The sequence below is a fragment of the Paramormyrops kingsleyae genome, chromosome 17 (assembly GCF_048594095.1).
Source record: "Paramormyrops kingsleyae isolate MSU_618 chromosome 17, PKINGS_0.4, whole genome shotgun sequence".
Classification (NCBI taxonomy): domain Eukaryota; kingdom Metazoa; phylum Chordata; class Actinopteri; order Osteoglossiformes; family Mormyridae; genus Paramormyrops; species Paramormyrops kingsleyae.
The window spans coordinates 23,240,064-23,361,959 of NC_132813.1; the positions used below are offsets into that span (position 1 = coordinate 23,240,064).

At 44.3% G+C, this 121,896-nt stretch overlaps 3 protein-coding genes across 3 annotated transcripts; 1 reads left to right on the top strand and 2 right to left on the bottom strand.

Moving 5' to 3' along the window:
• Positions 1-52,862: 52,862 nt before the first annotated feature.
• On the bottom strand, positions 52,863-79,533 carry LOC111856818 (scaffold protein ILK). Its single transcript, XM_023837073.2, has 13 exons — positions 79,364-79,533; positions 77,404-77,707; positions 58,353-58,518; positions 57,946-58,041; positions 57,694-57,790; positions 57,472-57,555; positions 57,138-57,223; positions 56,921-57,030; positions 56,246-56,373; positions 55,801-55,922; positions 55,229-55,328; positions 54,262-54,392; positions 52,863-54,040 (listed from the first exon to the last, which is right to left on the bottom strand). Exons 2-13 carry the CDS (start codon positions 77,490-77,492, stop codon positions 53,891-53,893), a joined length of 1,359 nt encoding a protein of 452 aa, XP_023692841.1. The 5' UTR covers positions 77,493-77,707; positions 79,364-79,533; the 3' UTR covers positions 52,863-53,890.
• Positions 79,534-79,948: 415 nt separating this feature from the next.
• rrp8 (ribosomal RNA processing 8) lies at positions 79,949-83,979 on the top strand. The gene is made up of 8 exons (XM_023837072.2): positions 79,949-80,100; positions 80,328-80,465; positions 80,704-80,965; positions 81,114-81,996; positions 82,118-82,247; positions 82,634-82,740; positions 83,133-83,229; positions 83,324-83,979. Exons 2-8 carry the CDS (start codon positions 80,364-80,366, stop codon positions 83,435-83,437), a joined length of 1,695 nt encoding a protein of 564 aa, XP_023692840.2. The 5' UTR covers positions 79,949-80,100; positions 80,328-80,363; the 3' UTR covers positions 83,438-83,979.
• dnhd1 (dynein heavy chain domain 1) lies at positions 83,900-121,668 on the bottom strand. Its single transcript, XM_072701641.1, has 42 exons — positions 121,062-121,668; positions 120,440-120,619; positions 119,897-120,100; positions 119,334-119,444; positions 118,682-118,838; positions 118,133-118,384; positions 117,586-117,729; positions 116,588-116,648; positions 116,235-116,410; positions 115,901-116,138; positions 115,660-115,817; positions 112,714-112,839; positions 112,217-112,493; positions 111,800-111,927; positions 111,414-111,612; positions 111,238-111,329; positions 108,646-108,850; positions 104,121-104,246; positions 103,926-104,023; positions 100,498-103,657; positions 99,613-99,733; positions 98,454-98,646; positions 97,983-98,265; positions 96,020-97,880; positions 94,878-95,104; positions 94,578-94,767; positions 94,347-94,449; positions 94,076-94,225; positions 91,689-91,880; positions 90,694-91,125; positions 90,009-90,429; positions 89,548-89,658; positions 89,009-89,182; positions 88,757-88,935; positions 87,562-88,563; positions 87,245-87,422; positions 87,021-87,143; positions 86,631-86,832; positions 86,174-86,433; positions 85,768-85,914; positions 84,924-85,531; positions 83,900-84,662 (listed from the first exon to the last, which is right to left on the bottom strand). The coding sequence occupies exons 1-42, from the start codon at positions 121,391-121,393 to the stop codon at positions 84,249-84,251; spliced, it is 13,995 nt and encodes a 4,664-aa protein (XP_072557742.1). The 5' UTR covers positions 121,394-121,668; the 3' UTR covers positions 83,900-84,248.
• Positions 121,669-121,896: the final 228 nt, after the last annotated feature.

The window sequence follows — 121,896 nt, forward strand, 5'->3', positions numbered from 1 at the left end:
AGCCTAGTAATTTTCACAAAATAAACTAGATAAATAAACTAAAGATCAAAGAATGACAGCTACATTCTGCTACACATACCTACACATATACAGTACTTTCATTTTTTGATACGACCAGCTACATCAACAAACACATGAGGATTAATACACACAAAAATGTTTGCACACTCCCAGCATTTATGCCAAGACAGACCAACAGTGACAGATTCACACAGCTGGCAACGAATAAATACCCTAACTAAGGTCTCCAGACCAGGGGAGATTCTAGCTATTGAAAACATCAGGGGCTCTATTAAGTTTTCCTGGGGCTTGATTTATTTCCATTTTTAAGGAAGATTGGTATCGTGGCTAAAATACTCAGGCATATAGCTACACTATGAGTGATTGGACCCAACAATGTCCATCCATGCTCCAGACACATGACTGATCAATTTATGTGAGAGCATTGCAAAGCAGGCCAAGAAAATCCTTTATGAACTATTATATCATCTCTTATAAATGGTGATGGACATTTTTCAGTCTGTTAAGTAAGTTCTTGAGCCGTGGAGATTTGTTAAGCCAGCGTTTTTTTTTTTGCGTTTCTCATGCTATTACATTGCAATTTCCAACGGTTTCTTTAAGGTTAACATTTAAACTTCAGGAGAAAAATAAGCATCACTCATTCTGTCAATTTTCAGGGCTGATGTGCTGCCAGGTTATGCATATTCCATGAAACGTTACAACATTGTTCCAGTAGATAATTCAGTCTTGTACAACTACTATACGTTTCAGTGACAAACGTATTTTTGCGCCACTTATTTGGTCACATGGGCAGCAGTCAGGCGCCCTTAGCCCCGCCTCCCCAGGGCCAGTGCCCCGTGGTTGGTTCCAGATGGTAGGTCCATTAGCTCCCACAGCACACTGTAAATGTAAATATCCTTGTCAAAATGGAAGAAATTGATATGGATGATTCTAGCTCTCTTTGGCTCACAAAAATATATGCTCCACTAGGCAGATAACCACCCCCAATAAGTCCTGCTCCTAAACCTAGACCCATCTGAGGATTCAGGGTTAATAAAGATCTGTGAAATACACCCAAGCAGCTTTTGTTTGGGCCACACTGTAAAAGGTGTAAAGTGAGGTAATGTGAATCATCAGAGAGCAGAAACCTCACTATACCCCCTTCAGTCTAAAAAGAATACTAATCAAACTTCCTGTCTGTCTCAATTCATCTGATGGAGAGGCTATGAGGAAAAAAACAGAGATGAGAACTGTTGCCAATTTCTGACCAAATGTAATCCTTCTCTCTGACAAAGGAATATTGTGTCTTGATTAAAAACAAAACAGGTGCAGCATTTCATTTATAAATGGGGAGTCTTTTCACCATAATAAAACACAGATAAACAAAGAGAGGACAAAAACATTTATATTTCCGCTGTGGAGCTAAGGACATTCCAGTTTGACAATGAATTGAAATAAAAAAAAAAAAAATCAGACAAAACGTTACATTTATAGTATATCATTTGCCTCAGGAGGTTTCCCAACAGATTCTACTCAGACCTGTTGTTTCATTTTCTCTTGAGGCCACAATTGTTGCGCTTCGGCGAGCGAGCGAGCCGGGAAACAGGCGAGGCAAGCCGAGAATGCAGGAAAACGGGGCTTTATTCGGGCAGACAGGAGCAAGACAGCGACAAACATCAATGACGGATCTAGGGAAGACTGACTCAGACACGGACTAAATACTAAAGACAAGCCGAGACAACAAGGAACAGCTGGGCACGATCGGGAAAGCACACGTGGATAATGAGGGGGCGTGGCACACATCAGGAGCGGACGGAGCGGATCATGACAGAACCCCCCCCCAAAGGCGCGCACGGACGAGACCGGGGAACAGGACCTGGAAGACAAAAGCAGAACGTCAACGAGACACTGGAAACAAGACAGAGGTACAGAACAAGAACAAGGACCAGAAAAACGACAGGACCCGACACAAGACAGGAAACGCAGACAGGCAGATCAAGAAAGGAGACAGAGAGGGGACAGAAAACGAAGGAACAAAAGGGCCGGGAGTGAACACGGGAGGCACAGAGGGACGAGAAAAGGCAGGACGAGCAAAGGGACCAGAAGGGAACGGAGGAGGCACAGAGGGACGAGGAACCGAGTCAGGAGGAACAAAGGGACGAGGAGACGGAACAAAGGGAGGAGAAAGAATAGGGCGAGCTCGAGGGAACCCAGGCGGGCGAGGGAAGGCAGCCGCAGGGGCCACAGGTGGAAGGGAGACCGGAGCAGGAAGGGACCACACAGGGGAGACGGAGACAGACGTAGGGACCGACAAAGGACACAAGGAGGGAGCAGGAGGGAACACTGGCGCAGGTGGAGGCGTAGCCGGAGCCAGGGTAGTCGCCCTCCGACGCCCAGCCGAAGTGGGAGGGCCCGGAGGCGGCCGACGAGGCGCCGACGGAGGGACCACAGGCGGGCGACGAGGCACCGGAGGGGGATCCGGAGGCGACAGCCGAGCCGGAGCCGTAGGACCCGCAGGCAGCCACCGAACCACGGCAAGGGGCCGCATGGGCGAGCCAGGAGTCAGGGTAGGCGGGACCAGGGACCGACGTCTGTGTCCCCGTCCCTTACGGGAAACAGACAGGCGCGGTCCTGGGGTGTGTCGGCCTTGCTGAGGCAAGGGTGAGGGAGTCAAGAGGGAGGTTAGTGTTGGGTGAACAGAAGTCAAAGCCTCCGCAGAGGCAACAGGTGGGGCAGTCAGAGCCGCGGGCGTGGCCGCAGGCGGGGCAGCCAGAGCCGCGGGCGTGGCCGCAGGCGGGGCAGCCAGAGCCGCGGGCGGGGCCGCGGGCAGAGCGGCGGCCTCAGGTGGGGCTGCGGGCCTGGCTGTGGCAGTGGGCGGAGCCGCGGGTGCGGCCGGCTGGACCGGCGAGCAGGGCTGGGCCGGCTGGACAGGCGTGCAGGGCTGGGCCGGCTGGACAGGCGAGCAGGGCTGGGCCGGCGAGCAGGGCTGGGCCGGCTGGACCGGCGAGCAGGGCTGGGCCGGCTGGACCGGCGTGCAGGGCCGGGCCGGCTGGACAGGCGAGCAGGACTGGACCGACGAACCGGGCTTGGGCGTGCGGCCAACAGGAGGTGCGGCAGGCAAGGCAGCCAAAGCCGCGGGCGTGGCCGCAGGCGGGGCAGCCAAAGTCACGGGCATGCGGCCAGCAGGAGGTGCCGCAGACAGAGCAGGCACCTCGGCGGGCGTGGGTCGCACCAGAACCTCCATCACAACCGTGGGTACCGCCAGCACGTGGCCTGCAGGGGGCGATGCAGCAGGCACCACCAACACATGGCCAGTAGGGACCGCCCTAGTAGGCACCTCAGTCGTGCGGCCAGCACGGGGCGCCTCGGCGGGCAGAGCTGAGGCAGCTGTAGGCGTGTGACTAGCAGGGGGTACCTTGGCGGGCTCCTCCGGTGTCCGGTCAGCAGGGAGCGCCTCGGCGGGCTCCTCCGGCGTCCGGTCAGCAGGGAGCACCTCTGTGGGCGCCACCAACCTGCAACCGGAAGGGGGCGCAACCGCAGCCACCTCAAGTAGCTCAGGCGTCGGCAGGACAGGCATGACAGGCAGTTCAGGTGCCAGCAGGACAGGCGGGACAGACACTTCAGGTGCCGACTGGACAGGCGAAACAGGCACTTCAGGTGCCGGCAGGACAGGCAAAACAGGCACTTCAGGTGCCGGCAGGACAGGCGGAACAAGAGGGAGCGCCTCTGCGGCTACCGTGGACGCCTCAGTCCCTTGGCCAGTAGGGGCCGCCTCGGGGGGCGCCGCAGTCACTCGGCCAATAGGGGACGCCTCGGCGGGCGTCTTGGGCGTTCGGCCAGCAGGAGGCACCTCAACGGGCGCCGCCGTCACGCAGCCAGCAGGGGACGCAGCCATCATGCGGCCAGCATGGGGCGCCTTCGTGGCCACCTCGGGCAAGCAGCCAGCAGAGGGCGTTGCCATAACGCGGCCAGTAGGGGCCGCCCCAGCGAACACCTCGGGCAGAGTGGCGACGGCCGGAGCTGCAGGGGCCGCTTCAGCAGACACCTGGGGCGTGAGTCCAGCAGGGGGCGCCCCGGCAGGCGCCTTGGGCTGAGCGGCAGCCAGAGCTGCAGGCGGTGCCGCAGGCAGAACGGCGGCAGCAGCAGCTGGCGGTGCCGCAGGCAGAGCGGCGTCAGCTGCAGCAGGCGGTGCCGCGGGCAGAGCGGCGGCCTCAGCGGCTGGTGCTGCAGGCGGTGCAGCGGGCAGTGCGGCGGCAGCAGCAGCAGGCGGTGCCGCGGGCAGAGCGGCGGCAGTAGCGGCTGTTGCTGCAGGCAAGTCCGGAGCCGGCGGTGCCGCTGGCAAAGCGGCGGCAGCTGCAGCAGGTTGTGCCGCGGGCAGAGCGGCAACGGCAGCAGCAGTAGCAGGGACCACAGGCAGGGCAGGCGGGTCAGCAAGAACAGGCGGGTCAGGCGGGTCAGTCGTAGCCGCTGGCAGAGCGGCAGAAGCTGCAGCAGGCGGTGCCGCGGGCAGATCGGCGGCGGCAGCAGGCAGCGCAGCCGCGGGCAGAGCGGCGTCAGCAGCAGCAGGCGGTGCCGCGGGCAGAGCGGCGGCAGTAGCCGCTGGTGCTGCAGGCGGTGCCGCGGGCAGAACGGCGGCAGCAGCAGCTGGCGGTGCCGCGGGCAGAGCGGCGGCAGTAGCCGCTGGTGCTGCAGGCGATGCCGCGGGCAGAGCGGCGGCAGCTGCAGCAGGCGGGGCCGCGGGCAGAGCGGCGGCAGCTGCAGCAGGCGGGGCCGCGGGCAGAGCGGCGGCAGCTGCAGCAGGCGGGGCCGCGGGCAGAGCGGCGGCAGCTGCAGCAGGCGGTGCCGCGGGCAGAGCGGCGGCAGCAGCAGCAGGCGGTGCCGCGGGCAGAGCGGCGGCAGCAGCAGCAGGCGGTGCCGCGGGCAGAGCGGCGTCAGCTGCAGCAGGCGGTGCCGCTGGTAGAGCGGCCGTAGCAGCAGCCGGTGCTGCTGGCAGGTCCGGAGCAGGCTGGTCCGAAACAGGTGCCAGGATCGGCGCCGGGCGTGCATGCGTTGCCCCTTTAAGGGCCTCGGGGATCCGGGGAATTGCGTCCCAGACGGCCCTGGCCCCTTTAAGGGCTAGTCGCGTACCCTGGAAGGGGGCAGCCACCCGCGAAGGTGCCTTCGCGGTGGCTGTGAGGTCCTCCGGGGTGACGGAAAGAGGAGCCGGAGAGAAAGAGCATGCCCTCAGGTAGATCACCGGTTGGGCTTCCGGGGACCTCTCCTTACGTCTCTTCTTCTTTCTCCGGCCATGGCAGGGTTGAGGTAGGGCTGTCGCGGAGAGGGTGAGCGGCTGGAGCCGCCTCTCCGTTATCCTCTCATACACCTGCCGTAAATTATCGCGGACGTCTGCGATGACGTGCGCTTCCGTAAGCGGGGTGATCTCCTCAAGAAGAGTCCCGCTTCGGCTGGCTAAATCCCGAGACACAGGATCTTCCTGTATCTCTGGTTGGGACAGCCAGTATATGACCTCTTGGAGCAGATCGAGGCGTTGGTCCTCGAGCCGCAGAGGTTCGTTGCCGAGATCCGTCATTCTGTTGCGCTTCGGCGAGCGAGCGAGCCGGGAAACAGGCGAGGCAAGCCGAGAATGCAGGAAAACGGGGCTTTATTCGGGCAGACAGGAGCAAGACAGCGACAAACATCAATGACGGATCTGGGGAAGACTGACTCAGACACGGACTAAATACTAAAGACAAGCCGAGACAACAAGGAACAGCTGGGCACGATCGGGAAAGCACACGTGGATAATGAGGGGGCGTGGCACACATCAGGAGCGGACGGAGCGGATCATGACAACAATAGTTTTTAAAAGAGCACAACAAACGGAAAACTTGCAAATTCACCTTGACTTTACTCAGCAGAACACAAGAAAAAAACAGCTTTACTGTCGTTCTACTTTAAAAAGCCCGTTCTTAAAAGAAGAGCGCAGGATATAAAATGTTAGTGAATTATTAAATAATACACAAACACTGCTGCAACATGGCCTCTCCTTCCTGTCACGGAGACTCCCGACAAAGACTCAAGGTCACCGTGGTCATGAACTTCAGAGCGGCACTGAATTGTGGACGACAAGCCAGAGCACAACAGATGCTCTTCTGTTGCATGAAAGAACATTCTGGATGGCAGCACCATGTCCACTGCCGCTGTTCACAATGAAGATCCCTGAGGATCTATCACAATGTTTCATGGGAAAATCTGCAAAGCCCTGACAACATCACTAAACATCTGCAACCCTCCTATCATTTGATTAACACATGCACTGGGTCAAAACATTGATGAGTAACTTTTTACTTTAGGCCATTTTTAGTAATTTATAAACACATTCATAACAAATTATAATGCATTCATAAAGCTATACATAATCGTAAAAAGGCATAACATTATAGCCATGTTTGTTATGCATTATGAAAGCCTATAATGCACTATAGATACCTTTATATTCCATTATAATGCCTTTTATATACACTCACCTAAAGGATTATTAGGAACACCATTCTAATACGGTGTTTGACCCCCTTTCACCTTCAGAACTGCCTTAATTCTACGTGGCATTGATTCAACAAGGTGCTGAAAGCATTCTTTAGAAATGTTGGCCCATATTGATAAGATAGCATCTTGCAGTTGATGGAGATTTGTGGGATGCACATCCAGGGCACGAAGCTCCCGTTCCACCACATCCCAAAGATGCTCTATTGGGTTGAGATCTGGTGACTGTGGGGGCCATTTTAGTACAGTGAACTCATTGTCATGTTCAAGAAACCAATTTGAAATGATTCGAGCTTTGTGACATGGTGCATTATCTTGCTGGAAGTAGCCATCAGAGGATGGGTACATGGTGGTCATAAAGGGATGGACATGGTCAGAAACAATGCTCAGGTAGGCCGTGGCATTTAAACGATGCCCAATTTGCACTAAGGGGCCTAAAGTGTGCCAAGAAAACATCCCCCACACCATTACACCACCACCACCAGCCTGCACAGTGGTAACAAGGCATGATGGATCCATGTTCTCATTCTGTTTACGCCAAATTCTGACTCTACCATTTGAATGTCTCAACAGAAATCGAGACTCATCAGACCAGGCAACATTTTTCCAGTCTTCAACTGTCCAATTTTGGTGAGCTCGTGCAAATTGTAGCCTCTTTTTCCTATTTGTAGTGGAGATGAGTGGTACCCGGTAGTTTCTTCTGCTGTTGTAGCCCATCCGCCTCAAGGTTGTGCGTGTTGTGGCTTCACAAATGCTTTGCTGCATACCTCGGTTGTAACGAGTGGTTATTTCAGTCAAAGTTGCTCTTCTATCAATTTGAATCAGTCAGCCCATTCTCCTCTGACCTCTAGCATCAACAAGGCATTTTCGCCCACAGGACTGCCGCATACTGGATGTTTTTCCCTTTGCACACCATTCTTTGTAAACCCTAGAAATGGTTGTGCGTGAAAATCCCAGTAACTGAGCAGATTGTGAAATAATCAGACCGGCCCGTCTGGCACCAACAACCATGCCATGCTCAAAATTGCTTAAATCACTTTTCTTTCCCATTCTAACATTCAGTTTGGAGTTCAGGAGATTGTCTTGACCAGGACCACACCCCTAAATGCATTGAAGCAACTGCCATGTGATTGGTTGATTAGATAATTGCATTAATGAGAAATTGAACAGGTGTTCCTAATAATCCTTGAGGTGAGTGTACATTAAGGATGCTTTTTATTGCATTATATCCTCCTGAGACCCCACCCATTCATTTATGTCTATTGTAGTGGACATGTTGTTTTTGCATCTATCTTTTCACTGATGTAAGGAAACGTATTTATTCATGTTGTACACTAAATAGAAATAAAGAAAAATAAATTTGAAAATATCTAAATTGTAAGATGTCTTATTTCCTCCAAAGACAAAAATTGAAGGACACTTTTTTCCTTGGGTCTCAGGAGGATAAAGGTATCTATTGTATGAATGCATTATAATGTATTATGAATGTTTTCAATGCATTTATGAATTACTAAAAATATGGCCTTAAATAAAGTGCTACCCATTTATGAATACCAAAACTAAATAATTGAACAGATAATGTAATCTCATTACTCGTTACCCAAATGTGTTTGTTAGTTTTTCAGTACACAGTGTGTAAAACTACATCCTGAGCTGTTAGAATTACAGTTCTGTGCAAAAGTCTTAGGCAGGCAAAGAAAATGATGTTTAAATTATCCTTGTGTTGGTGTAAAACTATGATATTATTCCTGTCAAAGTGTGCCAGCTTAGCCATTTCAGAACCTCTGCTAAAATCACCCTAGTATTTGCAGCGACCATCCAGTGCAGCCATGTATTTTTTGACTTGGCCACTAGCACACCTCTTACAGCTAGTCAATCTGTCACTGACTTTTTAAACCAATTTATTTAATTAATTAATTGAGCTGTTGGTGAAATTTAACAAAATCATGGAACGGCTGAGGTGCCCCTGAGGAGAAGTTTGGGAACTGAAGCGGTGTTCATCTAGCCATCCAATTAGATATCAGTAACTTTTTAGAAAACAGAAGAAATTATTACTAGTTTTTATTGTTACTCTTAATTTGCACATGCTCTAAGCCAAAGTGCACTTGCTACCCAGATAAACAGCTTTAAACATTTCTTTGGACTGCCTATGACTTTTGCACAGTACTGTATATACAGTACAGAAATTTTAGTAAACTTAACCACCAAATGAAATTTCCACATATATGAATCAGTAAACTGTAGAAAACTTTGCACATAAAATAAAATTTGAGATTTTGACAGCCCATGAAATGGCAAGGACTTGGAGTAAGAGAACTGTGAATGTTGTGAGTTGGTTGACTATGATATCTGATGCAAGCAGACCAGAATAAACAGAGCTCCCTGACACACACTTAGCATTGATCATTCTGGGGGGAAACGATTTTTTCGGCTGCAGCTTGTGCTCTGTCAGTCACAAAGCCACTCAGCCGGCTGCCTGTGCCTGAACCAACCTGCCATATTCGCTGTAAATTACTCAGTCCTGCCACATCCCCTGCCTGTCCCCACACAATCAATGTTGCTGCCTTTTTTCCCCCGTCTTTAAACAAATATTGGATGTCACGCTTGCATTCTTCTCAAAGGTCAGCTCTGTGCTGAGAGATTTCAATGGGGACGGAAGGGTGGAGGTGATCCTAAGTGCAGGCAGGCTCCCTGGCAGAGCTGACCTTTTCCCGTCCGTGTGGAGAAATCCCTGGGCTGCAGTCTTCTAAGGCCAGAGCGGAGGGGGCAGCAAAACAGTCTCTGGCAGGGTCACGTTAGTGGGAGACCTTGTGCTCATCAGCTTGTACTTTAGCAAGTTCTTGTTTCTCAATGGACTACAAATTTTACTCTTCCCATGGTGTAAATACAAACTGTGCGCATAAGGAAACATGCCTAGCTATGAATAAATGACTTGAATGGGTAATGTGCTTAGAGCCAGTTTTCCGGAAGTGCTGCGGTTTATAGCCTTGACAGGAGGTGTTCTGACTGATCAGCTCTACCTGACATCCCGCTCCCAAATGAAGCTCACAGTCAGGGTTTTTTTCTGGCTCTGCTTTCAGAATCCTCCATTATTTGTTTAGACATTACTGGCCCTAAATAAGAGTGTTAACACCAGTTGCAGGACCCTCTCAACACACTCAAATACATGATTTTTGAAATGGACACAAACACACTAGATTCTAAGCTAAAGTACAGCAGCCGGTAATAAAAACGGATATTTATCACGTCATGGGGACATTGTGTCCCCATAAGGATAGGTAAACCCGCTCACACACACACACACACACACACACTGGTTTGTAATTATATCTTTGTGTGGACTCTCCATTCATTTCTATGAGGAAAACTCTAATCCCAATCTGATGACCTTAACCCAGCCCTAACCTTAATCACAAGTAACCAAACAAAACACTTTTTTTAGTTTTTTAATTGCGTTAACAGATCTTTGTGAGGACCTGAAAAATGGTCCCCACAACGTCAAAATATCAGGTTTTTATCACATTGTGGGGGACATTACATTGTGGGGGACACACAGAACTATCATGATGTCTCTCACAATGCACAAACAAAGAGAGCTGTCAGAAATATGATAAACTTCAAAACCTTTCCTTTGGGCTGTTATCGTTCTTACCTGGGCTGTGATTGTGCTGACAAAACGGGAGGGGGGGGGGGGCGGGTCGTCACTGAGGTGCTGCCAGAGCTGAAAAGCCTGCATTTGTTCCCCAATCAATCGCAAGGCAGGGGAAGAGCATAAATCAATGGCCTGATTATGCAGGGGAGCGTCGTGAGCTTGTGGGCAGCGCTAAGCGCAACTCCAGCATGAGCCATGCCTCACGATCCATACCCAGTGTGCACGAGCGTGTGTGAGCGAGGCAGCTGGCTCCTCAGGGTCTCCACGCTAACCTGCGCCTTCAGCTAGCTACACTTTTAGCACTTCTGCATAAGAAACATGCGCTTCATGGCAGATGTTACAGTAGAGGAGCTCGATGTTCACATCAGTGAATCGTTTCGTGCATAATTTGTGCGGGGAAGTCAAACTTCATTAATAACTGAAATGCCTGGGAATCGGAGGTAAAAGTAAAAATGTCAGTCAGGAAAGAAAAAGAACAGAAGGCATTGAGAAGCACAGATAAGGGATGAATGCTTATTAAGCAGCGTGAGCATTCAGGGTCAGACCTCATCTGCTATCTCCGGCTCGCCTGTCAATCTGCACTTTGCGTCCTCGCCTGTAGATGGTCTCTTAATTTCATTCACTAGAAATAAAATAATCAGGTTTAGAACAAGAAAATGCAATAATCGTCCCATCGTTTGTGAGCGTTGCATGATTTATGTTTGCATTTGAGAAATACAGGCATAAAATTAGCTATTAACCAGAAAATGGGTGTCTGACAAATCATGAGTCTTGTGTGCCAGTGTAACTATTGCTTGAATGATGTGATAGATTCCATAAAATTGGCAGGGCAATGAAACACAGCATTCATCTGCATTTGTACCTTTGACATTATGGCCCGCATGGTGTTTTGGTAATGGTATGATAAAATGATAATTTTTTAAAAAAGAAACACAATAAGGGCTCAAAAATGCTGTGGTCTTCGGTTTACAGTCAACCATGCTTGAAAACAAAATCAAGCTGTAGAGTGCAAGTTATGGTACTGAGAGAGCCATGGAGCCAAAGGAGGCTTGTCTTTCGGTTCCTCCTGAACAAAGACAACAGGGTGTAAATATGAAAGCTGTATGAGTCTTGGTTTTGTTCTTGTTCTTCCATAACAATGGAAATACACTAAAGGAATATTCTGGGTGGGAATTAATTGTCTACAGAAAGGATGGCTTGCAAAAAAAGGTTAAGGATTCCTATGTAGTATGGATACAAAAAGACCGTGGGGTTATTTTGCAATGTGTGTATGGACACAAAGGGGTAAGAAGGGATCACCAGGACCCCAAGTCTCCCTTGGGTTATTTGGACAATGGATCTGGCCTCTTTTCCCAGAGATAAAAGTCACCGCACACACCTGGAGTGGAGGCAGCCGGCCGCGTCTTTGATCCACTGTGACCGCACATCAAAGTGTCCATGGGGGGGCGCTGAAAAGAAGTCTTTTCCAGAAGCACTCAAAGCCTAAGTGCCAATTTACAGTATAAAGAATCTGGCATCAGGAGCATAGAAACTGGAAAGTCTCTTCTCCTGTCGTCTGAAAAAGAGGCAGCCAGATATCGATCTGCAAAAAAGAAATACTTACATAGTTATCCTGAGTAATGATATTCATGAGTTTGTTTGAGGATTTTTATATATATATATATATATATATATACACATATATATATATATATATAGTGTTTTTCAAAAATACCTTCTTTTATCCTACGTTTAACTCTGAATAGACAGAAAATACAATACCTATTGAATTTCTACAGTCTGGTGTTTCTGCCAATTTTCCTACAGATAAGCAGGAATCTTGGAAGAGAGGTTATAAGGTAGACTGTCAGAGTGGCTCGCCGACACTTTTGACATTAATGCTGACATCAATGCCATTGACTTCTCTCATTCTTCAGTTTGTCTGTTTCTTTTTTCCCTGTATTCGCTGTGATTGGTCAAGGCAGATGAGATGGGACGCGTATAGAAAATGCAATAAAATGCCAGATTCAATCAAACAGGACGATCCTGCAGAGAGCAGGTGACAGGATTACTGATAGGCTCAGCCAGAAGAGTAGACAGTCACAGAGTGTAGTCTGAAAAATCTGAGCTCCAAAAAGCCGGCTGATCCGTGGGAACATGCTCATGTTTGCTCCAGGCATGTATTTTACATTTATCAATTGGATTCCAGTCATATATAATTACACTTACATTGCCAATTATGTGACCATTGCGGACACAATTTTCCACTAGTGGTCACCTTAAAAACTATTCAGATTGCACTAATGCACATTGCACGCTTCTGAAACCTTAATGGAATTCTTTCCAAGGTAGCAGGAAACTGGGATTTTGACTCTAGGAACTAAATCCAATTGCTATTAGTTAACCCCCAACACTCAATTCTCTTTCATTGATTTAACTCCAGAAGTGACACGCCTGTCTGGGAGGAACCTCTGGAGAGACCAAGTTTATGGAAAAAGCCAACGGACAAAAAGGTTTATGGAAAGGAATGTTTGTGGAACTTGGTATTCAAGAGATGTTGCACTATATTAAATAAGTGCCATGTTATAATAAGAAACATTATGATTCTAACCTCTCTCATGTGTTATTAGGACGGCAGGATGGCTGAGCCCGTCCCTAGTAGCCCTCAAGCAGTGTTTCCCAACCCTTTCTCGACAAGGTGTACAACATGATTTGCTATGCGCTAATTTCCGATAGCACGTCTGTGAGGATCTCTGTGCTATGTTAGCATCAAATGCTAGCACTATTAGAATTAGGGCTGCAACGGATCACAAAAATCACAGTTTGTAACATCTGATCATTTTTCATATAAGATAAAAGGAGACACATATAACTTTGTTTTCCATTCATTACTTAAAGAACTTAACACTTAAAGCAGGGAAGGTTTAACTTGCCTTCTTCACATGGACACGTACCTGCTTTGTTTGTAGGGTTTGTTTCACTGCAACTCTGCATCTTACAGAAGCACAAAGAGGGCATCCATCATTATCTTTCTATGTTTTATGTCGAGATTACGACTTATTTTTCTCTTGATCTCCACATAGCTAAAGTTGTTTTCTCAAAATCACAAGTTATTTTCTTGAGATCACAAAATTAAAAAAAGTTATCTCAGGAAAGTAAATGCTATAATTAGACATGCAAATAAACAGAAAGAGGGAAGCGGGTTACTAAAAATGCTGTGACTAATGCTATTGAATCCATGCAGTGGAGAATTGTCCCCTGTTGTAAGACATGAATTTCAAGCCCTGAATGCATATCCTCTATGCACTTCCATAGCATCTAGTTGGGGAATTATTACTTTAAAAAGTAACAGAAGCAGTAAGACTGTATTTCACACTATCGTGGGTAAACTTTGCAAGTAATCCACAACTTACATGTGTGCCGAACCGTGGTGGAGGATTTGTACGGGTCACGGATCAACTATGATCCATTTCACCACTAATACATTTGCATTACTAAGTCATTCCATTTGTCTGTTCTTTAGTACTTTTTCAAGTAAGAGATTGGAAATTTTCAAGTTCCAAGTTATCAGGAATGCATCAATACATCACAGTGTGTGATACTACTAATGATACATGGACTATATACCATTTTTATTTCAGATAATCCATGCAGATAACAAGTTCTTTCTTGTCGTGCAATTCAACCAATCAGATGGTGGTGATGCAAACAGCTCGGATCAGTCTCACTTTCAGCCTTGCTAGTAAGCAGGACCATGTCAGTTTGGGTACAGATCAGGATCAGCTTGCATTATTTATAGTAGAAAACCATCTTTTCATAGTTTGACTCGGGTACAGCTCGGTTCTTGATGGCACTGGAAAACTGCCATAAAAGTACAGTGTAACACCCAATACTTCCCAAAGGAGGAACTGAGACCTTGTGCTGTTTGGTTGTCTTGATTATTATGGGTGGCTGGGCATGTCTCACTGGATGTGTGGCTTGCTGCTCTTGTGACATGTATAATGTGCTTTTAACTTTGTTCTCACTATGATTTACCTGTATCACCCTCTGTTGATTAATCAGCATAATCGAACTCTGGGATGTATAATGTTACAAGTGAAATATTAAAAAGCGTAGTGAAAGTGGATATTAATTTCAAATCAAAGCTAGTATTTTAGCATTTTATATTATCAGCAGTGTAAATATGGAGTATCACAGCAAATACCAGTGTCTTGGCCCTCTGTGATCTGTGCTCATCTGTTGGTACTGAGAGGTGGTGTAGTACCAGGTTCACTCACAGGTAACATCACAGATAACAGAAGGATTCAAGAGTAATTCACTCAGTTTTCAGCTGGTTAATTTACCTCCTCTCATTTGTCCTCTTGTCCTCCAGCTAATCACAATCATTTGTGATGCAGATGTTCTTCTCCATGATGAAGGGGCAGTGAGGTATGAGAGAGCCTGCAGTCCAATGCATCAGGGATGCAGGTCATCACTATTTTTCAAAATCACGCCCTCCAATGAAACAGGCCTCAGGGCTGCTCACTGCCCTGATGCCGACGTCAAAAACTTTAATTCCTGCCATAAATCTTTATGGCGGCTTTGTTGCCAGAGTCCTCTGTTGGACAGCAAAGCATAAGATTGGACAATCGTGACAGATGGAGAGCAGGGAGAAGGTCTTGTAAGTATGGGGGAGTGTGCATGCAGACCCTGGTTAGAGACACATTTCACAAGTTTGTGAAGTAGCACGAACCTCAGTCAAAGAGAAGGACGTCAGCCTAGGTAAATCTACAGTACTGCTATAAATTTCCAACTTCAGATGCATGTTAAATGGTTAAAGCTTAACAAAAGGATATAAAAGCCTGTTAGCCATGAAATTAATAGCTTTCTGAGTTTCATAAACACATAGTTATGTCATTGGCCATGTTCACACAAATTTAATTGGTTGCACTGTATTCAAAGTGAGCTTCAGCCCTTGTAAGTGCTAGTATTGAGTAAATATTGGGTTAGACTGGCCTAGGCGTTTTATTATCAGTGAAAAGACAGTTTAAATGATAGCATGGAAAATGTAACAAAAAGAAAACTACCAGTGCCTTGAAATATCCTTATATTGACTTGGCGATTGGCAGCATAAATTCTATAGTAACCTCCTGAATTGAAAGATGCTGAAAGGCACCATATTGTGTTTTCCTACTGAAGTGATGAAAGCCAGTGCTATCCAGTTTGCAAATGGCTAAAGTATACTATTCACCTTATTTGTAACTATTCATCCAATTAAAGGCAGTATTGAATAAGGGGGTGACACTATGGCTCACACCTGCTGGGATGGAGGTGGGTGAGTCCTTCTGCATGTGTGTAAGATTCCTGTTCCTCCCGTGCTGAAAATAGTTTTCTCCGGATACTCCAGTTTCCTCCAGCAGGTTTGCTGTCTCTAAATGGACTATAGTGCATTAATGAGTGCTCACTGTATGGGCACTGGCATTAAATCCAGGGTGTAGCCACAACTTGGTCCCTATGTCGCCTGCAATTTGCTACAGGACCCCTGCTGCTCTGATCAGAGTAAATCTTTGGAAGATGGATGTATTTTTAATATAGGCCTGTTTTATCTTGCACATCGTATACTATTCAAGCAGAATATATGGAGACCCCTGATATAAATGGCTGAGGTTCCTGTGTGTGTAATACATTTGTTTTCTTTAACATCACCTTCACTTTTTCTTCGCGCCTGCAGTGTTTGCAGCTGACACTGCAGAAGTCTGCTGCACTATGAACAGATGTGCCTAAAAAACAAACAAGTAAAGATTTACTTAGCTAGGCCACATTCTACAAATGCCACTAACATGCAAATCAGCACTGTACCTCTGGCACACTACCATCCACAAGCTTATGAATCAGAATTTGAATGAACAGAGTCATACTAAAGGTCTGTGACAGGCTGCTAACCACTGTTACAGAAACCTGTCCCCACATCAGCTGTGAGCCTGACCTCTGCAGGCTAGTCTGGGATGCTTGCTGCTGCTGGGACCTGTGGCATCATCCGCAGCTGATTGTCCCCGCAGGACTACACCCGCTCCCAGCAAGTCCCAGTCAGCACACACACGGCGGCTGGCGATGCGGGCAGAGGAGGGCCTTTGTGTGCCAGAGATGCCATCTGGCATGAGGGCCTGAGGGCCTCTCTCACTCCGGCCACTTGACGAGGCTGCATGGCTGGAAGGCAGTGAATGGTGTAAGTGAATGGTGTAAGTGAATGGTGTAAGTGAATGGTACTTAGAGAGAGAACAAAGGGCCGCAGCAACTAATAGGCGAGGATAGAATGAGCAGAGACTGGAGACTCTGACGTTTCATGCTGCCTTAATTCCACGTCACTCAGTGCCACTGCAATCCAGCTGATTCCTTAATCCCACAAAACAGTCTCGGCCTGCAAGGATTTACTTGCAATAAATAGAGATGGACTAGCATCCTGTTTGGCTAAGACTGCCACCTGTCCCGTAATAGGGTATTTGCTATCGTCATGTATCTTGACAGGCATTCATTTGAAGCCTTTGGAGATCTGATATCAATAGTGTTTTCACGCAGTTTTAACAATTGATTAATTCTTTTGAGACCAAACGATTTCCTGAACAGGCAACATTATACAAATTGTGTGGGAAGTTTATCGGATACTGGACAGCTCTGACTCAGACTCAAGATCAATTACAAATGGTGTTATTGACCAAAGCTATTAATCGATTGCTCTCTAATTATGCTGATGACTGGTGAGCTTCTTGTTTTCCAAATTTAAGAGCATGTCACCAGTGACGGGTCAGTTGGAGAAATGTCAGTTAGATCAATCATAATTCTGTTGACGTCCAATCAGAATCTGTTGCTTTTTCCAGGTACTAGGTGTAGTAAACAGCATATAATATACACAAAGTAATGCTTTGTTTCTACACTCACCTAAAGGATTATTAGGAACACCTGTTCAATTTCTCATTAATGCAATCATCTAATCAACTAATCACATGGCAGTTGCTTCAATGCATTTATCTCTTGAACTCCAAACTGAATGTCAGAATGGGAAAGAAAGGTGATTTAAGCAATTCTGAGCGTGGCATGGTTGTTGGTGCCAGACGGACCGGTCTGAGTATTTCACAATCTGCTCAGTTACTGGGATTTTCACACACAACCATTTCTAGGGTTTACAAAGAATGGTGTGCAAAGGGAAAAACATCCAGTATGCAGCAGTCCTGTGGGCGAAAATGCCTTGTTGATGCTAGAGGTCAGAGGAGAATGGGCCGACTGATTCAAGCTGATAGAAGAGCAACTTTGACTGAAATAACCACTCGTTACAACCGAGGTATGCAGCAAAGCATTTGTGAAGCCACAACACGCACAACCTTGAGGCGGATGGGCTACAACAGCAGAAGACCCCACCGGGTACCACTCATCTCCACTACAAATAGGAAAAAGAGGCTACAATTTGCACGAGCTCACCAAAATTAGACAGTTGAAGACTGGAAAAATGTTGCCTGGTCTGATGAGTCTCGATTTCTGTTGAGACATTCAAATGGTAGAGTCAGAATTTGGCGTAAACAGAATGAGAACATGGATCCATCATGCCTTGTTACCACTGTGCAGGCTGGTGGTGGTGGTGTAATGGTGTGGGGGATGTTTTCTTGGCACACTTTAGGCCCCTTAGTGCCAATTGGGCATCGTTTAAATGCCACGGCCTACCTGAGCATTGTTTCTGACCATGTCCATCCCTTTATGACCACCATGTACCCATCCTCTGATGGCTACTTCCAGCAGGATAATGCACCATGTCACAAAGCTCGAATCATTTCAAATTGGTTTCTTGAACATGACAATGAGTTCACTGTACTACAATAGCCCCCACAGTCACCAGATCTCAACCCAATAGACCATGGTGGAACTGGAGCTTCGTGCCCTGGATGTGCATCCCACAAATCTCCATCAACTGCAAGATGCTATCCTATCAATATGGGCCAACATTTCTAAAGAATGCTTTCAGCACCTTGTTGAATCAATGCCACGTAGAATTAAGGCAGTTCTGAAGGCGAAAGGGGGTCAAACACCGTATTAGTATGGTGTTCCTAATAATCCTTTAGGTGAGTGTATAAGATCATCAGGTTGAACACTTTAGCAATTCCCTTCCTGGAAATCCAGTCTAACAGCTTGCTTACCATTTGTCTGCCTTAGTGAATTTAAGGTTATAAAAAAAGGGAAAAAAATTAATTCATGCTACAGGGTGCAGCGGTCGGCATTGTCATCTCACATCTCTGTGGCCAGGGTTTGACTCTCCCCCATGACTCTGTGTATATGCATGGGTTTGCATGTTCTTCCCCTGTCATTGTGGGGTTCCCTCCATGTTCTCTAGTCGCCCCCCCTCCCCAATCCAAAGACATGCTAAGGTGAATTGAGTTACCAAATTGTTTATGCCCTGCAATGGGCTGGCACTCCAGACCCCTGCATAACACGAGTGAGAATAGAGGATGGACGGAAAAATCTTTTATTTAAGCCAAAAGCACACTGATCACAATAAAATAAACATATGCATTATGAATTGACACATCTATCAGATCTTGAGAAGCCCCAGGTAATTATTACAAGTGGATAACAATCTAACAGCATCACATTAATAACAAATCTCATGAATGACTTTGAAATCATTGTTACTCAGCTTATTGTGCATTTTGAATTTTCTAGTATATGTTTAGTTAGATTGTAAAACATCTGAATTTTCAATGCCTGTGAATTCTGGCCCTAAAAATAATCGCCATGTGTTGTACTCTGAGCTTCTTTAGACAAAGCTTGACCAAACATTGACTGTAACTTCAACTATTAGATATTATTCTCCATTCATTGACTATTACCAGCTTGAACAAAGCATTGTGTGATGGGAAGGCCTTCTCCATGCTACTAAAGACGGCTTACCATGGGCTCTGACTGTTTTGACAAAACTTAACCGATCATTCATGCATCTCATGCTAGAAATTGTAAAGGATTCATGGAACTTACAACTGGCTACTCTAAATACAATCAGGCAAAAATAACAGAAGTGACAGAACATAAATATTATTCACAATAAGATTACACACTCTTGCATTTAAAATTTAGGATACAATCTATTTTCAGAGTAACCATGGTAACAGTCACAGTGGATTTCCTTTCAAACAAACCTGGACAATCGCTGAGGATGCTGAGGTGGGGGAAAAATGTAAAAGCGCCTTCAACACCTCAGCTTGCAACAGTAAAAGGGCGAGAGTATTTTGAAATCTCAAACCCTCAAATCCCTAGTGTCACGATGGGGCCCTTGGGACCTACACATGCCCACCGCTTTAGCCGGCTAGCTGCTGAACGATGCATAGTCACCACCTGTAAAAACTTCAGCATGGGTGTTTTGGACAGCCAATCAGCATATGGCCACGAAGCTCCGCCCCTTATGTTGAAGGCTGGAGATGACTGGTTGCTCCATATGCACTCACCCCCTTGACATCTACATTCATTTTGATACTAAGCAGACCTGGATCATCAAGTTGGCTTCTCTTGCCTGATTTTCCAGCTGACCAAGCCTTGTGCTGCAAAGGGTGATCTCCCATTGTTTTTACTCTTATTTTCCTCCTTTGCTTTTCGAACAAACTTGTTTATCTCTTTCTAGCTCCCTGAGGGTCCAGGAGATCCTGGCACTGGGTGAGACTACCAGCTGCTGTCTCCAGCCATCCCTGTGTCCTGTACCTGTCCCCACCTCAATTCACCCCCCTCTCCCAGCACACCCTCCCTGCTCCTTCTAGTCACTGGTTTTCTGGAAGAAAAGTAGCCTCATTGGGGCCTGATCTGGTCAAAGCACCTTTGCCTGTGTGTTTATGGGAAATGGTTGACTTAAAAATAATGACCATTCTGCACAGACTTCAATGGTGACGCTGTGTTATAACGAAAATATTTAATGGCTCAAAGCTTGTCGTATGAGAACAAAAGCTATGCATTGAATTGGAAATGAACTTGGTGTGTTTGCTTTTATGGCAATAAATAACATAAAATTGTACAAAAAATGAGATCTGTGAGTCACTTGAGGAATACTTGGTATTTTATACTGAAATATAGAATAATGCTGCTTAGGAGAAGAATCAGCTGCAATGTTAATCTCAGATTGAACAATAGGAAAGGGATGAAAATAAGTCTTCAGCCTTAGAGAGACTTTGTGAAATATGAGAAAAAAAAACCCTGCATACAGCATCAAACTGCATTAAGTATTAAATATGTTTGAGCGTAATGATCCAGCTCTTGTAGATCTGCAGTGTTGTTCGATTAAGTTAGAGAGCAAAAAATCTCTTTCATGGATTGTTCAGATCACCGGCACGAAATACCCCAAGGGTGTCGATAAAACCACCCCATTCCACCCTCCCATGCAGGGGGCCTGCTGCTGAGCAAAAGAGCCTGTCATTCTCTCCGACTTGGTTTAGATACATCTGAATGATTTGTAGGGTTTGACATACAGTAAGAAAAAACACATTTGGAGTTGATGTGATATTATATGTGATATTATATCAATCAAGCTGAAATCAGTGTTCAGATTCACAAGATATTCATACATAAGCTTGGTTTTAAAAAACATTTTTCAAAAAAATATGTCAGCTAAAGCTATATTGTTTTCTCAGCCATGTACAATAAATATACAGTGAAATTAAATAACATTCCTCCTGAACCCACAGTGCAACAGTCATGACAGGACGGACATTGCTGCGTAACAGGTCCCCCTCGTGCCATCAAAACACCTTGAACTCTTTTTCATGTTCCTCAAACCGTTCCTGAACAATTCTTGCAGTGTGGCAGGGAGCATTATCCTGCTGAAAGAGTCCACTGGCATCAGGGAATACCGTTGCCATAAAGTGGTGCACTTGTTCTGTTTAAGTAGGTGGTACAGGTATGTGTCAAACTCACATTTTCCCAGAGGAACATTGTCCAGTGTATCACACTACCTCCGCCAGCTTGCCTTCTTCCCATAGTGCATCCTGGTGTCATCATTCCCCCAGATAGGTAAACAATGTACAAACACCCAGCTGTCCACATGATGTAACAGAAAACATGACTCATCAGACCAGGCCGCCTTCTTCCATTGCTCCATGGTCCAGTTCTGATGCTCACGTTCTGTAGTGGACAGGGGGCAGCATGGGCAAACTGACTGGTCTGCAGCTATGCAGCCCCATACACAGCAAGCTGAGATGCACTCTAGGTTCTGACACCTTTCTATTATAGCCAGCATTAACTTTTTCAGCAATTTCTGCTACAGTAGCTCTTCTGTGGGATCAGACCAGACAGGCTAGTCTTCACTCTTCACACGCATCAGTGAGCCTTGGGCCTCTGTGTAGTACCATGGGGAACTCATTTTTTCTCCAGAAGCACTTCGAAAGTTGCGAGTTGTGATTTTGGAGAAGGCTTTCTGCATGCCACTGTAGAGCTCTGATTTTGGCCGTCATGTTAGCTTAAATGACTCGTGTCATTCTTCCCTGGATTCTCTCATTAACAAGGCCTTTTTGGTCACAGAAATGCGATTCAATGGGTGTTTTTGCCCATCACATCAATGTAGACAATGTAATACGTGAACAGACTCAGGATGGCGGCTCTTTCTGAGATACTGGAACCACCATGCCTGGCAAGAAGAATCACAACACATTTAATACCACTGAAATTATGCCATTCTAATGCTTAGCTGAACCTCCTGTCCCTGTCTGCATGCCTTACAAATTTAATTGCAACCATGCCATCGTCAAACCACTTATCCCAGTCAGGGCTGTGGGGACCTGTGTATATATAATCTATTTATACATTACAAACCAGGGATCTGCAGATACTGGACTATGAATGAAGCTCAGTGCAGTGGGTTTGTGGATCTTCTGCTTAATTTGTGCTTCTGGTCATGTCTGCTTCACCAAATGTACACGTCTGAAAGCAAGCAGGCTTATAAAATGCTGACGGCACTCCTTTGATGTCAGGTGCATTAAGGGTGTCATTGAGCTTTGATTCCTGACAGTAATATGCATAATGTTGTTTAAAGGGCACTTTTGCTCCGGGAGAGAAACATGCAAAGGTTGTGTGCGCTGTCTGACCCGCTAATCGGCGTGTAAAGCTCTGCCTCTCATCCAGATGCATCTCCCTCTCGGATTTCACGCCAAAAACACAAATTTTACACACCGAAATTTACTCTTGTAGGAATAATCGGCCGTGGAGAATGCAATTTCCCTGCACGATGGTTGTCATGCAGGCCATGAGCGGCTCTTTGGTGGAAGGTCTCTGCTGAAGAGCCTAGTGATCATGCATGTTATTAGAAGAGCATCTCCACTGTAATAACAGCTTCTGGCCAAGAGCAGGAGGCAGCTGGCTGAACATCAGTTGCACCTCCCCTGGGGATTTAGTCATCCATCAGCCTGTACCTGATGAATTCTGCTGTAATCATATGCTATTTAATTACTCCAGCAAAGTTCCAAAGTTTCTGCTGAAAACTCCTAGGTATATTTTTTCTAGGTTCATCTACATGATGCACATTGACATCAAAAGGTCTCTTTTCCCTCGGCATTCCTTGCAAATTAAAGAAGTAAGGAGCATGTACTGATTGCAGTGCATTACCACACTCACCACCTCAAGGATGATACCCTGAGTGCAGCCATGTGGCGGGTGATAGCTCAGCACCACGCAAGTCCAAATGGACCAGTGTGAGTTTTTTTCCAGTGGCTGGAGTGCCAATCCTGCCACCAACCCCCAAGTTTTTCCCTGTAAATTACAGGGCTGGACGTAGATTAATGTCATATCCAGGACAAAGCAATTGCAAGTTAAGGGCCTTGCTCAAGGGTCCAACTGAGTAGAATCAATCCAGGCATTCATGGGATTCGAACCAGCAACCTTCCAGTTACTGGCACAGATCCCTAGTCTCAGAGCCAGATCTCAAATAAAAATTAGATATAAATCTGTCTGTGCAGAACATTTGCTTGTTTGACAGGTTTTAATCTTGGAGGATCATCACAGATTTTGTTAAGTTAAACTTTAACTTCAGCTCTCACTACATGTGGAACTAAAAAGTACAAAACTATTAAAAGCAAGCAAAATAATGTCTGTAAAGCAGCTCTTTTTCAGACATCAGCTTGGAAAATTCCCACGAGTGACTGGAACATATAACAGCCAAATTCAAGCACATTTGTCATGCAGTGCATTTACTAATAGGCATCTACAAAGCATTAAATTGACCATGTGTTAAGTTTCATATTGTCTGAAGCAATGCAACAGATTTACGATGACACTTATGTTACAGTGGTGTTTGGGGCTTTCTCTAATTATGGATTAAGAGTTAATCAGGAGTCTGAGCAGTAGTACTGGGTCTGGGTGTCCTTGGGGACACCTGTCACCGCTAAAGGTCTCTCTCTCAAACAGCAGAGGTCCTGAAGTCTACCTTGATCTCTTGATGTAATGTCTATGTGCTTCTGTCCAGTTTCCTGACTATCATGGTCTTTTCTTATATAGCAATTACAGAAAGTATAGATTGTATTGTAATGGTACAAACAGGCACATATCAAAACGCCATTTTAATTACACGCTGTGTTGCCTTGCAATAACCAAAAGGAAGGATATGTATTTATATCAGTAGCACAATATGTAATGAGACAACATATAATGAAGTTTTGGTGCGAAAAAATTAGTGAGGGCTTCCTGTCAAGAATATACTGAGAATGCAAATACAGGACTTAGGAAGCAGGTTTATTCACTGAGCACATTGAGCGCCGTTAGCTGTGATGTTTGTGGTTAGTGGATGCAGAATTTGCCCGGCTCTAATGCTCAGCCAAGGTACTCACACTGAACAGTGCTGGAAAAAATGGACAGTATGGTGGGTCAGTCATAGCTCTGTGGCCTCATGCCTCCAAGGTTTGAATGCTAGGGGCTATTGGGAGCCCTCAGAGTGTGAACGTGTATTAATATGTGTGTCATTGTGTTGGAGTATGTCTCTGAGCATGTATGAGTATGTGTGTGAACTGTATGAGTATGTGCCCTGCAATAGACCTGCATCTGATCTAGGACACCCCCGGCATTATATCCTGTACTGCCTGCATTAGACTCCAGGTTGACCCTGTGACCTTACATTGGGTAAGAGGATGGATGGATGGATGAAAGGGTATAATATAGCATATAATTCTTATTGCTGGAAAAACACCTTGAACCAAATTAATTGACTATCTACACTTCCAATGAGACAGAAGAAGGTCTAGTGTAAAATTATGACATGAACATTTTCAATTCAAATTCAAGTTCAAAGAAGAATCTACCGCCATGAGAGTTACCGGTCTTGGCCCAATGTGAAGACAGCGAGGGAATATGGAATACAGTGGGGGCTGGGGACCCCCCCATCTAAAGATTCATACTGATGAGCCCCGAAAGCCGATGTGTTTCTTTCCCAGCCGTGTTCAGAGATTTATGAAGATACAGTGAATCCTCAACAATAATCAGTATTTTAGCTAATTGGAGCCCAAGCAGCTGATATTTAAAGAATATATATGTAATATATGTCAGATATCAGTAGACATCAACATATTTTGCTAAGACATGTCCTGCAGATATCTTACGTAACCGCAGTGGCATGTTCACAGGCTTCCCCTGGGTATAGATGGTTTCATTTAAAAGCTCCCAATTAGGCAGCTTGTGTAACCATAGCCATCTTAGCTGGATAAATCACACACACATATCTATATATTTCATGCACCTAACAAGTTTTAAAAACTGGAACAGTGACTGTAAAGTAAATATGGTGGGGAGGGGGGTAATGAGGGTGTGTGAGGGGTAAGGAGATGGGGGGGGGGAGCAGGGAGTGCAAGGCCAGGCACAATTAAAAGCTGGGGTGGAGTCTTAGATGGCTGGCACTGGTGGGGCCTTTCATCAGGGGGATGTGCCCCCCCAATCAAGCGACCAGCTACATACATAATCATGAGCCCCCTTTGAGCCAGATGCTGGGGGAAGCTGAAGCCCCTCCCATTAGCCAGCCAGGCCACCCCATTTCAAATGTGCAATGGTGAAATGGTGCACCGCCAGCATCCCAATGCCTGCATGTCACCAAAGCCACTTTAATTGTTTTAATTTAGGGCAGAGAAGAAGCAGCTGTGTGTGAAGTCAATGGGGGGCTATGGGGGGAGAGCCTGGGCCACCATATGCATATTCATGGATGCCCCTCCCATGTGACCTTTCAGCATAAACAAAGAGTATTAAAGACTGTTACTCATCCCCACACTAATGAACACATACCACCCTCTCCCTGTAATGAATAGATGAAACATCTCCTTTCATCAAATATTTATGGAAGTAATAATTCTGCAATTGCATGAAACGGAGGCATTTGTGTTGAATGGAGCCCTTTGCTGGCCAATTTTCTCACAGGAATGAGATGGAAAGCTGTCATGTGTCAGGATCTCATTTAAGCATGGCAGATCCCAGGCTCAGCATCTAACCATGGCAGATCCCAGGCTCAGCATTTTAGCGTGGAGCTAACGGTAAATCCTGAGCCCACCCCCGCACCGCCACAGAGGCCAATACGAAACACCTGTCGCCCTCCACAACACACATGAGGACACATGCTCCGTTCACACGGGAATCAGTCGCAGCCCGTCTGCATCATCGGCACTGGCTGTGCAACTGCAGGAGATGCATGGATAGAAGCGAAGGAAGACGGCTGCTGGATAAGAAGATAAGCTACTGGTTTTTCCAAAAACCTAATTTCCGAACTCTACAGTGTAGCAGGACCTGCCTTAATGCAATGAAGCAGCTACTTCTTTAAAATCCTTCACTGTTCATTTTATGTTCATACACATTTTGTGTGGTACATTTTATTGGCTATACACACAAATACATTAAATAGTATTGAAATTAAATGAACTTAAATGCAGAGGAAGCCGTTTGAGTTGTAGATCGGAGATCCAGTTTAAAATGCGATTTGCAGCCTGGAGAAAATTCCACAGCAGATAACACTAAGACGATTTGCAGAGTCTGTGATGGAAAGCCGTCCGAGAGCTGGCCCGCCTGCACCTTGGAATGCTGCCTGTCATTCCTGGCCGCTGCAGTGCGGGCAGGATTGTCTTGTGATGGAAGGAAGCTTTCGTCTGCGTCTCTGAGGTTCTGTTGAAACAGCTGTCCAAAGCATCGTCTCTTTGGCTGGGCATCGGCTACTCGGCTTGGAGCCATCACTGCACTGAGCCCGACCACTTTACCAAAGTGCACAGATTTAAGACGTCCTCAGTCCCTGGGAGCTGGCACCATCAATTTACCCCCACACCCAAAAACAATGGCGGATAGCCTACAGCCTTCTAAATACACATTGTAACATTAGTGTATCTATACAAGTCTGAAGGAGGCTTTTCACTCAGATTCCACTTATGGAAAACAAACAACAGACACCAGAAATGAGCACAAAAGATGCTCCCCCCTCTTGTGAGTAACACAGACAGCATGCAAAGCTTCAGTCTCCAGATACATGTCCAACGAGTAGCTGGGATAGCTCTTTAGCCCCCTCTGTTGGTAGATTCCAATCCTTTACCAGCTACACACAGTCCACAAGTAATGGGTGTGAAGCGGGAATAAAGCCCATCCCAGGTAATATTGATTTTATGGCAGGACTTCACATGGCACTTAAATGAATGCCCTCCTATGGAAGCAAACAAGCTAGCTTTGTAAATATCAGCGATGGGCCAGACGCCTGGGTCATTAGCAGGGCTTTGCATCTAGCAGCTCCAGAATGGGCAGCAATAAAGTGGAATTAAATTCTGCAACCAACATTCTGCCTGCTTAAAACTGCAAAATTAATGTGAATGTTTCAGCTTTGTGGTCTGTGGCTTTGGTGCAGAATATGTGAGCATTTCATCACAGCATGCGAGCAAGATTAAACATGTAGAAAATATCCAGCAGGTCAAAAACGCTGCTATGGTGAGCTTATGATGGTGAGCTTTGGAAAAATATGGATTAATTTATGTAAATTGATCTAGTTCTGAAGTCTATCTACACACTACACCCACACGGTTAGGTGGCTCTAGGTACAGAGGGGATTGGGTGATCGGGCTGAGGTGACAGAGCATCGACCAATCAGAGACACTTCCCAGGGTCTGTCTCCTGTACTCAAACAGTGGGCCCAAACTGGCACAAGAGAATCTGAAATATAAACAAATCTGCTGTATGAGGAGAAACCAGCAGTGGATTTTGAGGCCATTTAATTCACATGATGAATTAACTCCAGTCACATAGTTGACAGGTCATGTCCGTCTTGCAATGTAAAAGCTGCATCTCACAAGTCACATTAGTACATGTAACTACTGGAATTCAAGCAGACACGTAGCCACATAGTAAAACTTGGGATTTGATCCCCTCCCCCCAAATTTTTTTTGCTCCCGACCAGGCACATAGCCAGGCGAAATCTACCAGCACAGTAACAACTCCTCACTGTGCTAAAGTACACAGCCACTACAATGAAAGGACTGCATTTGGTGCTAAACAGATTTGATTAATTACAGCTCAAGGTCAGCTGAATTATGCAGATACAGACACATATAATACATGACTGTACCATAATGTAAATGAGCGTATAATTTACAGCAAGCCATCTAAACAACACCAATGAGGCAGGTCCAGAAAGAAGATGACTACAGCCAGGGGAAAGTGGGTTTAAACCAATACCATTATGCTGTACATGAAATACACATACTGTACAGAAGACAGCAGGGTGTGGGGTCAGAGCATAGAGTCAGCCAGTGTCCAGCACCCCTGGAGGGCTTGGGGTTGAGGGCCATGTCAAGGGTTCATCTGGGGTATCATTCTGCAAACTGGCAGCCTTCCGATAAAGGTATGGGGACCCACCGCCCTATTAATCCCAGGTGCATCAGTGGTCCTGCAGCCGGAGGTCATGTGATGGAATAGTTACTTATTGCATATAGTCAGTGGCAGCTGGTGAGTCAAACAGGCATTTGTTTTAATAGCAGTCTGACTGCTTCAGATGCAAATATCACACTGTTGGTGCAAAGACATTTATCTTAATATTAACTGTCGGGCAATCTATAGCATTCTGAAGAAATCGGTTTGTTCAGCGCTCCCAGCACATGCACATAAAAGAACATAACCGCAAATGGACACACAGCCTATTAGTGTGCTAATGCAACTATGGAAAAAAAAGCACGAGTCACTTTAATTTCCTATCCACCATTACAAATGCCATTAATTACTAAACAGCGCAGGGACAAATTGCAAAATGATTGTTTAATGGATCCGTTTCAGACCTGCAGTTAATTTAGCTAGCAAAATGTCATAGCATACTGTACTGTGGAATATAAAGGCACTCTCCATCCAAAAGTGGAAAATCCCATTATTTATACAAGAAGAGGCATGACATGCAAACAATAAAATAGAAAATAAATCAGGTATTCTTTATCATTTCTATATGCAAGACTGCCATTGCTTAACTTCAATGTCTATTAATATTCATCTCCCATTGTCAAGCTGTAGCAAGACATACAAGCATAAGATTCTATGTCTCTGGGTGTGGAGGGCTTCTGAAGCTTAAGGAGCAGGGGGTCACTGGTTCAAATCCCAAGTCTGAAAGAATCATTTCACCATTGCACCTTTGAGCAAGACCCGTAACCCCAAATTTCTTCATGGATACCTGGCCTAATCTCGCTCAAATGTACATAGCTTTAGACAAAAAAAGTGTCTAGTAGATCATGTAACTGTTCATCACCATCATTTTTGAGACAAATAGTGAATATTTTGGTCCTGCTCCATACCAGCAATAATCAGACCAACTTAACAAGAATCATTCTGATGTCATTCTGATTGCTTCCGGAGTGAATTAAAAGAATGTTTGCACGTTATTATTCATAATGAGGTTTGTTCTACACCTGTCCCTGATTTTTGCTTTGGCATTCCAGTGAAACAATGGCAGACATCCTAACCCAGGTCAAGCGGATGAGCTGTTTCCATTCCTGTGCTGCTGGTAATACTGAAGCCATCAGTAATTCACCACTGTAACTATAGCTTTAGCAGCGTATCTATCCAACACTGCATTATATATTGCTGGTACAGTTGACTGCGTGGACGTTAATGCTGAGTAAATGGCTCTTGCTATCCCACTGTCCCTAGGGATTGATCATGCAGGGCCCCATAACCACAAGGGCCCATGTGAAGCCTGATTGCGCGTCTGCCTGTCACTGGGCTGTGGGTCAGCCTACATTTGGGATGCAATCAACGTTAAACGGTCCTGTGCATCAGTGTTTATGATGGTGGGGGGTCCCTGTAAATAAGACCCTCCTTCATCCATCACCTCGACTGTACTCTCCAGCAAACTGGCATGATAGTATCAGAGTTCAGGTGGGAGGCATGAACATGTGCAGAAATCTGTTTATATCTCTTCTCCCCTTGTCGCCCCCCCCCCCCCCTTCCCCATGTCCCTCCCTCCTTATGTCCTTCCCTGGCCAGTGTAAGCTTGTCCCCCCCCCCCCTTCCCCATGTCCTTCCCTGGCCAGTGTGAGCTAGTCCCCCCCCACTTCCCCATGTCCTTCCCTGGCCAGTGTGAGCTTGTCCCCCCCCCTTCCCCATGTCCTTCCCTGGCCAGTGTGAGCTAGTCCCCCCCCCCCTTCCCCATGTCCTTCCCTGGCCAGTGTGAGCTTGTCCCCCCCCCCCCTTCCCCATGTCCTTCCCTGGCCAGTGTGAGCTTGTCCCCCCCCCCCCTTCCCCATGTCCTTCCCTGGCCAGTGTGAGCTAGTCCCCCCCCCTTCCCCATGTCCTTCCCTGGCCAGTGTGAGCTTGTCCACCACAGCGGCATCCAATCAGCAAAGCCGGGGTACATCTCCTGTACCCCCCCCCCCCCCAACACCGCTCACATTTATCTGACCTTCTCTGCCAAGAGCTGTGGGATTTTTTTCTTCAGCGCTAAATAGTGGGGGTTGCTGGAAAGATTTGCTGGTTTAATGAGGCAGGTGGGGGCTTTGGCTGCCGCGCTCTCAGTTTAATTAGGTGATTCAGCATCCTCCCGGGGATGCGGGGGCACCAAGGTTCAGACGGGAGGAGCTGCCAAACAGGTGTGGGGGGTGAATCTCATAGCAGGTAAGATCCAGGGCGGCAGCCTACTTGTCGCTCATCCAAATAAGAAACGATTAGTAGGTTACCTGAGCAGGGTGGGGTGGGGCAAGGCGGGGTCACATCACTGGAATTAGAGGTTTATGAGGCAGAAAGTCACCACTCTTACAGCTGAAAGAGGTACGATGCAAGCAGGCAGGATGGCTGCCTTCCTCCACATACCATTTCTTTTAAATACTGAGAAGAATGAGTGCCTCCCCCAACTCCCCTCCTCACAGACAGACTTCGCTGTTTGAAGCATAACAGCATTCCTTCACTCAGCTCATTTACATCAGCGTGTAACAGCACAGACCCAGGCGCCATCTGTGGCATCCATCCGTCTCCTTTTCACGCCAAGAGCTTCTTGGGCTTCTATGACAGTGCTCTGTATGGGACTCAGCTCCCAATGTCGGGCTCAGGGTTCCACATCGGCCTCAGGGTTCAGTGTCAGACTCAGGGCTCCATGTCGGGCTCAGGGTTCCACATCGGCCTCAGGGTTCAGTGTCGGACTCAGGGCTCCATGTCAGGCTCAGGGTTCAGTGTCGGACTCAGCACTCTACATCGGGCTCAGCGCTCCACGTCGGGCTCAGCACTACGTTGGACTCAGGGCTTCATGTCAGGCTCAGGGCTTCGTTTCAGGCTCAGCACTCCGTGTTGGACTTAGGGCCCCACATTTGTCAGACTTAGCGCTCTGCCACGGGCTCAGGGTTCAGTATAGGGCTCAGGGCTCAGTGTCGAGCTCAGGACTCCATATTGCACTCTGAGCACCGCATCAGGCTCAGGCCTCCATGTTGTGCTCAGGGCACCACGCCAAGCTCAGGCCTCCATGTTGGGCTCAGGGCACCGCGTCAGGCTCAGGCCTTCATGTTGTGCTCAGGGCATCGCGTCAGGCTCAGGCCTCCATGTTGGGCTCAGGGCATCGCATCAGGCTCAGGCCTTCATATGTTGGTCTCAGGGCATCGCATCAGGCTCAGGCCTCCATGTTGGGCTCAGGGCACCGCGTCAGGCTCAGGCCTTCATGTTGGGCTCAGGGCATCGCGTCAGGCTCAGGCCTCCATGTTGGGCTCAGGGCATCGCATCAGGCTCAGGCCTTCATATGTTGGTCTCAGGGCATCGCATCAGGCTCAGGCCTCCATGTTGGGCTCAGGGCACCGCGCCAAACTCAGGCCTCCATGTTGGGCTCAGGGCACCGCGCCAAGCTCAGGCCTCCATGTTGGGCTCAGGGCACCGCGTCAGGCTCAGGCCTTCATGTTGGGCTCAGGGCATCGCGTCAGGCTCAGGCCTTCATGTTGTGCTCAGGGCACCGCGTCAGGCTCAGGCCTCCATGTTGGGCTCAGGGCATCGCGTCAGGCTCAGGTCTTCATGTTGTGCTCAGGGCACCGCATCAGGCTCAGGCCTCCATGTTGGGCTCAGGGCATCGCATCAGGCTCAGGCCTTCATATGTTGGTCTCAGGGCATCGCATCAGGCTCAGGCCTCCATGTTGGGCTCAGGGCACCGCGCCAAACTCAGGCCTCCATGTTGGGCTCAGGGCACCGCGCCAAGCTCAGGCCTCCATGTTGGGCTCAGGGCACCGCGTCAGGCTCAGGCCTTCATGTTGGGCTCAGGGCATCGCGTCAGGCTCAGGCCTTCATGTTGTGCTCAGGGCACCGCGTCAGGCTCAGGCCTCCATGTTGGGCTCAGGGCATCGCGTCAGGCTCAGGTCTTCATGTTGTGCTCAGGGCACCGCATCAGGCTCAGGCCTCCATGTTGGGCTTAGGGCACCGTGTCGGACTCAGGTCTTCATGTTGGTCTCAGGGCACCGCACCAAGCTCAAGACTCTATGTTGGGCTCAGGGCACCGCGTCAGGCTCAGGCCTTCATGTTGGGCTCAGGGCACCGCGTCAGGCTCAGGCCTCCATGTTGGGCTCAGGGCACCGCGTCAGGCTCAGGCCTCCATGTTGGGCTCAGGGCACCACGTCAGGCTCAGGCTTCCATGTTGGGCTCAGGGCACCGCGTCAGGCTCAGGCCTCCATGTTGGGCTCAGGGCACCGCGTCAGGCTCAGGCCTCCATGTTGGGCTCAGGGCACCACGTCAGGCTCAGGCTTCCATGTCTGGCTGTGTGCTCTGCATTGCCAGGTGCCAGCGCCTTCTCACAAGCAGGTCTCTGAGTATTGCTGTGCTGCCTATTGGCCAGGCAGCAGCATCACTCGCACTGATGAATCGCCCAGGATGCAGACACATCCCAATCTGGTGATGGACGGGCAGCAGGCCTTGGGTCAGACAGCCATTTCTGTGGTCGCCCCCTGGGGTCTGCTGAGCCCCGATCCCCATCTGGTCAGTCTGTGGTGACAGAGAACACTAACAAATAACATACTGCCTATAACAATGGACACCCATTCTCACTCAGTGGTTTTCATACAGTCATTACTGGATTTTAAATGACAGATTTCCAAAGATTATTTATATTTTAATTGGAATTTAAAGCGATATGTTTGGAATCCCGTTTGCAAGTTTTATAATGCATTTCAATGCATTTTTGCATTCTATTTCTGTGTTGTTTAGATATGTATATTTTTGTGTATTCTTTCTTTTTAACATGTATGTCCCTGTTAAACCAGACTTATTCTTAGACTGTTCGGCCTTTGTTAGCAGTTACGAGTCCTAGTTCTGTGTCTTCACTCTATAACTAACCGGGGTCATGTTGGACTGACAGGTGGATATTTTCCAGCTGTTTATCTTTACTCCTGCAGTTCAGCTGAGTAAATAAATTCCATTCTCTCCACCAAGTCACATGTTCTCAACATCCTGCAGAGACTGCAAATCATCACCCCTTTGCAGTATTAGCCATTTAATAAACCAGCATATTTAAAGACCATTTAGAAAGGGAGCGACTTCCCAGGAAAATTCCTCATAAAGTAGTTTGTTCCTCAATGCTACCCATCTCACTGAAAGTGGCAAAGTCCCAGGAGGAGTACTAGCAGTAACATATGCTCTTCATCACATATTAGACAGTGAAACATGCACTGTAACTCTGCCATACATGCGTGTGGCTCTGTACAGTACATGTGTGTGTCTCTGTAGGGGGACCAGCTGCGCTAACAGGATGCATCTTTACCTCGACGCAGCACTGGTTTCCCACAGGACATCTCCTGTGTCTCTGGAGACTGGAAGCATACTGATGTTCTCCAGTAGGATGCTGACCGACTGCACAGAGATACGAGGCTGGGGGAGACGCCGGCGGGCTGGGTAAACCCCCCCCCCCCAAACCCCCACAGGCAAAGAGGAGCCAGGCTGCTGAAGGTCCTCAGGCAAAGCGACTGATGCTGAGACTCATTTCGGCAAATTTGTCTCGCCAACAATTACACACACACACATACACGCACACACACACACAGACATATACACACCTGTGGCAACTGTGCTAACCATTGCACACACCATCCCACCAACCCCCCCTCGGAAATCAAAAAACTAATCATGTCAATTTAGTTTGATAACTTATGGTTACGTTTGTAATAGTTAGAATGAGTGTTTTTGCCATAGAAATCAATAAAGAGTGTGCAAGCATGAGTAACTGGTGTGCCTTGAACCCATAGCCTCTGGGATAGGCTCCGGACCTGGAACAGGACAAGTAGGTACAGAAAATGGATGGATGGATGGATGGATGGAGGGCATCGCATAGGCAAGGTGTTCTGGTTCGGCAAGCGGGCGAGAGGAGAAGCAGGCGAGAGCGCCGTGAATACAGGAAAACGGGGTTTATTCGGGGCAGACAGGCGACGAACATTAAACAATGCAATGACTAATCTGGGAAACAGAGGAAGACGCGGACTCATATACACCAGACAGGCTGAACTGAACAAGCAACAGGTGATCACAATCCAATCAGAAATTAACACGAGGCAATGAGGGGGGCGTGGCACACACGAGGATCGTATGAGCTGGACGTGACACAAGGAACACTTATTTACTTATTTCAGAGAAAAAGGAATTTTCATTAGAAATTATATACAAAAACTACCAGTAACAACAAACCAAAAAACTGCCCAACAAAAGTCACACACAGTGGCTAGCCAGCAAAAAACATAGGAGGGGGAACAGATTAAATAATTAAACCAAATTACAATAAACTCAACAGGACAGTGACAAAAATCATACAATTTCTATATTTATGAAACCCCACTACTGCCCCATACCATGTCGAAGGTGTTGCAGTCCAATTTCCTGTAACTTTGCAGTCAACTTTACTCCATCTGCAACCTTTACCCAGGGGTAAGACTTAAAGGTACCCAAAAAATTAAAAACCATAACTTCAATATATTAAATGAACAACAGACACACTTGCATGCATAATTAATTGTCCAGAAGAGTTATTAATATCCAAACCCCAAGACACTAGGACACATGATGAGTACCATTAATAAGAATTAATCACATTACCTCCCACATTAGTTATTTAATATTTGCGAGCTGAGGGGTGTTGGGGTGCATTTCCTGGAAAAGCTGGGTAAACACATTTGAAGTTTGCAAGTTCGCTTGAGATTCAGGCTGAAGGAGAAAGTGGTGTCGCATTATTCTTCAGCTCCAAACTGGTAGGCCGGGTGCCAGCTGCAATGCACTGTGGGAAATGGAATTCCTAACACAGAACATGGTAAAGGCTGCTGAGAGTGTTATACCCTTTTCTCTATCCAAAACCATGGCTACACCCAACATACAGCCCAACAGTCTGCATGTCTGCTTGTGAAAGACAAGGTGAGAACAGGGCTGTTCCTGTCCTCTGCATACTGTGGAGTGTAGGGAGACCTGGTGTGTGAGTTTGCCTGATTTATGGGGGCCGCCTTATGCGCTTTGCCTGCACTCTGCAGGGCTGAGCTGTCTGGCAGAGATGGCACTGGGCATCAAGCCCAACCCAAGAGAAACGCGGCAGACACACCTAAGACAGAGGACCAGTGCCGGAGCTCTCCTGCAGGAAGGGGTGGTCAGTTACAAACCGTACATCCTACAACGCCGCTGATGCCCAGACACAAACACACTCTCCCAGTGAACACATCGCTGATGCACAAACACACACTCTCCCAGTAAACACGCCACTTATGCACAGACACACACTCTCCCAGTAAACACGCCACTTATGCACAGACAGACAAACACTCTCCCAGTAAACACATCACTGATGTAGAGGCACAAACACACTCTCCCAGTAAACACATCACTGATGTAGAGGCACAAACACACTCTCCCAGTAAACACATCGCTGATGCAGACACAAACACACACTCTCCCAGTAAACACATTGCTGATGTAGAGGCACAAACACACACTCTCCCAGTAAACACATTGCTGATGTAGAGGCACAAACACACTATCCCAGTAAACACATCGCTGATGTAGAGGTACAAACACACTCTCCCAGTAAACACATCACTGATGTAGAAGCACAAACACACTCTCCCAGTAAACCTGCCGCTGATGCACAGACACAAACACACTCTCCCAGTAAACGCATCGCTGATGTAGAGGCACAAACACACTCTCCCAGTAAACCTGCCGCTGATGCACAGACACAAACACACTCTCCCAGCAAACACATCACTGATGTAGAGGCACAAACACACTCTCCCAGTAAACGCATCGCTTACGCACAGACACAAACACACTCTCCCAGTTAACACATCGCTGATGTAGAGGCACAAACACACTCTCCCAGTTAACACATCGCTGATGTAGAGGCACAAACACACTCTCCCAGTAAACACATCGCTGATGTAGAGGCACAAACACACTCTCCCAGTAAACACATCGCTGATGCACAGACACAAACACACTCTCCCAGTTAACACATCGCTGATGTAGAGGCACAAACACACTCTCCCAGTAAACACATCGCTGATGTAGAGGCACAAACACACTCTCCCAGTAAACACATCGCTGATGCACAGACACAAACACACTCTCCCAGTTAACACATCACTGATGTAGAGGCACAAACACACTCTCCCAGTAAACCTGCCACTGATGCACAGACACAAACACACTCTCCCAGTAAACACATTGCTGATGTAGAGGCACAAACACACTCTCCCAGTAAACACATCGCTGATGTAGAGGCACAAACATACTCTCCCAGTAAACACATCGCTGATGTAGAGGCACAAACACACTCTCCCAGTAAACACATCACTGATGTAGAGGCACAAACACACTCTCCCAGTAAACCTGCCGCTGATGCACAGACACAAACACACTCTCCCAGTAAACGAATCGCTGATGTAGAGGCACAAACACACTCTCCCAGTAAACCTGCCGCTGATGCACAGACACAAACACACTCTCCCAGTAAACCTGCCGCTGATGCACAGACACAAACACACTCTCCCAGCAAACACATCACTGATGTAGAGGCACAAACACACTCTCCCAGTAAACGCATCGCTGACGCACAGACACAAACACACTCTCCCAGTTAACACATCGCTGAAGTAGAGGCACAAACACACTCTCCCAGTTAACACATCGCTGATGTAGAGGCACAAACACACTCTCCCAGTAAACACATCGCTGATGTAGAGGCACAAACACACTCTCCCAGTAAACACATCGCTGATGCACAGACACAAACACACTCTCCCAGTTAACACATCGCTGATGTAGAGGCACAAACACACTCTCCCAGTAAACACATCGCTGATGTAGAGGCACAAACACACTCTCCCAGTAAACACATCGCTGATGCACAGACACAAACACACTCTCCCAGTTAACACATTACTGATGTAGAGGCACAAACACACTCTCCCAGTAAACCTGCCACTGATGCACAGACACAAACACACTCTCCCAGTAAACACATTGCTGATGTAGAGGCACAAACACACTCTCCCAGTAAACACATCGCTGATGTAGAGGCACAAACATACTCTCCCAGTAAACACATCACTGATGTAGAGGCACAAACACACTCTCCCAGTAAACACATCACTGATGTAGAGGCACAAACACACTCTCCCAGTAAACCTGCCGCTGATGCACAGACACAAACACACTCTCCCAGTAAACGAATCGCTGATGTAGAGGCACAAACACACTCTCCCAGTAAACCTGCCGCTGATGCACAGACACAAACACACTCTCCCAGCAAACACATCACTGATGTAGAGGCACAAACACACTCTCCCAGTAAACGCATCGCTGACGCACAGACACAAACACACTCTCCCAGTAAACGCATCGCTGACGCACAGACACAAACACACTCTCCCAGTTAACACATCGCTGAAGTAGAGGCACAAACACACTCTCCCAGTAAACACATCGCTGATGTAGAGGCACAAACACACTCTCCCAGTAAACACATCGCTGATGCACAGACACAAACACACTCTCCCAGTTAACACATCGCTGATGTAGAGGCACAAACACACTCTCCCAGTAAACACATCGCTGATGTAGAGGCACAAACACACTCTCCCAGTAAACACATCGCTGATGCACAGACACAAACACACTCTCCCAGTAAACACATCACTGATGTAGAGGCACAAACACACTCTCCCAGTAAACACATCACTGATGTAGAGGCACAAACACACTCTCCCAGTAAACCTGCCACTGATGCACAGACACAAACACACTCTCCAAGTAAACACATTGCTGATGTAGAGGCACAAACACACTCTCCCAGTAAACACATCGCTGATGTAGAGGCACAAACATACTCTCCCAGTAAACACATCACTGATGTAGAGGCACAAACACACTCTCCCAGTAAACACATCACTGATGTAGAGGCACAAACACACTCTCCCAGTAAACCTGCCGCTGATGCACAGACACAAACACACTCTCCCAGCAAACACATCACTGATGTAGAGGCACAAACACACTCTCCCAGTAAACGCATCGCTGACGTACAGACACAAACACACTCTCCCAGTTAACACATCGCTGAAGTAGAGGCACAAACACACTCTCCCAGTAAACACATCGCTGATGTAGAGGCACAAACACACTCTCCCAGTAAACACATCGCTGATGCACAGACACAAACACACTCTCCCAGTTAACACATCGCTGATGTAGAGGCACAAACACACTCTCCCAGTAAACACATCGCTGATGTAGAGGCACAAACACACTCTCCCAGTAAACACATCGCTGATGCACAGACACAAACACACTCTCCCAGTTAACACATCGCTGATGCACAGACACAAACACACTCTCCCAGTAAACACATCACTGATGTAGAGGCACAAACACACTCTCCCAGTAAACCTGCCACTGATGCACAGACACAAACACACTCTCCCAGTAAACACATCACTGATGTAGAGGCACAAACACACTCTCCCAGTAAACACATCACTGATGTAGAGGCACAAACACACTCTCCCAGCAAACCCATCACTGATGCACAGACACAAACACACTCTCCCAGTAAACACATCACTGATGTAGAGGCACAAACACACTCTCCCAGCAAACACATCACTGATGCACAGACACAAACACACTCTCCCAGTAAACACATCACTGATGCACAGACACAAACTCACTCTCCCAGTAAACACATCACTGATGCACAGACACAAACTCACTCTCCCAGTAAACACATCACTGATGCACAGACACAAACACACTCTCCCAGTAAACACATCACTGATGTAGAGGCACAAACACACTCTCCCAGTAAACCTGCCGCTGATGCACAGACACAAACACACTCTCCCAGTAAACACATCTCTGATGTAGAGGCACAAACACACTCTCCCAGTAAACACATCGCTGATGTAGAGGCACAAACACACTCTCCCAGTAAACCTGCCGCTGATGTACAGACACAAACACACTCTCCCAGTAAACACATTGCTGATCTACAGACACAAACACACTCTCCCAGTAAACACATTGCTGATCTACAGACACAAACACACTCTCCCAGTAAACACATCTCTGATGTAGAGGCACAAACACACTCTCCCAGTAAACACATTGCTGATCTACAGACACAAACACACTCATCCAAAACAGAATCATTGGTGCAGTCACTCCACTTCAGAATAATGGGAAGGGTGAAAATACAGATGGACTGTAATTATTCACCCCCTGTCCCCCTACCCCCACTGTGTCTATTGATCCCTTCCCATCCGGCAGGTTATAAATATTAATGGGGGTGCTTTGTTTTAGGAACCTGTATGAAGATCAGAGGGTTGAGGAAAGGAGGTGTCTGGACATATTCAGCCTTAAAACGGCTCACTCCTCCCTGAGGGGGCTGGCCGAGGGGAAGTGCGGGGGGCGGGGTTACACAGGAGAAGGGCACCTCAAGGGCAACTTATGATCCGCTCAGAAGGCAACACTTAAACAAGTCATATGCACCTCAGTCCAAACAAGTGGATAAATGCATATGCAGAGAAATGGGACTAAACGGGAAAATCCACCCTCCCCCCACCTTACCAAGCATTTAGCATTTAGTTGAATAAATTAGCATTTAAAAGACTGCTGAGATGATTAAAAAATTATTATTCAAAGACCTGTACCCGAAAACAATTGTCACCACTGCCTTTGATTAAATATACAATGCAAAATGTATAATTAAAGTATATTACAGTCAGGTGAAATGGCAGCTCAAACTAAATAAAACGTAAGAAATAAATGAAAACACAAAAGGCACAATGGCAAGGTAGAACTCAGCCCTAGCAGACTGAACTTACATCCATCCTGTTGTCACAAACCTACGAGAATAATGTGTCCCTGTACCCACCCTCACGGCTGCCACAGATAAGGCTGAATCCACCTGCTTCAGGGCTCCCATTTAAGCAATATCTCTATTTAATTTTACTGTTATTTCAATATCATTATAGGCACAGCGCTGCAGACAAATGGCTGCTGGATATTTCTCTCATGATTAAGTATGGAATCTCAGAAGGGACATAAAGAATGATATTGTTTTAAATGTGTCAAACAAGTGGGCTTTTATTTTATTAAAACTCAGATACTTGCATTTAGTTATTTGTAATACCTCTTAGTTATCCAAAGTCTGAAAGATCTTTGAACATGCTATTACAGCTGTTGTCAATATAGTGAAAAAGACCAGTGTCAATAAAGATTTTTATTCAAACTGTATAAGAAGCCAGGAAAACTGAATGCAAGTGAACATACACAGCAGCCTGCAGAGTTTAACTGTGGTATCATTTCTCAGTGATATTGTGACAACGTCCCATTATTCCGTTGCAATCATTCAAGTGTTTTCTGTCAATATTGTATTCCATAGGATGAAGTTACATGAGGAACAAAATCACTCGGATGACAAACGTAATCTCTGAAAGCTAACAGCTCCCTGCAAATGTCAGGTTTATAATTAGCCAGCATTATAGAGCTTCTCCTTGAGGTGACCTGGATGGAAATTGGTTCTGCACCCAAAACTAAAGAATCAACCAACAGAACGATTTCTGAATGAACCACAAGAAGCAACATGATCAATGTGCTGCTTTTTAATGTCTACATGGGAAGAAAACATCCATGTAAAGGATGTGAATACATCCCAGCCCCACATGAACACAGAGGTTCAACCATATTTTGTCAAGCTGGGCGGTATGGCAACACGTCTCTATGACAGCACTGTCAGAAAGCAAATCTCTATGTAAATCTCTATGGCAACCGAGATGCCATAAACTAGAGGCAGTGAAAAGATTTTCTGCCTGTTTGTCATATGCAATGTTAAAAATTGATCCAGGCGAGTTTGTCTTCAAGCTCTACAGAGAAACAGGTAAACTGGTGCCAGTGTCACCAGAGTCACGCATCGATGGCTCAATATAAATGGAAATTGGGTGAACCGGCTGTTAGTGACCCAGCCATCCAGAACAGTTAGCCCGTACTATAGCTCAACCCGGAAGAAGTGATTTGACTTTGAAAGAGTTTGGCATAGGAGAGGCTGTGCGGTGACATGGCACAGCAGCTAAAACCTTGTGACAACCAGCACAAATGAGGCTTAAATCTTCTCAGTTACACACACCACTGGAGTAACATGATCACACCATCATTACAAGTCCTTACCTACAGCTATCTGGGAATGTGCAGCAGATTGTCACACGAAAAAGACACTAATGCTCATGACGTCATTCTGTAGACTGAGCACCTCCTAGCATTAGTTTTCAACATCTCGGTATTTAGCGTACTTCGTTAAGCCCAGCTTAGTTTAACTTCCTGTCACACTGGGTAAATGAAAAACATAGACTTATTTCAGCAAAGGAAGCACAACACAGCCACCCTAACTACACTAAATAAACTAGCACAACAAACGTTAAACACAGGGCTAGACATAAGCCGCGGCACCGCGGCCAATGGCCGTCGTGCCTTTCAAAATTGGCCGCACGCCTCCTCAAAATTTAAGTACCTTACGGCCAAGATTGGCCTGCCTTTAATGTTTGTCTGGCCGTATGCCCCCTTTTTACCGAAAGTAACGTTCATTACACAAAAGACTTGCGCACGACCTCATCAACAATCGATGCATCTGTACTGAACCCGAACCCAACCTTCGATACGAGAAACGAGGTCGACCCGCACATCTCGTAATTCCCAACTACTGAATGAACCGCAATGAATTCTGGACTAATACGATCATGTGTTCGTCGCATGATTGGCTGGTACGGTATGTATCGTCCAGCCTACTATGGAGCCACAGCAATGACAATGGTGCATCATCGGGGGTTACGTTTTTGATTGGAAAAGCCATCCGACGGTTTCCGAATAACAGATAGGTGTCCTCTTCGGTAATCATCGTGTAGTTGTCGTCTGCTGCTTATGCTGTCACCATGCCTCGCAAAGATCGAGAACGTAAAAGAAAGCAAGCTGAACTCGCGGCTACTGCCGCAAAATGTTGAAAATTATCTACTTTGTTCAGGTAAGTGTCAGATGGTGTTGTAAAAAAACATTTGCCGAGGCAGAGCAGATTTGACTCAGAGCAGATTTGACTCAGAGAAGTACCAAGCTCTGCTGGGAGGATATAGGACTGGTAGCGTACAGTGTGCAAAAAACGAACGTCAAGTCAATTGCCATGTACACTAAAAGAATACGGGTGTTCTGAGCAAACAAATACAAAAATATTGACGGCTCCTTTATTGTTGGATTTTGTTTTTTGAAATAAAGCTATATATATATATATATATATATATATAATATATATATTCTGTCTCAAATCGAAGGTCGTATTGCGTAGGTTGTCTAAACTTGGTAATTACAGTAATTGGTAATTAGTGACTCAGTATTGGCCCAATGCCTTTTTGGAAAGTTTCTGCTTTTTTGAAAATAAAAAAATGCATCCTTTATGGAAATAAAATTCCTCCACAAGGCCCGAGGTGTCCTATGAAATTTAAATAAATGAAAAAACATTTTTACTCCAGATTTTGGCCTTGTGCCCAGGCTTAATGGCCTTGTGCCCTAGAAAAAATATGAATAGCCAAGGCCAAAGTGGCTGTGCCCTCCTAAATCCTTATGTCTAGCCCTGTAAACAACAGAATAAATCACCCAATTTCAGCGAACCAACTAAACAGGGAGTCTTCGGTCATGCCTTCGGTCGCGCCTCTTCTCTGCTTCAAGTGCCTGCCAGAGCCTCTATGTATATATCGTTTGTCTTGCTTCAGTTGTGCCCAGTAGCCTAGAGAAGCATAAACACGATGGCTATTTTACGCAGTGGGCGGCACATAGCTAAGCAGGTGGCATGATGACCTACAGACCTCCAAGGTTGATGCTGCACTCGTTCTGTGTGGGGAGTTTGTTTACATAGACCTTATATGGGCAAGATGACTTCCTCTCACAGTCCATCTAGCTAATGCTGTAGAGTCTTCTCAGCCTTCAGGTAAGGATACATCTGTGCAGTCATTAACCCACTTAAAAATGATAAACAAACCTGTCTTGACAGGTTCTCTAGCGTCTGTCAGGAGACGGTCACTGCTGGTATGATATCCCACATCTGACTGACTGGGGAGTACCGAGTTCCCTCAGATGACTCTGGTCATTATAGTAACCTAATGGGAAAGTGGACTGGACACACTCTGAGCACTGATTAATTTGTCAGCATGAAATGGGTGCACATGCAAAAATAGCTGTCCAGCATCGCAGCTAGGAGAGGTAGCCTGCCCTCCACAGCATCCGTGTTTAGGGCTGCCGCGATTAGTCGACATAGTTGGCGACATCAACGCTGAAAATGCGTTGACGTCAATATTTTAAATAGATGCATTGTTTTTCTTATTTTAATGAAACTACCTTAATGATTTCTAAAACTCTTCAATCCATTATAACAAATGTTACTACATAATTATGGGAGTAGTTCAAAATATCACTAAACAAAAAGGTGGATTGTACACTGTGCAAAGTTTTGATGGCATATCACATGCCACTAGCGCTATACATGAGCACCTGAAGGGAAAACACACAGGCACTATTCTGGATGATGGACCGCCAGAATCGGCAAAACTCCACCGTAAGTGTTGTCTATTTATGTTTATTAAATTACCATTTATACGGAGAGCTTCTTAAAAGCTTTTGTCCTTGCAGTTGCTGTTTTACCAAATAAACTTGTCGGATTATAATCAACAAAAAGTACTGCCACCCCACCAATGTCTTTTCCTAGTAAAACCACAATATCTCCTCCTTTAGAGGATGTTGTGGTAGCAGAGCTGTCCCGTTCTTCACCGTCACTTCAGTTCTTACTGCTTCTATTATTAACCAAAACAGTAGCATGTGGTGCTCCGCTAACCAAATTAAATAAGCATAAAGATACGCCGAATTTATACAACTTTAGGGCATCACAATATGCATCTTATTAATATTTTAGGCATACTACTAATCTGAACTGTTTGTGGGTGAAAAATATGTCCGTATAGCGCTTTATTCGTGTTTACGTCTCATGCCTCTTAACTCACCCCACTGAGATGGGCTTCAGCAGGCACAGCCTCAGCCACACACTGTGCCCTGTGAGGCCCCCACACCGGCGCCGTGTCACCAACAGCTTGGCCCCTGCGTCTCCTGCTTCATAAAAAGCTCACCGTCGAGCAGTAATCTCCGGCACGGTAACGGGGCTCTGTTTCGATTTTAGAGTAAATACATGCTGCTGAAGATGCTGGGAAGACCCTCATTGGGGGAAAACAACGCAATATCGCAGAGGCTGCAGTTAAGGGCAGTCAAGCCGGTAGGGGCAATATAACACAGGCCTATAGAATGAATATCGGGGGGGAGAGGGGGTCTTCATATTCTCAATTCATAGCAATAAAGGTTAGAATCATAGACGAATTGCACAAGAACCAACAAAACCATGAGGAAAGAATTTCTTTTGTAGTAAATAAGTTTTTGACATTCACTTTCGCCATCCCTTCCAAGCAAACTCAACAACAAATGTTCACAAATAAACCATGGGGGTGTGACATTTTCTTTCAGGACTGAATGTCAGCACTGAGGAGAGAAATTTGGAGTGAGACTGGGGGGGGGTTGGCTGGGCTCTGTGTGAGGAGGATGGGGCCGCAAAGCAGTAACAGGCGCTATAGCCTCATGTCTTACCAAAAATGTTTCAAGATCGCTGGCCGGGCTTGGTCAGGAATATTCCAACGTACACGTTCAAATTTAACCGGAATCTGTTTATTGCGATCAAACCCAATTAATTACAACAAGAACAGGAAGTTCTCCTTTTATCTATATCCAAAAGGATTATAAAAGTTAACAATTGATTTGCAAAGCATGTTTGCGGTGTGACAGTATGCATTTCTGCATGCTTTGCTCTGGTTTGTCTAAGAATGGCATGTGTATGTATGTGCATGTGTATGTGTCGTCAAAAGACTAGCCATTCTCCCTTAATTGTCTCACTCACACACACCAAAATTCCCTTTCCCTAGATCTTCCTTCCTCTTTACATAAATTATCATGGGAGAGCCAGGAGGGCAAGACATCATATACCTATCTACACCTACAAAACTTAATGCGATTAAAAATTACAGGGCTGCCAACTGTCACACATCTAGTGTGACACTCAAGAAATCTTACAGCACATCTATACTAATCCATAACCTAAAATTAGCTACATCCAAAGCGTTGGGTAATCTGCAAACCATAGACTATTCACAAGATAATTAAAATCTTACATACATGTAAATGAGTGTGCAGAGCAGACTTATCTCGAATTGAAAATCGCCAGCAGGCTGACCAAAGTTGAAACTCTGAAATGGGCTCTAACATGCGCAATGGTAACTAATGTAGGCGCGACGCGGAATGAGAGCAAACAGCAGGAGAATCCCGCTCACCCCGGTGCCGGGGTCCTTAATCTAGTCTTTCGCCACAGAAACTGGTGGAAAAAGACCGATTCATGTGAATCAGCAGAAGCGCTGCCTTGGACACAGTTAGAAAGAGAAGCTATTGACGGTCTTAAAAAGGGCTGCTTCCACCTCCACAAACCTGAAGTCAGATTACAGCCTGGCCTCAATCTCCACACACATTGTCATAATGTCTCTCTAACTTTCTACTTACGGCAGCCTCGAGCACAAGTTAGATACCGGCACTCGCTGGCTGGAGAAAAGCGTGCTGGATTTCACAAAGACGCCCGTAGGACGGCATGCTTTTGCATCCATGCGGCGCACTGGGCTTATCCAGACGAGGTAGGTAAGTGAGCAGGGGCTCGCATTATGCTGGGGATGGGGGGCAGGCGGACACAGCGGAGAAGGAGGCTCCGGTAAAGCCCTCATTGTCATTCCGCCTCCGTCACTCCCTGCAGAAGCTACACGCCGCTCAGGAATATAATCACGGCCCGTGTTGGTTTTCCACCCCGACTGAGACAGAGTTGATTACTTGGACAAATTTGCAAGTAACAACGCAATTTACCGTGCACGTAGCAGAGGAGGCGCACGGCCTGGGGGGGTCCAGCATGCCTCGCGTTTCATCAAATTGGCCCGAGTGGCGCATAATAAATGTGACCGGGAGCTAGCGAGGAAGTTGCCGGCAGGATGGCCGTGCACTTAATAAGCTGCAGCCTGCTATTCAGAAACACGCTCGTCTCTCTTCCTCAGAGAGCGTCAGCCTGGCCTTCGTGCCGCACAGCCATGTGCTTAGCTCTGAGCACGGCGGAAAATAGCCAGAGGAAAAACATCCTCCATAACAGGAAAAATGCTGAAAGCAAAACAAAATGAAGGCGTTCACTATGATTTCTTGCCACAAAAGATTTCCTATTCCCCCCCTACGCCTACTTTCTTAACACTATAAGCCAGCTCTGTATAGTACGAGCAAACAATCCACTTCAGATTGGTGCAGTGAGCACTGGTGTGCATTACTTGTAGTTGTAGTCATAAGGACAACTGAAGATGATAAATGGGTGACAGTGGATGCAGTTATTTTTTTGAAAAGAAGAATCAAATATAGCTTTGAAAAGTCTGGAAATAACTGACACTGTTAACGAGTAACAAAGTCTTTAACAAAAAGCCAGAGTTTCTCATAAAGGTAAAAAAAAATGCAATCAAAAGGCATTTTCATGTATTTGCCATAAAAAACTATATAAATTTTTATTCTTCATTCATAGCAGTTCTTCACCAGTCACGTCACTTGCATGTACTCAGACTGCACAGGCTGAAATTGGCAGGAAAAGTAAAACCGCTAAAAATCGCATTCCCTTGAAATGGTGCCTCTGTGCTTCATTTGGCAAGTCTCAGATTAACATTTCATAAAGGATAGGCTCGTGTGCTGAGGAAGAAGGGCTACGCTTTTAAAGCCTGATCAACACAAAAGGTATAGAAAACAAGTCACTAATGGGCCAAGACACTTGAATTTGCATATATATTTCCTGCAAACAAGACTACTCAACTTGAATCGATCAAAAAAAAAATCTTGAAATGAATAGAATGGCTCACAAAATCAGGACAAAATTCATGTAAGGTTGTATCTGGCTACTGTGCAGAGTATGAAATTATCAATATTGTTGATGATTGAAAGGGATTTGCATTCTTAACATTTTTAATCTGTTTTTCAATATTACTGATATAGTACTGCGGAATGCATAAAGCTGCAAAATGTAAATTGAGGGGATAAACTGTTCAGTGGCTCCCTCTGCTGTCACATCAGCTCACTGCAGACTTTTCCATACAAGCTTTGTTTCAAAGACATAGCAAAGAAACTGTACTATATCTAACATGCAGGTTTGTGGGTTTTATGCAGGTCTGTCAGTATTCACAACAAATACAATTTAGATAATTCTATTCCAGTTTCCTGATGTGTAGTAACTAATTTATTAGTGAACAAGGCATTTACAAGTGAGACATTTATTTAACAGACGTAAAGCAACATACAGTGCAGGGTCAGTCAGTCCCTGCAGCAAATGGGCTCACAGGCTAAATCCAAATTAATATCAGACTTGATGTCAATGCCCATTGCATGACGGGTGTCCGGCTCAGAACTGGCACTTTTTTTCGGGGGCGGGTTATGGTCTGACATCAGTTTAGGGCCTCCCTGGTCTGTCGGGTGCCTGTGAGCTGTGCCCTGAACTCCTTCGGCATAGTGCCAGGTGGTTTGTACTGTGAGAGGAGAACAGGGCCGGATTTGACATCCGATTCCCGTGGGACGGGACATTTCAGCGGAGCCGTTACCGCGTGCGAGAATCGTACACTGCAGGCGTCCAGTACTACAGCTAGTGTTTCACGGACATGGTTTTTACAAATATGGCTACAGACCACAGAAGGCTTTATATAGTGTAGTGATACACTGGTGCTGTAGCGTAGTACCAGGCAGGACTCCACTTTGTCTCCAGAACCAGTTCAACCACTGTTAAGCTGAGAATTGACATGACCTTCTGCATGCTACTTTAACAAAAGTCTGGCTCTGGCCTCTCTCATTAGCAAGGTGTTTTTTCTTTATCCCACCTTCCTCTTCAAACTGAAGATAATGTAGCGTGTTAAAATGCCAGGAGGGTTGCTGCTTCTGAGATGCTGAAACCACCACCAAGTATATCACATTTAAAATCACCCAGATCACATGTCTTAGCCATTGTAATGCTACAGTAACTGAACATTTTGACTTGGTGTACATGCTGTTACACATCGTGGCAGCCATGTGTTTTGCTGATTGGAGTAGCAGACTTTTTGCAGGCAGGTGTACCTCATAAGGTGGCCACTCAGTATACATACATACTGGGTTCACTTTCAGGGGAATTTAAACAATGGAGGAAACGTGGATTGTTGACAGCCGTAATTAGAAAAGCATGATTCCTGAAATATTACTACCACAATAAGAGGAGAGATTAGTGCTGATGCAGTAGGCTTAAACAGCGAGGGACTTACCACAGATTGACATGCATACGAAACAATAATATGATCCAATCATGAGCTCCAGTGAATATAGATTTGTCAGTTTTCCAAAAACTGCTAGTAGGATATTGCGCACATTGCCCGAGCAATTGCTTGTATTTTGTAATTCACTACGTATTCATGAATTTTCAGCTAATGCTGCCTTTCCTCACTATCATCCTGAAGTACGCTGGATTTATTATCTTCCTAAAAGCTTTCAGAAAGCTTTAAAGTTATTGTAAGGTGATGATGCAGTGAAAAAATAAGTAAATAAAATTGACGGTCACAGGACTAACCTAGCTAAAATGATTAGTTGGGTAACACTTTTCATGTGGCCAAGAGGTCAAATACGCCTAAATACATCAGCAATAAACAATCATAAAACTATACATGCTACACTGAGAAGTATTTGCCAAATTAAACTTGACTCATTTCAGGCTCACTGTGGAAAATCATAACGCAATAACTTTTGTGAACCCATTGTTCCTTTTTTGCCAAATGGTTATATACCCAAAACACATACAAACTTTTTGCTTTAGAAATGTTTCCATTTCAGTTATGCTTTTGCACATTTAATTTTTTGTATTTTCTATAAAGAATAGCTAGACTCATCATCTATGCCTTATTCTCGAATTTGTGGTGAAATAAAAGTAAAATATTCAATACCAACCTCCATTCTTTAAAAGAAATGCTGTAATACAAATTGAAAAAATACATTTTTCAAAACATAAATTTTTCATTATTATCAAACCTTTAAATCTTAACAAAGTGCCTAACAATTTAGTTTAAACTCTTCAAATTTAAACATTAAAATTTAGTGGATAATACAATTTTTTTTCTAAATGGCTCAGTGAGTGAAGTATTTAACCATGAGTGTTCATGTCAAAAATCATTGCGAAAACCGATACGGATTGACTAATGGATCTTAAGTTTCAGTGTAAAACAAAATTCTCAGATGTTTCAGTATCGAAGACAGATGGACACCACAAAGTTTAATTTGATTTGAATAAAAATACTTTAAAGGATAGTACTTTATTATCACCAGAATTATTATTGTTTTTCTTACCACCAAAATAAGCAATTTGACAAGTTTCAAATTCGGCATTAAGATCTAAATCAAAGCACCAAAGCAGGTCTGTGTGCACATGAAGGTCCAGCAGCGTGGGATTTTGTTCACACAAGGGTTTTGTGTTGCTTTGAGCTATTACATTATCACCATTTATATAATGAGATTATTTTGTGAAACATTTGTAGTCACTAGTAGATAGACACTTAAAGAGTCCTCTGTGTCCGTATTTATATTATTTGTATAATTCAACCAGGAGATCACAGTCTAGCCCAAGCCACACAATGAAGACAGTATTGTGACGATAACTGTAGCTTTCCGTGTGGTGTCCTCGGTAACAGATGGATGTGAACTCTGTACCACATCACGTGCCTGCATCCGTCTGAGCGAGAGGGCACGGTGAGGGTGGCACGGTGAGGGTGGCATGGTGAGGATGGCACGGTGATCCAAAGGCCCCTTACTTATGGTGAGGCACTCATCTGTGACACAGGGAGACTGGAATTTGTGGTTCATTATAGCTGTAAAAGCCAAACACTAAGGAATAAGATTGACACATTGAGGAAAAAATATACTGCAGTCACATTTTCATACCAATAATGCCGGAATATCTACGTGTAATTACAGCGGAATCTGTCTCCATGCCATTGATGAACTGATTACTGGTATTTTCCATGTAGCCAAATTATTCCTGGCTTGTGTAGAAGCTGAATAAAGCAGTAAAGCAGTCATGGGCTGCATGTAAATCCATCGCATAGGACACAGAAAGGGCAAATCCATTTGCCACGACTATGCTTTCATTTTTTTTTCCAATAAATCTCAATTAAACAAAGAATGGATGTATAATACTTGCGAGGTATGCTTTCCAAACCACATTTGACATCTATTTGGAACCACAGTAAATCAACCTTCATGGTATGCGTCTCAGTTGCAGTATCTTGCGAAAGATCTATGCAATGTGACCTACATTTATTGTAGCGTCCAGGAATCCTTTTACTTGTTTTTTTAAATATTTGTAAATACATATTGGTAAGTGGTTATGAAAAATGGATTAATGGAAATTAATGCAAGGCACCGTATATGTGAAATAATATGCAATATTAACATGCTTAGCAAAATTGGTCACAAATGTTCCATCTTAAGTCGTTGACTAAAAAATTGTATTAACAAATCTATGCTGTGTTACTGTGGTACCAAGATCTTTAATACCTTGAATTAATTTTTACCAGTGTAAGAACACTATTGCTTTGTATACTTTGAGTGTGATAAAGTACCATCCAATCTGAATATGTGGTCTTTAGAGAGCTACTGGGTAGAGATGAACACTTGACCCCATTCATCTCTATCTCCCTGTTCTAGGTTACAAGTGCTAGTGCACTTGAGCTATTAACCTGAGAGAGCAAACCACGTTTCACATCTTCTTAAATCCAAACAAAGTAGCATGGGGTGTTTCTATGGGTCTAAAAGTACAACGTGACACCTGGGAGGTGAAAGCAGAAGCCTCTCCCTGGATTTGTAGTTGCTTGATCTGAAATGCCCAACTCTGCTCGGCCCAGTACCACCAGCATCTGCTGGTGTGGGAAAGGTGGTTTTCCAGTATAAGATGGCAGGGTCCAAGAGGCAGGAACTGCCAGGGATTCAGGGTCCTTCATCTCAGATGGACCCTTTGCATTCATACAGACTCAGCCCCCCCCCAGGCATTACAGCCCAGGGCAGATATGGGTGCACAGCCAGTGTTTCCCTGCTTATTCCTTCACACTGCATTCTCTGCAGGTGCAGAAAAAGCTGGGAGCACGTCTGGTTTTTGTAAACATTATTTCGCAGATTAGCTACACGGGCGCATGAAGACTTATCTCCATGCATGGGGATTACCACCAAAGACCTATGTCCGTGAAACACTAGCTGTAGTAACATTCTGAAATGAAATCAATGAGAATATCACCTGTTTTTCACCAAGACTGCAGACAGTCTGAAAATGAGGCAGAACTCAAAAGACTGTGACATACAGACAGTAAAATTCACCTAAACTAAAACAATAAAAAGACTGAATCTTTTCCCAAGCTGTAATTCATTAAGTCTAATTATACCCCTTCCCCACCTTAAATAACTAGCCATGGTGATGGAACCTAGTCTGGCCTCCCAAACAAATGGAATGGTAAAGGAAACACTGTTACCTGCGAAAGTACTGGGCCCTGCGCAGTGTTTTTAGGAATGTCTACAGCAGGGGTCTCCAACTCCGGTCCTGGAGAGCTACCGTCCAGTAGGTTTTCTATCATACCCGGCTTCTGATGAGCCACACCTGTTCTCAGGTAAATACCAGGAGCAGGTTTGGCTCATCAGAAGCCAAGTGGGACAGAAAACCTACTGGATAGTAGCTCTCCAGGACCGGAGTTGGAGACCCCTGGTCTACAAATACCCAAATTACCCTGTAGTGTGCAGTTGCTGGGTGCTCTTCCCACCATAATGTCAAAATACCATGAAACACTGTAAAACTCTCTCAGCAAAGCAGATATCCAGCTATCATTGTGCCAACAGCAACACAGGGCTGCAGATGTATAATGGATAGCTACACTGTTGCAGTGGAGGGCCCTGTTCAGCCATTTGTTTCTAGCTTGATGCAATCTTAGACTGTGATAATTATCACCTTTGAGGAGGTTCCTAGTGAATCATCCCCTAGAACCACGGTGCTCATAAGAAAAGTTGAATTTTTCTATGTTCAGGTCATTATAAAAGGAAACCAACAAAATGAGATTCTTTGATTATTTTTAACTTGTTCCCATAATTAAGGGCAATTTTTTGGCCAGTATAAAATATTGTTTGCCAATATTAAGACCAGTTACATTTAGTTTAGCAACACAAACATATTTGGCAAAATTACCGAAGATCTTGGTGTGTATGGAGCCTGCCACAGATGCAGAGGAAACCCCCAGAAATATGTGTCAGAACATGCAGATTCTGCTCACAAGCAGCCAAAGGCCAACATAAGACCCAGAGCCCTCAAGGCGTGAGGCTACGCTGCTAAGCACTGGGCCAACTTTATACTAAAACCATATTCTGAGCTGCAGTGGACACATTTCATCTGAAGAAACCTACACATAGCACAGGCTGGCAGAAATGTTTGCAGTTAGGAGTATTTGCAATAGCCAGTGACACAGGTGTTCACGTTTGTCAGGAGTAAGTTAACAGGAGACTCAGAAACAGGGAGAGAGTGATGTCACACAGTGCATGTATACAGCATATAAACATTATGCAATAAACAAAACAACGTAATGTCTCTTTTTAATGTTATATATAAATTACATACAAGACATGCTTTGTTTTGGTTTTTGACCTTTTAGGACAAGAAGCTGCTGTGACAGTGTACAACCGCATAAAACACTGGACAACAGAGAAAAATAAGGATACCAAAGAAACAGACATTTTGCGGTCTCAGGCCCACATTCCCATTCAATATTCTTCATGAACCCTTGTATCTGTAGAATGATTTTTGATTACTCTCCTGAACATATATAAAATAAAACCTTGAAATATTACACGAGAGTGCATCTCACGGCAGGATAGCAGATACGGTACAGTCTGTAAGGTTTAGGAAGGAGAATCATTTAATTTCAGACAGTTCTGACAGCTCAAAGATACACACAATCCCTGTGGCCAGAGGAGCCATACAGCTTCAGAATGCAAACAGGAAGTTACAGTGATCTAGTACTGAATACATCACCCTCTAAAGAATACCTAAAAAAAAAGTCACTTCCTGAAAGTTGGAGGTAGGGCACATGATGAAAACCAACTTGAGTTTCTCTGTGAGACAAACAAGAGGCCCCAAAGCTTAGTCACCCATAAGGCAATTTACTCATGTATCAGCTCATTTTAACAGGAATAAAAGTTTTACAGTATCTGAGCTTCAGCTCATGAGCCCTAAAATGTCCCTTATGCTTTCAGAGGAGGGCGACCATCAGGGAACAGGCAAAAAGTGGCAGTCTGAAAGCCTCCATTCAGTCAGACAGCAAGGCATAAAACTTTACAAAGTCCACATGATTAAAACCTTACTGTAAATAGAAGCTCTTCTCAATGCCCACTAAGAAGGGCTAAGAAAGGATTGGCAAGTAAAACAAGAAGTTAAAAAATATATATATATACTGTTAGCATGAGACAGAGTTGCCATTTTCAGAAGCTTACAATAGATAGTGGTGTCGATAGCAGAAGTAACAGGTGAGAGGAGATGCTTAAGGCAATACTGGTGTGCGACATGTCCACTGGGGCACTGGGGGGTGAGGCAGGATGGGGGGCAGGTTACTTGTCCTGCATTTTCTCCAGGATGGGCACGATCATGTCAAATTTGGGCCTCTTAGCTGGGTCCTCATTCATACAGATCCTCATGAGTTTGCAGATGTGGGGCGAGATTCCAGGCGGGATTGTGGGTCGGAGGCCCTCTAGAGCGACCTGTAGGCACAGGGAGACAGGCATAAGGGGGTGTCTTTCTGGTATTTCTCATCATAATAAATGCTTCCTTAACTGTGAAGTGACACAGGGGAATAAGACATTTGGGAATTGGTGAACTCGTCATGGAATTGAACTGGTAGTTTGAGTGGCTGTGGGGCTTTTCTGAATATGAGGCCGAGCTGAGCTTCTAGCCTCAGCTTAGGCGTGCCTCACCCACCCACCTTCATGCCAATCTCCATGTTGGAGAGATCAGCGAAGGGCACCTCCCGAGTCACCAGCTCCCACAGCAGCACTGCAAAGCTCCACATGTCCGCAGAGCGCCGGTTGATCTCCTCTGGCTTCTTCTGCAAGGCTGTGTGCGTGTGTGTGTGTGTGTGTGTGTGTGTGCGTGTGCATATGTGTGTTCAGAGAATGTGGGGGTGGGGGTTGGGGAAAAGCAAAGAGTAAAATGTTAAAGACCCCCATGCCTATCCCAGCAGTCCCTGGAGAAACCTTGATCTGCACCATTTGCACCAGGCTCATGAAAAACCAACATCCCAAGTGGGTGACTAAAGCTGCAAGAAATCTGAGTATGTCTGGAGTGATGAAAGCAAATATTTGCGGTAAAGAACCGCCATCTACAGCAGTGACATCATACACACATGCATTCCATAGACATCCAGCCATGAGGAACCACAGGGAATGGCCCTGCGCAACATGCCACTCCATCACAGGGCACATTCACACTCACAACAGACTCAGTGCAGTTTAGAGAAGCTGATTCACCATGTTTCTGAACAGCTGGAGGAAAATCACACAAGCAGAGAGAACAAGCAAGATTCACATACAGAGAGCTGGCAGAAAGAAGCAGCATCCTGAACCATGGGCACCCTAACAACTCACAATGTCATAGAACAATTAACCCAAACCATTATGCCAAGAATGGAACACCAATGTGTGTGTGTGTCTCACTCTCTCTATTATTCATATACTGTATATATACACACACACACACACACACACACACACACACACACACACACACACAGCAGTATGACAGAATATGACAATTGGCTCTAATCATTTCCTGCACATCTGAGCATATATGGTTCAGAATGGGATAAGGCATCCCCAAAATATCCTAGAATGTGCCTCGAGTTGAATAAAACAGGACATGACAGCACATGTGAAGACTTGGAGACAGTGTACCTTCAGGTGCCATCCAAGCAGGCGAGTACATTCTGCCCGGACACTGAAAGGAGAACTTCACGTCTGCCATGCTTATCCGGGCTGTCATGTCCTCATCAATCTGTCAGTCACAGCAAGGAAATTCAGCCCATCAAGCACAAGCAAACTCATGAAGCCACACACAATATGGACATAACTGAGCACCATACCGTGCCAATTGTCACTTACACTACTCCATGTTTATCTGACACTTCCTCTACATACTGAAACTGACCACTACTATAGACCACAGATCTCACAGGCATGACTGCAATTGGGTTATTTTAATTATACAAACACACACACTCCAACAAACAAGTCTGAAACAAATAAAAAGCATTATATCTCAATAAGACAACAGTATACAGTAGAGATTCTTTATCTGGTACAGAACTGCTAAGCACCAAGGAATAGCATAGCAAGGCAAAGGCTAAAGAGGGATATGTGGGAGAATATAGGCATCATCCACACGCCTACAAGATGTGACTGACTGACGAACCGAAGAATGGCCAGTGCTTGTGTGGGAAGGATGAAGAGGAGGGCGAGTGGCTCACCATGACGCCCTTGCTATTGAGATGGTGGCGAGGGATCATGGGCTCCAGCGTGTGCAGGAAGGCCATCCCACACCCGATGTCTAGCGCAAACTTGACAGCCTGCATCTGATCCACCACAAAGTCTGCCGAGAGACAAGCCCGAAGTCGGCTGTGCAACGAGACCTCAAAGCGACAAGCCAACGTCTGATGCGCGGCAAGAACAGCAGGAGATTAAACATCAGTCTATGTAATCAGATGGCTGCAAATGCCATGGGGGTAATCTGTTATACCATTAAACATTTTTCAGTAAATTCACACTCATGGTTAAATTATTAAACAGCACTTAATGTTATCAGCCAATCAAGTAATCAACTGGCCTAGACTCCTCTTAAAGGTGTGTTTATAAAAAAAAGTGAATGACTACTACTGATAAGACAGACAAAACTAATCAAGCGGAGGTACTCACTGGTGCCCTCGTGAAGCACATTGTAGAGCGAGCCATAGGGCATCCAGTGTGTGATGATAATGGGGTGGGGGGCAGGAGGCGACTGACACGCCCCCAGCATGGGCAGCACATTTGGATGGGAGAATATCCTGGAGGTGGGAGCAGGACAGGGATGGTACACAGAGAGGATGGGAGGCAAGACAAGACAGGCTCAAAAAAAAAAATACACACACTAAGGTACACAGACCATGGAGAATGAGCCATAGGCAAGATGGGAGACAAACACATACCAACCAATACACATGGAAGACCATTTAAATCAGGGGTCATCAACTATATTTGTCAGAGGGCCAGAGTTTTACCAGACAGTCTCCTTGGGGGCCGGACCCCCAAGAAGAAAATCAAATAAAAATCTAATTTTGGCTTAACATTATGTTTAATGTTTATACTTTTTCCATTTCTTTACAAAACTGAAGGCATTTGATTCAGACTCCCATACCTATACCACAGTCAACCACTAGGAGCGGTGTGGACCACTATTTTCTTTTTGATCCTCACAATTTTGGAATCCAGTTGCAGGCCGGATTGAACGGCTCAGCGGGCCGGATTCGGCCCGCGGGCCGCCAGTTGATGATCAGTGCTTTAAATGAACCCTTTGGTGAAGAAGTACTCAAAAAGTTTAACAGCTCTGCAAACCTCAGTTTTGGATATTCTTCATTAAAGTCACGGCTCTTCCTGGTGGTCCAGTCTCGGACCTTAAGCACCTTAACCACAATCTCGTTTCCTTGCCAACGCCCATGCCACAGCTGATGGTAAACAGAGAAATAAATTAATCTTTAAACATGCAATACTAATAATTCTCCAATTATACAATAAAAAAAACGATGACTGAATTACTACTAAAAATGACTACCTCTCCAGAGTGATTCTCATTAATCTTGGTCAGAAGGGACAGCTGTTTGAAGTCAATCCCAGCATGTTTGTTCAGAGTGCCATTACCTATGCAAAGATAAGGTGAAAGCCCAAGCAATAATCACATCAGTGAATGATTACAAAGATTCCCATTACAATGAAAAAAGTAAGTAAAGGAACACTATGTGAAGAGGGGTGGTAATCACACAATATCAAATAATATATTGTTGCACGTGACTGCTCATAAAATAACAAAGATCTTTCAAAATAAATAAGTAAAACAGGAATGAAAAAGGCAGATTCCCGCAAATACAGTATCCTAAAATGCGACGTACGGGGCCGGGTTCGAGTGGTGCCTTTCCAGAAGGTGTCCTTATAGGGGATCTTATTCAAGTTTTGTCCAAGCTTCTCTGCACGCTCTGTAGGGGGCGGCAAAGAGATGTGTCACAATGTAACAAAGGAGAGAATGGAAAGAGGACACTCAGACACAGAGCCATGAGAGGATGAACCAGAGAGTGGAGGCAGTGGGATGACTAACAAGACACTAGGCTGCATACCTTTCAGAATGTCCTGAAGGTGGGGCTTAGCCTTGTCCAAAGGCGTCTCTCCATATTTATTACATATACTCACTTGGGCACCATTAGCCACCAAATCCTGAAAGAGCATGATATGTTACAGCCGAAATGTTTAGATCCCAGTTTTTTTTTCTAACGCCACCTTGTATGTAAAGATATTAAAGTGCTTGGATGATATTTTCAAACAACTTGTAAGGTGTATTTCAAGAAGAGACCACTAGAGGGAGAACTGACCTCAGCCACCATGTCCTGTCCCCAGAAGCAGGCGTAGTGCAGTGGGGTGTTGCCATGCTCGTTGGCTGCATTGGTATCTGCCTTGCACTGGATTAGCTGGGAGACGGAGGACAATCATGAGCACATACAGTAAACGGGTCTGTGTCAGGCCAATGGCACATTTAGTTTACAATCAAAAAAGGAAGAAAAAAAAAACCCCAACAAACATGGGGAACATGATCTTTAACACGCATAGCAGCAGCACATGACAGGTGATCAACTGCAGCAACTGAGTTAGACAGGTGAAAAGGGACCAGAACATATTTAAACTCTGAACAAACATTACTGTTCAATGTGGGAAGAGAGCAGGAAAAGTCCCCTTCATCTGCCACGTCACTGGTTATTAAGTCTGCGCACCGGCTCCCCACCTTGGTGACGATGTCGCGGTGCCCGTGGCTGGCGGCCAGGTGCAGGGGCGTGTCGTCACCGCGGTTCATGACGTTGATTCGGGCCCCCCGCATGATGAGCATGTCCACCACGTTGGAGCGGCCCTCACGGCACGCCCAGTGCAGGGGGCTGAAGCCATGGTCATCTCTGGGGGGGGGTTTGGACAAAGAGCAGGAAGTGTCACAAGCGCGTTTCCCCATGAAGGAAGGCTGTGCGCCCAAAGTCAGGCAGCATGCATCCGAGTGCTGATAAGAGCATGTTTGCTCTGGTATAATACTAACACTCCTTTCTCACTGCAAGCCAAGACATACAAAGTACATTCCTGCAAAACTTCAAGCCCATCGCCTAAGAAATATCATTTAAAATGTGAAAGACTGATGAATACAAAAATGGCATAAAGGTTTTAGTCTCTTGCTGAATTATACATAAATTCAAAGGAAAAAAAGCAGGTGCTTTATTGAGCTGTTTCAGGTCCTCTTTCCCAATAAGACCCAAAAAAGAATGCACACTTCAGAATGTACACAGTATTTGTAAAATATACACTTCAAAATGAATCTTGTAATGTATCCAAGAATTGATTTCTTTCCTGCATTTGGTTTACTTTAATTTGCAGGCAAGTTAACTTACTTTCCACTCCAAAAATTCCCAGTTTCTCTGGTTTCCTAAAGTGCTCTGGTGTGACTGAGATAGGTAGGAGAAAAAGAGCAGCCATTGGTTGTGCTGAATCATGGAGTTCGTGGCTGAGCACTGATGCATCAGTGACATGAGATGACCGACCATATGTATAATTCCCTAAAAAAACTTGCACAACAGAACTGAGTGCAAACAAAAAAAGACAACAACACGTTAAGATTTCTCAAAAATAATTTTCGCAAAATAAATCCAGTACTACTTTAGGAAGAGGCCAGGCTGAGTTGCAGAATATCGCAATATTGCAAGTTTTACTTACACAATCACAACACCGACATTCACCCTAACATGCTAAAATTACATTCCTAATAAAGCTGTATCCCAAGCACCAGACAGGGTACTATAACATGAGAAGAGTACTGCATTAGGATATACAGTTGTGTTCAAAATAATAGCAGTCTGACATCACCATACCTGTCAAGTTTTGGATTTGAAAAAAAGGGAAATTTTCCAGCACCCATTCACTAATGACTTATTATACAGATTTGTTGCAGACTTTGTATCCTTTTTGAAGTCGTCACAGAAGGTGAAAGTAACGTTGTTTTTGGCACACAGCATTGCCATTTTAACCTCCGCATTTATGACCTGGTTAATGTTGTAAATGACCTGCAGGCTACTGCAGGTGGCAGTTCTCATGAGGCTACTGGCAGTTCAGTTTGGAGAGGCAGAGGAATTTTTTTTAAATGATATTATAATACAGGAGATTTACAGGAAAATACTAATACGGGAGGACGGCGGGAAAGAAGGGTAAAATACGGTAGTTTCCTGGCCAAAACGGGAGACTTGACAGCTATGGACATCACTAACCTGATCAATCACAGTTTTTGGTAGAAATTATATTTCGACATGGCAAATAATTTACTAGTAGGTATAGTAGAGTAATGGAAAACCAACAGACCCAACAGTCATGACATACATGCTGCTGATTATGTGTAACAGAATCATTACTTGAAAGGGGCATGTTCAAAATAATAGCAGTGTGAAGTTCAATTAGTGAGGTCATTCATTCTGTGAAAAAGTAGGTGCCAATTATGGGCCTTATTTAAGGAAGGAAGGCAGCAAATGTTGTACATGCTGGTTATAGTGCATTTCTCTCTGAAATTCTGAGTAAAATGGGTCATTCCAGACATTGTTCAGAAGAACAGCGTACCTTGATTAAAAAGTTGATTGGAGAGGGGAAAACATATAAAGAAGTGCAGAAAATGATAGGCTGCTCAGCTAAAACGATCGCAAATGCTTTAAAATGGCAACCAAAACCTAAAAGACGTGGAAGAAAACGAAAAACTACCATTGGAATGGATCGAAGAATAGCCAAAATGGCAAAGACTCAGCCAATGATCAGCTCCAGGAAGATCAAAAGACAGTCTAAAGTTACCTGTGAGTCCTGTTACAATCAGATGACGCCTATATGAAGCTAAGCTATCTGCAAAAAGCCCCCGCGAAGTACCATTGCTGAAAAAAAGACGTGCTGAAGAGGTTACAATTTGCCAAAGAACACATTGACTGGCCTAAAGAGAAATTCCGCAACATTTTGTGGAAGCAAGATTGTTCTTTTTGGGTCTAGTGGCTGCAGACAGTTTGTCAAATGACCCCCAAACACTGAATTCAAGCCACAGTACACTGTGAAGACAGTGAAGCATGGTGGTGCAAGCATCATGTTATGGGGATGTTTCTCATACTACGGTGGCAGGCCTATTTATCACATACCAGGGATCACGGATCAGTTTGAATACCTCAAAATACTTGAAGAGGTCATGTTGCCTTATGCCAAAGAGGAAATGCCCTTGAAATGGGTGTTTCAACAAGATAACGACCCCAAATCCACCAGTAAACAAGCAACATCTTCGTTCCAGACCAACAAGATTGACGTTATGGAGTGGCCAGCCCAATCCCCAGACCTTAATCCAATAGAAAACTTGTGGGGTGACATCAAAAATGCTGTTTCTGAGGCAAAACCAAGAAATGTAGTCCAATCAGGCTGGAATACCTGTTCACAGGTGCCAGAAGTTGGTCGACTCCATACAACACAGATGTGCAGCATTTATCAGAAACAGTGGTTATACAATTAAATATTAGTTCAATGATTCAAAGGAAAACAAAATCTTAAAACATTTTTCAGTTCATAGAGTGAGTTAGAGTCAGTTCATTTTTCAGTTCTTTGAGTTTGTAAAGAAGAATGTGGACACTACTATTTTTTTGAACAGCCTAATATTCCCTTTAAAGGAATAACACAAATGTGATGAATTTCTCTTCTTGTTTTTATTTGGAATAGAATTTGTAGTGTTCCCAATGCATTTGCATGTATGGAAATAAAAACTATTATAAGGATTTTCAGCTTTATTCACTTTTTTAGACTCACTGCTATTACTGTATATGAAGTTACATTAAATTATACAATGAAATTTGGAGGAAGTAACATTTTTTATTGTAAGGTTATCTGCAGTAACCGTGATGTTTTTAAATACACATCTGTTATGGTACACTAACAGGATTAAGCATGCAGTGTTCAGACAGCAGAACATGTTGCAACTTTCAGTGTTGTATTAGGTGTCACTAATTATTTCAACTTGGCATTGGTGAAACTTTCACAACAAATGCCAGCTACATACATATATTACCGAAATGTGTCTTTTAGAGAAGCTATTTGGAATTCTAATCTAATGTGTACCAGAATTCTGAAGTTTACCAGAAAGTTACCAGCACTGGAAAATAGCGATCGACGCAGTACGACGTGTAAAACAGACTGTAAGGGAATTTCAACACCCATTAGATTATCAAAGTGCTATTTGGAAACAGTTTCAAAGACAGGAAGGCATATGAAAGATCATGACAGGAGCATGGCTTCTGTCAAAGGTCAGGTTGTAGCTGTTGGCTGGACTGCTCAGTAGCTGAATCACGCTTCAAACACAGCGGGCTGAGTGAGTGAGATGAAGACTGCTGTAGTGGACGAGGGGGGTGGGGGTAGTGAAACAGCAGGGAGGGAGTCAGGCAGGCCTCCGCAACAGGCAGGCCTTATAAGGGCTGGGAATACTCCCTCTCTTGTATGTGCCTCCACAGCTGCCGATGCCATCAATCAACACCCAACGTCTCTCCCGCACTCTCCCAGCTCTGCCTAGGACACTCCTGAGAAGAGTCATCACCAATGACTTACAATGCACACACACGCACGCACACACACACACACACACACACTTTGCCTCCCTGCTGCCAGTCGAGGGCATGCCCGTTACATCACACAAGCTCTGCCCAGGAGTGCAAGCCACAACTCATGCCTCAACCACACTTTTGCCCTAAAATGATCCTCAATATTTTGCACACCTTGGTTATGGCCTCTTCAACACAGCTGTACTTGCTCAGATAATGGGGCCTGGAAAGGCGGCAGGGAAAAATCAGCGTAATTTATTCCTTTGGAGCGTTCCCAGCCACTGTAGCAGCACCACGAGGCACCCTGTCCAAACAAACAGGCTAATGCGCTCCATCAGAGTTTCTGGGAATAATGACTGCACACCACAAAGAAATAGCAGTCCCCCAGCCCGCTCTCATTAGAAAAATGTCCCTCCCAACTAGGGCTGCACGATTTGGGGAAAATATCGAATCGCGATTTTTCTGACAGAAATTGCGATTACAATTTGATTTGCGATTTCATTTTTTATGTCAAGCTTCAGTTCAATATTCAGTGTGTAGTGATTTTAAAACATATGACGCAGCATGAGATACCATCAGTATTAACTGGTCTATATTCTAATGCAAGGATGAGATTTAAAGATGTGATGTGTCAAGTTAATAAAGTAATAATGAAAACAAATGCAGCAAAAAGAAAAATAGCGATCTTGCAGGTAACGCTTATTACCCTCCTAATAACACTAGAACCGCCTTTTCCCACGCCAATGAGCAAGCAAGAATTACTTCGGTGTATGCAGCCCTTTTGTTTGCGCTGTTGTGTTGTTAGCTGCTGTTATTAACATTAATAACATTAAACAAAACGAAATGTTCATAACAGAGTGGCTGTTCTGTCCTGAAACTGTAAAGCTGGAAATTTTTTAACGTAATATGCATTTTATAGAATGTTAAATAAATAGAAATCATTTATTGGTGATTTCATGTTGGTCGAAGTTTCCGCTTTTTAACAACTGTATACAGTTATTTTCTATACAAATAAATTTAAAAAAATGTACGTGTTCATGGTTGCAATTAAACACTTTCAGATTCTTACGCAAGAAATCCTACGGCAAATCTATATTCCATTCTGAACTTAAAATTAGCTGCATCAAAAACGTTACGGCAGTTTGCAAACCCTACAGACTATTTACAAGGTAATAAAACTTACATACATGTAAATGTGTGTGCAGAACAGAGAACAGAAAATCTCACTCCATGCAGGTGACCAAAGTTGCCAACCCTGCATTTCATTTTAAATGAGAAGTAAAATGCAGTTTTCGACTGAAGCAGCTTATCATTTATTTGCTTTGTTACTCGGACAAATACAAAACGAATGATTAAATATTATATTAGTCTCTTTTTGTATGTTTTCTAAATAAGACCACGTGCCCATACCCAATAGCGATTAAAGCGATCTATTCTTTTAGTATTTATGTTAAAGCAAGACATTTTATTAATGTTGTGTGATTAATCTTTGGAAACACTTAAATTTAATAAAACATATGACATAAACACGACTGTATTGTGGGTTTTACGGCTTTTTTGGAGGTCACCGATTCCGCTGCTGTGAGAATTACTGTCTCATTGTTGTTTTGATGGGTTAGCGGTATACTAATGCTATTGCCTATTAACAAAAAAACCAAATGTATGATAAGCTGAAGTATATTGCAGCTGGTGTTTAAAAGGAGCTCGCCGGTTCTATTGATGATAGGACCTTTCTGAAACAATCTCGGACCATGAAATAGGAAGGCAATTCACTTACAGCTCAGTAGCGGAATCAGTATTTTTACGCACTGCGAATGCAACATTCATAACGATTTGAAATCGATAAATCGTGCAGCCCTACTCCCAACACACAATCAGTGTCTGGAAAGAAGCAAGGTGGTAAGGGTGTAATGACTCACGATTAAATTCAAAAGACGATTCAGGGCTCCAGATTCAATACACTAACAATATATTCAATAAAATAAGACAAAAAAAAAGTCACAGTTCTTATTTATGTCTTTTTAGGTATGCACATATGCAAAATAAAATCTGTTTTCCAACCATTTCTTTTATTCGGCAAACTCCAGTGCAAAATGCAAAAATAAAATCTCAAAATAAAACAGACTATGCCTACAATACAAGAGGGAGCTAACAATAATAAATTATGTTGTGTCACGGTTCATCATTACGCCCCTAAAATGTGCATAGTCATATTTCTGAATTGCAAAATATGCCATGGTGCATTGCTACACCCCTACTAAATGGTGCTACTGCCAGAATCCATAAAAACTACATGCGACTTCACACACAACCCACGGGTGTGGTCTGGTCTGCTGCCTAACATACAAATGTACTCCTTTCCTGCTCTTTTTTTCTCTCCTTACTCCCTGTATCGTCACAGTGAACTGGGTCCTAAGATGTACTTGTAAAAATATGTGTATATAGTACTGCAATAACAAAAAAAAAAAAAAAAAAAAAAAAAACACAGCCACACACCTCACAAATACCTAGCCTGGCTATTTCAGGGTAGACCACCTGCTACTGGGCTCTTAGCACCAGACGGCCGAGAACGGCTCAGGCGACAGTCACTTGTCGACACCTTGTTTATCACAGCAACATTAAGCCAGGCCTAGACCAGATGGCCATACACTGACCAATAGCAGAGAAGCATCAGCTGAGGTGCGATTATGGAACAGCCACAGATACCCGCCAGTAAACAGACCAGTGGGCAGCCAATTATAACCAAACAGTGAAGATCACAGTGCCACCCAATCACACACATTCATCTTGAAGATACACACAGCGTTCACGTGTTTTAGGCCTGTTACAGTGCATGTACCATTCGGTACATCATTTTCAGTTCGGCACACACAATGAAATGAATGAACCTAAATCACAAGCAGATGTTCAACATGGAAAACATTATGCTAATTGTGAATAATTGTGCTAATTTGTTACGGCCAATGCTGGTTACATTCGGTCATAATCAGTGGTTTGGGAACATTTTGATTTCCCAATAATATACAACACCACCAGAGAGAGAGACAGAGTAGTAGATAAGACCAAGACTGACTGTCGGCTATGTTTATGGAAACATCCAACATGCTTATTCATTTGAGATTATCATCCGAGGGCATGTTTAACAGGAGCAAGGCGGAAACAGCCTCTGGTACTTAGTCTCCCTGTGGCATCTAAGGTGCTTTTGTCAGGAAATTCAGACCAGGCTAAACAAAAACTACGCTATAGGGGTGTTCATTAGGGATGGCACGGTTCATGAAAAAAAACCGAACCGTTTGGTTCGCTTGTCTCGGTTCGGAGCATGCATGCGTCGCACGGTTCGACGGTTCATGACATGCGCAATGTAGCCTCGTGCCCCGTATGTGACGTCAGTGTGTTTCCCTTTCGCGCGAAAGAATCTTATTTTATTTTTATTTTTTTCTTTCGCGCGAAAGAATAGGCTATATGCACAGAGCGGTGTGACATAGCTCCGGTAAAAGTTCAGCCAGCTAAGTAATTTCCGGTAGCCCTTCGTTTGCTGCGTTTAGCTCGTGTTTTCAGAGTTACCACCCTGTCTCTGAAGAAAACGTTTAAAATTCAGCCAACCGATAGCACAACATCTGAACACTGTTGTGCGCCTTTGTTGTGTGACTTTATTTAATGTGCGGTTAGGCACTTTGTTAAAGAAAATTAAGTTATCTGTGACAAAGCACTCCAGTGAGTGTCATGCCTCGATCGTCCGCTCTTTCCGTGTGCCACGCCCCCTCGTTAACCCTGTGTGGATTCCCTGTGTTTACCAGCTGTTCCTGATTGTTGTCATATTCGTCATTACTCCATTGTATTTAGTCCGCGTTTCCGTTTCTTTCTCCAGTCCGGTCATTATATTGTAATTCTGCTTTACCGCTCGTCTGTGTTCCTTTTGCTCATTAAACCCCGCATTCCCCCGATCCTAGGTCTCCTCGCCTCTGCTTCCCCGGTCAGCGTTGTAACAGTGAGCCTGCTTCCATGCTGCAATGTGAACATTTGCCATGTTCCTAAAAATTCTGTTTATTGCACAGTGTCTGACCAGTTTGATAAATGCAAGATATTCTGTAATATTGCAATCTTTGTGTGCTAAAAAGGCACATACATTCATGTAGATGGCAATACACGTTCTCCTTTTTTTGCCAAATAAATGAAAAGCATGTTGAAATCATCAATCAATCAATCATCAGTCTTTCCTCTTGCTGTATCAAAATCTCACCTAGCTTTCCTCAGAGATGGTCCCAATAATGTGCTCTAAGTCAAGTCAAATTCAGTTTATGCATGATTACATGATATAACTTTTTTAATACTGTATCCTAAATTGTGGATAATTAAGCTATATATCATATGCTGAAGTACATTTCTGGAGTGTTAAAGATTAAAAGAAAAAACAACAAGAACCGTACAGAACCGAAAACCGTGACCCTAAAACCGTGATACAAACCGAACCGTGGGTTTTGTGAACCGTGCCACCCCTAGTGTTCATTGCTACAGTTTGATCATACTTTGTAGTAGAAAACATGGGATTTACTTCATTATGATTGTTAAGATGTTATGTTTTTTGGTTTATTTATTTTATGTAATTATGGTTACAACATGCAAATAAGCATCTGACACATCGACAGATGCATCGCCTATGGTTTACAACTGATACTGTCTTCGCATATTCAGCAACAAATTTCAAAATAAATGATTTTTTCTCTGCTGTGTCAAAATTGTACCAAACTGCGAACCCAGAACTGCAGTAGTGCAGTTCATACCAAACCGTGAATTTTGTGTACCATTAGATCTCTACTAGTTTCTTAAACAGAATACATGTACTTGATTCATCCCCATATGCACGGTTTTTACATCTCTCCGTGCGAGAGAGAAATATACAGGTTTAAGTTCCGGGGATAGTTAGTTATGTTTACGCTTAACACCATGTCAGCAACCAAGACTATATTCATGGTGAGCAAATGGACAATAAAAACAGACTAATGGAATAAAATAGGTTAAAACATCATAAATAATTAGAAATAGTTACTAACAGGCAAAACAAACCAAATAAGATGTTAAAGATCAGTTTTTTAAAGATTAGGTTTTAAAAAAAGCCTCTGGCTTGACTTCACTAAAAAGGAAATTAAAAAGGACAATACAATAAAAGGTGTTTAACATTCAAAGGAGTATTACATGCAGATCATACTGGTGGAACTTCACCCGCAAGTAAAACATGTGGGTCAGCCTGTATAAATGACCTGATCCCACCGTCTTTCAGACCTGACAGTTGCACCATGTGTAACAGGGGTAATTTCACAGAGTTTGTTATTTGTGCAACTGTATAAGTTCTGGGGTGAGAGTGCAAGGCCACCCAGCATCTAACACCGACCCACCAGGCAAGCTATAGGGACCTTTCCCAGCAGTGAGAGAATTATTCTGCAGGCCAGAGTATTTAAACCCACAACCTTCTGGAGACAGGCATAGACCCCAAACCCACTAATATACATATCAGCCCAAACCAATTTAAAAGTACAGGAGAACTCCCCTTCAGTTTTGTGTCAAAACAAATGTGAAGAGATGCTCATGGACACAAAGCACTGTTCATATATTTTAGTCAGGATTACATACTATTAAAAAAATAAATAAATAAAGTCATCTCCAGGTATTGGAACAGTGACTATACAAAATTCCTTCTGTTTTGTACTAATTAGGCAGCCCTTTATATCATTTCCAGTACAGAAGCCTATGAGAAAGGTTTAAAGGAAATGCTTGATTACATCATGATATAAAGCAGAAGAGAAAGGAATGCAAGAAATCTCCCCCCAAGACCACAAACGGAGAATTCACCCCGTCCCAGGTCTGGTCCATACTCTTCAGGCAGGGTATTCAGCTGCCTGGTCTGGACGAGCAAAGACTGGCCCCAGGGAGCAGAGCAGGGCCCCAGCTTGCCGGGCCCATTATTAAACAGCATTCCCAGATCTGCGATCAACCTTCCTCACCAAATAAGGGAGTTTTTTCCAACCTCCCTCCCCTCCCCAATTCTAACTTAATGAACTTCACATCCATTTCCTGGCCAAGCAAACACTGCGAGCACAACGTAATGCTGGAGATTTCAGAGCCAATACATCAGACGATTTCATAACTGGAATAGTCCGAGAGTTTCTTATACTGTAAAGTCTCAAATAAAATCTTATTTTGCACAGGTAAGAAACCCACAGTAGCAGCAACTGCATGTTTCACATCTATGTTTCTTACATTATACAGCAATCTAGCAGACAAACAAAGCAACTTTTGCACCATACAATATTTACAGGCAGAATTACAGGTGCAATTCAAGTGGATAATGAGTGAAAGAATGAAGCCTTTTTAGTCCAGTTCCTCCACTGCACCCCACTACCATACCATATGTCAAACACTCTCAACATTTCTATATGAAATGATAATACTGCTGTACGAATATCTATCTCACTGTCAGGAGAGGGACTTGGTTGTCTTGCATAGGTTAAAAAAAGCAGAACATCAGCTTCAAACAAAAATTAAAAACAGCCAGTTTATAAAGGACAATCCCCCACCCCACTAGTATGTAAATTCCCATAATTTTCACTGCACAGTTAGTCAGTAGAGTAAAAATAAACGGTCTTACAGAGAGTGACAGTACAGAGCCCTGGAGGGGACACAGACAGTCAAAAACAAGCTTATTTTTGTAATTTTGTTCGTACTCCATCCATCCATCTTCCGAAACCGGTAAGATAAACTAAATTGTTCGAATGAGTACAACATGCACACAAAATACCAAACCGAGCCTCATAAAACCCCTAAAAGATGCACACGATTTTTTATCCCCACACTCTCAATGTTACTTAAAGCTCTCAAATTAAGTTGTCCTCACATGCCCACAAAGCCAGAAGCTAGACTGAAGTGTGCAAATACTATGAGTTATACAGGAACAGTATCACACCTTTAATTTTTTTTAAATGGGCCACAGTCAGTAATCCTCACAGCAGCAGTGTTACATCACCCCAAAAAAAGCTGTAAAACTCATAAAACAGTGGTACCTCAGAACTCAAAATTAATCCGTTCAGAACTCCGGATCAAATCCTAATAAGTTAGAGTTGTGATCGAATTTTCCCCATAAGAAATAATGGAAAACCAATTAATTGGTTCCCGGCCCCAAAAAATTACACCTAAATATGTTGTTTTTTTAGCATTTAAACACAAAATGAACCAAATAAAACAAGAAGAGCATATAATGTACTAAACATATCTAAGCACATTTATCAAAACAGTAATTTGTAAAGTAAGAAAATAAATGTAATCCAAGCAATGTGTAAAAAACAATGTGTCCTGCCCCGATAGTCCGCTCCTTCGTTAACCCCATGTGGAATCCCCGTGTGATCAGCTGTTTCTGGTTGCTTTCATTAGCCCTCTGTATTTCGTCCGCTTTTCAGTTTGTTTCCCCAGTCCGGTCATTGTTATATATTATAATTAAATGTATTAATGGTTTATTATTAATATTAAAATAATAAGATATCTTTATTTTTAAATGTATTTTACTATATAATAATTACTGTTACTCTCTTTCATTGTCTAAATGTATTTTTACTGTCTAAATATATATATTCAGCTATAGTTTAAACATGCACGGTGCTATCACAGCGAATGCGAGGCTGAGACTGAAGCTTTACCCTTTGTTTCCGCTGAGAGACGTGCCGCGTGACTCATTTCTCTGCGCGTACAAGTTCTCGTTCACGGTTTGACTTCTGAGATTCAGATCGAGCTCGAAGTCATTTTTTTCGAACTGGTTGGTTCGACTTAAGAAATTCAAGTTCTAATGAGTTCTGTGGTATGCTGGGGAGGCAGCACTAGGAAGAGGGATGCTGGACGATTGGACAGGCTGGTGAGGAAAGCTAGCTCTGTGGTGGGCATGGAGCTGGAGTCACTCACATCAGTTGCAGATAGGAGGACCCTGAGCAAACTGCTCTCAATATTGGACAATGACCGTCACCCTCTGCACACCACTTTCTCCAAACAGAAGAGCATGTTCAGTGATAGGCTCCTGTCTCTGTCATGCAGAACTGACAGGCTCAGAAGGTCCTTTGTCCCTAGGGCTATACAGCTCTTCAACATCACACTGAAGGGAGGAGTGTGATGGCCTGTATAACACACTGCCCCCCTGTTTTTTTTCCCTTTGTATTGTTGCAGTATGTATGTGTGTGTGAATGTCATAGGTCTGTGCGCCTATATGTATGTACAAAGTGTATAAGCTACTGGACACCTAAATTTCCTTCTGGATAAATAAAGTATCTCTATCTATCTATCTATAACTGAGGCACCACTGTAGTCCTATTTGTCATATATTTTAGTACTCAGTCACTACATTTAAAAATCCAATTATTCTGTTAGCCTGACTAAAACCGGAATTTTAAAGTACATGTGAACATTAGTCGGACTGAAATCGTACTAAATCGAATTTCTTGAAGTCAGACTAAGACACCCAGATAATGCAATTGTGAATGTATTTAGTCCTGCCTATATACGTTCAATCGGACTCAAACTGGCCTAGGTGCTCTGCGCATGCCCAACACCCATCCCCCCGGGCTTTGACCAGAAAGTAACAGAAGGAGCCAGTACACAGAAGAAGCTTGGAGCATAGCAGAGGTCGTGTTGATGGCACAATCCAGCATCATAAGGCAGTGTCGTCTGCCTTCAGATAAGCCATAGGGTTTCCTGCCTGAGTGTGTGAGAATGAAAGGGTGTCGTACCAGATGTGTGACAGCTGCCAACCTTGAACACCTGAGTTGATTTGTATAAAAAAAAAACCATTACTTTATACAGTTGTTAAAAAGCAAAAAGTGATGTACATGAAATGACCAATAAACTATGTAAATTTATTCAATGTTTATACAATCTAAACTTTCAACTGTACAGTTTCAGGATAGATCAGTCACTCTATCAGGCTATTTGGCTGGGAGTGTTAGATTTTGCTGCTGTTATTAACACGAATGGCACATTAGAGCAAACAAGAGGGCTGCATAAGCCATATGACCTGCTTGGAGATAGGGCTGGGCGATATATCGATATTATATTGTGCATGTACAATAATCACCAGGGCTTCAGATAACAGGTGCAGCATTAGGCCATGCGCCAGCTTTTCGGTGAAATACAGACATTTATTTACGCCCACAATTTAAGCAGTTCAGTAGTATGACTAAAATATTAATGAGGCTTTGCATGACATCCAGAAGTCATTATTAGTATAAATACGACATATTCTTATGTTTCATAAATGTGTCAGACATTGAACTGCAAAAAGTACCACCACACTGCCGACGTCTTTTTACCTTGTTTATCCACAAGATTCCCTCTTTTAAAAGATGTCATGGCTGCTCTTCTTCACCGCGACTTCAGTGCATATTGCACTAAGGTATACCAAACCGTAGTATACCAAAACAGTATTACGTGGGATGCTACGCTAATCGAATTTAAGAAACAAAGTTTATACAGATTACTAACTTTTGGGTATCACAAAATACATCACATTAATATTTAAGACATACTGATAATCCTCTTACCAAATTATGGGCATTAATTTATGACTGTATAGCACCAAAAAGCTGGCGTCCGGCCAAATGCTTCTTCTGTCATCTGAAGCCCTGGTGATTATTGCGCATGGGCGATATAATATCGCCCAGCCCTACTTGGAGATTAAAGGAGTTTGACATTCATTGGCACTGGAAACGATGGTTCTAGTGTTATTCGGGGTCCAAGCAGCATTAGCTGCAAGATCATTAGTGTTTTTAACTGGAATTCTTTTATTTTTTTTAATCATTATTACACAATTTAACAACAGTCACAACTTATGTTTTATGTTTGATTGTTCTCTGCAAAAAAAAAAGTAATAAATAGACATTGGAAGCAATTCATATCTTTTAGTTCTCATCCTTGCATTAGAATGTAGACCAGTTAATATTTTGATGGCATCTCATGTGGTAATACTGTGTCATACATTTTAAATCTATTACACACTGAATATTGAACCGAAGCTTTACATATAGAAAATTATATTGCAAATCAAATCGTAAATCGCAATACGTCAGAAAAAAAATATTTTCCTCAAATCTTTCAGCCCTAATAAAAGCTATGCTTTGTTTAATTTAAATGACATATTTAAGTATCAGGTAGTTTTTATGAATTTACCTTTTACATTAATTCAATAAAAATATCTACAACTAGTATTTGCACGCTTCAAAACTACACTCACCTAAAGGATTATTAGGAACACCATACTAATACGGTGTTTGACCCCCTTTCGCCTTCAGAACTGCCTTAATTCTACGTGGCATTGATTCAACAAGGTGCTGAAAGCATTCTTTAGAAATATTGGCCCATATTGATAGGATAGCATCTTGCAGTTGATGGAGATTTGTGGGATGCACATCCAGGGCATGAAGCTCCTGTTCCACCACTTCCCAAAGATGCTCTATTGGGTTGAGATCTGGTGACTGTGGGGGCCATTTTAGTACAGTGAACTCATTGTCATGTTCAAGAAACCAATTTGAAATGATTCGAGCTTTGTGACATGGTGCATTATCCCGCTGGAAGTAGCCATCAGAGGATGGGTACATGGTGGTCATAAAGGGATGGACATGGTCAGAAACAATGCTCAGGTAGGCCGTGGCATTTAAACGATGCCCAATTGGCACTAAGGGGCCTAAAGTGTGCCAAGAAAACATCCCCCACACCATTAAACCATCACCACCAGCCTGCACAGTGGTAACAAGGCATGATGGATCCATGTTCTCATTCTGTTTACGCCAAATTCTGACTACCATTTGAATGTCCCAACAGAAATCGAGACTCATCAGACCAGGCAACATTTTTCCAGTCTTCAACTGTCCAATTTTGGTGAGCTCGTGCAAATTGTAGCCTCTTTTTCCTATTTGTAGTGGAGATGAGTGGTACCCGGTGGGGTCTTCTGCTGTTGTAGCCTATCCGCCTCAAGGTTGTGCGTGTTGTGGCTTCACAAATGCTTTGCTGCATACCTCGGTTGTAACAAGTGGTTATTTCAGTCAAAGTTGCTCTTCTATCAGCTTGAATCAGTTGGCCCGTTCGTTGTGATTTCAATTCTCCTCTGACCTCTAGCATCAACAAGGCATTTTCGCTCACAGGACTGCCGCATACTGGATGTTTTTCCCTTTGCACACCATTCTTTGTAAACCCTAGAAATGGTTGTGCGTGAAAATCCCAGTAACTGAGCAGATTGTGAAATACTCAGACCGGCCCGTCTGGCACCAACAACCATGCCACGCTCAAAATTGCTTAAATCACCTTCCTTTCCCATTTTGACATTCAGTTTGGAGTTCAGGAGATTGTCTTGACCAGGACCACACCCCTAAATGCATTGAAGCAACTTCCATGTGATTGGTTGATTAGATAATTGCATTAATGAGAAATTGAACAGGTGCTCCTAATAATCCTTTAGGTGAGTGTATATGCAGATGGCTTGACCGGAGTGCCAAGACTCTGGTTTCTAGCTTTGCACACATTTTCTTTGGGGAAGAACACCAATAACCAAAACATGAGCACAACTTAATTTGAGAGTTCGATATACCACATTGGGAGCAAACCTGTCACTGGGCCCTCCAGGGCCCCACATACACTATGAACTGCACTATATAGCAAAGGAGTTAACACACTTTCAGCTCTGAAAACATTATGACTTGTTTCTACTTCTCTGCTGCACTCTTGACAGACCACAGAACACAAGGGTGACTGAGACTGTCCATATTTTCCATATCATTATGTCCTTTCCTCAACACCGACAGGACCGGCAAAGGGTAGCAACCAGAAGAGAAGCCCAGCAAGTCGCTTTGACAACTTATGGCTATTTGCAGCACTCCAGGCTGTTGGACACTTTAAGATTATGTGCTGTGACTGACGCTGCCTTGTGTACACTGTCACTCATCAGGGGTGAAAACGGTGACAAGAATTCCCGAAAGAAAATCAAGAACACCATCTAGTGGGGTCAAAAAAATACCGCAAATGGTTCAAGGGACATCATTTTGGCCATCACTAGCAAATGGGCGTTCAGCTAGTTTTGAGGCTCAAGCTCCACTACACAACTGACGTGTAGTGTACTTACAAGAGGAGGTAATACTGAAATCTTCAGTTTACATTACTGACAAGCCACTACCAAGTTAGACCCAAAAAAAAAAAAAAAAAAAAACATGACATTTTCACCCCCATTCCGAAGTTCCAACATTGCATTGCGTTCCTGCATTGAGCCAGGTTAAATTACTTTGCATTCACGATATAGTAGTAGGTGGTGGTCATGAAGATTAAAAACCAAAATACAACCACACATCAGAATTAATCCTCTTATAAGACTGTAAAATCACTATAACCGCCATCCACCATGATGTCACTGACATGAAGTAAACCCACCTTGCATGCTGCGCCTGCGCATATGCATGTGGGAGAGACTTGCTAATTTTGGTTGATGCTGGATAGCATTTAATGTTTAATGTTAACTACAATTTGAAACAGTAATACTACTAACCATCAGGAATTTTACGGTGATTTACCATGAAGTCAGTAAGTGTTTCACCCCTAACCTCGACCGTCTTTCGTCTCCAGGTGTGCAGCAGTTGCCAATACCAGTTTGAAGCCTGGAGCTTTACTTTCCTTTTTCCCCCACAGAAGGTGAGGTTCTCATTTCATTAGCCATGAGTCCTTGTACACTGTGAAACTGGAAAAAGGTCTAATATGAATAGGAAAGTTTATTTTAGAAGAAACTCAGATTGTTCCCTGTTTAAATGGAAGGTAATAAAATTTCTTTGATAATGGGGAGCATTTTCAGAGTGGAATTCCCCATTATGGAGGGAAGCAGTTACATTTCAAGATGATCAAATTTCTATATTTATTTGTACATATGTATCTTTACAAGCATGGATGCAACACACCCACCACATACATTCCTGTGATTAATTATGCTGAAGACCAGCAGGGAATAAACAGATCAAAGGGAAATGGGTGGGAAATGGGAGTCATTCTGTCATGCACGCAAGGCCAAAAGGAAACAAGCTGCTATCAAGTATCAAGAGCTGGGCAAGAGGAAGTCAGAATCAACTGGAGAAAAATGTTTCGCTTTCGTTCACCAGAAAAACGACATCTCTCTCTGTCTTTCACAGTTATTGTTTTTTCCTCCTTTTGGTTGTGGTTATTTGACATTGACAATGACCAAGAATACACTGTTTAGCATCATGCATGGAAATCTTGAGCCTTCCTAGATCTCACTATCACTTTTTCAACCATGCAAGTGAACAATCAATCGCAGCATGAGCACATGAGCAACCCCCCCTCAAAGAAATAGATCCATAAAAGCAATCACTATAAAAAGAAGAGCTCCAAGAGGCTCAGAGTGGTGTTCCTTGCCGAAAAAGAAAAAAAATGAAGCAGAGCAATCAGCTAATGGAATACGTTTTGCAGTATGGTATGTGTGTGCATGGGCAAAGGAACAGATTTTCACATGCAATCCAAAAATGCACCGTACACAATATTACTACACCAGAAGCAGTAATATCACATTTTAAACTTTTTTCCCCTTTTAGGAAAGGAGTGGGGATGGGTAGGACAATTCTCTGTACAGGAAAGGGGAAAACACCCCTCCCACCACATCCTTTTCACTACTGGACATTGTGCATACATTTACAGTATAGAACACTGAAAGCCATTTACTACATAAGAACACACTGGCCTTTCAAAATCATATTTAATATAATGTTAAAAGGGCAGAAGCAATGAGGAATAGTGTTGCAGATTTTAAAAAAAGCACAACTTTAACTGCCTTCCACGTGACCACCACTGATTTGGAGACTTGACTTGCAACACCCTTTTTAGTAGGGCTGGCTGAATTTAGCGGCTACGCTAGGCAACTTCCTCTCCGCCGACTGGCGTCCTCCCTGCTTTTGCGTGTCGAGTTACCCAGAGGCGCGACAGGAGGCCAGAGCGGATACTGCTTCTGTCATTTGCTTGCGGCTGTGGAGGCCCAGAGAGCCTGTTTGTCTAAACCCGAGGCCCTCAGCCTCCCACAAGATGGCACTGGCCATCTGATACCAGAGACCAGATCCTTTAACTCTCATGAGAACACAAACCACATTCCAGCCATTTTATTTCAGACATGCATTCATGTACTAGTTGAGACAGTGCTTATATATGGTTAGCCAGGGCAAATGCGCTTTAAGCTTTTTTTTTATGTCGTGAGTCTATCAGCTGTGCAAGTGACACCCTATTGTAAAGAAAATGGAGCACATGATAAAAAGAAACCTGTAAAAACAAAATACCTCTCCATGGGACACTCAGCCTCTACCAACATGGTCTGTAACCAATTATACGAGGATGTTACACAAGCTAACAGCTCCCAGCTAGCTGGGCAATGAACAGCCCCCAATGTATAAATGACCTACATTAATTTTCCCACAGCGGCCCAAAATGCATGTGGGAGAATGTGGGCCCTTGCAGAAATATACATATGTGCATTCAACCTTCAGTAATAAATAAAGGTTCTGATCACTTTTGAGCTGTTAACTTTGAACACAAATAGCCTTGCAGTGCTAGAGTTTACTACTATAATATCAGCTTAGGAAATCAGGCTGTTCCATAATTCTAAGGCAACTGAAAACAGGTATACTACAGGGTAGGAAAAATAGGCCAACTCAAGGGTACTTTCCAAGACAAAATAAATTAAAAATTGTCTGTCTTCCCAATGAACCAAACAACTAGAAAAGTTAAATGCACCAAAATAGTCGCAGCTCTTCACTTCACCACAGACTGACCCATTTATAAAGAACATGACGACATGCAGCAGAAGTTCACCCAAGACTATCTTAAATCTTAAACATGTACCAATGTCCAAACAGACCCTTGAGAACATGCAATTAGATATGTCCATCATAGCCATTTATTAACTATTTCATCACTTTCTTGACATTCAAAACAAGTCTTATTTTCCAAGTATATTATCCATTTCTTTTAAACAAAGTCATGTTTCCTTAATATAGCTGTACCACATTTGTGAGTCAGTTTGGCTCCTAAGTGCACCAAAAGCAGGTCTCCATCCTCTTCTCAGCAGACCAAGGCAAAGCAGGGTTCAAATACATTGAAGCACCCTTCCCCCTCTTGCATTCCATAGAAACTCACCCCTGGTTGAGGTCATTCTCGGTGTTGTCCAGCCACAAGCGCACAGCCACAGCATTGCCCTCCCGGCACTGGGTGAAAATGTCGTCCATGGTGGCACCCTCTTCTATCCCCTAACTGAACGGTGTGCCCCTAGAGGCTGGCGCAGCGCTGAGGCTGTCGAGTTTGGATGCGGGAGGAACGCAGCACGTGAAATTCCACTGGGGCCTGGAGGGCATTCGTCCACAGGGAGCAAGGGGGTGCAGACAAGGCCACGCAGACACGAAGACGCTCAGCTACGTGACAGAGGTGTTCTCTCATTACAGTGCTGAAACACACAAGGCAACAGCAGAGATAAGAAGCGCCAGGATTTGCAGGCTTTTGGCTACATGTCAAAAAAACATGTCAGGTTTGTAAATTCGTGACAATGAAGATAAAGACATAGAAGTGCATAAAAACTGGAACTTCATATTACATAATGAAAACATATTAAATTAATTGTTTTCTCTCTAAATATCCATGGATAACACCTGCAACAAAACACTGCTTAACTTAAATACCAAAACCTGCTATATAACTCTGGGCTAATTTTGCTAATTTGGTCTTCAGATGCAAAACCAATCTATAGCCTGCAGAGTCCTGCTCTGAGGAGGTGTAAAATACAGCTGACACACCCAGGAAGAACAAGCCGTATTGAGCAAACAGTCCAGGTTTGCGCAAGACAGCACTGCCACAACCTTATACAGTACAACAGACTCCCATAGCCTCTGGCCTGAGCTACTGATTAGAGCTTACAGAAACTGAACGCTGGTCCTTTTATTCAATCCTACTATTGTGGTAGAAAAAGAATACACATAAATGTCTAAACTGTGCAAGAAAATGTCATATGCTCCCTAAAAAGAGATTACACTAAACATTTCAGTAAAATTAAACCATTAAAAATGTATGGACAACAGAGTGTAGAACTTATATGTCTGGGCATTACTTGATATGTAGGTTAATAAAACACTGCTGGCCATTATAAAGTAAAAACAACAAAAGTATGACAAAACGTAAAGTACAGTGTCATGTTTAGCGCTTAAACATTGCCTTTCACAACATACGAGACGCTTATCGAGATGAACCGCTGCAGAACAGATACCATCTGCCACGTACCTGCACACACATGTTCAAGTATAAAGCAAAGCATATTTCATAATGGCTCATAATTCTGTTACGTTACTACCACATGTTGATGTCTCGCATTTTAAGTTTATCATCAGACGCTGAGGTGTACTGAAAAACTCCTCAGTGAAATTGATGAGATGCCTTACAAATGCTTTATATAAGTCACGACTTCTGGAATTTTATTTTGAAAAAAAATCTGTGGCAATTGAAGTACATCTGTAAACTAATAACCGGAGCCTTTTGCGTCTTACACTCCCTGTCCCCTATAAACTGAAAGCTACCTCACGTAATTAACCGCACGTACACGCCTCGGTCTCTAAACCGCATTGAAACACCTCAGAGTTAAAAACGTACCAGAGCTGCCATTTACTTAGCCACAATTAATATTACAGCCACTCTTTCTGCCATATAAATGTCGCCTAACACTTGTAATGAACTATAACTCTACAAAGCAGTCAGCGGTTACCTACAGATTGATACCTCGACACAAAGTTTAAGCAGAAAGCTGATTGAAGTCAATTATACACAGAAACTTTTGCAAGGCAGCCAACAATAAACAAGTGTAAATATTAATATTTATATATTATTTCACACAGAACATTTCACTAAATAAATAAAATTCAGATTTTTTTCTGTACATTACGGTGTCCCTCAGAGGGTAGCGGGACGGACTAAACGGCAGCGGGGCTCTTTGCACTTACACCACTAATCACAGGCCAAATGTCCGCTGCAATCGCCAAACACACGGCTAGCTAAAGGTCGGATATTATACCGCTTAAACGAAGCTAAAGAGCACCCTTTAGAAAAAGTTACTCACCTTTTTAATCAGAGTTAACGTGTTTCATGCAGATTCCGCAAAAATGACGATTCCGGGCCGGCCACCCTTCGTCCCCTGCTGTCCACACCCTTGGTCTAGCGACAGGATCTTTGTAAAGCTGCTCAGCTACGTGGGGGCGAGACCTTTCTCCGGAATGCCAGAGCGAATCGCTCACCACAGCGACCCCTTTCGGAAGTACATCCCCTTAGCCTGGGGCTACTAATTTTAAAACAATTGCGTTATACGTTCATAGTGAATGTACCGATGTGTTCTCTGAATAATACAAAACACAACACATAAATAACACCTTCATGGAACTACAGTGAATGTGTTTTTTTATTAAGATAATAACGACCCTAGATTACTGTTTGAAAATGCTTCGCTGACTCTTAAATAGTATAGTTCATAGTGTTAGCATTAAAACAGTTATTATATGCTCGGGGGTGACGTGCTTTAGTTTTCAGAACAACTTTAATACATTCCTTAAATATATATTTAGTGATGCATATCTACAGACATTTAGCTTAATCGGGTTTCCAGTATCGGAAGCTTAGTGTCCCGTCATGCATTGCAAGAACGATGACGTAATTGGCTGGGTATGGACTGCTCTATGGTGCTTCTGGGTAACATGCGCAATGGGGATCCTGTCGTAGTTGATAGAATTTACAGTGAGCACGTGTTTTGGACAATTTCAGTTAAATACAGTATAATCTTGTCTCCTCCAGCGGACGTCCAAGGTAAAACCAGTTGTCCCAAAAATATAATATCTGTAATGCGTTGGTTTCTGGTAACAACTGGCACATTAATGTTAAATTTATTAGCTTGGTGGCTAAAGAATGTCGGGAATTCCAGACATAAAGTTGTAGAAATTGTGTCACGATAAAACTAGTGAACTTAGATGAAGATTGATGGGATTTATATTTGCAAATCAAATCCTAATTCGTCCTGTCCACTATTTTGTAAGCACTCCAGTGTCAGCAGCGTTGATTTCACTAAAAGCATGTTCGCTGAGGAGGCTGAATGGAACGATGGTCCAGAGGCAAAAGCTCTTACGGAAGCGGTAATCCATGGCACGCCGATGCCAGAAAACATCAATGCTACGGTAAGTTCGTAGTTTACCCTGAGTGAATGAAGTGATTAGTGTGAATACTGTATTTGTGAATCTGGTCAGATTTAGTCAGTTATGGAATCAACTGCAAAGAAATTAGTCAGTTTGGACAAAAAAATAATAAATATATTGTAGAGAGAGAGATTATGAGTACCTTAATGCATTATGAAAGGTTGTATGTGCTCACACCTTAAACTCCTTCTTTGTCATTTGTTTGGTTTTTGCTGGACAGACCACGATTAGCAGGAAGAGAAGCCTGCTGCGAACACTCCATACCCTGGGCTCGCTTCCCACCTGGACCAACGGCACTGCTCATGAGGGCAGCGAAGATAGCGAGACAGAAGGAGCAACCTTGCCTGCTAAAAGGAGGAAGAAGCGGAGCAAAAAGCACAGGAGATCGGCACCAACTGAACATGAAAGCAAGCAGAAGGAGGTGGAGGTGGTGCCTGGAACTATAGTGACAGAAAGGAAGAAAAATGAGAAAATATCAGAAGGCAAGTATTTTAATTGTATCTGTTGCATAATGATCTCAGTTTATTTCAAAATAAGTGGCCAGTTTTGAGATGTAGGCATGATGATCCACCAGGTCCATGATGTACTGTTGGTTTTACTGAATTTTGTAAACTTGTTTCATATCAAAAGGCTCCCTGAACAAGAAAAAGACAAAACCAGTAAATGAAGGTGAGGGGGTGGATATCCAGAAGGAAACGAGCCAGACTGCCGGTAACGAGGAGACACGGCTAAGCCGTCAGCAGTGGAAGAACAAGATGAAGAACAAGAGGAAGTGTAAAAACAAGTACACGCAGAATGAAAAGCTGCTGCAGAGTGTCCCCAAAGCAGATGAAAATCGACAGATAAAAAAGGGTGGAAAACCACATTTGTCAATGCAGGATGAAAGTGCTCCAATACAAAAGAGTAAAACAAAAGAGAGAAAGCTGGACAGCCGCAATATTCAGCTGAACAGCCAACATGCAGGGGCAATAGAAGCAAATTCTGTGTCCGTGGGTGGTGACACCACCCAAAAGGAAAACCATAAATGTGGCAGGATCAAAGGTGAATCGCAGGTATTAGGTGAATCTTCATGCCGAGCGTCAAAGTCTGGGGGGGTGAACAGAGGAGAGAAGAAAGATGGCAAGATCAAAAGTAAATTTGAGGTTCTGCAGCAGAGTGCACAAAAGAAAAAACTGCAGAAGATGCTACAGCATGGAGAGGCAGTTGGCAAAGGGAGAATCGTGCAGGAGGAGACAGAGGACAGTCACAGTGGGGTAGAAGAGGAGAGGGGGAAGACCACAGAGGGCAGTACGGACCGCTCAGCTGCCCTGAAGGTCCGCATGGAGCAGCGCTTGCAAGCAGCCCGGTTCCGCTACATCAACGAGCAGCTGTACACCTCAACCAGCAGCACGGCCAGCCGCATGTTTAAGCAAGACCCCCAAGCCTTCGACATTTACCATCGTGGGTTTACGACACAGGTTCAGCGTTGGCCTGCCAATCCGGTGGATGCCGTCATTGCCTACATTAAGCACAAGTGAGTTCCATGATGCACTTCCGGGTTGAAAACTATGACTTCGATAGTTGGGAGCACAGAGGCAGTGCGCATGAGTGAGTGAGTACGTACTGTTATTGAGAAACTTCCCATTCGGTTTCAGGCCAGCCACCCTGGTAGTGGCCGATTTTGGGTGTGGGGACTGCAAGATAGCACGCAGTGTGAGGAACAAAGTCCACAGCTTTGACCTGGCACCTGTCTGCGACCTTGTTACGGTTTGCGACATGGCTAATGTGAGTTTGCTCTGGGTTTTTTTGTGTTACATGTTCAGTCTGCTATGCAAACCCTTTGGGACTTACTACATGCAATATGCAATACTGCTATTTCCCCCGGTTGGCTATGTAAATTTGCATGCTACTAAACTCATTGTATCTTGTAAAACCCTTTAGTCTTTAGTGTTGAATTATTTTGGCTGAAGAGTATTGTTTACAGATCTGTATATTTATTAAATTATGCGAAGTTTACCTTCAGGTGTATAGATAGCATTTTAAAAATACTTTTTAGTCATATGATTGCATTTGTCCACATGGTGCTGCTGCCACTATTAAGCATTTCGGCTCGACACCCACAGGATCTTCCCTGCGTCTCACTCACTTTTGTTCCATCTTGTTGCCTGCAGGTTCCTCTTCCTAATGCCAGTGTGGATATTGCTGTGTTCTGTCTCTCCCTCATGGGGACCAACCTCAGGGACTTCCTGGTGGAAGCCAGTCGCGTACTTGTGATGGGGTGAGGGTCAGGGGATTGGGCATGTTCAGACTGGGAATAACTTCACATTTTCTAATTTGCCCATTATTCTATCATGCATATTGCCACAGAGGCTTGTGTTTATGTAGGAAGTCATCAGTAGTTGGCTAGCTAATTCATTTGCAGTGTATAGTAACTAATGCACATGTCAAGATCCTAAAACCTAGCAACCAAATCCGTCACCTCTTGGTCCACCTCAGCAGACCACTTTGAGAGCTTCTCTCTGGACACAACACATTAGTGTGTTCTATTCTAAGCATCATGATATTTAAATAGCTGCAGATCCAAGGTACATAATTGCTTTTCGAAGTATGTATATCCATGCTCCTCAGGGCTGGCATTGCCCCTTTTAATCACTGTTTGTCTCTGTGTAGGGGTGTGCTGAAAATAGCAGAGGTGGCCAGTAGATTTGAGAATGTACGCGGCTTTGTGGGTGCACTGTCTGCTCTTGGGTTCAGGTTGGTTTCCAAGGTAAGCCAGTGGTTCTGTCCCTCTGCCGATACACATTTCCTCTCTATTTGCTTTTTGGCTCAAAACAAATGCTGCTATTATCATCCTTCTCCAGGATATAGACAACAGATATTTTTACAGTTTTGAGTTTGTGAAGAATGGGAATGCTCCAGAGAAAAGCAAAACTAGCGGCCTGGAGCTAAAGCCATGTATGTACAAGAAACGGTGATGATTGACGAGAAGCAACGCTGTCTGGAAACAAGACTGGATGGATTGGGAAGGCTTGGAAAGACGTGATACAGAGACTGCAGCCAGAGCATCGAAACTCTGTACCGCAGAAGGTGGGAGGAGCATCTCTAAGGATGCAAAGCTAAGAAAATCCCTGGAACTCAGACCACTGGAGAACAGAGAATCCTGATGGTGCAGTCTTGAGTGTGGAAGCATTTTGGCATCAACGTTTGGTTCTGTAAATAACAAATGTTCTTAATGTTTAGTAACTTTAGTAGCTCTAAGGGAAATGCCGGCATTGTGGTTCCAGACCAACACATCCGCAAAAAGTCATAGAGGTTAAACCAGCTGTCATTTCTCAGTGCCTTTTTAAAGCAAATTGTAATATTACTTGTCATGGAATTTGTATACAGTTGTACAAATGTGAAATGTTCTGTATAAAAAAGGAAAACAGACTTGCATATGAGGAAGGTTTTATTTATGTACATTGTTTTATATTGAGCCAGTTTGGCAAAAAAATAAGAACTGTTCCTAAAATGTTGAGTTGAATCGTCATTTTTATTTACCTTGTAATAACTTGAAGTAACCTATAGAACTGAATCTTGGTCCAGCTTTATGATATAGTGTACACTGTTTTTGATGGGCAAAGGCGAGATGATTTCCAGAGTATGTTTATTAAAAAAATTAACTGTAATCTCAACTGGTGATCAACATCTACTGAAGGGGAGCCCATCAGGACAGGGACGGGGTCGTGAGTCTCTGGCACTGTTAATTTGAAGATTGTGGGCTGAAAAGTTTGGGAACCCCATGGGCTAATGCCACTGTGACAACTTGTAGCTCTCAGAGGGTCGCAGAGAGCTTACCAGCCTCACCCGCCTCACTGCACACAGCCCTGGATCCAGTTCGGTTGCTAGAGGGACTCGTGCAATTATATTCTTCTCCAAACTCATTCCAGTGTCCGCAGACACCCCCTCCAGGTAGAGAGGGCAGTGGTACAGGGGCAGGGAAGACAGAACACTGGGGGGAGGGTTATCCTGAGACCAGCTCGACTTCACAGCCCTGCTTTTAGGTCGGACCCACAGGATGGGAAACGGGCAGCGTTTTGAAGAGGAAGTGCCTTGCAGGGCCCCCAGCTGTGTGGCCCACTGTGCTCCTTGCAGTTCCAGACCACATAAGTAAGCCCCAGAATCAGGAGCAGAGTCTGGCAGCCCTACAGCACTGAGCACCTGAAGTTATGGAGAGAAGTGAAGTGCTGTGTCTCATACAGGACATGTGCTGATGGGAAATGGTACATCATCAACTGGTATTCCATTTTTTTGCTATAATGCCAGTAAATGGGTATATTACTCTGTTTCCCTCAAACTTCTGTATGTAACTACAGATGTAATGTTCTGGAGAATGCAAGGGAATGGAGTAGGTGTACATTTCGGTTAAAAGTTAAATATTGCAAGTAATTATACTGCTGTGACCTCAATCGACTGTCATACCTGGAAGTGCAGGAAGACCTGGCTGATATCGCCATGCTTGTCCCGGATTCCTTCCCTAACCAGGGCCGCTAGGAAGCCGTGGGGGTTGATGAACGCAGAGAGGCAGTAAGTGCAGTTGGATTCTTCCTGCAGGTAGGCACTGAGTAGCTCTGCTTGCTTTTCCACGCAGGACAGGCCTAAAAGAGTGGGAGTCGGGGAGGCCTGTGCGCTGTTTTGGGGAGAGTGTGTGAGACCTGCAAGTAGTGATGATACAACCTCCATAAGACGGTCCATCTCCTGCTTAAGGAAATGCCGCAGGGGACGCTGGAACACTGCACTGGTGGCCACAGGTCTCTGGCTTCTCTTTCTGTCCAGCATGTCCCTCAGGGTCAGCAGTCTGGCCCTGACGTGCTGCAGATCAGACCCTGGAGGGCCGTCTCCTTCCATCCTGCTCCTTGGTAAGTGGTCCCAGGGGCCGGGCAGCTGCTGAAGGAGAAGGTCCAGGGAGTGGCTCTGCTCTTTCACCAGCTCCACGTCCAGCCTGAAGGTAAAGCCCAGCAGTGTGGGGTCGCTGTGGTGGGGGAGGCCATGAACCTGGCCCAGCAGTCCATTCAGCTGCTCAGCCAAACCTGAGACCAGGAAAAAAAAGTGATGGCACACAGATGACAGAATGCTGTTACAGGAATGACACGGGGTTACTGGAGAATTACTGTCTGCGTAAAGAGGCTGGACATAAGCAGCACTGCAAATTCATAAATTTCAGTGTTTAAATCATGATTCCCAACATAATTGACTTTTTCTGCAGCAAAACATAGTTCACAGTCTGTTGTATGAGGCTGTTTTAAGAGGAGACATAGGTGAGTACCAGAGCACCCAGATATCTTGAAGAGTTCAGAGAGGGGGCCACTGTCCCACTGAGAAGAAGGCGACGGTCTGACACAGACTCTGGCCAAGCTTTGCACAGTCTCCAAATCCACCAAGTCTGCAATCTGTCCTCCATACACTAAAGCAGCTGAGGACAGAACAGGAATGTGGTTAACTTGCTGATAAGGGAAACAGTGAGGGAAAGTTAGTGAAAGTGAATGCAAAAACCTTACCAGGCTGAGTTTAAGCAATTGAGGAGTTTGTAGGAAGATTTTATAAAATAAATGTCAATGTTTCAGAAATGACAGAAGTGAAAAGCCTGGATATTAGAGTGCTAATAATGATTTAAAACATCAGCGTATGTCAGCAGTTGTTCAGCAGTTCTGATCCAGGGAAAAGCTCAGCACCTGCTATGTACTCCAGCACAGCAGCTGGGTCAGCAAGGCGGCCAGCAATCTGGACCTCGGCACCCAGCAGCGCAAGCAAGTCCTCCTGCGTCCTGCATGGAAGCTTCTCATTAATGCAACTTGGATGGAGACCAAAGAACATAATGCTAACTGAAAAAAACTGATGCCAGGATTCTACCAAGGAGAATAACACATAAATAATGCAAGATATGAGTTTGAGCTGCATCAAGCTCTCCGAGCAGCAGATATGGTTTGATCCCGTTCATCTGTGTCCATGAAGAACCCTTTACTATAAACTATCGCCTGTTTGGGATACCTTGGGCTTGCTCAAATGTTGGTTTTGGAATGATGCCTCGTAGATGAGGATTTGGTCTGCATGTAACCATCAAATTAAAATGATTAAGATTAAGATTAAGCTGGAATGGCTCCCCAGCTATTACAGGAGACCGCCTCTCACCAGCTATAGTGATGTCCCTGACCCAGGTATGTTTGATGCTGCAGTAGTACTGAATGCAGGATGGAACATTGCAGAAGAGCTTCTGAAGAAGTAGAGGCAGCCCAAGTGGCAGAGGCAGACTGCTGCAGTGAGTAACTTAGCACCCCCTTCAGGTCCCTCGGGGAACTGCACACCAGACATGTCGCATTCATCCTCACTGCCACTTTCGAATTTGGAAAAAAAGTAAAAGCTGGGTTAGTCACAGCTTAATTAAAGTAAAATTATCTTCAGGTGATGTGGATTTTGTGTAGGTTGGCATGTGATATTGCAGTGATTCATTGATGTAAGCAGAGTGAATCAGACGATAACTGTACTGCTTAGGTGTCCTCGCTCTGAGCAGCGCGTCAGTACCTGGTATGGAGAAGGGAACCTGGGCTTGGCAGATAAACCACAGCCTGAAGCCTGGCTGCGCCAGTCTGCTACCATCTCTGCTTGGGCTCAGATTTTTTTCTTGCTTTACACCAGTTATGTTACCTGAAAAGAACAAATATGAGTTTTTTTTCTTTTGTTTTTGCAATTATCATGTCATAAGTATCATAGTATTATCTGACCATGAGCATGAAACCTCAACTCACCCTGACCAGTACAGGACACTAATTGAGTTAGCCTGTACACCACATCGTCATCCCATTGGTCCAGTAAATGACAATTGTTAAAAACCAGCCAATGGCCTTTCTGGACAGCCTCATCCAGTACTGCAAGCACAGCTTCCTTGTGACACTTTCCTCCAAAGGTAACAACTCGAATGTTCACCTTCAATAAAAATATTAGAATCTTTTTAAATAAGAAATTCTTCAGATCATGAAGTAATAAAATGCATGACCCTAATTAACGTTATAGTTTTTGTGTGACTGCATTCGTAATGTATAACCACCCTATCCGTCCTTCTCACCTTTTTGTCCGGCAGGCACTGGGCAGCCTGATTCAGCCAGCGCAGTGGGTGAGTATATGGCTGTCCCTTCTGCCCTGGTAGCATGAGAATGATCGGGTCCTCTGCTTTATCTAGGATGGTGGAGATCATCTCTGGGGCAGCACCGGTGAAGGAGGCCCCGGCGGGCTGGCCCAGCAGGCAGGCTGCCAGGTCGTCCGCCACGGCAGCCAGGCAGTGTGGGAGCAGGGTCTTCCAGAGCAGAGCACGCTGCAGGGTGGAGAGCTGGCTGAAGGCCGAGAACGGGACGGGCCCCATGACTGTGGAGGATGGGAAGCGCAGATACTCCCGCCATCGCTCAGGATACGCCTGCAGGGAGGAGAGTAAACCTGCGAACGGGGGCAGCTTCTCCAGGCAGAGCACCTTTGAGTGTGTGTGCAAAGGAATCCATGATGGTTCACAAGTGGGACAGTGAGAAGTCAGAGCTTTTGGCTCATTAGCCTCAGGTGAGGGCTCTGTTGCCAGTCCATGGAGGAAGGCGACCCTTTCAGCTTCAGAGGAGCCCTCGTCGTGCTGGCAAAGAGATACAGACACCAGCAGCCACAACAGGGTCACATGGTCTTGCAAGAGGTGGGGCTGGTAGTGCCCCAGCACGCGGCGCGCGAGCGAGTCCGTGATCGCCGCCATCACCGTGGCGGCTGGCAGCTGCCCTCCGCTGTTTGCATCCAGGTGCTCATTTAGGACGATGGCCTCCTTCACCACCTGCAGGAAGTCACAGAGCGGGAAGCGGTAAAGTGGGCAGAGGCGAGCGACCTCCTGCAGTGCCCGATAGAGGTCCGCTGCCAGCCTGGCTGCCCCATGGAAGGCAGCGAGCATGGCATCATGGCGCTCCACCCCCAGGGTCGCCTCCGCCAGCTCGGCCTGCAGGCCTGAGGCTGCATTCTGATAAGTGGACACTAGGGGACAGAAGTGCAGGTCCTGCAACACTGGGCTGAATGACTGACGGATGTGCTCCAGTAAGGAGGTCTGTGAAATAAACAGAAATGAAGCCAGTCAATAAAGACAAGCCTTCAACGTGCCCAATCGGAGGGTTTTTAGGTCTCTTAATCAAACATTTAATTGATAAATTAACCATATTAATTTGTGGTCTTTACAGAAGCCAGCTACATATTATCTACAATTTCTGGTATTATTTCCAAGTATGTTTCCCTCTTCTGACCTCTTCCTGTTGCAGTTTGTCCAGTAGAGCCTGTTGATCTCTTAAGAAGAGACGTCGCTGCTTCCACAGCCCAGGGCATTTGGTCTGCACCATCTCCATCAGGAGGACGTCCTGCACCTCGGCCGCACCCAGGGAGAAGTCGATCACCTGCACCTTGGCCAGTATCGAGGGGTGGATCTCTGCAGAAGATAGTGTCAGGGATCAGGCGATGAGAGGAAACGGTGTTTGTGCTCATATCTGACTTATTCTCACCATGCTGTAGAGCTTGCACAGGCAAGGGGGTACTGAGGACCAGGTGGAACTCGGGGTGGACAGTCTGAGGAAGTGAGCTCAGAGGTGGGGCCCGGCTGCTGGGGCGCAGCAGGAGGCGCAGGAGCTCGGGGGACGGACGAGCCAGTTCCACATGTGTGACCAGCACTGAACTGCCTGCAGAGACCGCAAACGCACAAGCATCACCATTCAGTAACTAAGAATCATTCAGCCATTTGGAGAAAGTGTAGTCATTTATAGTTTGTCGTTACATAAATACAGCACTACACATGCTAAATTATTAAAGTGCATTTTTCTGGTAAGTAAAATTGAGCCTTCGATGTTTTATTTAAAATGTGGTCAATATTACTGTAATGCCTCATGAAAATAGCAGAGACGCTCTTGTTGCTTTACACAAAGAGGACCCTGAGGAGCAGTTCACCATAACAGCAAAATGAGCCTTTGTAGTACTAAGAAGGTTCTTAAAATATCCGCAAAGGCACTGCAAGGCCCCAGCCAGGTGTGTATAGTGAGCCTCCTACCTTTTTCTGCACTCTGCCTTATCTTGTCCAGCAGGGTGGGGTCATTAGCATCAACAACTAAATCATAACCCCTCCCATCCCAAGCACTGCAGTCCTTCATAAAGAACCCAACTGCAAGACAAGACACTATCAATAAAATAACTGCTGAACACTTCTATCTATATATCTATATTAGTACTACCAGTACGCTACACTACACTCCTGAGCAAGGTCACAAGCAAGGACATTTGGAGCCTATTTGGAGTAACACAGGGTATAAGGCTGTGTATGTCCCAGATGGGATGGGGGTCCATCGCTTTTCCACACACACAAACATAATCACGCAAAATACACAAAATACACAGAGCAGGGTAGGAATCAAGACCATTAGCTTCCTTAACCATAGGTGTGTCAGTCAACACTACTAATCCATTATACCACCCCACCTCTATAAGAGACATAGAGGTTGATAAGCAGGTCACCTGTCCATCCCTTATCCGCTGAGCTGAGCTTGTTGCGCTGCTGCACATCTGCCAGTAGGGGCCAGTGTCGTGCACAATGGACCCGGTGTCCCCACAACAGCAATTTTATCAGCAGGCAGGGCTTGGAGCTCGGATGTGCCCCGTGAGCTACGCCCACAGCTCGGGACAGAGGGAGGAGCACGTCCCTGGCCACTGGCATGGGCACAAAGCCAGCTGCGTTTGCTGGGACGGGCCCTGGAGGACTGAGCGGCGCTCTCCTGGGATCTTCAGGGGTGGGGCTGATCCAGCCTGAGCAGCACAGCTCACCCCACTTCTCCAGCAGCTCGCACCGCACGTCCGGCCCGAAAGGCCCCAGGTAGGTTACAGCTGCGGCTAAGATCAGAGCGTCACCTGGGGCTGTCTTACCAGCCTCCTCTGTCCTCTGCACACAAGCGGACGAGGATGATGTTTTAGCATTTTATTTAGATTTTTTTTTTTTTTATCATAAAGAAGACTTTATGTACTTAAATTCAACTGTGACTAATAGTGCATTCAGTCTAGCTTTAACACTTCTTGATTTGGGGCAGATTGATTAAATTTTGCTTGAATAGTTCCATAATCTCACAAACATGTTTTCTATAACACGGAAGATTATAAATACTTTATGCATGTAAAAGTGCGAGAACATGGACTGCGGTGACCCCACCTCGGCCGCAGATCTCCAGGCCTTAATATGCGGATCCAGCCAGCGAATGGCAGCAGCATTTTCCTGCTCCCAGCTTTCTGATTGGTGCAGCCATTCTTTAAGCTCCTCCCCTTCCTCCTCAGCAGCCCGCAGCCGCTTCTCTGAGTCCCGTAGCAGCCGGTGAGCGCTTTCCTCTTGCACTTGGAGCAGATGCAGCTGGGTCTGGCATTCTGCCAGACGGGCCCGCAGCTGAGCACGGTGCGCCTCCTGTGGCGCCATGTGGCGCTGCACGCAGGCGTGCTGGTAGACAGCGTGTACCCAGAGACACAGCGACTCGCAGGCCCGGCTCACGCCACGCACCGCCTCAGGCTGCAGCTCAGGCCGCTCTACCATCTGCTGCAGGGCCTCAAACAGCTGGCCGTGCACCCTGGACCGGTCATAGACAGCCAGCTCCTGATGGCAGAACAGCTATAATCATCTGGCTGCTTCCATGCCACAAAAACCTCTCTGTCCCCCTTCCGTTCAGAAATAACGTTCTGATCCACAATCTTCAGAGCAGGATCAGTGCTAAAGTAAAGTTACTCAGAGTGAATCATGTCTAAAATTCTTGTCTTAAAATGTGATCTGATCTTCAATAATGACATCCATTTTGCATGCCATCTTTCTCGATTAGGACTTATAGATCAGATTGCACTTTAACTAAAATGTAATTATAATAACATAACAGATAATTTTATAAAGTAGTTCATGAAGTTTAACTACTGAAAACCTTCACTTCACTGGTCATTATAAGCCCCAGTCCTCTAGTGTGTCCATGTCTGGGCTGTCGCCTGATCGGTACAAGAACATACATCTGTTATCAAAATATAAATGTGCTTTAATAGGCAGCTGAGCTCTATTTGCTGTCTACATGCATGCTGTGACAGTATCATTCCGTGACCAATATCAGGTCATGTTTATGACGGTGAAGACAAAAAACACAAACCAGACGAATTCATTTGGTCGTGGCCTCTGACCTGGAAGAAGTTGGGCTGACACATGAGCTGCACGCTGCTCTCCCAGCCGCTGGGGCAGCCGAACAGCAAGCAGATGGCATCCATGACGGGCATGACGCCGCCTGGGGGCTGCCTGTAGTGTCGCACCTCGTTCACGTCTGATTGGCTGAGAGACCGCACTGCCTGCACGGCGGCTTGGTACAAAGGACTCACCTGGAGAAACAAAGGGTACAGGCAAGCCTGACAAACAGCAAACAAATGAAGCAACACCGATGCCTTCCAATGAATCGATTAGCACTGTGGGTTTATGGCACGCTTGATTACTTTACACTTTTTCTCAGTTGCTTTGGTGCATTTCTCACAACAGAATTGTAGTTCTCAAAACTGCTCGTTCAGTTCCCACAACCTCTAGTCAGTTGTGCACATCATAACAGCAATTTCTGGGTGTTTTCGTCATTTTGCAATTGCTTTAGTATACTCAGGCAGATGCTTATGTGCAATTCTCAGCTATATCATACAGGCGGTTGCTTATGTCATGATGACTAAAATGCTTTGTGCTAGCCCTCTTTTGCATAGTCTTACACTCCAGACGAACTTGTCATTTTGTCATTGTGTAAGTCATTGCAGTCAAAAGTGTTCAAAAAGATATCATTGGCTGTCAAATGTATAGGTGAAACATTATTAGGGGCTTGTGTGAGATCTTTGATCAATCAAGCAACTAATCACTGAGCAGTCCCCTAAAAATGTCAGCATCTCAACTATATTGACAGAGTGCTGAGAAGTATGAAACAGTTATACTATGTACCATTTGAAAGGAATAGTGAAGGAGTGAATGAACGTCAGTACCAGTATGTGCAGGTAAGACTGAGCATGTACAGTAATACTGTAACTGTAATGTACTGTACAGCAAATAGTCCAAAATTGTATATCGACATGCAGTACAGTTGATTTCACCTTGACACATTTGCAACCGCTGTGAAAGCAACATGAATATGTTAGATTTGACTCTATTGTCTCCAAAATGAAAATGCATTTTACATCAAACTTACTGTAGTATCTTGTTCGATACAGTGTATAATGGACCTGGAATATATCTTCATATACATGGATGAGGCTGGCTTCAACTTGGCCAAAGGAAGAAGACATGGGCGTAATCTGATTGGACAGAGAGCTACTGTTGATGTGCCAGGCCAGAAGGGTGGGAATAACACAATGTGTGCGGCTATTTCGGACAATGGGGTCCACACTCGCATCCCTCTTGTGGGGCCATACAACACCTAACATCTGCTTATCTTCTTGAACACCCTCTACAGGGATCTCCTTCCTGAAGAGGAGATTGGTCAAGAAAATGTACCACAGTATGTGATCATTTGTGATAATATGAGTTTCCATAATTCCAACCCAATCAGGCAATGGTTTGCCAACCACCCCAGGATGCTGATGGAATTCCTGCCACCATATCCCCCATTCCTCAGCCCAACTGAGGAGTTCTGCTGAGCTTGGAGGTGGAAGCTATATGACCATAACCCACATACACAAATGATACTGCCTGCTGCCATGGAAGCTGCATGTCGGGATATAACAGCAGACGCCTGCAGAGGCTGTATAAGACATTCTAGGAGGTTCTTTCCCCGCTGCATTGCAAAGGAAGATATCTGTTGTGATGTGGATGAGAACATGTGGCCCAATATACAGGATCGGCTGCAATTGTAGAAAGCATTTGGAGTTTCAGTATGTATATATTGTTTTCGATTTTGTAATTTGTTTTTTTTTTCGTTTCATATGTTATACATAAACATGGAAATGCATTTGTTTTCTAGACTGCAGTTGCAGTGCATGGTATGTCACCATATACCTGTACAATCAATAAAATATTCTTCTTGAATCAATCTCCTGCAGTCAGTGTTTTTTATTTTTATAAAAATAAAATTCGGACTAGTGTGGTGCTGAGGTATCACCCGCCACATGGCTGCACTCAGGTTCTCATCCCTGAGGTGGTTTGTCATGTGGTGGATGTGGCAATGCGCTGTAATCAGCGCATGCTTCTTGCTGATGCCACCTGGTGATTTACCATCTTAAAACATGACGTTCGCTTCACTTGCGGTGTCCCAACTAAAGGCATGGATGGGGCATGGAGAACCTGGCAGATTCAGGGTATCCAGCACTTGAAAAGGGCCCTTACATAAGTAAAATACATAAAATTGGGCGAGGGGGCCAAGGTGACATTTTGTCAGGAGTCCTTGAATTTCTAGGTACGCCCCCTGGTCCCAGTCATAGCTATGCTATGTCAAGGATATTTGCCGGTGTCTAATAACCATCCCTGGAATGGGAGAGAAACATGCTGGTCAGCAGATTATCCTCCCCAGAGGAGATTGCTGGAGGCCTGGCAGAGCCCTGCAGTGCCTAACCTGCTGAAAGGCGTCATCCACTTGCTGCTCTGCCCGCCGTTTGTGCCCCTCCAGGCCGGCCAGCTGCTCCTCCCCCAGCAGGCGGTCCTGCCGTGCCTGATCATAAAGCTCCTGTGCCGTCTTCACCTCATGCTGCAGGTGGCTGTGGAGCTGATCCCCACACATGCAGAAGATGCAAGCCAAAGATAAACTTGTGTTTACTCTCCCCTGCGTAGTGCCGCAGATAGCGATCTCTGCTTGTCACGTTTACCTGGCTGATGTTCGGATTTACCTGTTGTGCTTTAGTCACCTTGGTTCTGATCGTCAGAACGTCCTCTCTGTACTGATCAGCCTCGTTCATCATGTCCTTCAAACGACTTAGAACTGTGGTCATTCTGCAAAACCATACATAAATATAGTCGTCAATTACTTAGGAATAAACATTTTCATATGTATTAGTCATTGGTTATTTATGTGAAATAGACACGTATCAAAAATCTATGTGGTGAATAATGATCCTTACTTCTTGGCCTCATCCTTAATCTTATCAGATAGATGTCTGCATAAGTAGATGAAGTTTTCCATGAGCTGTGCGTGTGTCTGGGGGCTGTAAAGGTGCATATGCGGAAGCAGAGTCTCTGTGTACGCCAGTCCTGATTGGTGAATTCCTGCCATGATCAGGGGGACTGAGCTCAGCCAGGTAGCACTGTCCACTGAGATGGAAATAATATCACAAAATATATTTGCTCAGAAGTCTTACTAACATTAAAAATGGAAAATGTATTTCGGAGCTCTGCCATACCTACGCACGGTGATGACCTACCCTGGACACCCAAATCAGACGCCTGTATGTTCTGCTTCAGGTGATGAGCAGCAACCTCTATTAAGGACTGAGTACTCCATGGCTGGTAGACCTCCACACAGCAGCAGAGCTCCAAGGCCCTGGCAATGGACCTCCATAAGAGTTTCCTAGTTTGCTCCAACATTTTGCTGGACTCCAGAGGCATGATCAGGAACACATGCATGTTTTGTTCGACCTGATGAAAGAATCTGATACATTGGATGTATTTTGTAAGTGCAGGAATACTTTTATGGCATGATATACTACATTTATTTGGTTATTAGAAACCTTAGTCCAAAGCAACGTAAAAGTGAGGATGAGCGATTCTGGTCCCCTGGTGCAACTGGGGTTTAGGGCCTTGCTCAGGAAGCCCAACAGTGACATTATGTAGCCATGGGACCTGAATCGGAGACCTTCTGATCACCAATGCTGACCCTCAGAGACATACTGTACAGCGCCCCGTAAGTATTCTAATAAACAGGCATGGAAACAGTACCATTACAGTACAAAGGCAGGATAAAGAATCAGAGAAACATGAGTAGTATATTTTGCATATATTGCAGGGTTCTTCAAATCTGTATTGATTCCAAATCCAAGCCTTGTTTTCAGTTCTCCCATGTAGTTAGTTCAATAATTACTGATTCTGATTGGTCAGAGGCTTCACACCTGACTGACAGGTAAAGGAAGGCTGGAAAACCAGCAGTGCTTGGACCTCGAGGACCGTAATTTGAATATATGCAAGCAGACACATTGGTTGAAATACTGGTAACACTTTACTGAACTCCTCCTTCTAAAATGCATTATAGATACCTTTATAAAGCTTTATAATGGTCAGAATAAGAATTAATAAAGCATTACAGCATCTTACAGTACATTATTGTACTTCATAAGCTCCAATGAAGCTCTTATTTGTAATGCACTGTAGATACCTTCATAAGGCATTATAATGGTCAGTATTATGTATGTATAATGCATTATAGTGCTTCATAAAGCATTCATAATACATAATAAACTTGGCTATAATGTGTTATGCCTTTTTACATACATGCATTATAATGTATTTTGAATGTTTTCATAGATTCTTATTGACATTGCATTTACCAAAATATGTTAAATATACTTACTTTGCTAGCCCTTCCTCTTCCCTCAGCTGATTGCATGAGTTCATTATCTTTGCATTGATTTTCTTTATCATGTTCTTCAGTTCCTTATTGGAATGGAGGTCCGGAAAGCTGCCATTGGCCATAGCTAACAGAATCTCATCTCTGATAGGCTGGCTGACATCATCATGCACTAATAGAACCACATTACTGCCATGCAGCCCACTGCGGGTGGCAGCCTCCTTCAGTAACTGGTGTAACATTGCCTCATTACCAGCATGAACCTCCAGCAGTCGGCAGCCTGTTAGCTGGGCTGCGAGTCGCACATTGGTCCTGCGCCCTGTGCCCTTTGCTGCTGCAAACAAGGCACCATGCCCCCCAGGAATGAGCAAGGCACGGAGGACATGTGCCAGCTGGTGCAGTCTCTGCCCGAACATAGCATAACCATGGCAGCTGATGCCTGGCTCAGTTAATTCCGTCTCCACTCTGAGTTTCATGATTCTTCGCAGCTGTTGGTCCAGTATACCTGGGTCCCGCTCTAGGTATGCGGTGTTATATTTGAAGTTCTGCTGAGCTGAGGAATGCACTTGTTCAGAAAGCTCGGGGCTAAAGACTGCATCTTGGACAGTGATCTCCATGCCCCGGAGCAGATCCAAAGGAACAAAGCAAAGAGCGGGATTTTGTGTAGTCACTGTTACTGGGTTTAAGACACTTTTCTGTGGACACTGGCCAACCAATTTAAAACTTCTCTTCCAATCAGACTTGTCCAGTGGCTTAGTCTGTTTAGGGGGGGAAGGCCATAACACTGAAGGGTCTGACATATCATCAGACATTGGTCCAAAGTTTGGTTGAAGCCCAAGGTTTTTTAGCTTCATATCTTTCGTCATTTCTTCTTTTATTCCTTGGGAAACGTTATCATTTTCAAAACTCTTAGAGAATTTTTCACTCTGTAGTTCCTCCTTGCTTAGAAAGCAACTGACTCTGGAGCTAAAATTGGTTTCCTTAAATGGGAAATCCTTTGAGTTGTCATGAGTGTCTTCATGCTCAACCTCTGAGCTGGATGAGATCCACTCTTCCCCTTGTGTGTTTCTGTATTTGCCTGAAGCACGTGGACTCTTCTTCAAATGTGTTTTTTCCGTAACTGGGGCTGAACACACAGTGCTAGGCTCAGTGCCCAGTTTGCCTGCGGGATGCTGGGATGGTTCCCGCTCACCAAAGGTCACTTCAGAAACTTGAACTATAAGCGACATCAGCAGTTTTTTCTCCTGCTCAGAGCAGAGGCGATCCCCGAATGTACGCAAGCACTCGTGCATCCACAAGCGGACAATAGTGAGCAAGTCAGCTAAAGGCCCGTGAGTAGCCATCGTGAAGGGGTGTAAATAGAACGAGGACTGTGAGATTGACGTGTGTATGCTGCTGGTCGGCTGTCTGGTAGATCTTTGTGGACCCCAAAGGCACATCCCTAGAAACACCTTTTGTACGTCACATGGGGAGAACATGAGGTAGGGCCTTTCCATGCTGCGGGGAAATTTCTCTTGCACAAGATGGTACAGGTCAAGAGTTGCAGAAATGATGCAGGCAGATATGTTTTTCAGATGGGGCGTGATTTGGACCTCTTTCAGCCACGGCTGCAGTCTGGGATGATGTATAGAGAACAAGACATCTTCTGACAGGTCAGGTAACGTAAAGATGGAGAAGAGACGTGATAAGCGTGGCGTGATGCTACCATAGCTGAGGTGGTCCTTTCCAGGTGTGCTGCAGGTAGCCAGGTAGCTGAAAGCTCCTGACCTGAAGAGCTTGAAACGGAGGCCGTTAGAGGTCAGCACACCTCCTCTGGACATGGAGAGACGCAGTGTCTCCAGAGCCATAGAAGTCCCAAAATCATCTAAGCCGCACATAAATAAGAAACGATAAATTCCAATAAACATGTTCAGCAACAAAGGATTAATAATTTCATAATTGACCAAACGCATTATTGACCACCTACCACAAGGGGCACTGTGTAGGTCATCTACAAACAGCAGGCATCCAACTTTCTGAACACCGACAGGCATGTTATCCAGTTTTGTCTTCTGGCATCCCAAATTCTCCAGAATTCCTCGTAAGTCAGCGGTCGTCAGGCAGGGGCTTGCAGGGAGGCGCCGATGTGGTCGTTCCCGGCTCAGTAAGGATCGGCACAGTGTGGTTTTTCCTGATCCTTTCTCCCCTATCACAAGTGCTGGCTGACGGGCTTCTAGCATCAGGTCTAACAGGAAGGCATGCTTCTCATACTGCCAAGAACAGGCAACAGGATTAATGTACATGCATTTGAAGATTAGTATTTAGCTTGTAGTCACTATATGGCCGTTCCGAAATGAAAATAGCAAGGTAAGTGCCAGTCAGATCCTATCGAATTAGTAGATGGAATATAAAATAAATATCACAGATAAATTAGTGCAATATCGTGCCTGGAGCACACCTGTGGGATGATAGGGTAGGAAAGGTGTAGGCTTCTCTTCCCAGTGCTACAGATACCAGTGCTGGCCTCCCATTGGGGCCCCTCATTAAAGTTGATAAAATGGTGAAATATCAGCCCCCCAGCAGGCACCTCCACCCTGTAGCAGCTTTGGTATAGGGCTTCACGGGCAAAAGCATCATACCGGGGCCAATACCTAGGGAGAAGCCATAGAACAGATTCTCCAGTCACCAGCCATATGTATATAATTACTAATGAAATAATGCATGAATGAAAGGTTTACTACCAAGGACATTACACAGTCGTGTGCGGCACAGTGGGTGAAGCCTCAGCGGCTGTGATCCAAAGGTCACTGGTTCATGCCCAGCCTCTGCAGAATAGCCGCATGTCCATGGGCCCTTGAGCAAGGCCCTGAACCCCCAGCTTCTTGGGCACCACATGGTACCTGTCCTTCCCTATGACACCCCACCCCCCACTCCAAGCTTCATGGAGTGCAAGATGGGGTAAGGGGAATTTTCAAAACAGTTTACTTAAAGCAGTCATCATAGTGCATTTTACTGTAGATAGTTATAATGCATTCTTAAAATATTATAAACACGGCTATAACTATTTATAAAAGGCATAACACATTATAGCTATGTTTATTATACATTATGAATGCTTTATGAAGCTCACACCTATAATGCACTAAAGATACCTTCATAATGAATTATAATAGTTCTTATAAGAATTAAGGACGCTTGGTACTGCATTATGAAGGTACTCTATACTGAATTATAGATGAAAGCTTCACAGAGCATTCATAATGCATAATAAACATGACAGTAGTGTTTTGCCTTTTTATAAATAGTTATAGCCATGTGTATAATACTTTATGAATGCATCATAATGCATAATGAAGGTATCTGTGATGCATTATACATGGGTGCTTTAAGTAAAGTGTTACAGAATTTCCCCCTGGAGGTCAATAAAGATTCACTATTCTATTCTAAATGCAGCGTTGGTAATGGATGAGGTAATGTCACCTTTGTTTGACTTCGAGAGGAACATGAAATGCCAGCAGTGTTGAAGAAAATGTTCAGTCACCCAACAACAGAACAAAAGAAAGGCAATAAAACCTGCTTTTAATAATATACAGTACTACGTTATTATAAATGCTAACCTGGGATTCAGGTGTCCCCCAAAGCCCCAGATGTAGGCTACAACAAAGAGGTTCCGCATCTGCTGCTCCTGTGGGCCAGAGGATACCACCGGCTCTGCAGGGGACTGTGGATGTGCAGCCACTAGAACCAGGCCACAGAACAGTATCAGTGTACACCTCAAGGCCAGTGATAATCTGATCAATCAGTAAGCATTTCATTACTGCTATATTTCACCTCAGAGTATTTAGTCTTAGAACTGAAACTGTGGGGGTTTTTTTTTAACTCAGATTTGCCTTTAAAATATTGTGGATTAATTCTTCTACTCAGTTGGCATAGAAGAATAATGGCTGCAAAATCTGCATCCCCTACAAAATGAAAATCGCCACATCCAGATCGTGCCGTTCCTCCTGTGTGCCACGCCCCCTCATTTACCTCGTATGGATTCCTCCTGGTTACCAGCTGTACCTAGTCTTGTCTAATTGATTCTGTGTATTTAAGAGCTTTCTTGTGAGTCTTTCCGTAGTCTGATTATTAGCATCTTAACATAGTGAGCTGTTCTGTGTTCCTGAGTGTTTTGTCCCTAATAAATCCTGTGTTTTTACCTATACTCCTGGACTCCTGCGCCTGTTTCCCTGCACTGCCGTGCCTCGCTGTTACATGACAAAAATGGGATTCTCAAATATATTTAAATGAATATCCATCCATCCACTATCATGACCGCTTAATCCCCACTGGGGTCGTGGGAGGCCCGGAGCCTATCCCGGGAATGATGGTCACAGGCGGGAACCAACCCTGGGTGGGCGCCAACACACCGCAGGGTGTTTAAATGAATATGAATAACTGAAATAAATATGCCTATATTTAAATGCTGTTGGTTTTATATACATTTAAGGAACTGCATTTACCTTCATTATTATAGGTTTGGGGTGTCGATGTACTGCCATTCCCAAAATGCACCAAGAATGCATGGAGGATTCTAATAAATGACATCACTTCCTGTAACCCATACACAACCCCTCTGCTGAGTTTTTCTTGTCCATCTTCAGGCAGCACAGACACCTCGCGTGTCAGGAAGATGAGGGTGCTGTCAAACAAGTCTTCTGACAGTCGGGTCCACATCCTCAGAGTCACCTCGTCGAGACCCTGCTCCCTGTAGAGGGCTTGCAGCTCTGCCTTCCACACAGCTCTCCATATTTCCTTCCCAGAGTGGTATACATGGCTGCAGCGTGTGATAACTGATGGCGATGCATTTTCCAGGTTTGACACCTCCACCAGAATTTTTAGTTCCCTTAGCGATGGACGTATCTTTTCTCCAGTTGGAAGGGACAGGAAAGGATCTTCAGGATTGCATATGGTGCTGAACGGATCCAGCCAACCCGGCTGAGCCACAGGATCCCCGTCCAGAACCAGCCATTTTACCTTCGGGACCTGGCTGGTGATGGAGAAGCATCGTGACTCTGAATCTCTAAGCTCTTTCGTGAATGCCCCGTCACACCAACAATCCTGCCCCTCATTCCAGCTTCCCCAGAATTCTTTGTGGGATAAGCTATTAGGAAATATGTGAACTGTGTTAACAGACGTCCAGTTTGGGGAATTCTGCTCCATATCAGAACTCCTGCACTCGCTACTAACATCCTGTTGAAACTGTGCTGCCAGCTTCCTTAGAGCTCCAGACAGAGCTCTGTAACACATTGTCTTGCCACTTCCTGGGTGTCCCACTAATAACACTGTTTGGTCACGTTTCAGAGCCTGATACAGTGATAATGCATTGCAAAGCATTATGGGATCAGGGTGCAGGCCACTTTCCTGTAGCTCCTCATTCACTGCTGTCCTGAGGATGACCAGCTCAGCCTCATCTGTGTACTGTGAATAAAGGGAAGGGCAGGCAGCAGCTTGGAAGATCTCTTCAAAAATGGTGCAGAAGTGCGAGGCCTTTCTGGGGTCAGATATGGCTGACAGGAGCACAGATTTTACACCTTTGATGACGGCCTGCTCCTCAACTACTGCATGCAGAAGGGCAGAGGCCTGGCGGCTGCATCTGAGGTGGCCCATAAGTGGATCTTTGCCCTCACTTTCTGTTTCCTCTTCCAGTCTTAGAGCTGTGCCTGACAAGTACGTCCCTTGTCCCAGCTTCCCCCTGATTACATTGTCCTTGTCGTTTAGCCAGGCTTTGCAAAGCTGATACAGGTATACTCCAGCAACATCAATTACTTTTTTTAGAAGAAGAAGCCAAGATGATGAACCATTAGTGAGGAATTCTGGGAAACAGAGTGAATCCTTTGCAAGGCTACAAAGAGTGACCAGGCAGCAGCTGAGCGAGGCAGATTCTGAGAATCCCAGGGCAGTCAGTGACACTTCAGCAATGAGCCTGTAGTCCGGCTTAGCCAAGGACACGGGCCGAGTGGCAAGTCGAAAATTCTCTGGAACATCAGATATGTGACGGCTTGATGAAATTATCACACAGCCATAGCCAAATCTGGGTGAAACTGGATTCCCTGCCAACGATATCTGCCCCCAGCAGCGGAGCTCCTCAGACGCATGCTCACACCAACCAAAGCCCTGCATAGCTGAGAGTGACACATGAATATCAGACAGATGTTGCCCCAGGAGAGACAGTGTGCCCTGCAGTAAAGAATCCACAGTGTCTAGCACTAGCCAAGCTCCAGTCTGCAGGGCACCTAGAAGCATATTCAGAATAACCACTGGAGCTGTAGTCTGGGAACATTGCAAAGTGACCACTGGCTGCCCAAGTGCTGCACCAAGGTGGGCCACAGTCTTACTCTTCCCTGACATACTGAGCCCACTGACAAAAGCACACCTGAAGGTACTCAGAGCGAGAAGGATCCCCATAGCCGCTCTGTCTGAGGACAGAGTATTAACCATAATCCATTGATCTGGGCCCAGGTACTCATAACCATAGGGGAACTGGGAATCCAAGATGTCCACAAAGCAGTATTGCTTCTTTAATTCATTATCCCCCTGAGTCATGGATAAATTACTCTGCCCACTTTGATCCCCGACACTGAATCGATATTTCAATAGCTTATGCCACTCAAAAGATGACTCCAAGTTGGCCTTTAGATTCAGGAGCCCATCAATCTGACGGTTATGCTTTATGGCGAGTAGAATCAGAGCTTGTAGCACTGTAGTACAGTAATAATCCTGGAATCTTCCATCGAAGCCAGCAAACCCATTCTGGATCATGCGACATAATATTTTCAGTTTCGCAGTATAACGGGTTCGTAGACTGATTTTCTTACTTGGCGCTGGGTTCATGAAAGCTTCCTCAATCTCTCTGCGCCATAACGCTTCTTCTGCCAGGAGCACACACTGCAGAGGAAAGTCTAATAGAAGGTTCCAGAATGAAGTAAGCCTGTCAGCTTCTTTTGATTTCTGCCCTCTGTCCTGCCTACTGAGGCCAGTGGGTGAACCTTGACCACTGGGTGAAGGTACATCTTCCAGTATTTTATCTTTAGCTAAAGGCTCAGGTGACTCCTGCACAGCTGTACATTGATATGTCAGCTGCACCATTGCACACTGTAGCTGCTGTTCCAGCTGGATGAGCCAGACCACGGCATCAACACTGGGTTCCAGGGCCTGGAGAAAGCTCACCTGTTCCCCCAGAGGTCCAATTACACCCCAAACCCTCAGCTGTGTATTAGTCAGTGCAATGCTACTATTAATGTCCATCTCCTTAGGGTGAATAATCTCGGTGCTGCCGGCATTAACCTTCAGCCAGCACACACCTCGGAAACATTTCCTCACTGTTGAAAGTAACAGGGACGGCGTGGGGTGAAGGAAGAGAAGCTTGTTCACCTCCCCGTCACTGAGGAAGCAGAGTCGAGGGAATTCTTTACGTGGTGAGTTTAGGAGGTGAAGCAGCTGGTTACAGATCCCTTCCATGACAGACAATCCCTCCATAAAGACTGCAAGCAGACTTGGCCCTTGGAAGCGTCCCTGTCTTTTCTCATCCACCGGCTGCACGATGCTGAGCACATGGGGGTCTGTTGCTATGGTCTGAACCATCTCCCTGTATGTCATATCAACCTGACAGAACCTCTCAACCTGTAAAGGAACAACCACAGCAAGGTGAATCAGCGCCAGTAATTAGCTGCAAAGCACAAATGCAGCTGCTCTTTGCCAATTTATAAATAGTAATATTCCAATTACTGAAAAATAAGAAATGCAATCTCTCTGTACCTAAATATGTATATGTTTATGTATTTAATTTTTATTTAAAACTTTTCATGTGCAAAACCTGAAATTAAAATTCTATAATTAGTTTATTAAGAAAAACATTAAAGTATACCACTAAAAATACAGTTAAACTCACCAGATCTGGTTTCTGCATGTTTACACCTGTCTCATAAAACATTTTGCTCAGGAAGACCCATCTCTGCTGATACTTCTCCCAGAAACCTAGCAGCTCATCTGTGTGATTCACAACAAACAGGAAATAAACACGCTGATGACAAATGTTGCTTAGCAACCATGCTGACACGCCTGACTTGGCTCTCCCGGACAGTACCGAGCTCTTGCAGCAGCTGAACCCAGTATTCCACTTCTTGCCTAAATTCTGCCACATGTGCTGACATAAGCATGGTGGACAACGTCATCACACTGTCTTCAGTTTGAGTCAGAAGGTCCTCCCAACCTGAAAACAGATATAACATGATTTGTTTTTCTTCTTAGGCCCTTAATCAGGAATTGAACCCAGGTTACTATGGTGGAAGTGCTATTGCTCAAACCTTAGACAAAGGTCACAACCCACTGTGGTGCCACTGAAGCATTTCGGAAAGCTTGACAAAATGCACTCGATCGACTTGTACATTTTACATGATGCATGTTATTAGTCACCAGCAAGAAAGACCCCCCCCCCCCATTTTATTTATAAAATAATGCATTAAGGGCAGTGGGGCGCTAGTTCTGGTCCTTCTTAATCTTACATTCCCTGACATCCCCTGTTAGAGGAGCGGAGCAGACCTGATGCGCAAGACTAAAACAACTTTAACTAGAAACTGCAGGCAGTTACTGAAGGGTCCAAAGGGTATGACAAGTAGGACAGGTAGGACAGGTAGGACAAGTAATAGAGCAATAACGGCAGGGGACTGGTGACCAGGAAAGTAGAAAGTCATACAGAATTTGACTGCCATAACAGGATGGAGATTTAACGTAGCTCTAATGTGACAGGAGATGTAGAGCAAACCGTAGAGGAGGGTACTAACAAGTCAGACAGAAATACAGGTCAGCAGATGTCAGACAGAACAGAACTTGTTTGGGTCAGATGGTTTGAGTAGAAGGTAGAAATCAGGATGGAGATTGTTGAGTGTTGGTCTAACAGGTCAAGAAATGTAGGACAGAATGTAGAACCCTGTGGTGTAGTGCCTGAACCTGACTGAATGCATTGTTTTGGTCAGATGGTCTGAGTAGTAGGTAGAAATCAGGATATAGATTAGTTAGTATCGGTCTAACAGGTCAGCAAATGTAGGACAGAATGTAGAACCCTGTGGTGTAGTGCCTGAACCTGACTGAATGCATTGTTTTGGTCAGATGGTCTCGGTAGTAGGTAGAAATCAGGATATAGATTAGTTAGTATCGGTCTAACAGGTCAGCAAATGTAGGACAGAATGTAGAACCCTGTGGTGGAGTGCCTGAACCTGACTGAATGCATTGTTTTGGTCAGATGGTCTCAGTAGTAGGTAGAAATCAGGATATAGATTAGTTAGTATCGGTCTAACAGGTCAGCAAATGTAGGACAGAATGTAGAACCCTGTGGTGGAGTGCCTGAACCTGACTGAATGCATTGTTTTGGTCAGATGGTCTCAGTAGTAGGTAGAAATCAGGATATAGATTAGTTAGTATCGGTCTAACAGGTCAGCAAATGTAGGACAGAATGTAGAACCCTGTGGTGGAGTGCCTTAGCCTGACTGAATGCATGGTTTGGGTCAGATGGCCTGACTAGTTGGTAGATTTAGGGACCTTCATACCTGGTCTGGTAAGTCTAGATATTACAGAGTTGCTTTTTTATACTGCCTGTGTAAACATAGGCTGTGTTGCATATTCTTAACAAAGTGCTGAGTTGCGTAGTGTCACATGTAACAGCAGTAATATCATGCTGTATCGTATTCTAGGTTATACATTTAGACAGGAGAAAGGCTAAAAGTATTGAAGGCATTATTGAAATGGAGCGCTGACTCCACCTGCTGGCCAATTTATTATAAAATTGTAATTGCTGCAGTGTACACAGCCTGAAGAAAGATTGAAGTTTGAAAGATTTGTAAAAGTCAAATGGCAGGAAAATATAAGCAGATTAAAAATATGGACTTAGATGAAGGGAAAGGTGATTAATATTTTAATTTTTAAATAAACAATAAGCAGATTTCAGCTGCATTAACAAAGGTTAGTCTTAGACAGATTAAGACAGTGGCTGTAGGGCCCCCGTTTGACCTATTGCCTCCAAACTTGGAAGGTCTTTCTGAAGTCTAGTAACACAGATGTGCGTCAAATTTTGTGAGGATTGGATGAAGCATGCCAGAGATATAGCTATTTGAATGAAATGGGCATGGAAATAGTGTGGCCAGCAGGTGGAGTCAGCGCTCCATTTTAGAAATTATATTGAATACTTTCAGGCCTTCTTATGTGTAAATTAAGTCTGATAATGTTCTATGAGGCAAATGGGTGAAAAATGAAAGTGAATAAAAAATATGGACTAAGGTGAAGGGAAAGGTAAGAATTCTTTCAAGGTTTTATGAGAAATAAGGACATTTCAGCTGAATTTGCTAAGGTGGATCTTAGACATATATGGACAGTGGCTGTAGCGCCCCCGTTTGACCGATTGGCACCAAAATTGGAGGGTCTGTCTGAGGTCCCTTACTACATTAGCCGGTCAAATTTGATGAGGATTGGATGAAGAATGCCTCAGATTTAGCTGTTTGATTGAAATGAGCATGGAAATGCTGTAGGTTCAGTGTGGTTGGTGGCCATACTGTACAGGCAGGTGAAGTTATCTTTATAAATTATACATAAGGGCAGTGTCCTGATTGATCTACTACCAGAATGACCTACTTCGGCTGGACATTGCAGTAGTGATAGTAATATGTTATTTATTAAGTTTTTAAATATGACAAGGGAATGCAAATGACTATCATGCGACATTGCATATATCTTGATTTGGCATGAATCACTGAAATTGCTGGACAAATGATTTTAACCAGTGAAATGTCACTGGATCAACAATTAGATAAATGTAAGATGAACTGATTTTGCAGGTTTACACAGACATGTTATGTTGCTGTAGCGCCCCTGTTTGACCGATCGGCACAAAATTTGGAGGGCCCTTCCGCAGTAATGTCTTACATTATGGATTTAAGTTTGGTGATGATTTGGTGAGACATGCCTGAGATATAGCTGTCTGATTGAAATGGGCGAGGCACCAGTACAGTCAGGGTGTCCCTGGTGGCCATACCTTACCGAAAGTTTATGTTTTTTCTGTAAATCTTTAAAAGGACTGTCTCCTGATTATAATGACAACAGACTTATGTAGATTGGCCGAAAATACTAGGAGATGAATGAAAAAGCCTGTTTTTATAAAAATATAAATTGTGCAAAAACGCAAAGATGAAGAGAAAAGCTCTATATGTTGTTTGATTTGGCATGACATAGTGGATTAGACTGGCAATAAATTTCAACTGTAGGCATGACAGTTCTGCAGATATAGGCAGAAATGTAAATCAGGGCACTGTAGCGCCCCCATGTGGCTCAGTGAGGTGTCCTTTGTATAGTGGGCTGCGGGTCGTAGGCCAAATATACCACCAAAATTTGGTCTTGATTGGTCATTGATAAGCCTGTCAAATGGCTGCTCGCTTTTGATTGGCTGATGGCGGCCACTCTTTAAGCAATAATGACTGCCATTGTATGTGACTGACCTCAGGCTGGGCCCTAGTACATATCTGCCAAATTTCAGTTTGATTGGCCAAGGCAGTCAGGAGATATTGCCAGTTTTTAGTTGTAGCGCCCCCTATGGACGAAATGCAGCCCGCCTTGGACCGTGTCCCCAGAATGGTGTAGGGAGGTAGCATTTCAAATTTGGTCAAGGTAGGCCAAGGCATGGCCAAGTTATAGCCGTTAGACCAAAACGGGCCAAATTTGGATATTGTTTGGGCATGGCTAATGGCCGTAGGATATAAAAATGTCTGAATTTTGTTAATGATTCTTGATCAGCTGAGAATTCTGATTCGTCTGACACCTCATTTGTCTGATTTGGTAGGACAAGCTTTGACTGTAAGGAAAAAGTATGATTTGCAAATTATGCAAATTAGCAAAAAATCTAAGTAGGCGGAGCTTCATGGTCCCATTGACTTTTTGGTAGGGCATGGCTGTCTGCATCAGTAGAAAAAAGAATTTCGAACGTAGGACAAACAGGACAGGAGATATCGTCCAAAACGCGTTGGGGGGCGCTACAGCGCCCCCCTTTGGCTGAGTCGGACGGGTCGGACACGCTGAGTAGTGGGTAGGAATTGCAATCATCCTACCAAATTTGGTCGGCCTAGGACTTACGGTTTAGGCTGGGCATTCAGTTTTACGGCAGAAAAATAATAATTATAAAAGAGAAAAATCCTAAGAAAAACAATAATGGTCCATAAGGACTTCGTCCTTTGGACCCTTAATAAGGAGCAGTGCTGCTTGCAACCTTTGACTCGAACACAAACACAGGGGATTCAAACACAAGACAGAGCAAAGAACAAAGAACAAAGCATTTAAATAGGGTGAAACACGTGGGCAATACAGTAAGCTCAAAGCTATGAGGTAATGTCACCCTCTAGTGATCAATTGAGGTATTTACCGCTGTCTTTCTCATAATTTTGAAGACAGCTATGCTTCGTTGCTGCATCTGTTTGTACGGGTAGACTGGGAGACTCAAGCACCAACAAAACTAATAATGCATCATTAATTACAAAGGAAACTTCAAATATAATTGCATCTTGTCATCCAAGGACATGCTGAAGAGGACAGACATTAAACAACCACATTGTTCTCATTTGTAACCTTCTCACCAATTATGGTAAATGTGCCGCCATCACAGGACATGGAGGATACGGGCTGCTCAATGTGGCTGGTGGGAACAGTCTTCCATGGATTCTCCTCCCCCCACTCTGTCATAATAAAGCTGGTCAGACAGAACTGCGTTTGCTCCCAATGGCGCCTGAGCTCCTGAAACGCCTCTCTCATGTTGGCTTCGGCCTTGGCTTCTCCACAAATCTGCGGTACACAAGGCTTCTTATGTGACCAGGCATTTATCTATTACACGCTTTGTAATGTAAGTTCTTTATTACGCACACTGTAATGCACTCAGCCACTGCCTATCCCATGCCATACCTTTATTACATGCACTGTAATGCACTCAGGCACTGCATACCTCATGCCATGCCGTTATTACACACACTGTAATGCACTCAGCGACTGCCTATCCCATGCCATACCTTTATTACACACACTGTAATGCACTCAGGCACTGCCTATCCCATGCCATACCTTTATTACACGCACTGTAATGCACTCAGCCACTGCCTATCCCATGCCATACCTTTATTACACGCACTGTAATGCACTCAGCCACTGCCTATCCCATTCCATGCCTTTATTACACACAGTGTAATGTACTCAGCCAGTGCCTATCCCATGGCATGTCTTTATTACACACACTCTAATGCACTCAGGCACTGCCTATCCCATGGCATGTCTTTATTACACACACTCTAATGCACTCAGGCACTGCCTATCCCATGGCATGTCTTTATTATGCACACTGTAATGCACTCAGCCATTGCTTATCCCATGCAATGCCTTTATTACACGCACTGTAATGCACTCAGCCACTGCCTATCCCATGCCATGCCGTTATTACATGCACTGTAATGCACTCAGGCACTGCATATCTCATGCCATGCCATTATTACACACACTGTAATGCACTCAGGCACTGCATACCTCATGCCATGCCGTTATTACACACACTGTAATGCACTCAGGCACTGCCTATCTCATGACATGCCGTTATTACACACACTGTAATGCATTCAGGCACTGCCTATCCCATGCCATACCTTTATTACACACACTCTAATGCACTCAGGCACTGCCTATCCCATGGCATGTCTTTATTATGCACACTGTAATGCACTCAGCCATTGCTTATCCCATGCAATGCCTTTATTACACGCACTGTAATGCACTCAGCCACTGCCTATCCCATGCCATGCCGTTATTACATGCACTGTAATGCACTCAGGCACTGCATATCTCATGCCATGCCATTATTACACACACTGTAATGCACTCAGGCACTGCATATCTCATGCCATGCCATTATTACACACACTGTAATGCACTCAGGCACTGCATACCTCATGCCATGCCGTTATTACACACACTGTAATGCACTCAGGCACTGCCTATCTCATGTCATGCCGTTATTACACACACTGTAATGCACTCAGGCACTGCCTATCCCATGCCATACCTTTATTACACGAACTGTAATGCACTCAGCCACTGCCTATCTCATGCCATACCTTTATTACACACACTGTAATGCACGCAGCCACTGCCTATCTCATGCCATGCCTTTATTACATGCACTATAATGCACTCAGCCACTGCCTATCCCATGCCATGCCTTTATTACACACACTGTAATGCACTCAGGCACTGCCTATCCCATGCCATACCTTTATTACACGAACTGTAATGCACTCAGCCACTGCCTATCCCATTCCATGCCTTTATTACACGCACTGTAATGCACTCAGACACTGCCTATCCCATGCCATACCTTTATTACACACACTGTAATGCACTCAGGCACTGCCTATCCCATGCCATACCTTTATTACAAGAACTGTAATGCACTCAGCCACTGCCTATCCCATTCCATGCCTTTATTACACGCACTGTAATGCACTCAGACACTGCCTATCCCATGGCATACTTTTATTACACAAACTGTAATGCACTCAGCCACTGCCTATCCCATGCAATGCCTTTATTACACGCACTGTAATGCACTAAGCCACTGCCTATCCCATGCCATGCCTTTATTACACACACTGTAATGCACTCAGGCACTGCCTATCCCATGCCATACCTTTATTACACGAACTGTAATGCACTCAGCCACTGCCTATCCCATGCCATGCCTTTATTACACGCACTGTAATGCACTCAGCCACTGCTTATCCCATTCCATAACTTTATTACACAAACTGTAATGCACTCAGCCACTGCCTATCCCATTCCATGCCTTCATTACACACACTGTAATGCACTCAGCCACTGCCTATCCCATGCCATGCCATAATCCTTCTGTGCCAGAGCCTTCCCAGTTCCACCACTGCAGTCAGTACACAGACACACAGTTGCACTTTGATGTTACACTGCTGCACTGCACATCCTTTCTACTTGCAGTTTGGTCATTTATAGTCTATTTATATTTTAATTTCTTGTATATCTTATATCTTGTGTATCTCTTTGTGTTGACACCTGCAACAAGAGCAATTCCTTAAACACTTGATACTTGGCGAACAAAGATTGTGATTCTGATTATTATCAGCTAAAAATCACAGCACAATGGACCCTGTGCACCCTACTTTACTGATTTCATCCTGGTGTTCCAACAGCCTTTTGGATAAGAAGACGGCAACAGTCAAGTCTCTCTCAGTGATGCAGAGAAGGTCCATTGCTGAAAGACCATGAAAGACAAGCTGTGAGACTGCAGGTGGGCACATGAACATGCCAGTGTGTGCAATTGTGCCTTTTCTCCAACCTTTCAGGATGTTCCTCCAGTGTTTGTGCTTGATTGTGGGGCTGCTAAGGTTGCCCAGCATTGAGAGCTGCTGGCTGAAGCCCTGAAGGAGCTGCTGGGCACTACTGAGCACAGCGTCACTGGGCAGGATGCTCCTGGCCAGCTCCTCAGCCTGCTGCAGCCATTCTCTGACTCTCCCCTGGGCTCTCTGTACCACAAACTACCAACTCCCAACAGTTACGCTATTCAATTTTTTCATAGAATATATATAACAATTTTTATATAATATTGATCATGAAAAGAATATTGATATAACGTTGTATCATAATTCCTGAGACACATGTTTTTTTTTTCAATTTAAAGTCCATTTAGGTCTCAAGCATAATGAAAAAGAACTACTGCTGCACCTTCTCGAACATCAGAAGTTTCCACTCCTGGATCTGAGCTGTGCAGGCACTCAGCAGTTCCCACAATCCTTTGCGCGCCTCCAGCTTAATCCTTGCTGCCTCCACAAAGCTCAAGTCCAGTTGCTCCCCTAACAGTAAAGAGAAACCTGGTAGGTTTGTGTCACACATTTTCCATTCACATAATAAAATTCTGATCTGATAAGACAAAGCTGACTAATGACTCTCATTTTCCTATGTTGTACACTGGACATTTATTCCAATAAATCTTACCAGTTAAAAAAATTACTGCTATTTTTATGACACTAGATTAGTGGGGTAAACATGTAATATAGTACCACACCCAGTACACTGCATAGTAATTTTCATGATTAAATTCAGCTATGCAAGCCCACCCGTGCCCCAAGGTCACCATCGTACCCCTGAGCATCTCACTGCTGCAGCTCAGCTCTTGTAGGCGTGCTGATGCAACATAGAAGTGCTTGCAGATGGCGTCCAGCTGGGACACCATGAGGGTGGCCTTTTGGGAGGGATCCAGATATGGACCTGAAGTTGCCTTAGATAGCAGAGCCTTGAGCTCTTGGAGCAGAGAGTGGAAGGTACTGTCCAGGGTGTTGGACAGGAAAGGCAAATGGCCGTTCAGTTTTTCTGAAGCCCTTTTTAGCAGGGGCTTAAAGTTTTTCCACAGGTGCAGCAACTGTGTACAAGACAGAGAACGTGCAGACTCACAAACAGCAGACAGTGATACAGAAAATCCCATACATAGTAATATAGTTACTAGAAAGTAAAAAAAAATAGTGGTGCAGTCCACAAGAATTGCTGGCAGAATGAGAATATGTATGTATGCCTCTCACTACACAAGCTGTGGATACAGTAGATGTATCAGTTTTACTGATCTGCAACCAGTAGAATGATACCTGCTTCTCCAGCTGGGTCTCCTCTGCATTCAGAGCCCTATACTGCAGGCGAAGAGTCTCCTGAAGGGAGCACAGCTGCTCCAGCTGCTGCTCGAAATCATCGGACATTCTCTGGCAGCTCTTCACCTGGATGTAGGAGTAGGGTGAGAGTAGAGGAGTAATGAGCATGGACCCTGCGGGATGGGCTAGGGTATAGAGGAGTGAGGACAATAAAGAGAGAATAAGCTGAAACTATAGCGCATAAATCTGGAAGTTGAACCATTTACTGCAGATTTTATTCAGACATTTTTTCCATTAGTCACTGGCCAGCAGGTTTGTGCACCATTCAGAAATGAACGGAGAAATGGCCCAGAAACTCCAGTTAAATTTTTTTATTTATATTTCATTTTTTTTTATACATAGTTTTATTGATCCCCATGGGGAAATTGTCTTTTTTACGCCTCCCGCAACTTGCTCTTTGTAGAGTAAGCTGTCCGCAAAGGGCAGCCACCTGTTGGGGCACCCAGGGAGCTGGGGGTTAAGGGCCTTGCTCAAGGACCCGCAGACGTGCTGAGGCTGGGTTTGACCTTCTGATTACTGTACAGGCACACAGGCTTAGCCCACTGAGTCACACGCTGCCCGCAAATTTGTGAATCTGAACTAAATTTGAATTATGCATATGCTAGTGCAGGTGCAGCTTCTGACAATGCATCTTAACATCCATCCATTTTCTGAAACCGCTCATCCTATTCAGGGTTACAAGGGTCATGTGTATCGTTTTGCTTTTTGCTATAGTTCTAAGGTTGAACTGAAAGACAACATTTATTGTTCTACACATAAGGAAATAGGAGAAACTACATGAAATATAGTAATTCTTTTCACCATGTATACCTTAATTTCTCTAAGTCTAAGTCTAAGTTTCTTTTTTTGAAGTTCACCTCACAAGATGCATTTTCTTTTTATTACTTTTAGTTATTTAAAGAACAGTGTATGTTTACTACAGTACTTGTATATAAACCATTGACCTGTTACTTGTTTCCCTTTGTGAGATGAGCACATCAAATGCGTACAAGTTATTTTAACAAAAGCTATTTTTGAGTCTCAGAAAAGGCATGTGGGGGGAGGGGTATATTTTTTTCAATTAACTTGGAAAAATTCTTTAGTTTTACGCAATGCTTAGACCTAATCTTGCAAGACGAAGCAGAAATTCTTTGAAAAATCCCCCCAAAACACTTCAGGCTTCAGTATTTTTTTAAAAGTTCAGAGCTCCGTAACTCTATTGTTTGTTTAAATAGCAATACATTTTTTGTTATAATTTAATTAATTTTTAATTTACACTTTATTAATCCCCATGGGGAAATTCTTTTTACGCCTCCCTCGAAGGGCAGCCACCCGTAGCGGTGCCCAGGGAGCTTGCTCCAGGACCTGCAGACATGCTGAGGCTGGGCTTGAACCGGCTGCCCCCATCTGAAAATAGTTAAAGAGTACTTTTTTGGAATTTTTTTTTTATCAATGTAGCTGCAATATTTAGAAAGTTACAGCTAAAAAACACTGAATTGTCATTTTTTTGCTACCCATAGTTTAGAAAAGTTGCAGGAAATGGAAAAAAAATTACAAATAAATAAACAAATGAAATGAAAAAATAAATGAAAAATAATTCTGAGCTGTAGTGTATGTGTAATTCACATGCTTTCATAAAAAATCAAAAATGGTGATACAAAAACTTTTTTAGAAATTTGTTGAATTAAAATGCATCAACCCTGTTAATACGCATGAACAGTTCAATATGCAAAACAATAAATATGTGCTTAGGGAAAAGGACTTACAGGGCTAAGATAAACCAAATATATAGGGACAGAATAGGCTAAAAGTTACAATGTTTCTCTTACAGTCACGTAAGTCCACTTTACTCATACTGTACATATACAAGCATCTAGAAAGTAAATACATAGTGGTACCTCAGCGGAAACAAAGGGTAACGCTTAATTCTCAGCCTCGCATTCACTGTGATGTGCATGTTTACACTAGCTGAACACATATTTAGACAGTAAAAATACATTTAGACAATGATAGACAGTAACAGTAATTATTATTATATAATAAAATACATTTAAAAATAAAGATTTATTATTCATTATTTTAATATTAATAATAAACCATTAATACGTTTAATTATAATAATATTGTCGTGCTGAGCGGGGACGGAACGGAGACAAAGGCGCAGACGTCAGGGTATCGGGGAATACGGGGTTTAATTACAGGTAAGGCAGGCATAACGCAGGCGGACAATACAATGACCAGACTGGATAAACAAACTGAAACGCGGACGAAATACAGAGGACTAATGACAACAACCAGAAACAGCTGATCACACGGGGATTCCATACGGGGTTAACGAGGGGGCGTGACACACAGAAGGAGCGGACTATTGGGGCAGGACACATTGTTTGGATACATTTATTTTCTTACTTTACAAATTACTGTTTTGATAAATGTGCTTAGATGTGTTTAGTACAGTATATGCTCTTCCTGTTTTATCCGGTTCATTTTGTGTTTAAATGCTAAAAAAAACATATTTAGGTGTAATTTTTTGGGGCCGGGAACCAATTTATTGGTTTTCCATTATTTCTTATGGGGAAAATTTGATCAAACTTTTTAAGATTCAACCCGGAGTTCTGAACGGATTAAATTCGAGTTCTGAGGCACCACTGTATAGACATTCCTGTGTTGTGCATTTCAACTGAATTTCTTTTAATTGAAATGAGAATCTTTTTTCCCTGTCATTCCAATTCAACATCCTGTGGGGTGTGACCACTTCAATTCATGAATTCTGAATTTTGCACATCCCTGCTGGCCACACTTTGGTGGGCTCATGAGCTACACTTCAATCTTTCATTTATTGTTTTGTAAAGATTTTGGTGTAACAGCACTGGCTGCTGCAGATTCAGCATATAAAAATGGAATTACCATGCTGGCATAGAGAGTATAATCACTGAGGTCTGTAGGCTCCATCCTCAGGTCCTCCACAGCTTTGCTTAGCACTGATATCAGGCTGTCTGACCGCTGCTTCAGCTCACCTACCAGTAGGGTCAACATGTCCTCCTCAATGGAGCTCAGCACAGGCACTGAGGAAAAGATAACATGAGGTAGAAACACAAAGGTTGGACCATCATCATGGTTAAGTCTTCCTCCGGCACAGGCAACCTACCTATATTCTCCAGAAGGTGGGAAAAGTGGACTGTCAGCAGGTTGTTGGAGGTGGTGTAGAATGCAGGAACAGACAGTAACTTCTCCTGCCATGACCGCACCTGTAGGACCTGCTGCCCATAGTGGTCGCAAGACCTCGGGGCCTCCAGCCTGGCTCTGCTCCATTGGCTGGTGAACAAATTGATGTCCACCAGCCAGGAGTAATCTTCACACATTTGTAGTACTTCCACCAGAGCCTCCTGGACAAAGGAGGAGTAAACTGAGGACTTTTCATATATCAAGATATAAAAATTTAAAGTATACATTACATTCTATACACGTAAGCTCAGCCTTGCCTGTGTAATTTTGGCCTGTTTTCTCTCAGCTTGCTGTGTGTCAGCTTTGAGGCTAAGCTGCCATTCCAACTGATTCCCAAACAGTGGATAGTACTGCTCTCCCAAGCTCTGCTCTTCCACATGCAGAGGGTTAAGCTTTGGCAACACCAAACTGGGAGCCAGGGAAGCACTGGGCTCTGCATTCATGGGAAAACACATAACACTCAGCAGACTGTCAGCGTCCATAGGACCAAGAGGACAAACACAATAAGGATTCCCAGTAGGGACCTGAGTAGCGAGACATTGAGAATCTTTATCTGATAAAGTAACAGATCACTACCACTAGTACTGAGCTGTAAACAAGCACAGCGTACCTTTGGTTCCTGAGAGACCAGTAGTGCTGTATTCTGGAGAATCTCTGCTGCTGTCAAAAACCTGCAAGATCACAGTGTCAGATGCATATTTCTGCATTTACCAAGGTGTTTTTCACACACTATCACTCATTTTTAGCTTACAGTACCTGGAAGGGCTGCACTCACCTCTACGCCATTTAAATTTGTGCAAAGGCATTATTTTTTTGATGAAAAAGTTATTCAATTAAAAACGATTCATAATTTTTCATTAGAACAAAACTCCTCCGCCTAACCTAGCTTTGGCATTATGGCGAGTGCCGGCAGGAACTTTTTTTAGAAACCAGAAATTTCTCTAGTGTTCCCACTGCAGAAATTCAGCCACAATTGTAGTTCCTGAACCTTATTTTTAAGTCCCTACTTAATTGATTGATGATCTGCAAATATCAAATAACTAATGGAACGACTTGTTCGTCCTCCATTGTTTTGGGGTGGTGGTCCAGTTTCGTATGAAATTCCATGTGAAGTATAATCTATGAGCTTTTTGCATCTTCCATGCTTATTTAGCATAAAGGTCACAGTTCCTTGTTGTGCAATTGGAAAATGAGATATCAAAGTGGCCACAAGCTACAAAAGTTCCCAGTTGAGATGGCCCAGGAACTCAGATCCAGGAACCAAGTTCCCAAACTTTGGTGGGAAGACCCCTTACTTCAAAACTATCAAAAAATTAAACACAGTAAAGCTTTTAATACAAATTTGAATCCAAATGAAAAATGTGAGAGACTGCAGAATATTTTTTTCCCTTTAATTAAACTATTCAGGTATAAAATAGCACAGGTGTCTCAGCTTTGGGGAAATTCTGAGTTCACCTTTGCAGCCAGCCAGCCGTGTTACATGTGGACTTCCATACTTGTGGTGGTGTACATGGTTCAAGCAGCTCATGCAGAAGAAACATTTTGTAAGTTACTGTATGAAGTCTTTAAGTATGTGGGGTGAGAGTCACATTCTAGCAGGAGACTCACCTGTAAGGCAGAGTCGCCCACAGAAAGCACCGCGCTATGCAGGGCCTCCTGGAAGAGATGCACAGGTGGATGGAGGGTCAGCTGACCCGAGGACCCAAACCTCAGCTCTGCCTGGAAAAGGCTGGCTTGCTGGGGCTGCTGTCTCTGCCAAGAGCAATACCCACCAACCCATTAACAACTGGAATTTCTAGGATGCATATAATTACAGCAGTGTTTCCCAACCCGGTCCTTAGGGACCCTCAGCCTGTCCGAGTTTTTGCTCCCTACCAGTTCCCTGACAGACAGTTCACATTTTTGCTCCTTGCCAGCTGGGTCGGGAGCTTGGAGAGAACTAAACCATGGACTGTCTGTTGTCCCCAAGGACCATATTGGGAAACATGGAAGAATGTTTAAATTGTATTTGTTTCAGATGAAATACAGTCTACAAATTTTGCAGTCTACAAATTAATTCAAAGACCTCAACTATAGATTAATGAAAGATTAGATTATCTACATTGTCACCATAATCTGTATTTTGTTCACCACCATTTATTCTATCTCTCTTTACCTTTAAGGCATTGATGACAAATGATTTCACCTCTGAAGAGATGATTGTGACAAGGTTCTGGACAATCATTTGATTGGCCAGAGTGGCCATGTTTCCGAGTCGCTGTAGCATGTGATTGGCTTGACCGAGCTCCTTCTGCAGGCTGCGCAGTTGTGCCTGTTGATGGTGCAGGGAATGGCTGTCCTGGCGGAGATGGAGACGTTCGACATGCAGCTGAACATCTCGTTTTGTTGCATAGCTTTCCTCCCAAACCTGAGGTTTGTTGTTGCAAAAAGAAGCAGGGAGATTGTTATGACATTTTGATATATTTTGATTTATTGAGTGCCTGGATTGCTTAACATATTGTAACCTTGTCTTGGGTTTCATAAACCAGTAAAAAACACATGTTGCTGTAAGCTCAAAAGTCTTTCAATGAGGTATTGTATGTCTGTTGTAGGTTGAAAAGACAGACATAACAAACACTGTATGGGAACACAACCCCCAGGCCTGCCTCCCATACAAGGCAGCAAGCCAGGATTCAGCCAATCCTGAAGATAATGTTCATTTTACCAGGTGCAGTATGAAAGTTTGATATTTCAGGAGCTTTGCTAGCATCCTCCGTGATTCATGGTTTTGCTTGCTGAGAATATTCTGGAAATCCAAAAGTGTGTAGGTCCTGGAGGCATCCTGAGGTAACCAGTGCACCTGCTTCAGCTCTTCAATAAGCCTAGAATGAAAATCAAACACTAAGAAATGTCTCAGGACAAATATTTTTAAATGGTTTTAAAGTTAAATACACAGTGGTGTCAAACAATATTCAGCTCATCTCATTTTTATGTGTTGCAAGGGCAAATTAAATAATTAAAAATGGGATTATTTTTCTACTGATATTTTTACTTAGCACCCTACAACACATGAAATTAAAGTATTTATGTTTTTAAACTTATATTTTAAAACTGACTTTAAATTGACTTTTTGTCAAGAAAGGAAAGCATTAAGTCAGGCTTGAAGTTTTCCAGAAACTATGGGACAGATCCAGGGACCTATTGGAAGAAGATTTTGTAGCTTAATAAAGACAGAATTGTACTCAATGGGCTAAACACTTCATAACACTTCATAAGTCTGGTGTTTGAATATTGATTTTTAATTTGCAGTTAATCAATTTGTTCATATTATTAGCTTACTGCTACTGATAATAAAAGATGAGATTACCGCCATGTACCTGTTCAGCTGGATAAGTGCTTCTCTGAACTGGGGCACAGCCATCAGCAGCTGTTTTTGCAGCATCTTGCGCCTGCAGTGAAGAATACCCTGTCGTATGCTCCTGCGCCAGCTGTAAGAAGCATCAGATAAGGAAACAACAGATATTAGCAACTGTACAGTGACAGTGTACAGTGCATTCAACGTATTCAAGCCTCTTTTCCTTTTTTTCTAAAATATTGTGTAATATTGTGTTGTAGACATTTCAAAATGGATCGAGTCAAAACCAATAAACAATGTCAGTGAAAACACATTTTTAGCATTTTTTAAATTCATTTAAAAATTGTAGAAAAATAAATATATGAATTGAAAAACTGAATTCAGATTAATTTTATTCCTAAAGAGTCCTAATATTTAAATATTCACGTGGGCAATTGTGCATTAGTTGACAGCATAAAAGAATCCATTCATTGTCTTGACTACTTTCTGCGAGTTGATATTAGAGGGGAGGTATATCTTGCACGACAACAGCTGAACCAGGCAGACATGGATGTGGATGACTATGGAGGGTGCGAGGGTATTCACCAGGAGAAAGTCTTGCGTAACCTAAAGACCCTGAAAAAGGGGATGTCCTGTAGCGCCCCCCACAGCCTGGCTTCCCGATGCCACTCGGCCAGAGTGCAGAGGCCCACACAGCAGCCGTCCCGCACGTGCAGCACAGAGGTGGGGGAAAAGACATAGTGCTCATTCCCAGCTTGGCTGCGAGGGACCACATGCAGGTCATAGGGTCTGAAATCACAGCAAGACGCCCAGAACAGAGGTGTGGGGGATGCTTATGGCCACACAATGCAGTATGACTTTTTATAATGACCTGCAAAAATTATAAAACAGTGGGGAGTGATGATATTATATCAACTCCAATTTTGGACAATGCTGACTGCTTGTATGAAACTGCAATCCTATTACTGTCCCTTCTTAAATTTGGTTTATCATTTATAAGACTGATTCTCAAAAGAAACAGTCTTCTGTATGTCAATCTAACAGAACACATATTTACATTAATCACATGTCCTGAATGAAAACTGCTTATTCACTGGTGAGTAACTGAAAGAAAAAGGTAAAAGCTACCTGTGAGAAGTATCATCCACAACATTCAAGTGCACAAACTGAAACGTTCCAAAGTGTCTCCTTGTTGTCAAGATCTCCCACACTTCCATGCCTGTCAGAGACTCCATCCTAGGCTGGGCCTTCAGCCTAGATGAGGTGGCATCTGTGGCCTTCCCCAGTGGCACAGCTGAACCTGCAGCACTGCATGAAATATAAGGTGCTCAGTTAGTGACCAGGCTTTACTCAAAGTCACAAACCTATTCCATACACAAACCACAATATATCTTCCATCCATCTTCCAATCACTCGGAATGGTGGACAGTGAATTCCGCTCAATGAGTGAACTGAAAACTGGTGCTTTTAATCTATGCCAACTGGTGCGGATATGCCTGGTATTCAGGGGAAGCTGGGTGTGGCTGGACGTTTGGCTTGGTGCAGTCATGATAATAGATGGTGCCATACACTTAATGTTAATGGATTACAATTGTTATTATGCATTTTCACACAAATGCAAGCTGGCACCAAAATTAGCATGATATATATTCATGGGGACAGGCTCCCGCCCAGCTAACAGGGAATGTTCCCAGAACTTTAGCCAATGTTACGTGAAGGTCTTCTCAAAATTGTACCGATTCTCACTCACTGTGCTGCTGTCTCCTCCACAGGCTGGACCTTTACAGCATTAACAGGAATATCGACTCCCAGTGCCGAGGTCATCAGGTGGGGCCCCTCCGTCCACAGAGACTCCGCAATGGCCACCTCAGGGCCAACCTGTGCCACTAAGTGGGGGAGCTCAGCCAGGGACAGGGCCAGTGAGACAGGTGGCAGGCACCCAGTGGAGAGGCTGGGATATGCTTCTGAGACCAATGCATGGGATGGATGTGGGTAGAAAGGATGCTCCTGTGATCCCAGATGAGGTAAATGAGGACATGAGCCCCCCCTGGGGTCCCTGATAGGGTAATTTTGGTTTTCCATTTGTCACAGAGAGTGTGCCTGTGGATTCCAGCAACAAACAGCAAGGGCCCCTTCTGAAATATCTTGTTTCAGAATAGGAGTTTGAAGTGACTTGAATCCATCTAAGTGCATAGATTACCTGATTTCTGTGGGTAAAACTCAAGTTATTGTCAAAACACATCACCAAGCCCACTGCAACAGAGCAGGCAGAACAAAAGAGGAGATATCACGAGTCAGTTTTCAAATGTGCATACAGTGTTGTATTATTCGGGAAGTGACGGTCGGCGTTTTCCCGTAGCTCGTTAATTTGCACACTCCGCAAGGTCGATGTGTTTTTTAAGGGCTCAGTACATTGTTTATACTTAAAATACTCATAACAATGATTACGATATTACTGCGTAAGTCTTCCACTACGAACACACATTTAACTAAAAAAAAAAAAGTCGTAGCAAAGTAAAGTTTGATTTCAACAATTAATTTGTATATAACAAACGTTTTTAAAAGTAAACATTTACTTGCTTTTA

Bases quoted from the DNA above. Each gene is read 5' to 3' on its own strand.
- dnhd1 (XM_072701641.1), bottom strand. From the start codon at position 121,393: ATGGAAAACCAAAATTACCCTATCAGGGACCCCAGGGGGGGCTCATGT. The intron at 116,139-116,234 runs GCAAGGCTGAGC...TCCTTTGTCCAG, and splicing joins AACAGGCCAAAATTACACAG to GAGGCTCTGGTGGAAGTACT. The intron at 94,768-94,877 runs GTAGGTCATCAC...TTTCCATCTCAG, and splicing joins GTCTGATTTGGGTGTCCAGG to TGGACAGTGCTACCTGGCTG.
- rrp8 (XM_023837072.2), top strand. From the start codon at position 80,364: ATGTTCGCTGAGGAGGCTGAATGGAACGATGGTCCAGAGGCAAAAGCT. The intron at 80,466-80,703 runs GTAAGTTCGTAG...TTTGCTGGACAG, and splicing joins CAGAAAACATCAATGCTACG to ACCACGATTAGCAGGAAGAG. The intron at 82,741-83,132 runs GTGAGGGTCAGG...GTCTCTGTGTAG, and splicing joins AGTCGCGTACTTGTGATGGG to GGGTGTGCTGAAAATAGCAG.
- LOC111856818 (XM_023837073.2), bottom strand. From the start codon at position 77,492: ATGGACGACATTTTCACCCAGTGCCGGGAGGGCAATGCTGTGGCTGTG. The intron at 58,042-58,352 runs GTGGGGAGCCGG...TCCGTCTCCCAG, and splicing joins ACCGCGACATCGTCACCAAG to CTAATCCAGTGCAAGGCAGA. The intron at 54,041-54,261 runs GTGGGTGGGTGA...CTGTGCCTACAG, and splicing joins ACATGGAGATTGGCATGAAG to GTCGCTCTAGAGGGCCTCCG.